This window comes from Equus asinus, chromosome 26 (genome assembly GCF_041296235.1).
Source record: "Equus asinus isolate D_3611 breed Donkey chromosome 26, EquAss-T2T_v2, whole genome shotgun sequence".
NCBI lineage: Eukaryota > Metazoa > Chordata > Mammalia > Perissodactyla > Equidae > Equus > Equus asinus.
The window spans coordinates 35,805,855-35,948,408 of NC_091815.1; the positions used below are offsets into that span (position 1 = coordinate 35,805,855).

At 45.6% G+C, this 142,554-nt stretch overlaps 6 protein-coding genes across 33 annotated transcripts; 3 read left to right on the forward strand and 3 right to left on the reverse strand.

Moving 5' to 3' along the window:
- Positions 1-3,911: 3,911 nt before the first annotated feature.
- On the reverse strand, positions 3,912-11,728 carry LOC106822304 (sialic acid-binding Ig-like lectin 14). The gene is made up of 7 exons (XM_044759761.2): positions 11,644-11,728; positions 11,169-11,552; positions 10,676-10,954; positions 10,378-10,425; positions 8,892-9,149; positions 8,651-8,786; positions 3,912-8,514 (listed from the first exon to the last, which is right to left on the reverse strand). Exons 1-7 carry the CDS (start codon positions 11,678-11,680, stop codon positions 8,478-8,480), a joined length of 1,179 nt encoding a protein of 392 aa, XP_044615696.2. The 5' UTR covers positions 11,681-11,728; the 3' UTR covers positions 3,912-8,477.
- A 25,863-nt stretch (positions 11,729-37,591) lies between these two features.
- On the reverse strand, positions 37,592-46,018 carry LOC123281205 (collagen alpha-1(I) chain-like). 17 transcript variants are annotated; one of them, XR_011498624.1, is made up of 6 exons: positions 45,090-46,018; positions 39,140-39,232; positions 38,780-38,944; positions 38,451-38,515; positions 38,005-38,063; positions 37,592-37,870 (listed from the first exon to the last, which is right to left on the reverse strand). XR_011498624.1 is itself a non-coding variant. In XM_044759771.2 (3 exons), exons 1-2 carry the CDS (start codon positions 45,949-45,951, stop codon positions 39,153-39,155), a joined length of 942 nt encoding a protein of 313 aa, XP_044615706.2. In that variant the 5' UTR covers positions 45,952-46,018; the 3' UTR covers positions 37,592-37,870; positions 39,140-39,152. The 17 variants fall into 17 exon arrangements, 1 of the variants encoding a protein (XP_044615706.2); XR_006520538.2 differs by lacking the exon at positions 38,780-38,944; XR_011498623.1 differs by lacking the exon at positions 38,005-38,063.
- A 190-nt stretch (positions 46,019-46,208) lies between these two features.
- Positions 46,209-55,746, forward strand: SPACA6 (sperm acrosome associated 6). Of its 5 annotated transcripts, XM_014827483.3 has the most exons (9): positions 46,209-46,623; positions 47,274-47,351; positions 53,117-53,185; positions 53,870-53,893; positions 54,251-54,328; positions 54,443-54,552; positions 55,002-55,158; positions 55,237-55,447; positions 55,640-55,746. In XM_014827483.3, exons 1-9 carry the CDS (start codon positions 46,410-46,412, stop codon positions 55,671-55,673), a joined length of 975 nt encoding a protein of 324 aa, XP_014682969.1. In that variant the 5' UTR covers positions 46,209-46,409; the 3' UTR covers positions 55,674-55,746. The 5 variants fall into 5 exon arrangements, 3 of the variants coding, with proteins under 3 accessions (XP_014682969.1, XP_070355308.1, XP_044615704.1); XM_070499207.1 differs by lacking the exons at positions 46,209-46,623; positions 47,274-47,351 and having other exon boundaries at positions 52,134-53,185; positions 54,448-54,552; XM_044759769.2 differs by lacking the exons at positions 46,209-46,623; positions 47,274-47,351 and having other exon boundaries at positions 52,134-53,185; positions 54,448-54,552; positions 55,002-55,447.
- A 5,160-nt stretch (positions 55,747-60,906) lies between these two features.
- On the reverse strand, positions 60,907-69,057 carry HAS1 (hyaluronan synthase 1). Of its 2 annotated transcripts, none has more exons than XM_044759759.2 (5): positions 68,886-69,057; positions 65,627-66,334; positions 64,340-64,565; positions 63,614-63,746; positions 60,907-61,922 (listed from the first exon to the last, which is right to left on the reverse strand). In XM_044759759.2, the coding sequence occupies exons 1-5, from the start codon at positions 68,892-68,894 to the stop codon at positions 61,247-61,249; spliced, it is 1,752 nt and encodes a 583-aa protein (XP_044615694.2). In that variant the 5' UTR covers positions 68,895-69,057; the 3' UTR covers positions 60,907-61,246. The 2 variants fall into 2 exon arrangements, with proteins under 2 accessions (XP_044615694.2, XP_070355297.1); XM_070499196.1 differs by having other exon boundaries at positions 65,627-66,331; positions 68,886-69,056.
- A 1,893-nt stretch (positions 69,058-70,950) lies between these two features.
- Positions 70,951-96,750, forward strand: LOC106825293 (N-formyl peptide receptor 2-like). 6 transcript variants are annotated; one of them, XM_070499202.1, is made up of 6 exons: positions 70,951-71,699; positions 72,063-72,231; positions 82,481-82,901; positions 86,270-86,570; positions 91,569-91,659; positions 92,297-96,750. In XM_070499202.1, the coding sequence occupies exon 6, from the start codon at positions 92,308-92,310 to the stop codon at positions 93,361-93,363; it is 1,056 nt and encodes a 351-aa protein (XP_070355303.1). In that variant the 5' UTR covers positions 70,951-71,699; positions 72,063-72,231; positions 82,481-82,901; positions 86,270-86,570; positions 91,569-91,659; positions 92,297-92,307; the 3' UTR covers positions 93,364-96,750. The 6 variants fall into 6 exon arrangements, with proteins under 6 accessions (XP_070355303.1, XP_070355305.1, XP_070355301.1 ...); XM_070499204.1 differs by lacking the exon at positions 91,569-91,659 and having other exon boundaries at positions 86,270-86,575; XM_070499200.1 differs by lacking the exon at positions 91,569-91,659.
- Positions 96,751-123,337: 26,587 nt separating this feature from the next.
- On the forward strand, positions 123,338-132,170 carry LOC106825289 (N-formyl peptide receptor 2-like). Of its 2 annotated transcripts, none has more exons than XM_014831991.3 (2): positions 123,338-123,397; positions 129,006-132,170. In XM_014831991.3, exon 2 carries the CDS (start codon positions 129,017-129,019, stop codon positions 130,070-130,072), a length of 1,056 nt encoding a protein of 351 aa, XP_014687477.2. In that variant the 5' UTR covers positions 123,338-123,397; positions 129,006-129,016; the 3' UTR covers positions 130,073-132,170. The 2 variants fall into 2 exon arrangements, with proteins under 2 accessions (XP_014687477.2, XP_014687476.2); XM_014831990.3 differs by having other exon boundaries at positions 123,343-123,392; positions 129,006-132,167.
- Positions 132,171-142,554: the final 10,384 nt, after the last annotated feature.

Here is a 142,554-nt window from a genome sequence, read left to right on the forward strand (position 1 = left end):
ACCATACCCATCTTATAAATGTTAAATAACTCAACTAATTTATTGTGGAAAATAAGCAGCCATTTTCAAACATTCAAGAAGACGTACGGAGTTCTCAGAGTAAGGAGTGTGTTCATGTATACTCTTTTCAAAACAAACTAATAATAGTATTTTGATTGAGGTGATATTCACATGACATAAAATTGCTATTGATGGTTTTGGATGTGTGAGCTATTGGAGAACGAGGTGAAGTGGAAGCTACAACGACATCGGATGATAAAATAACATGAACCGAAAGGTTCCCCCTTGTGGAGGAAAGAAAAAGCATTGTTGAGAGTTCTAGACTCCATCACAACGGGGTGAGGTGTTGAGAGATGGCCTCTTGGCCCCTGCAGCACGGTGACAGGAGAGAGACGATCAGGAAGAGACTTTCTGTGGTGGATGAGTTTTTGGAACGTGATGCCTAGTATCCAATTTAACCTACTTTCTAACCTGGAGCTTCATTCTCTTCTGCCATCCCCAAACCTTGAGTGAAGAGCATCACACAAAATATGCTTGACTTTAGTGCTGGGGAAATGCCACCAAGAAGTCTTAGGTCTCATGTTGGGGGAGAGGACTCCGGCTGGCATATGACAAACCCCATCAACCCCAGGAATTCTCCCACATATTGTGGTGGGTTGGCTGCTTTGGTTCTCTGTAATTATTGAGCATGGGAGATCCAGTTACTTCCTGTGGCTTTGAAAATGTGAGCAGGATGGAGCTGAGGGCTACTGGTTTGGACATAAAAACTGAAATCTGCTGCTACTATCTTGGAAGATATGAGCCTCGTGTAGTGCAATTTGCACAACATTAAAGCAAGAGAGAAGGAGCTGGGAACAAAGGTACAACCCCTTTGAGACTGTGGTATGATTCATGAGGCAGGAAGTATGTGGAGGCAATACTCAAGGGCTCCACCTAGGAGAGGTATGGACCACAGGGAAGATGATTGGTTGCAGGGCAGAGAGAAAACTCAGGTGGCCATGAAGTCATCCTCTCTGATTTGGCTTCCTTGGATGGGGTATGTCTAGCTTGTATTCATATTTCCTTTGACTGAAAGTGTTTATAGAAATATTTTCTTTTGGTAAAATATATGTAACAAAAATTACTACTTTGACCATTTTCAAGTGTACAGTTCAGTGGCATTAAGGACATTCACCTTGTTGTGTAACTGTCAACACTATTCATCTCTAGAACTTTTTCTTCTTCCTAAACTGGAATTCTGTCCCCATTAAATGTTAACACTCCCTTTCTCCATCACCCCAGCCCCTGACAACCACCTTTCTACTTTCTGTCTCTCTAATCTGACTGTTGCCTGCACCTCATCGAAGTAGAATCATAAAGTATTTGACATTTTGTGTGGCTTATGTCCCTTAGCATAATGTCTTCAAGGTTAATCCATATTGGAGCATGTGCTAGAATTTTCTTCCTTTTTAAGGCTGAATAATATTCCATTGTATGTATTTGCCACATTTTGTTTATCCATTCATCCATCGGTGGACACTTGGGTTGCTTCCACTCTTTGGCTATTGGGAATAATCCTACTATGAACATGGGTGTACAAATATCTGTTCAACCTTGCTTTCCATTCTTTTCAGTATCTGCCTCGAAGTGGAATTGCTGGATCATATGGAAATTCTGTGCATAATTTTTTCAGAAATCACCACACTGTTTCCCACAGTGCCTGCAACATTTTGCAGTCCCACCAGCAACACACCAGGGTTATAATTTCTCCACATCTTTCCTAACACTTGTTATTATTTTTATATAATGGTCAGCCTACTAGGTGTGAAGTAGGAACTCACTATGGTTCTGATTTGTATTTCCCTAATAATTACTATAAATTAGTTTGCAGCCTTTAAATATTGGGAAGTCTCTTAGAATGATATTAAAGCCCAAATTTCCTTGAGAAATTGGAAGATCTGGCATTCTCTCCTGATGGTGACCTAAATGGGGCTAAGCAGGGGCCACCTCTTTTACTTTGCTACACTCCCCACCATGCACTGCGGTCTTCCTGGCACTTGGGCCAAAACTCACTACACTCCTCGATCATTTTCTTTACACCAGACCTACTACACTCACTCACCACAGCTGCCTTGCTCTTGTTGTATTTGATTTGGGGGCTCCTGGAAAGGTTAATGCATTGATGCACCAAACAAAAATCCCACAGGCCAAAGAGTGTCTCTTTAAGTCAACTGCTCAGCAATGGTCTAGTCCACCCCAAGCATGGTCAAGGCCTCCCTCTGCTGGACAAGATGTCTTCAGCATGTTGATGGTCCAGAGTACATGTCACATGAGACCTTCTCCATGGGGAACAAGTACGTGCCGGTTCCGCCACCCTAACAATCTGAGAGATTCTAATCTTCAGGGAGCAGTGGTTGGTTTGATGTTCCATAAAGTGGTAAAACTGACTTGGATTCTTTTCTGTACGTTTGGCTCTAGAGTCAGTTATAACCACTAGAGGAGATGATTGAACTCATTGCTCACACTCCTTACAGGTTTGGCCCAGAACCATCAGCTTCATCAGTCAGTCTCCGAATTCCAGGGGTAGGAGGAGGTATAGAGCTTGAGGTCAGGCAGGCCCCCCGGCACCCATTTTCTGGATGGAGAGAGGCTGCCAGCAAGCCCAGCTCAACCCCCACCTGAACTCCTCAGCCTCATACTTTCTCCCATTACACTTAATAGTAGAGGATTATTGTCACAACACAATAAGAAATCTTTAAAAGCAGCCAAATATTTTTTTATTAAGGTTATGAAAGTTAACATCCTTGTGAAATTACAGTTGTACATCATGATTAGTCATGTTGTAGGTACACCACTTCACCCCTAGTGCCCTCCCCCAACCCCCCTTTCTCCTGGCAACCACCGAGCAGTTCTCTTTGTCCATATGTTACCTACCACCTATGAGAGGAGTCATACAGAGTTCGTCTTTCTCTGTCTGGCTTATTTCACTCAACATAATAACCTCGAGGTCTATCCATGTTGTGAATGGGACGACTTTGTCCTTTTTTATGGCAAAAGCAGCCAAATATTTTTAAAATAACAACTAGTTGCCTTCATGGAGTGACAATAATAATGAAGATGACATCACACAAGAAACTAAGTCAAGAGACGATGAAGTGAGATCTTTAAAGATATTGCAAAAATATGCCACCAGAATTCCACACCCAGACAAAATATCATCCCAAAATTAAATTGAAATAAGATTTCAGAGTAAAAGGAAGTGGACAGAATTGAACTCAAGTCAACTTTCATTATAGAAATAGTAAAGCAAGCTCTACAGGAGAAGTAAAAATGATTTATTTTAAAATTTTTTAATTATGGTAAAATATATATAACACAAAATTCCCATCTTAACCCTGTTGAATGTACAGTTCAGTAGTGTTAGGAATATTCACATTGTTGTCCAAAGATCTCCAGAAGTTTTTCATCTTGCAAAACTGAAACTCTGAACTCATTAAACATGATTCCCCCTTCTTCTCTCCACATAGGCTCTGGTAGCACTAATTATGTCAGAAATTATAATATCCATAATAAGACAAAATGATCCAAATGGAAGACAAGGGATGTCAGACTGGATTTTGAGAAAGAACCTTAGCTATTTGAGAGGCACACTTTAGCCATAAGAAAACAAACTGACTGAAAAACAGAGAAAGACGAACTCTATATGACTCCACTCATAGGTGGAAATTAGGATATTGAGAAGGAGATCTGATCGGTGGTTACCAGGGAAAAGGGGGGGTGGGGGGAGGGTACGGAGGGGGAAGTGGTGTACCCACAACATGACTAACAAAAATGTACAACTGAAATCTCACAAGGTTGTAATCTATCATAACATTAATAAAAAAAAAAGAAAAAAAAAAAGAAAACAAACTGACTGAAAAACAAACAAGGGGAAAGGATTTGACATGTTAACCATAACCCAGAAAACTTGTCGTTATAAGGACGTCGGCAAGAAGTATTTCTAAAGAGAAAGTTCAGTTCAATGAGAATACATAATAACCCTGAATTTATATGCACCTAATAACATAGTTCAAAATACACAAAGCACAAGTTCATGGATCTTCCTTCCATCAGGAATTAACTGAACAAGAAACAGAAAATCAGTTAGGGACATAAAAGATTTCAACAACAGAATAAGGCAACTTGATCTTAGTTACAGATATAGACTGTTACACCCAAGAACTGAAGAATACACATTATACCCAAGCAGGCAGAAAGAATAACACAGATAAAGCAGAAATCAATAAAATTGAGAACAGAAAATCCATTTCAAAACAATGAATGCAAACACTGGTACATTAAACATTGAAATCAAGTTGATAAACTTCAAGCAAGATATACAAGATTGAAAAAAAGGGGAGAAGATACATTATCAATATCGTGAATGAAAGGAAGGACATCACTACCTACCCCACAGATATTGAATGGATGATAAGGGACCAGTACAAGCAACTTTATGCATATAAACTTCACAACTTAAATGAAGGGACCAATTCCAGGAAAACTACACGCTACAGTTTGAAAGTTTCCTATAAAATTAAATATGAACTTACCATATGGCCCAGTAATCCCATCCCTAGGAATCTATCCAAAGGAAATGAAAACATATGTCCACACAAAGACTCGTACATAAATGTTTGGAGAAGCCTTACTCTTAACGGTCCAAAACTGAAAACAACCCAAATGCCCTTCACAGGGGAATGGATAAATAAACACAGTGTTTCTATACAATGGAATACTACTTAGCAAGAAGAAGAAATGAACTACGGTCAGTCTCACGGGCGTTGTTCTGAGTGAAAGAAGCTGAGTGAAGGGGATACATACTGCATGACCCCATTTCTAGGATGTTCTTCTTCTTCTTCTTCTTTTTTTTTTTTGCTTGAGGAAGATTGTTGCTGAGCTCACATCTGTGCCAATCTTCCTCTGTTTCATGTGGGATGCAGCCACAGCATGGCTTGACGATCTCTGTGTGCAGTGCCCAGAAAGCGAACCCACAAACCCTGGGCCGCCAAAGCGGAGAGCACAAACTTGATCACTACACACCGGGCCAGCCCCTGTATGACATTCTGAAGAGATTAAACTGTAGTTATGCAGGATGGAGCAGCGGTTGTCAGGGGTGAAGTTTGCTTGGAAGCTGTAAATTATCAAGGAACAGCATAAGGGAGTATTTCAGTAATGAAATTACTCTATATTCTAATTGTAGTGGTGTTGGTTAAACAAATTCATATGTCCATTAAAATTCATTGAACCATACAGCAAAAAAATAGATTTTACTATATAATAATTTCATAAAAATTAATGGGAATATTTGATAAGATCATTAAGATACTGGGATATGCTAAGATTTCACAACTGGGGCAGCAAGAGCAGTACACAAAAATGAAAAGATTGACAAGAGATTTCATTAAAAATTTTAATACTCTTGCGGTAGGCCCCGTGGCTGAGTGGTTAAGCTTGCGCCGTGCACTCCGCTGTGGCGGCCCAAGGTTTCTCTGGTTTGGATCCTGGGTGTGGACATGGCATCACTCATCAGGCCACTCTGAGGCAGCATCCCACATGCCACAACAAGAAGGACCTACAACTAAAATATACAACAATGTACTGGGTGGATTTGAGCAGAAAAAGCAGAAAAAAAAAAAAAAAGACTGGCAACACTTGTTAGCTCAGGTGCCAATCTTTAAAAAAATATTTTTTTAAACTCTCACTCATCAAAAAAGAGAGTGACAAATGGGAAAAGAGAGTCACGATTTAGGGCCAGCCTCAGGGGTCTACTGGTTGAGTCCAGCATGCTCCACTTCAGCAGCCCAAGTTTGGTTCCTGGGCCTGGTCCTACACTGCTCTCTTAGTGGCCATGCTGTGCTAGCAGCCCACATACTGAACAATAGAGGAAAACTGTCACAGATGACAGCTCAGGGTGAATCTTCCACAGGAAAAAGAAAATAGAGAGAAAGTCACAATTTAAAGGACTCACATCCAGAATAAAGAACTTGAATAAATCAATGCAAAAAAGACAGCCCAATTTTTATTTTCAAATGGGCAAGAGCCCAAACAGCCATTTCACAAAAGGAGATATTCAGATGGCCAATAAATGTGTGAAAAAGACTCAATATCATGACTCATTAGGGAAATGTAAATTAAAATGACGATGACATACCACCACAAACAGATTGCAATGGTTAAAATTGAACAGGCAGACGATAAAAGAGTGGCTGAGGATGTAGATAGATGAGAACTCTCAAAACACAGCGGGATGGAAATCCATCTGACGTCTCAGGAGAACTGTTTGATAGTATCTTCTATAGCTCAATAGACACCTACCCTACGATGGAGCCATCCCATACCCACCAGGAAAAAGTGCTAGTGCTCCCATTTTCATCACAAAATTCATATCAAGATGATTTTTGAAAATCTAAACACTGGAAACTAATTTAATGCCATTGTACTTTAGAATAGATAAATAAGTTCGAAGTATGTTCACACATGAAATACTACATTAAAGCAAAACAGGGGCTGGCCCCTGGCCAAGTGGTTAAGTTCGTGCGCTCCACTGCATGCGGCCCAGTGTTTCGTTGGTTCGAATCCTGGCAAGGACATGGCACTGCTCATCAAACCACACTGAGGCAGCGTCCCACATGCCACAACTAGAAGGACCCACAACGAACAATATACAACTATGTACCGGGGGACTTTGGGGAGAAAAAGGAAAAAATTAAAAAAAATCTTTTAAAAAAAAGCAAAACAATACCAAGAAGAAAGATGAATTATTGATAGAGGTACCGACATGGATGAATCCGAAACACAATGCTGAGAAAAGGCAACCAGACACAAAAATGTGTACAAAGTCTGACTCCACTTCTATGAAGCACAAACACTGGCAATATTGATTTAGAGGGACAGGGAAGAGGGAGGTGGTCCATTTGGGACTGTGTTGATTTGAAGAGCCACAAGGAAAACTCAGCGCCCTCAGCCTGCACTCAAGGTTCCAGGTATCCGATCTTCATTCTCTCCCACCGCTGTGTGTCTTTGGTTCTCCTCGTCCTCGCTGCAAGCAACAGATACAGGGCATCCCCTCGCCGCCAGCCTGTCTCAGCTCTTGGCACCTCTTCACCTGAGCTTCTTGCCCACTTCTCATCTTTCCAACCTCAGCTCAGCCCCCTTCGCTCTGGTAGCCTGACCTGACCACCAGGGTGGGTGGAAAGAGTCTGCACGTGGAGCCTGGTGGTGGAAGCGTGGGTGTGCACGCACATAAACATTCATCTAGTATACTATTGAGGTTTGCTTATTTCACTCAGGTTAAGTCAGACATCAAAAAACGCTGAATAGACAAAAAGCCTGAGTGGAAACAGGTTCAACAAAAATAATAGAAGATTCAGACATAAATTTGCTCTAGAAATTCCCATGGAGACAGTCAATGGTAAGCTCCCGTTTTAGGTTTTATGGCTTAGTAAAACTTTTGTTTATAATTAAATGTTGTGAGGTTTCATTATAATTATTATGAGATCGGCATCTTTAAATCGGGAAAGAAAAGCTGTGCTCCTGACCCTACTGTGTATCCATGTCTACTTTGATGGAGAAGTTTGGGAGACCAGAAACTCAGGTGTTAACCAGGTAACTTCTGGGTAACAAGAGGGTAAGGCCCCAAGGTCTTTCCCTTCCTAGGGCTGGGGATGGAGAGAGAGTAGGTGGGAGGGGCAGGGTGGGCAGGACCAACAAGGACGGGTTGGTAAGAGATGGGGAGGGGAGCAGGCCGATGGGGTGTGTCAGTGGGCAGTCAGTGGGATGTCTACAAAATGATCATGTTTTTATTTTCTGTATCTTATGATGTTTTCACACCTTTGAAAGCTTGCTGGCCAGTGGGAGTCTGCCCTACCCTTCCCCCTACCCCCAGGGGTAGCCAATTCCTAGAGACAGTAAAGGGCTCTGCCAGGAGACCAATTCAGATGCAAACCAAGCAATCCTGAGTCCATGTCCCCCAGGAACCCCTTTGTCTAACTCCCACACACCAAGACACTATTTCTCCTGCCCCAATCGCCCAGGACCAGGTACCAGACAACTAGAGACCACCCCGGTTGCCCAAAGCCCACCAGAGTTGTTCAAGCTCCCTGATTCTAAACCGTGTGCCCTGCCCTAACTTGCCTTTCCTGGGGAAACCCCAAGAAAGGCCCTGGCCTAGGCTTCCATGCACCTGCTTCTGTCTCCTGACCAAACCAGGTGCTTCCCCTGTGGCCCTGCCGGGGGTGACATGCCACCTTCTCTCCAGAAATGGAAGTAATAAAAATCTTCTTTCAATGGCATGGACCTCTCCAGGTTGTGAACTCCACAAATTGAAATCCGTGAGTACAAATGAGACAGGATTTGAGATGAGAGTTTCCAGGGAGGTGCTGAGAGTGATGTCCCCACGTCTGCCCCTCTGGGCTCCATGTCAATACCTCAATCTCTTAAGAAGGAGGCATCCTCAGTCAGGTCTTCAACCCTGTGCCCTGGGGCCCTCCACACCTGCAGAGCCAACACGGGTCTCAGATTAGAGTCCGACACTTTGACTCTGACTCCAGGCAGGATGGGACAGCTCAGCCCCACCTGGAACTCAGGGGCCAATCACTGGACTTCCCCAGAGAGGGCCAGGCCTGCTCACCTGGTGTAGTAGATCCAGGTGAGGCCATAGGTGAGGAGGAAGCCAGCCCCCATGAGCGCCCCTCTGATCAGGGTGAGTACCAGGGGCCAGGAGCCCTGCTGCTCCTCAGTCACACAGCTGCAGGAAGAGGGGCTTCCTGGGGAAGGGGAGAGGGGGTGAAGTTCTGTCCCCAGACCCCAGTCCCTCCCACGGCCAAACACCGGACCAGGCTGCCCAGGCCAGCACCTGCCCTGCAACTCACTCTGCACAGAGAGGCTGAAGGAAACATGCTGGGAGCCCAGCGGGTTCTGAGCTCGGCAGGTGAATTCCCCTCCGTCTCCGGCCCCCACCTGGGGCAGCTCCAGGACCCCGGGTGCAGAGGGCTGGGATGGGCTCAGGGCTTTTCCTTCACGGGACCAGCTCATCGTGGCAGGGGGGTTGCTTTCAGCCACGCAGACCAGGCGCAGGGACTGGCCCTCCAGGACAGGCAGCGATGCGCCGTTCTTTAGTGTCTTCAGGGCTTGGGGAGAGAGGCACAGCAAGGTGGGTGGAGCCAAGAGGTCCACCTCCCCCTCACTCTTCCCACAGAGCCAGAAGGAGAAAGGTAGGACCATATGACCAGTGCGAGGGCATGGGTTCATCATGGCTCAAGAGGCAATGACCCTGGTGGTCAGGTCAGGGTGCCAGAAAAAAGGAGGCTGATATGAGGTGGGAAGGATGAGAAGCGGGTGGGCAGCTCAGGTGGACATGCACCAAGGGCTGAGACAGGCTGGCAGATGAGGGAATGCACCTGTTTCTGTTACCTGCAGGGAGGACCAGGAGAACCTAACACACAACAGGGATGGGCGAGAGGCAAGTCAGATATTTTGGAGCCTTGAGTGCCAGGCTGAGGGCACTTGGTTTTCTCCTGAGATCACTGGGAAGTCATAGCAGCTGTGAGTCCAGAAAACACAGAATCAGCACTGAGTCTAGAAAGCTCCTGCTGCGCCAAGTGGGGCCTGGAATGGAGGCACAGACAGGAGGCAGGGAGGCTGAAGCAATGGTTCAGGGTCAAGAACAAGCCTGGAGCTGGGTCTGGGGCCAAGGGCAAGGAGAAGAGGGAAGTAATTGAAGAAGCAAAGTTCTTGAGACTCGCTGAGTCATGGAGTGCAGCCGGTGAGAAAGGGAGTTGCAGAATCTTGAGGGTTTTAGGGGACGGAATTACAGAGAGAGAGTCCTGGAAAGCACTGTGGGAGGCCGGCAGTCTCCATCCCTCCCTCCTTCCACCATCTGGTGGGCATCTCCCTCTCCTCTCCTGGCCCGTTGACTTGGGTCTGGGCATTTACACACTAGGAGGTTGGCCCAGAGTGTCTGGGCCTCACACCTTCAGAGGAGGCTCCACGTCCCACTGGGACACCCTTGGACTGTTTGGTGGAGGGAGAACACAGAGTCCCACGGCTTCGGGAAATAGATTCCACGAATGCAGCAGGAATAGGATTAAGGAGGCTGGGGTGGAGCCGTAGGAGGAGAAGCACAGAGCAGTGCCATGGTGGGGCGAAATGGGCTTTGAACAGAGTGCATGTGTGTGTGTGTGCACATGTGTGTGCATGTGTGCAGACGTGGGCACACGGGAAGTGGGGGGAGAAGGTGGCCATTTTTATCCTTGCTTTGCCCATATCGGATCCCATTCAAGCTGTAATGCACCCTCTCTGCTCAGAGTCGGCCCCAGGGGCAGGTCACAACCCCGGAGAGGAGAGGTTCTTTCCTACCTGTGACATTTCCGGAGAAGATGCTTATGGTGAGGTTCTGTGGAGCATCTGGGATAGAAAGACATGGCCCCGTTTCAGAGGTGAGGAGGGGGATGGAAGCTGAGCCAGGACCCAAGGATGGTGGTGGAAACCGGAGAAGGTGGGGGTTGCTGTTCTTCCTGCACGCTCCCCACCTGGACTCCCAGGGCTCAGATGAATGCTTGCATGTTCGAAGCTTAGCTCACCCTCACTCTCTCCCTCTACTCTACATACACAGCCCCATCCGCCCTCAGGTACCAACCATCCCTCCAGCACTCACAGGAGATGTTGAGCTGGATGGTTCTCTCCGTGGCCGCCTGTGCTCCTTGGCGTTTCACCCAACAAGTGAAGTTGGTGCCACGGTCTTGGAGCCTCGGTGTGAAGGTGAGTACTGAGGAACGGAGGGTCTTGGGGTCCAGCGAGTGAAGAGCCGTCCCCTCCCAGGAGAACCAGAAAGGTCGTCCGCCTTCACAGGACCCTGGCAGGCTGCAGGTCAGCTTTGTGGGGCGGCCAGACTCCAGAGGCTCCAGAAGGTGGATGTCGGGTTTCTGTGTCAGGTCTGAGGAGGAGACAGAGAGATGCCTGGGCCCCAGGGGGGTGGAGACCCAGGGTGTGACCCTGAGAGGGACCAGAGCCTCAGGGTCTGAACTGACCCTGGTCCTGTATCCCTCTGACCAGCCCAGCCCAATGTCTGGAGCAGGGAATGTTCCAATGTTCTGTCTAAGATGAGTGTCTCCACATCCCAGGGTCCTCTCCTGGGGCCCCTGCTGTACCTGTCACCTGCAAATGCAGCTTCTTATCTCTGTAACTATAGTTCACATAATATCCTCTCTCCAATCGGAAGGAGTAGATGCCTGTATCGCTCCTCCTGGCATCTCTGATGCTCAGGGAGCAGTTGTTGGTCCTGGGGTCCCCGACGAGGCGGAATCGGCCCTGGGTTTCTGTATCCACTTGTTGCTCTGGGTTGTTTGTGGCCACAAGTATAGAGTAGGGCCAGGAATCCCCATTCCGGAACCAGTAGATGTAGAGTTCACGAGGGAAATTCCTCCGATCCCAGGGGTAGGAGAAGGAGCAGAGCACGAGGACACACAAACCCTCCTGCACAGTCACTGATTCTGGCAGTTGGAGCTGGTACCCTGGATACTCCTGCAGGGACCCTGGGTCGGGGGGGGGGGGGGGACACAGACACTCAGCTGTGGCTCCAGCCCCTCCCCCTCCCATGTCCATCCCTCCCCCTGGGCAACTCACCCCCCCACAGCAGGGGCAGCAGCAGCAGGGGCACCATGTCTGCCCAGGCCAGAGCACAGCCCAGCTCTACTCCCTCTGTCAGGGAAGGAAATGCCCCAAATGTGGGGTGGGGCCGAGGAAGCCCCAATAGGAAGGCAGTGGGTGACAGAGAGCTGTGGTCACAAAGGAAAGGGAACTGGGACACCACAGGCCATGGGGGGAGGTGGGGGCTGAGAAGCCATCCTGTCCCACCCTCTCTCCCATTTTCAGATGGAGACTGGGAGCTAGCGAGATGGTGAGAGGCTTCTCTAGACTCATAAGCTCCCATAACTCAGTCCTTTCTTCGTGCACCATTGCCTACACAGGGTAAAGAACAGCACCCGACCAGGCACCTGGGGATCGGAGCCCCTAGGTCTTCTGGGAGATCGAAGAGCAAATTCACTGTCATATGATGGGAGCCCTGAGGACAGGGGCCCAGGCTGAGGGTCCAGGTGACGGAGGTGTACCCCTCTGTCAGGAGAGAAGGTAAGTTCTCAGGGACAAATGCATCAGGTGGACATGACTTGGTCTACAGGAGTCATAAGAGACATTGTCCCCACCAGTGACCCTGGGGCCTCCTGACCCCTTGAGCTTGACTCCCCATTCCCATCACTGTCCTCATCCCAGGTGGCCTCAGACTCTGGCCCTGGTGTTGATGCCCAGAGCAGGCCTGAGGGCCGGCATTGGGAATGTGGAAGTTGAGTGCAAAGGAGTACTCGGGCTGGAACCCAGACCCCTCACCCACCACCTGTTCAACTTTACCAAAGTTACTCAGCCTCTCTGTGCCTCAGTTTGCTCATCTAAAAAATAGGGACACTGTTAGAAATGTTGTGTGAGGATCAAATGAGTTCATATATGTCAAATGCTTAGGACAGTGCATGGCACTGAGTAGTTGCTCATTCCACTAACGTTTCATGGACACCTACTGTGTGCCAGGCCCTGTTTCAGAAAGGTGAGTCAAAAACTAGTCAGAGGAAAAGCATTTAATTAGGAGACTAAAATACATTGTCTCTTAGAGAATGATATATTTTAAGGAAAAAACTGAAAACAAGAAAGCAGAAGAGAGATCGTTGAGGGCTGCTCAAATTTCTAAAAACATGGCTGGGGCAGGCCTCATGGAGAAAGTAACATTCAAGTAAAGACATAAAAGAAGTGAGAGAATGAGTTCTGCGGGTATCTTGGCAAAGGTGGTCCATTCTGAAGGAAAGGGGTGTTCAAAATTCCCAAGGTGCAGTTTGAGTCTGAAGGCAGGAAAAAAACAATGTCCCAGCTGGAAGGCAGTCAGGCAGGAGGAGTTCCCCTTACTCATGGGAGGGTCATTCTTTCTGTTCTATTCAGGCCTTCAACTGGTTGGATGAGGCCCCCCTACATTCAGGAGTGCAATCTGTTTTACTCAATCTACTGATTTAAACATCAATCTCATCCAAAATTGCCCTCACAGAAATAGCAAGAATAATGTTTGTCTAAATGTCTGGGAATCCCATGGCCCCATCAAGTTGACAGAAATGAACCATTACACTGAGTGAGTTGTTGTAAGTGCAACAGCAATTCTGATGTGTGTGTTTTTTCCACATCACCAAGGAATTAACTCCAACCTGACTCTATTTACCTAGAGATAGCTTCAGATGCCACAGGTTCAGGGCTCCAATCCCACAAGACCGCCCTCCACCTCAGACGCCAATTGCAAGTCCAGATCGTCCCCTGCTCTTTTGACCGACTGGCTATAGATTGGAGGTTCCCATGACCCCCTCCTCAGATTTGATCGATTTTCCAGAGTGGCTCACAGAACTCAGGAAGCCAGTTTACTTACTAGATTACCAGTAAACTAGATTACTGGATTATTACAAAGGATATTAAAGGATACGAATCAACAGCCAGATGAAGAGATTGTGAAATGTGAAACAAATATGGGGTCACTTATGTCTAAGGGCTTTAAAATGGAGCCAGGAAGCTGTTAAGGAAATAGGTCTTATTCACGCTCTCAACAGGCAGAACGTGAACTTTTTTTTTTTTTTTTTTGGTGTGGAAGATGGGCCCTGAGCTAACACCTATTGCCAATTCTCCTCTTTTTTTGCTTGAGGAAGGTTGGCCCTGAGCTAACATCTGTGCCAGTCTTCCTCTACTTTGTATGTGGGATGCTGCCACAGCATGGCTTGACGAGCAATGTGTAGGTCTGTGCGCCAGATCTGAACCTGTGAACCCTGGGCCACCAAAGCAGAGTGTGCAAACTTAACCACTATGCCACTGGGCCAGCCCACAGAATGTGAACTTTTGAACTGAGTCAAGACACAAATATTCCCAGAACGCTGAGAGAAACCTGCAGCTTGTCACTGTGACTTTTACCTCCCTTTAGCCAAAGTCTTAGCAATCAATTACATTTAGCCAAGATTGGCTTTCTGCGCCAACCCCAATCAACATTCTTTGTGATGCAAACCTCCCTCTTTTGCCTTGAAAAGCCCCTGCCTCTTACTCCCCAGCGAGACACTATTTGGGTTACTACCCGAATCCGTGTGCCCCGAATTACAATTCTTTGATCCCACATAAACGCCTCTCTGCCTCTCACTTCGGCTCTTTATTTTTAGGCTAACAAGATGCATAGGGGAAAGTATGGGGAAAGGGCACGGAGCTTCCATGCCCTCTCTAAGCTCACCACTCTTCCCGCATCCCCATGTGTTCACCAACCTGGAAGCTCTCCGAACTCCATCCCTTTGGGTTTTATGGAGGCCTCATTACACAGTCATGACTGATTAAATCATTGACCATTGGTGACTGATTCAACCTTCAGCCCCTCTCCCCTCCCCAGAGGTCAGAGGGTGAGACTGAAAGTTCCAACCCTCTAATCACGTGATTGGCTCCCCTGGCAACCAGCCCCCATCCTGAGGGTCTTTCCAAAAGTCACCTCGTTAACATAACAAAAGATAACTTTGTCACTTAGAAAATTCCAAGGTTTTTAGGAGCTCTGTGCCAGAAACAGGGACAAAGACCAAATATATATATTTCTTATTAGAAATCACAGTGTCACAGGGGTGAAGGCAGTTCAGGGCTCAAGCAGAGAAGGGATAAGATCCAATTTGCTGTCACCTGATCACTCTGCTTGCTGTACTGAGCCTAGACCCCTCCCGGCTGTGACAACGCCCCAGGAGTGAGATGGAGGCACCCGGGTCTGGGTGGGTGCGGTGGAGTTGGTGAGAAGCCGATGGGTTAGCAGTGTTTGTTGACAGACAGCTCAGATGCACATTGGGGGAGAAAGACAAAGGGCAAGAACTACGCCAGCATTTTTGGCCAGAGCAGTTGCAGGCGTGAAGCTGCCATTGTTGGAAAAGGGAAAGACTTTCAGAGTTTTTTTTTTTTTTTTGAGGAAGATTAGCCCTGAGTTAACATCTGCCGCCAATCCTCCTCTTTTTGCTGAGGAAGACTGGCCCTGAGCTCACATCCGTGCCCATCTTCCTCTACTTTATATAGGGATGCCTACCACAGCATGGCTTGACAAGCGATGCCATGTCCGCACCCGGGATCCGAACTGGGGAACCCAGGGCCGCCGAATCGGGACGTGTGCACTTAATCACTGCACCACAGGGCCGGCCCCCAGAGATTTTTAAAGAAGAGATTTGGGAGCTCAATTTGGGACATGTTGGGTTAGAGATGCGTATCAGACACACAAGTGGAGAATCAGCAGAGGGTGTTTGATCGGCGCGAGTCTGGGGTTTAGGAGAAAGTTCTCACTGGATGCACTAACTTGGAGTCATCACTGTACAGAGAGTATTTAAAGTCATGAGCCTGAGTGAGGTCACAAAGCGTGGGAGTTTAAATGGAAAAGAGATGAGGACCATCTCAGGGGGGTTCTGTGGGCTGAGTATCAGACCCAGCTTCCCACTGAAAATATCTACAAATACAAGAGGGAAACAAGTCATTGTAAATCTTCTTAAAACCATTGAAGGGCTGACAAGAGAGAAGAATTTTCAGTGCAAAATCTAAGATAGGGTGAGAGCTGTCCCAGTGGCATAGTGGTTAAGTTTGAGTGCTCTGTTTCAGCAGCCCAGGGTTCACAGGTTCAGATCCCAGGCACAGACCTGGCACTACCCATCAAGCCATCCTGTGGCAGCATCCCATAAACAAAATAGAAGAAGATTGGCACAGATGTTAGCTCAGAGCCAATCTTCCTCACCAAAAGAAAAAAAAAAAAGTAGGACATAGTGGAAATTCAGAGAGGGAATCAGAGCACCAAAGCCACACGAGCCCTGGGGGAATTTTGAACGTGGCAGACTTGAATTTGGGGCTTCCTGGGCCTAAGGATAAAGTCAGACTAGATGTAGAGGAAGGCTGGGGACTTCTGGTCACATGTGTCTTCCTGCGTGCTCCCAGGCTTCATCCAGGGGGACAGAGACTGGAGCAGGGTCAGCCCCACCATCCATCCCTGCCCCGCAACCCTCTGGGGTTCCCGGTCATTAGTAGAGAGGGCAGAAGCATCTCTGGGCTGGAGGGTCAAGATTCCGTGCTGGGATTTCTTCAGTCTCTGAGCCAAAACTCTGATTCATCTATTAGGAGTGTGAACACAGAAAAGGTTGGCGAGTGGGAAGGAAGTTGCATCCAGAAGCCACAAAGTGTGGACATAAGGACCCTGGTGCAACAGAAAAGGAAGTCTCCCCATTACATCTCTGAAGCAGGAAGGACACATGGTGGGGAGGAGGCTGGACCGGGCAACCTCAGAGCCAAATACGTGGCAAGAGCTTGCCCGAGAACAAAGCCAACAGAGGACAGCAGAGCTACGGGGCTAACAAATAAAGAAAAAGGGCTTTGGTGACGTTGACCGAGCTCCGGAACCCTCTGTGCCTGAGGCCAGTGTCCTTCAGAACTTTTCAAGCTGAATGAGTCAACACTGCTTTTGTTTTGTTTTGTTTTCTCCATTGGGCCAGTTTGAGCTGGAAAGATATTGTGTGTGTCTAACACAACCTCTCCCCTAACGGCCATGACCACACGCCCTTCCCTACTCTGCCTCAGCCCGTGAAGCTGCCAAAAACCATCCCCGTGAAATTTGATTTCAGTTTCACTGTTCACAACCCATCCGTGGATTTCTGGGAAGGATGCTGACATACGTTCATGCTGTTTAACAAGTCCCTCTCCGTCGCCCATCAATATAAAATGAACGTGACCAAAACCAGTTGCAGAAATCAAGGCCAATGCCCCAGCTTAGGCTGCCATAACAAAATTCTACAGACTGGAATCTGAAACAAAAGGAATTTGTTCCTCGTGGTTCTGGAGGCTGGGAAGTCCAAGATCCAAGCCCTGGCTGATTTAGTTCCCTGGGAGGGCTCTTTTCCTGACTCGCAGACGGCTGCCTTCTTTGCTGTGTTGTTACATGGGAGAAAGAGAGAGACAGAGAACTCTGGTCTTTCTTCTTCTTATAAGGACACTAGTTTCATCATGGCGGCTCCACCTTCATGATCTCATCTATACCTAATTACCTCCCAAAGGCCCACCGCCCAACACCATCACATTGGGGGCGGGGCTTCAACATACAAAATTTAGGGGGACGCAAACATTCGGTCCATAGCAACCAACCACATGAGAACAAACGGAGGCTATTCACTCAGGGCTTGCTATAGTAAGCAAGTTGGCCACCATCACTCGTGTTTTGGCAGCAGAGGGTTGGGAAAGCTTCATAGAGAAGAAGAGAGAAGGCTTCAGGGGTACTCTGATCAGAGGCTGTTGACCTAGGGAAGCTGGAGTTGGGCTAAGTAGAAGCGGGGTGTCTAGTGTGACTGGTTAGGGTACACATTTGGCTTTTTCTGATTGGTACTGGAAGCAGGAACAAAAATTAGGGAGGCTGAGTTATTCATAGAGTCCTGGACATTTTGGACGGATACAGGGGTTATGGTTTGATTTCCTCAATATGTTGCCAGAGATGTGGTCTGACTTCCTATAAGTCTGACTTGTCGATAGCAGGCTGGCTTCTTGGGTCGGTTACTGTAAGCGATGGGTCAACTTCCCGGGCTGGTTATGACACACTGTCGATCAGAGTTCTATTTTTACGTAGGGTCTGAGATCATCCGTTTGTGTATTCAGCCTCTCAACAGTGTTATGGAAAAATCTCCATATTCAAGAAGGCCTATGAAATTCATTTCAGGGAGAGGACCTATACACTTATTTTTCATAGCAAATCAGTGACTTTTCGAGTGTCTAAACAGAAAGCCCAGGACTAGTCAGGAGGTTGAGCTAAAGAATAGGCTAAAATTTCTCCACCTAATAAAATCACGGGGATCCTAAGATTGTGGCTAAGAGAGAAAAGACTGTGGGCGGCATTGATCTTCGTGGTGATGGAGGTGATGGGGACGGGAGCTGGTCTTCTTCTGCCATGAGAGATGAGGCCCCAGCAGCATGGCGACAGGAGACACACAGCTGGTATGAGGCTCCATGGTGTGGAGATCGATGCTGGGGATTAATATCCCATTTAGATTGCTTCCTTTTTTTGTGTGGCCATTCTGTGCTACCGTCCCTAAACTTTTACTGTGTTACACATAATACCATTGGATTAATAGTGCTGGAGAATGCAAGAAAGACGTTTTTGCTCCCATGTTGGAAGGAAGGACATCACCATTCATTTGACAAAGGGGAGAATTGTATCATGCACAGCAGTCCTCACAGTGTGCAGAATTGGCAGTTTTGCATTGAATGTGCTTTGGTGGCAGAGGGGTTCCAGTTATATTTTTCCAGATATTAAAAATCCTGGAGGGCTGCAGGATTTGGGGGACCTCTGGTTTGTACCACATGTGATATTAAAATCCCTGGGGATATCAATCTGCTGTACAACAATTTGCACTTAAACAAAGGTGGACAGAAGGAGCTGAGAACAAAGGCATAACCCCTGTCTGAGAATAAGGTACAACATTGGGGGTGGGGGGACATGGGGAGGAAATTCTGCAGGGCTCCACCTAGAATGAGTGTCGACCACAGGAAGGACGGCGTCCACACTTGAGCATCAGTGCCTCCAGAGCTGAAGGGAAAACCAGGCACCTGTGAAGAGTGTCTCTCCCTTGATCCGGCTTCCAATGAGCAGGCTAGATCTAGGCCATATTTGTATTTTGTTTGGCTGGAATGGTTTGGAAACATTTTCACTAATAAACTTACAACATTCAAATATTGGGAGATACCTCACAATAACATGAATACCCAGATTTTCTCCAAAAATTGGAAGATATGGCATGCTAACATAGTAGCAGTCAGCTGAGGCTGAACAAGAACTGACTGCTTTAACTTTGCTGCACTCCCCACCATGCCCTATCATCTCCCTCCACTAAAGCCAAATCTAGGTACCATTTGTCAGAACACTTGCCCAGTTGGTTGTTTTCCTTACACATTCATTTACCATAACTGCCTTGTCCATGTGGAGATTTGATTTGGGGTGCCCTGAAACTACCGAACAAAAATCCCACAAGCTGTATGGTGTCTCTCTCTAATTGGACTTGGCAGAGGTCAAGTTCACCCTGAAAAAGGGAAGACAGCTCAAGGGCTCCCCCTTTTGGACAAGGTGAACTTAGCATTTTTGACATATTTTAGACACAAGCTTAGGGAGACCATGTTACCAAAGTGCAAGGTTGAACCTCCAACAAAAAGTGTACAAAAAAAAAAGAAGAAAAATAACACAGCAAAAAAGACATCTGGTTTCAGCTCCAACATGTAAAGGGCTTAGAAGGTGTCACTCTCATTCTCACAACAAGAAAAGGCTGAACAAATTGGGAATCAGTGACTTTTCTTGGATCCATCAGAGAACTGAGATCACCGAGCAAGCCACCACCCCAAAATCTAGAGGGACTGGCAAATCCAGAAAGTTACAACTGAGATCTGTTTACCTAGAGCAGAAGCTACTGGAGTCATAAACTGACAAGGACACTGACACAGTGGTTTGGACAATTTGGGGAGGCTGAGTGTGGGTTACCATGACAGTGAGAAACTCCTGTGGCTCTTGGTTTTAGGGGTCCCCACACTTTCACGGATTTTGCTTTCCAGGAACCCCACCAGGTTTGCATAGTGAAGAGCCCCTCATGGCTCCACCAGGGAGAGCAAAGAGTAATCATTGCTAAATTATGCCGAGAATGTTCTCCATCACATAAGGCTACCCTCCAGGGAAAACTCTTTAGCAGGGATTTTCCCATTTCTCTAAATCCTGCACACTCTAGCCTTCCTGTGTCACGTATGCTGGGTGGAGGGAAGCAGAGATTCACTTGTGAGGACCACAGCCCAGGGACACGGGCTCACTGTTGTGTGGGACTCAGCCTATAGAAGATGATGCTATCGGCTTGGGACACCTCAGGCGCCCACCCAGCCCATATTACTTGTAGCCAGCCCCCACAGGCATTTCCCCGACCAGAGCTGATGTTGTGGCTGGACCAGCCCCTGTGGTTCTTATTTTGACTGCAGGACGCACTTCAGAAAAAACCATCAAGAAACTTGGAGGAACAAGATTTACTGTTCACAGGTGCTGGAAGGTACACTGCGCACCTGAGGGCCACACGGTGAGGTCATGGGTAGAGAGAAACAGAGGGAGTATGGACCTCAAGCTCTGCCTTCATTGGGGTCTGAGGGTGGGATGTCCAGGGTTTCACTAGTTCACTCTTTATTGGATAATTTAAAATGTAAGAGAGAGAATCAAGGCATGGGGAGTGAGGTCACTCAAATGGTGAGTTATCTAAATTACAGGGGACTTTCTGAGAGAGGGACCTTCATGGATGGGGTGTCCTAGTTTTTTATCTGGTTGTTTTGCCAGTAGCCCTGTCATACAACTGGCAATATGTTTATTCAAGATAAACGTCTTTTTAAACGGATGCCTCAGCAACCAAAATCTTAACGTCAAATGCTTATACTACACACACTAAAAAGCTGAGATTTAATCATAAGATGTGGTGGGCTGAATAATGATCCCCTAAGAGATACAGGTCCTAATGCCCAGAACCTGTGAATGTGACCTTAGGTGGCAAAAGAGATTTTGCAGATGTGATTAAGGATCTTGAGATGGGAAGATGATCCTGAATTACCTGAGTGGGCTCTAAAGGTCATCACAAGGGTCCTTAAAAGACAGAGGCAGAGGGAGGTTTGACTACACGAGAGGAAAAGGCGATGTGACGATGGAAGCAGAGACTGGGCTATGTGCTTTGAAGATGGAGGAAGGGGCCACAAGCCAGGGAATACAGGAGGCCACTGGAAGCTGGAAAAGACACAGAAGCAGATGCTCCTCTCAGAGCCTTCAGAAGGAACCAGCCCTGCTGACATCTTCGCTTTAGTCCTGTGGAACTGAGTTTGGATTTCCGGCCTCCAGAAATGAATACGTTTGTGATGTTTCAAGCCACTGAGTTTGTAGTAATTTGTTAGAGCAGCCAAGGAAACTAATACATAAGACTATAGAATGCTTCTCTCAGCCACACCTGCAAGGTTCTGGGATAAGAACAGGGGGTTACTGCTGAACGAGGACACGAGGGGAATTTGAAGTGTGGCACCTATAGCTACAGAAAACGTTAAATGCAGCCCAACTCCTAGTCACATTAACGTAAACCCTAACACTAAAGGCCAGTTTACCTTAGCTCCTATCCCTCCATACATCACGTCTGGCTTTCAATAAAAAAAATGTCAAGGCACGTTAAAAGGCAAAACAAAACAAAACAAACAGCAAATGACAAGGAGGACACACGGGAACTTTCCACACTTTCTGCTCAATTTTGCTGTGAATCTAAAAAGTTAAGTCTGTGAAAACAACCCTAAAGTCTGAAGAAACTAAGCATCAGAATCAGATTCAGACATGACACAGAGGTTGGAACTGTCACACAGGGCATTTAAAATGGCCGTGATGACTATGTCAAGGTTCTAAAGGAAAAGGTAGACAACATGCAAGAACAGATGGCAAGGCAGCAGAAAGATGAAAGCTCTGAGATAGAATCAAAAGGAAATGCTAGAAACAAGAACACTGTAACAGGGACCGGCCCTGTGGCCGAGTGGTTAAGTTCGCAGGCTCCACTTTGGTGGCCCAGGGTTTCACTGGTTCGGATTCTGGATGGGGACCTAGCATCACTCATCAAGCCGTGCTGAGGTGACATCCCACATGGCAGAGCCACAAGGACCTACAGCTGGAATATACAACTATGTACTGGGGGGGCTTTGGGGAGAAGAAGAGGAAAAACAAAGATTGGCAACAGATGTTAGCTCAGGGCCACTATAAAAAAAACCAAACATACTATAACAGAAATGAAGAACACCTGGTCTGTCTGGCTGACAGCAAACCCTGCCTCCCCTCTGTAACACTGAGATGGGGCTGGGAGGAAAAAGCCCTCAGCACCTAGGGTCCCGGCTCAGGGAAATATTGATCTCTTTAAAATATCGAATATTCTAATTCACTAACATGATATAGCTCTTCTTTAGAGCTTCTTTAATTTGTCTCAGCAACATTGTCCAGTTTTCAGTGTAGAGGTCTTGAAAGTATTTTGTTAGTTTTACTTTGAGGAATATTGTGATTTTTGGTGCTTTTTAAAAAGATATTTTTTAATTTAATTTTCTGATGTTGCTAAAATAAATAAAGAAATTATTTCTGCATGTTAATTTTCTTTTTTTTTTCTTTTTTCTTTTTGGTGGTGAGGAAGATTGTCCCTGAGCTGACATCTGTGCCAATCTTCCTCTATTTTGTATGTGGAACGCTGGCACAGCATGGCTTGATGAGTAGTGTGTAGGTCCACACCCGGAATCTGAACCCAAAAACCCTGGGCCCCTGAAACAGAGCACGTGAACTTAACCCTACACCGCTGGGCCAGCCCCTGTATGTGGATTGTGCATACAGCTACTCTGCTAAATTACATATTAATTCTAGTAGTTTGTTTGTATATTTTGGATTTTCTATGTACACTGTCTTGTAACTGAAAACAGTGATATTTCACCTTTCCCTTTCTAATCAATCTGCCTTTTATTCCTTTTCCCACTTCATTGCACCCTCTAGTGACTTCATCACAATGTTGAATGGAGTGGTCAGAATAGACATCCTTGTCTTTCTCTTGACTTTAGGGGAAAACTGTTCAGTATTTCACTGTTCAGTATAACTGGAAGCCCATGCTACATAAATACAGTGAATCCAGCGCCGCTCCCCCCCCCAAAAAAAAAAAAATCTGGATCATATTAGTTTACACACAGATTTTTGAAACTTTTTAAATTCATTGGTCACAGATTAACATTTGGAGATATCTCGCACTAATATGAATGCCTAACTTCTCTTGAAAATTTTAACTATCTGGCATTCCCGTATGACAGAATTCAGCTGCCCGGCTTTATCCTGCCGCATTCTCCCATCAGGTGCTGTGATCTCCTGAACGGAGGCCAGAGCTCAGGTACCATTTGCCCCATTGTTTTTCTTACCCCAAGTCTGCTACACTTATTTCCTACACCTGCCTTTCTATAGATTTGTATCTCCCAGGAAAACGGATACTGTGACCCATCACACAAAACTTCCTCTAGCCGGCGGTTTTCCTCTCTAACTGAATTCCTCAACCGTGCATCTTGTTCAACCAGTCAGGAAAGCAATCGAAGTCCAAGTGCGCCCTCTGCTGGACAAGGTCCGATCAAGCGGCACGCTTGACTGGTGAATCACGGCGAGACCAAGATCCCCAACTTCTTCCAACACTTTTTTTAAAGATTTTATTTTTTTTCCTTTTTCTCCCCAAAGCCCCCCACCGGTACACAGTTGTGTATTCTTCGTTGTGGGTTCCTCTAGTTGTGGCATGTGGGACGCTGCCTCAGCGTGGTTTGATGAGCAGTGCCATGTCCGTGTCCAGGATTCGAACCCACGAATCACTGGGCTGCCTATATCGGAGCACGCGAACTTAACCACTCGGCCACGGGGCCAGCCCCTCTTCTAACACGCTTTTGACAAATAATAAAGTAGAAAAGGAATATAGCATGAAAAAAAATTATAAAGAGTACTTTATTGATTAACTGAATGAAAGGAAAAAATGGTAGACGTAGCAGCTTCCTACTTACAAGGAAATTAAGGAACTTTCTTTTTAGGTGTAAGCAATGATAAGACAAGAGAACAAAAATGGAACTAGAAAACCGAGAGAAAATAATTAAGGAGCAAATAATGACAATGAAAAATTAAAATGGACTTAGAAGCGTAAAATACAATACTCAGCACACAGAAAATAAAAACCAGGGGCATTAAGTCCAGGGTCAGGAAAATTGCACAGGATGCAGGAGAAAGAAGCAGGGGGGGCAATGCAGAGAGAAAAGGGGTCAGCTCTGGAGGAACCAAATTACCTAGAGACTTTTTTGTTCAATTCCTTGCTAATAACAAGAAAACTTGGGATGAATGGATGATTTTTCAGGAACATGTAAATTACAAATATATATATTCTCAAGAAGAGTTGGACACATTAAACAGATTGATAACTGCGAAATAAATTGACAGGATCATATTAAATTATTTCAGACTATCAACAAGCAGAAAATTCTGACAACGTAAACTAAAGATAAAAATTTAAACCTTCCCAATTATCCATACAAAGCCAGCACGACATAATATAAAAACCTAATATAGGGGGCCAGCCCCATGACCAAGCAGTTAAAGTTCTGCACGCTCTGCTTCGGCGACCCAAGGTTTGTGGGTTCGGGTCCCAGATGCCAACCTACTCCACTCATCAGCCATGCTATGGAGGCATCACACATACAAAGTAGAGGAAGATTGGCATAGATGTTAGCTCAGGGTTAATCTTCCTCAAGCGAAAACAAGAGGAGGATTGGCAATGGATGTTATCTCAAGGCAAAATCTTCCTCAAAATGAAAAAAAAACACTTAATATGGTAACAAAAAAGGAAAATTACAGACGAATCTCCCCAATGAATATTGATAGAAAATTTTTGAAATAGATGCTAGCAATAGAAATCTCCAATAAATTAAAAAATATATACCATGGCCAAATGGATATTACCTAGGAATACAGGCATGATTGAATGTTAGAATATCTATTAAAGTAAATCTTCATTTGGATAGATCAAAGGAGACTACGCATATCGCTTTGTTATACGCTGAAAGGGCACTCTGAAAATTCAGGTAGCTTTCCCAACAAAAATCTCCTTCTCTAGGATTATTTCCTCAATCTAGAACTCTATTTCCCTACCCATCAATAGGCCACATAAAGCCAAAACCAAGTTAAATGCTTCTATGTAAAACACTACATTGACCCACCCCAGGACTCGGTCTTTGGACCACTTCTCTTTGCCATCTTTACTCATTCCCAAGGCAATCTCATCCAGTCTGAAGACTTTAAATACTATAAAATATTGATAACTCCCAAATGTATATCTTCATCCTAGTCCTCTCCCCAGAGCTCCAGACTCACACACATGGTTGCCTGCTTCCGTATCTCAGATGCATCGTAATCGCATCCTGTCCAAACCTTACTAGAGACTTCTGCCTCAAGCCTGCTCTTCCCACAGTTTTCCTCATCTATGTAGATGTTAACTCCATTTTGCAGATGCTCAGGCCAAAGACCTTAGAGTCATCCTTGTCTCTCCTCCATCTCTTACACTGCAAATCCAGTCAGAAATCCTCTCACATTTACATTCAAGATGTATCCAGAACTCGTCCTCTTCTCCTTCCCTTCCCCTCTATTTCTTTCTCTTCCTCTTCTGATCAATAGAGCTCAGGTATGACAGAGCGAGACGGATACCTGTGCAGATAGGTGACCTAGAATGGGTTGTCTTAAAGAGAGCGAGAGGGATTTCTACCCAAGAATGTCAGAGAGGAATGTCAGAACCTGAGCCAGAGGAGGAGGGCATTTGCATGTGTCTGTACTTGGGAATGACCTGACAGGGTGAGGAGGGAGTCCTTGGTGAGATGGGGTGGGCTGGGGACATCCCAGCAGTGGAAGAATGCCAAGCAGGATGAGGAGGATAACCTCACTGTGGAGGAACAGTAGCTGAGACAACGAACTAGTTACACACAGGGGCACTGATCAAATAAGTAAACATGTTATGAATAATGGGAAACAGCTTTCTCATTCTCAGAGAAGGGATTTACGCATAGGAGGAGGCAGAAAGTTAGAGTGACCCATGTGGTATTGGATTGGAATTGGAGGTAAAGGAGTGAACTCATGGATTTCAATATTTGTTTTATGAATGAATGAATGAATGAGTGCAGACAAGACACTGCTTCCAACAAAGTCAAGAACAAGACAATGGCGCCTGCTATCACAATTATTATTTAACGTTCCAACAGTGGGGTTCTTGCTTGCAAAGGAAACCCATTTGGATTAACTTAAGCAAAAAAGGAATTTGTTCGTAGGACCTTGGGCAGCTGACAGATTGGATGAGAAAGCTAAAGGACCAAGTTTAGAAAATGGGTCAGAATCCAAGGAAAACAATGAAAGGAGAATCATTGCCAAGTTTGCCTAGGGACAGCCTGGTTCCGTGCCAAGGCCATCAAAGTGAGCACTGGACCCTTCTTGATGTCTTTATAAAGTCTCAGTGTGAGTTCAGTCAGACACCTGCATGCCAGCCACTAGGTTTCAGGGAAAGCAAATATCTAGTCTGTAGGTCTTTAGTGGCCGGACATGGAACCTCACACAATGATGGAATTCCTAAGTAGAGAGAAATACAGTTCAGCTGCTCGGTGCCAACATTGTTCTGAGAGTGCTAGACAAATGCAATTACAAAACGGAACCAAATAAGAGGTATAAATACTGGAAAGGACGTATCCTTATTATTTGTAATCCAAAATTAACTGGGAAATCCAAAATCAACTGGAAAAACTGTTAGAAGCAATATGGTAACTCATTAAAGTGTCAAATTACACCACAGTTTATCAATTTCAGCACTATTGACATTTGGAACCAGATAATCCCTTGATGGGAGGAGGGGGGTAGGGGGTGGTGGGAAGGTGTCTTGTAGGATGTTTAGCAGCATCTCAGTCCTTCACTCACTAGATGCCAGTCATACCCCTCTCTCCCACTCAGGACCAACAAAAATGTCTCCAGACCTTGCCAAACATCCCCTGGAAGGAGGGCAAAATCATCCCCACTTGAACTGGGTAGCACAATTAATGTATAAAAATCAATGACTTTCTTACATTAAAAAATGACCAATTGAATATTATAATGGAAAAATAATTTTTGTTCATATTTAAATCACCTTAAAATCATATTAAATCCATCTGGAATGACATCGTGTATGGTGTGAGATAGGGATCTAAGTTTACTTGCTGATTCTTCATAAGATCTTAATTAGTATATTTATCTCACATCTTGCCAAGTCAGAGAACTTGATTACAAGTCCTAAAGGTTTTCCATAAGTTCTCTTGGGTTTTCTGTCATTGGCAAGAGATAATCTTGTCTTTCCCTTTCTCTTATTTACACTGCCTGTGTCAATTTCCTGTCTAGTTGCCTTTCTTAGCACTTTAAGAATAATTATAAATGTGTTCATAGTGGAACTTTGCCTTGTTCCTGGCATAAATGGGAAGACTTTAGAATTTCACCATTATCACCAATGGCTTTTAAATTTCTTTAGCAGTTGATGCATGTAGTCTGTTGGATTTGATATAATTATTTTCTAGATATCCTGAAATAGTGATTTTGATTTTTCTTTTTGGCTTATTATCAGAGAATGTTTTTCTCTCATTTTTGCTCTGTGTGTGTGTGATTTTCACCATTTTACTATATATATAATGACTCATTAATTATATGAACTAGATCCCTTATACAATTCCACAATGATGGAAATGTTCTCTATCTGTGCTGTCCAGTATAGTAGCCACTTGCTACGTGTGGCTGTTAAGCTCTTGAAATATGGGTGGTTGTGACTGAGTAACTGAATTTTCAAGCTTATTTCACTTGAATTAATTTAAATTTAAATGGCCACATGTGGCTAATGGCTACCATTATTAGGCAGCAAAGTTCTAAAACTTTACTTATTTTTATCCATTGAATCTACCATGGCTGAGAGAAGTTGAATAAAATCTCTTGCTACAGATAAATATTTGTATATTTCTCCTCACATTCTGTGGCTTTTGCTGTTTAAGTTTTGATGCTATATTATTTGACATATAGATAATCATGGCTCTTAGATCATTCTTGCATAATACATCTTTTATCTTTAAAGTATTGCATCCTGTTTATGGCTTCTTGTTCCAAATTCAACTTTGTCGTATATTAAAATTGAAGCCTGCTGTCTTCTTCTTTCTGTTGGTGTGATGTGCCTTGACCCATCTTTTCATTTTCAAATTTCCTGAGTCAGTTTATTTCAGCATGTCTCTTCTATTCCCAGAAAATAGGTGGGTTTTGCTGTGTGATCTGACGTGATAACTGCTTTTTTGCAAAATATGTAGAATAAGCACACTTAAATTCATTCCTAGGACAGATACATTTGACCTTAGTCTTATCAGCATTTTAATGATGTACTTTGTTTTTATTGCGTCTTTGAAATTACATTTCTGTGTTTTCTTTGCCTCCTTGTGTGCTTATGTGTGCGATCATTCTTCAGTCTGAGTGATGACAAAATTAGAATATTTCCACTTCCTCTCTTCTCCTCTCCTTCCCCTCCACACTCAATTTTAGTTGATTTTGCTGTTTTTCTTAGTTCCTCTAGTTTTTACTTTCATACCTTAAAATACTCATTCTCCTTTTGTTTGATTGATCTAAAGTTGTATTTTACTCCACCTGTGCAAACTTAGGAATTGCATGTTCTTCTATCACTTTCCATCTCTCATTTTTCTCAAATTTTGTCAGTATATTATTTTTATAGGGGAATGACTTATAATGCTCCTATTCTATGACCACAATCCCTATACTTGTCTTACTCTTTGCCCAACAGGTGAGTAGAGTCAGTGATTAATGGGTTGAAGTTCATCATTTCATGGCAGGGCTGATACGGCTGGTCCTCTGCCCTCTTCGCTGGTGCTCACCTCCCCCTGTAGAGACTGAAATGGCAAGAAGCTAGTTATCCACATCTGCTGAAATGATCTTCAACTCACTGTTTACAGCCAGTGTCTTCCACTGAAGCCCAGGAAGATGGTAAAGGCTGTTCCTCATATGGCTCCTACAATCTACAATGACAGAGCAAGTAGAATTCTTTCTCTTTCCTGTCATTCCAGTGGAGTGATGAACGACATTTCTGTCTTCCAATGTGGTGTCAGAATACTCTATAAATCCAGTGTTATCAAATTGGTGTAATATTGGAATAGGAATAGAAAAGTAGATCAAAAGACACAATAAGGAATCTAGAATAGAGCCAAGTCTGCATGAGAATTTTAAATGTAACAATTGTGATAGTCATACTCAATGAGAAAGGAGAGTTTATTTAACAAATAGGCCTTGGAAAAACAGACTTATCTGAAAAAACAATAAAGTTGGACTCATCTCACATCATATACAAAAGTGCAGGCAAGGCTTAAACATTAAAAAAAAAAAGTCATGAAAAGATTAGGAAAAAATCAGGGAAACCCTGTGTCTGTGGAGGTAACTTTCTTAACCAAGAAAGCTCTGGGGAAAAAATAGTCAGGTGGCTCTAGGAATATAAAAACTTTTGTACAGGAAAATGTACCAAGCCAAATGTACCAAAACCATAATCAGTGTATTAAGGGTCATGGATAGTAAATTTTTCAATACAGATGGCATATAAAAATCAAGATCTATATTCTTACAAGAAGTAAAAAAAAATAACAATCTTGTAGAACATGGGCAAAGAGCATGAACAGAGAATTCAGACAGAGGCAAATTCAAAAGGCTAAACATCAAACAAATGCTCAAATTAACCGGGAGTTTGAAAAGTGCATAGTTGAGTAAAAACAAAGTGTCACTTTACACATATAATCTGGCAAAACTATAAGGAATTTGAGCACCCTTAGCTGGCATGGATGTGAGGGAAAAGGTGTCCTTACGTGTAGAAGGAATCAGGCACTATCCATTAGCATCACATCTGCACATCCACTTACTCTCAACAATCCCACTCCTGGGAATCTATCCCGCTGAAATAACAGCAGGAGGACGTAAGGATAAATGTACAAGGATGTTTATTGCAGCATTACTCCTGGTGGCAAAAACAAAACAAAACAAAAATCACAAAACTAGAAACAGCGAGTGATCATCAGTTGGATAAATGGCTGCGCAAATTTTGGCATGCCAACACCACCGAAGACAAGGCATACAAAAAAATCCCAACAAACTGAATGAAGAAGATGTGTACGAATTCCTTTATCTTCCATTCAGCCAGATATCAAAGAGACTTGCAAAAATGTGAAACAATGTCTCTTCACATTGATTTTTGAAAACGGAGGTATTTTTCATTAAAATATATTGTTTTAACGTGTATAGACTTATCATTGTTATTTTAAGTGAATTAATATATATTCTGACAACAATTCCTCATTGGATGAGGATTCTAAAGAAACTACGAATTCAATTAGAAAAAAAAAAATCGGACAACCCAATAGAAAAATTGGCTAATGACCTGAGCAGACTTCACAAAGTCTGAATGACCACTAATGATATAAAAAGCCTCTCAATAATTTTATTATTTAAAAATATATAGTAATATTTAGTAGTATCATACCAATGTTAATTTCCTGAGTTTTTAAGTTTTTAATTTCATTCTGATAACATTTAACATGGGAACTACCTTCTTAACAAATGTTTAAGTGCACAATGCAGTATTGTTGACTGCAGATACAGTGTCATACAGCAGATCTCCAGCACTTAATTATCACGTTTAACCGAATGTTATGTCAGTTGATTAGTGACTCCCCATGGTTCCTTGCCTCTGGCCCCTGGCAACCATAATTCTACGAATTTGCCTATTTTAGATATAAGGGGAATCATTCTGTGGCTAGCCTATCTCAGCATGATGTCCTCAAGGATCGTGCATGTTGTCACATATTGCAGAATTTCTTTTTTTTAAGGCTTCATGAATGGTATTCCATTGCATGTATATGCCACATTTGATTTATCCATTCATCTGCCCATGGACATTTAGGTAGTTCCCACATCTTGGCTGTTGTTAATAATGCTGCAGTAAACATGGGACTACTACCATCTCTATGAGATCCTGATCTCAATTCTTTTGAATAAATATCCAGAGGTGAGAATGCTGGATCCTAAGGTATTTCTATTTTATCTTTTGAGGAACCTCTATACTGTTTTCCATAGCGTCTGCATCATTTTGCATTCCCACCAACAGTGTGCAAGGGTTCTAATTTCTCCACATCCTTACCAACACTTATCTTTTTTTTTTATAACAGTCATCCTGACAGGTGCAAGGTAATACCTTATTATGGGTTTGATTTGAATTTCCCTGATGATGAGCTATGTTGAGCATTTTTTCATATACCTGTTGGTCATTTCTATTTCTTCTTTGGGGAAATGTCTATTCAAGTCCTTAGCCCATTTTTAAATCGAGTTATTAGATTTTTTACTCTTGAATTATGAGTTCCTTATATATTTTGGAGATTAACTCCTTATCAGATATGTGGCTTGCAAATATTTTCTCCCATTCTGTAGGTTGCCTTTTCACTCTGTTGATTGTTTCCTTTGCTGAGTGGAAGCTTTTTAGTTTGATGTTGTCCCACTTGTTTATTTTTGCTTTTGTTGCCTGTGCTTTTGGTGTCATATCCCTGAAATCATTGCCAAGACCAATGTCATGAAGCTTCCCCCCTATATTTTCTTCTAGGAGCTTTACAGTTTCAGGTCTTACACTGAAGTCTTTAACCCATTTTGAGTTAATTTCTGTGAGTGGCAGGATAAGGGTCCAATTTCATTCTTGTGCATGTGGATATCCAGTGTTCCCAACACTATTTGTTGAAGAGACTGTCCTTCCCCCATCGTGTATTCTTGGCATCAATTACATAAGATGTTAACACTTGGGAAAGTTGAGAGAAGCGTGTGCAGGAACTCTTGGTACCGTTTTTGCAACTTTTCAAAACAATAAAATTAGTTCAACATAAAGAGTTAAAATTGTACACTAGTGTAATTTTAACATTTCAGTGTGGAAACAATGATTTCACAGCACTTTTAGCTATTTTTTTCTCTGTTCACCAAAATGCACAGTCCTGATAACTAAGCAGATGCTTACTTTGCCAGCAAAGGATCCTAGAGATAGTGATGTTGCCATCAAGTCATTAAGCTTTCCTTCCTCACTAATAGAAACTGACTAAAGGTAAAGATTACTTCCTCTTTAGAGTTGGTCAAAAGTGATGATGTAATTTCATTAAAGCTGTACCACCAACTGAATCTTTGCTGCTTTCTCAATAGTTTCAGAAGCAGATGTAAGATCGTTACCCTCAGTTATATTTTTTTGTGAAGTATAACATACACAAAGACACATAAAGCAAACGTATTACACACATGAATAATTTTAAAGCAAACACTCTTGGTGTCATAAAGGTCAAGAAATGAAATCTATACAATATTTCAGAATCTCCTCCATGTAATGTCCCCCATGATAACTCCTCCATCCCTCCAGAAGTAAATAGCATTCTAACTCCTTGATCATCTTGTCCTCACTCTTTTTTTTTTAGTGCTATCACTTATGTAGCTTTCTTTTGCCTGTTTTTAAGATTAGATATTTATGTACATGGAACAAGACTTTATGTATTCTTTGTATCTTCTTATTTTCTCCAACATTGTGTTTGCGAGAGTTGTCCATGCTGTTGCATAGCAATAGTTCATTTCTTTTCATTGCTCCAGTATTCCATTGTGTGGATATACCACTTTTTATTTATCCACATGACTCTAAGTGGACATTAGGATTGCTTCCAGATTGGGGCCATGACAAATGATGCCTCTATGAACATTCTTGCACACACATCTAGTGTAACTATGCACAGGTATCTCTCTAGGGCAGCGGTTCTCAAACTTTTGGGTCTGAGGACCCCTTTACACTATTTGAGAAAATTATTGAGTGCCCCAAAGAGCTTTTGCTTGGGCAGATTATAACTATCAATATTTGCTTTATTAGAAATTAAAACTCAGAAAATGTCAAAATATTTGAGTATTAATTCATTTAAAACAATATTTAAAAATTACCTGTTAACACAAAGAATATATTTAATGAAAAATAGCTGTGTTTTTGAAAACAAAAATCAATGAAAAGAGTGGCATTGTTTTACAGTTTTGCAAATATTTTTAATGCCCAGCTTAATGGAACAGATTGTGGAACTTCTCAGCCTCCATAATTGCATGAGCCAATTCCCTATCATAAACCTCTTCCTACGTATCTCTATGTATCTGTCGGTTGTCATACTGTGGTGGCTGCATGTTGCTGTGATGCTGAGAGCTATGCCACCAGTATGTCAAATACCAGCAGGGTCACCCACGGTGAACAGGTTTCAGTGGAGCTTCCAGACTAAGACGGACTAGGAAGAAGGGCCTGACCACGCACTTTGGAAAAAAGTGGCCATGAAAACCCTTTGAACAGCAGCGGAGCATTGTCTAATGTTGCACCAGAAGGTGAGAAAGGATGGCACGACAAGACCTCATGGGGTTCCACTCTGCTGTACAGTGTCCCTACGAGTCGGAATCGACTAGACGGCACCAACGAAAACAGCATATCTACATCCTATTAGTTCTGTTTCTCCAGAGAACCCTGACTAATACTCCGATCCTCCAAGCCTACAGCTCTCACTGGCTTCAGGCAGCATCCTTCCCTCTCTTGCCCCATCAGGTCTGGAGTCAGTAATGGCTTTCCCACTGCTGCTTGTATGTGGATCCTTTACCACCCTTTACTGGACGTCTTAATGCTGCTACACCTCTGTGACTAGTGCCTTCATTAATTTATGGTTAACTAGGCCCCTGACAGTGCCATCAGTTTCCTGGCATCTATACACTTACCATCTTCTTGCTTTATGTATCTCAGTCCTTCTGCCTGGGATCATTTTCCTTCTGCGATTGAAGTACCTTCCTCCAGAGAGGGTCTAAGTTTGCTCTTCCATTTGCCATGGCCCCAGGCTGGTACCATCTTTATTTCAGTTCTCCTTATTCCAGGAGCCTGTTGAAAACTAGAGGTCATTTTCAAAATCAGAATAAGCAAGTGCTGATTGCTGAAAAGCAGCCTGGAATGCTCTGCTTATTTCTCTGTGTTCTAAACTTCAGCTAGGAAATTCCTCACTAGACTGTCATATCCTTCATGATTTTTTAAAGAACGTTTTTAGTATTTTAACCAGCATTTTGAGTTGTTTTCAACAGGAGGGCTGATGTAAATAACCTAACCTGCCATTATCAAAAATAAGAAAGTCCTGCCCTCTCTTATGGTTTTCTTTTCTAAGATTTTTGCATGCACTCATTGTTCTACATAATCACTCAGGAAGAATCTGTCCATAAATTTTGAATGAGAAATACGACAGTGGAGCAAGGCCATTGACTTTCAAGATGTCAATATCATAGTAGTTACCTATTGCTACATAACAAATTACCCCCAAAACTAAGCAGCTTAAAACAACACACTTTTATTATTTCCTAGTTTCTGTGGGTCAGGAATTCGAGTACAGCTTTTCTTGTCTTCTGTTTCACAGTTTCTCACTAGGCTGTAATCAAGGTGTTGGTCCAAGACCTGCAGTCTCATCCGAATGCCCTACTGGGGAATGATCCACTTCCAAGCTCATTCATTGGTTTTGTGCAACATTCAGTTCCTCACAGGAGTTTGGAATGAATGCTTTGGTTCCTTGCTAGCTGTTGGCCAGAGGATTCCCTCAGTTTCTTGCTACATGGGCCTTTCCAAAATGGCACCTCAAATACAGCCACTTACTTCATTAATCAGTGAAAGTCGAGAAGGCGATGGGGAGAATTTGCTAGCAAGACAGAAGTCCCAGTCCTTTAGTAACCTAATCGTGGAAATGAAACGACATCTCATCACTTTCGCCATATTCTGTTGGTTATAAGCAAGTCACTAGGTCCAGCCCACACTCAAGGGGAGTTGGATTACCCACAAGGGCATGACTATCAGGAAGAGGAGATCATTGGGAGCCATTTTAGAAGCCTGCCTACACCACAAAAATGCTGTCTGAATTTCCAAATTTAGCTCAGCTTTCAAAAGCTGCACACTAATTTCAGCACCTTGGTAGGAGTGGAATGATAACAAAGTTTTTCTTTGCTTTTTTAAGATTGGCCCTGAGCTAACATTGGTTGCCAATCTTCCTCTTTTTTTTTTTTTCCCCAAAGACCCAGTACATGGTTGTATATCCTAGTTGCAGGTCATTCCAGTTCTTCTATGTATGGTGCTGCCACAGCATGTTGTCATGAGCGGTATATAGGTCTGCACCCAGGATCCGAACTGGTGAACCCCGGGCCACCAAAGCAGAGCAGACAAACTTAACCACTTGGCCACAGGGCCAGGCATTGATAGCAAAGTTTTTATAACATGTATCACATATGAAATGCTGTTGCCTTCAGAGCACATTGGCTTGGCTTCTTTTTCAGTAGGTTCATCACATAAATCACTTCCTCTGCAAGCAACTCTCCGTTGTCGGTAATGCCTGATCTGTTAGCACTGCCATCTGCAGAGTACACCATAAAATCTCTTTTTGTTCAATAGCCCTTTGAACATGGAAGAACTTCATTGCCATTTTGTTTGAATACCTTGGATGAACACAATTCCAGGATTTCTCCCATATCATGAGTTTGATTTTGGCTGAAGAAGAATGATGAAAGTGGAGCCCACCATCTTTCTGCTTATGGCCAGGAATTCTCTCACCCGATACTGAGCTCTCATTGTTTTTGGACACAGAACTAAAGAGTGTGAACAAATCACAATACGCTTGTAATTTTGAATTCGTTCATAGCCTTCGCCATTTTTGTCCCATTATCAATGACGACTACTGATTTTCCATTCTACATACATTGCATAAACTATACTCACTATGTTGTAAACTATGCGTGAGGCCCAGGAACATCTCAGCAACTAAACAGAAATACAGTTAAATTCATTACCAATCAGATAGAAAGACATTTGAGTGTTTCTTCACTCAAAGTTTGAGGTATAAGATACAGAAGCAGTATATACAATAATTCTGTGCACAGGTTAATATAATGCAGAATAATTTTTCAAAACATGTTTTCTAGAAAGAGCTTTTAGGAATAATGGCTTGGACAAATTTTTAAAATCATTCTTCTTCCACTTCTGAAAATGGTTGACAGTAAGCAGTTTGGCAGCTTTGACTTAAAGTTTTGGCTTCAACAGACTCAAAACTAAAACGAATTTATCTTTTTAAAGTATTCTTATAAAATAGTATGTTGTTTTGAAGTTCGATTAGTGAAAACGAAATGTGTTTAGGGGACCTCATTTATAACACTTTCCTTTTTTTTGGTGCTCTTTGCATTCATTATTATGTCTGGATCAAAGACGATTTCTCATAGAAGTTGTTATACACGATTTTAGAGAAATTTATTTCCACTTCAAGAAATTTAAGCCAGCAAAGTTGTCAATCTTCTTAAACTCATCTTCACAAATGTGAAATATGTTCAAGTAATACTTTTTCTTAAAGGATGCCTGGCCTAAATGAAATTAAATAACTAAAACCTCAAATACAGCTATTAAAGACTACTTTCTTTAATAATATGAATGTTAGAATACCCCATAATTCTACAAAGAAGGCCGCCTGCCATTAAAATGATCTCTAAATTTCCGTCTAGTGTAATCTTTGCTTTTTGCCTCTTGTTATTATTTACATTTTTACAGGCATTTGTCAGTTCCAAGAGAAGGAAATTTTCTTCCTAATGATATCTAAAATGGCTTTCCTTTGATATTTATACCAACACTCATTCTATTTCCTGATTTGTATAATTACATGGACATTCTCAAAATTTGCTTTGGGGCATAAAAGGCAGGGTGTAGTGGACAGACTTCCCCTCTCAGGACTGAAGTGCTCATTCACTCCTTCAGCTACTGGGAGTGTTGAAGGCTTAAGTTGAGTGCTCCCTCCCAGAGCTGCCTTCAGAGGAAAGAAGCCACCTGGCCCATGGTCATAGCCCCTTCCTGGGGGCAGCCCACATCCAAGGAGTGGTCAACGTGTAACATAAAGGCCCAGTTCCCTGGCCCCCAATTGCAGACACATCTTCAGGGCCCTCAAGCTCCAGAGCTCCCTGTGGGATTGGCTGAGGCCTTTGTTATGACTGCACAATAGTTCAGCATCTCCCACTGCCTAATCCTGCTTTCTTCACTCCCTTCCAGGTATTAAACCTGAAAGTACTCTCCAACTAATTTCCTGAACTCTAATTTCTGTTTCATAATCCTTTTCCTGAAAAACCCCACCTGCAACCCACAGGCTTTCACAATCCTCATTAATTATTTCAGCCTCTTACTCCAGTAATTATATAATTATACACACACACACACACACGCCTATACTTCAACTGACAAAGTTTTAACCTTGAACACACACACAAGATTTTCACTCGGATATTTAAATTTGAAAGTGACTGTTGAGATCTCAACATTAGATAGGCAGAACCTGACTTGTTCGATATTACTAATGTTACTGCCCTGGCTGGAAGCCATGGTAACCCAATTGATCACATATTTCATGGAGCCCACACAAGTTCAAGGATGCCAGAAATGACCTCCAAGCTGGCATTCAAGGTTTCAGCGTTCAAAAGACCGAGGTCAGGCTGAAGTCAAATAGAAAAATTTGAGCAAATATTGACGCTGAAGCTGAATTTTGTTTTTCTTTGTGAGGAAGATTGGCCCTGAGCTAACACCTGTGCCAGTCTTCCTCTATTTTATGTGAGATGCCGTCACAGTGTGGCTTGACAAGTAGTGCTAGGTCCACGCCCAGGATCTGAACCTATGAACCCTGGGCTGCAGAAGAGGAGTGCACGAACTTAGCCACTGTGCCACGGGGGCAGCCCCTGAAGCTGAATTTTAATGCAAATTAAATATGTGTAAACTCATGTGTGTGTATGTGTGAAGTAAAGAATGGAAAGACACATAGGTTAACATAGATCCTGTATTGCTTTCCTAGGACTTCCATAACAAATTATCATAAACTGGGTGGCTTGAAACAACAGAAATCGATTCTCTCCCAGTTGTGGAGGCCAGAAGTCAGAAATGAAGGTATCAGCTCCTTCTGAAGGCTCCTTCCTCCCCTCTTCCAGCTTCTGATGGTCCAGCAGTCCTCGGCTTGGAGACGCATCACTCCAGTCTCTGCCTCCGTTGTCACATGGCCTTCCTCCCTGTGGGTCTCCTCTGTATCTTCAAATCTCTCTCTCCTTTTAGGGATACCAGTCATCGGAATTAAGGCCCACCCTAACCCAGTATGACCTCATCTTAACTTGATTATATCTGTGAAGACCCCCAAATAAGGTCATATTCACAGGCACTGGAGATTAAGCCTTCAACCTACCTTTTTGGGAAGACACAACTAAACCCACAACAGACACGTGATTTAGGGTGGAGAGGCCCCTGGGGAATGGACAAAAAGGGAGAAGTCCAGAAAAGGCAAGCAAAGAAAAAAGAAAGGTGGGGGAGGGGAGAGGATGAGTGTCATAAGAATATCTCCATGAGTATAAATTGTCCCATTTATGTAAAATTCTGTGCCTGTGCATGAAGAGACTAGAAGAAAGACCTAGCTCTATATTTCTCTGTAGGAATAATAACAACAGATAATTCTTCTCTGTGGCTTACCATGTGCCAGACACTATTTTAAGCACTTTACATATGTTAACTCCTTTAGTCCTCTGGTCTCAACCCTGCAATGTAGGTACTATTATTATCATACCCATTTCAGTGATGACAAAACTGAGGCATAAAGAGACACAGCTAGTGGAATAGCTGAGCCAGGATTCAAACCTGGGCAATCTGGCTTCAGAGTCTGTGCTCTTCATTGCCTTGCTGCATACAATACAATTCTGTTCCTGGAAATCAAAAACACTATATGTGCATACAAATGTTTGTATATTTTAGAAAACATAAAATAAAGTGTCAGGATAAGAAAATAAAATCTTGAATTCTAATCAGGTCTGATGGGGAGGGGGGTCACAAATGAATGTTCTGATTGGCCCATATTGGGTCTCACACCCAGCCCATGTGTTTTAGGGGAGGGAAGAGGGGCACTATGCTAGAAAATTCTTGTTAGAGTCACATGGAGTGGGTTTCTCACAGGAAAGAGGCTCTCTTACGAGAGGAAGGGGAAGTGCATGGCAGCTGATGGGCTTGCAAAACCTATAGCCACTCCGGCTCCAATCTCCTTGAACCTCGGAACCACCTCCCCTACTTTTTGCTGAGACGTGAAGAGCAGAGCAGCTGAACACCCTTCACTATTCAGAGGACCAGAAGGCATGATCCTAAAGGGAAGAGACGGGCTATAGAGAAACCCTCCCCCTCAAATCACACCTATTTTTCCAACTCTCCTTGTCCAGGAAAGGGTTAATAGTGGGAATGAGATTTGTCATCTTCTCCCCACCCACCACCACCACCACACACACACAGAAAAGATGCCCCCATCCTCAATTCTTACAAGTCCACCAGGGGCAAGTTACCACTTGGGATTATTCAATGGCGCAATCGGAGCATCTGTTGCCTTTGGATCATCTGGTATTGCGGATGCTCTGCCCACCTGAGGATTATCGCACCTGTGGGGATTAAGCGGTGCTGTAGGATTATCTTGAGTTTAGGGTTTAACCCCCACCTGGAAGGATTCTCTGGTGGTGCTGTAGGATTATCTCGGGTTTCAGGCTGATCCCTCACGTGGAAGATTCTCTGCTTTGATGTTCTTCATGAGCTGGTGCCTCCTTGTCTACAGCATTGACAGGTGACTCAGACCTACCCAAGGGCAGGCGGAAGTGTCTTCCTGGTTAACAGTCCTAGGAACCTGGGGACGGCCTGGTAAAGGGCAGAATGCTTCTGTTTTCCATTGGCATGTTGTTCCAGGGTATAAGAATGGTGGAACTTGTGTCTCAGGCATGGATAGAAATGGTGGTCCCTGTATCTTAGGGGTATGGGAATTGCAAGCAGTACTTGTGTGCCAATGTCTGATGGGAATGGTGGCCCTTGTGTCTCCAGGGCTGACAGGAATGGCGGATCCTGAGTCTCAGGGGCTGATGGGAATAGCGGATCTTGAGCCACGGGGGCTGCTGGGAATGGTGGATCCAGAGTCTCAGGGATTTGTGGGAACTGCAGTAGCTGAGTCTTAGGTGCCGAGGGATTTGTGAACCCTGGATACCAGAGAATGATGGAAACAGTGGCCCCAGTGACTCACTAACCAATAGGAATGTAACCCTTATGTTTCAGGAACTAACGGGAATTATGTTCTCTTATCCCAGAGGCTTCAGCAAGTCCCAGCCTAACCCACAACCCATTTGTTATTCATCTATCCCTCCGTTCATTCATTTAGCAAACATTTTCCTGAGCCTCTGCTTTGAGCCACACCCTAAGCTGAGCGATACTGAGGACAGAGATGACTCAGCCAGACAGCGTGCCCTCATAGAATTCCCAGACAGACCGACACCCAGAATCACAACACAGCGGCATCAAGCCCAGGACAGAGACAGCAGAATGGTGTGGTTACGGTCCTGACCTCACTATGGGGCATCTGGGGTGAACGCAGGGTGATTCTAGATACCAAGTCAAGGTGCAGATTTGTGTGCATGGCAAGTCTCCCATATGCCCAATGTCAATTTCAAGTAGTTCCACATTTTCATGGAGGCAGCCCACCTCCAAAGAAAGGGCATGGAACATGGAGCCACAGAGGCCTGAGTTCGAATCCTGGCTCTGCTACTCGCTTTGTAAGCTTGGGCAACTCACTATGCAGAACCTCAGTTGCCCCATCCTTAGATGGAGATAATAACAGCTCCTAAAAATAAGATTGTTGTGATGATTGAATGATATAATGTATAACCAATACCCAACCTAGGGCCTGTCCCCAAGTAGACATTCAATAAACGGTATGTGTATTGATTATTATTATTCCTATCATTAGTAAATACTAATAAATTTTAAAAGACCTAGAAGTAAGTATTTGTCAAAACCTGGGTCCAGAGGCTTAAGAGCATTGGAAGAAATCAGTAAAAAACAAAAATCCTCAGTAATCTGCATATGCATAAGCATTAGTTTCTTTATGTAAAAAAAAACTCCCAATTGATTGAATAAGTATGGATAAATAAATGTATACAATGAAATACTATGCAGCCACTAAAATGAATGTGGTAGTTCTATAAGCATGGATATAGGGGAATCTTCAGGATATAGTGTTAAAAAAGCAAAGTGTAGAATAATGTGATCCCATTTGGGGACAGAAATAGAAGGAGAATGGTATAACACATGTGCATAGGTATAGAATTCTACTGGAAAGACACACAAGAAATTGGTAAGCATAAGACGTCCCCAGAAAGAACTGGGTGGCCAGGGGACAGGGTGGGAGGGAAATGCATTTGTCATTGTTAGAGCCCCAGAACCTATACCCACCATTGCCTGAGTGTCTTCTCGAAATGCCCCCAGGCCCCTAATGTCCACTAAGTTCCAAGCTGTACACAGCATCTTCCTTCTTCCTCCCGGTTCCCCACTGGGAACAACTCTTGTCCCCTCATTTCCTGGGCCAGACGGACTCCCGGTTGTTGTATCTTTTTCACTTCTTCCCTCCCTGTCACCCCCCAGTGAGGAGGCTGTCAGTCCCCAGTCCCTCCTGCCTCCTCACATTCTCTGCCCCATCCTCTCCTCTCTGCCTGCAGGGTCCCAGCCCCAGCTCACGCATCCTCCTCCCCACTCTCCCAGCCTCCACCACTCTTTCGTCCTTTATCCGTCCCCCACAGGGCCCCAGAGAGGGCCTTCTGACTCCCAGATCAGACCCTGCCCCTCCCCCTTGCTCACAACCCTCTGTGGCTCCCCATCACCCGCAGGAGAAAGTCCCCAGTCTGGCCTTCACAGCGCTTGCGAACCTGGCCCCGCCCACCACCTCAGCCTCATCTTCTATGCTCCTTGGCTCCTGTCCTCCAAGGCTCCCGTCAGACTTGACTGCTGCGCTGTTCTCCCGGAATCGCCCCTGGTTTCCTGCCTTTGGGCCTCTGCTTAAGCCGTGCCCTCTGCCTGGACCGCCCTTACTGCTGCCTGCCTCTCTCTCGACAATTCAGATTTAACTTCTCCCAGTTCTTGGAGGTCAGGCCACAACCACTGCCTTCTCTGGAGGTCCTTTCAGATGTCTCCAGCTAAAAGGATTCCTTCTGCCCCTGGGATCGAACAGCCGCTGGTCTCCCCTCTGTCGTACCCCGATCACCCTGGATTGAAACTGTCTGCGCTGCGTCTGTCTCCTCCATCAGACCGTGAGCTCCGCGTCTGCAAGGGCAGATATGGGTCTGATTCACCTCTGAGGCCCCAATGGGTGGTTGGGTGGGTGGAGAGACCCAAGCGGAGGGAGGGGAAGGAGGCTGGGAGAGAGAGAGGAGAGGAGCAGACCCCGATGGGGCGGAGGTGTAAGGAGGAAGAGGAGAGAGGAGAGAATGCACAGGGCAAGGAGGCAGGCAGAGAGAAGGACAGGGAGCAGAGGTGGAGGAACGAGGGAAAGCGGAGCGAAGAGAGAGAAACGGGCCCCGGCCGAGGGAGGAGGAGGGAGGGAGAAGTGGGAGCGCCGCCGGCCCCGCCGCCTCCCGGCTCCTTTTGTCCCTTCCCTCCTCCCTGCGTCACGCTCCCCGGCCCGGCCGCCCCTCCCCGCGCCCTCCCCCGCCCCGCTCCTCCTCCCCGGGGCTGGATGGAATTTTTTCCCCTGGACCGAGGCCAGCTCCGGGGCAGGGGGGAAGCCAGGCCGGACTGGGCCGGGCGATGGGGAGGGGCCGGGGAGGGGGCCCCCTGGGGAGGGGGCTGGTCCGGCGGGGTCCCGGGCGGGGGAGCCGGCCTGCGGAGCCGGGGAGGAGGCGCAGGCCGGAGGGAGCCTGGGCGGAGGGAAGGAGGATGGTGGGGACGCGAGGAGGAAGGGGAGAGGCCGTGGGGCGGCGGAGGCGGGGAGAGGATGGAGAGGAGCCGGCGGTGGTGGGGCCAGCTCAGCCGGCCTGGGGGCTGACCGAGGAGACCCTTCCCTCCGACGCGGGAGCCGCGGAGCCGTGAGTCTGGGGGAAGGGAGGGGGATGGGGCCCGGGGCCCGGACTCCAGGGTCCCTGAGGGAGGAGGCAGCCGGGGGCCTGGATTTCTGGGTTCTGGGAGGAGGAGGGGGCTGGGAACCCAGACTCCTGAATCCTTGGAGGAGGGACCTGGGGGCCTGGATTCCGGGGTCCAGAAGGAAGAGAGGGCAGGGAACACCTACTGGATTACATTGCGCGGAGAGAGATGGGGTTGTGGGAGCTGGGTACGGAGCTGGAGGAGCCTGGGGGCAAGATGCCCGCCCGAGCCCTCGGGGGAGGCGAAGGGAGAGACTCTGGCTTTGGAGGTGCCCCTGGCAGCGGAAGGGTTAACGTCTGGCTGGAGGGGAGGGGGAGGGGCAGGGAAGGGGCTGCGGGGCTTTGAAGGGTCAAGGGTGAGCCGTGCAAGTGGGAGGGGGCCGCGGAGGAGGGGGGAGGTTGTCTGGGCTGCCAGACAGGCCAGGGTCAGCGGCGGGGGCAGGGGATGTCTGGCGGAGGAGAGGCCCAGCATCCATGCTCCCTTGGGGACCCGGGATTCCAGGCCCCAGCCCCCTCCTCCCTTAGATCTGGGAGTCGGCAACGCTCCCCCCTCCCTCAGAATTCCAGAATCCAAATCCCTAGCCCCCTCTACCCCAGGACCCAGGAGTCTGGGTCTCCACCCTCTTCCCACAGACCTGGGAGTCCACACTCCAGCCCCCACTCTCCACGAAACCCCCGAGTTCGGGCCCCCAGCCTCTTCCTCCCCCGAACCCAGGAGTCCCCACCTCCCCCTTAGCCCCAGCTGGAGTCCAGCCCTCCGGGGGTTAAGGGGGCGGGGCCAGCTGGTTGCCATGGTGCCAGACTGTTTGGGTCTGCTCTCTGACCCTTGGGGGCTCCCCAGGGTCTGCAGAGAGGGGGAGGGGGACCCAGACCTGGGGGAAGTCCAGCGCCAACCCCTTCCCCAAATCGGGCCTCTGGGCCCAGGAGTTCGCATCTCCACCAACGCCTTGTCCAGTGACCTTGAACAAGTCCTGACCCTTCTCTCTGGGCCTCAGTTTCCCCAAGGAGAAATTTGTTGGGGGAGTGGGGAGATGCTCAGGTCCTGCAAATCTTGAAGATTCTCAGCTTCCCCTCTCCTCTCACCCCCACCTCAGGCCCCAGGCAGCCCCGGGGCATGCTGGGAACCCAGGCCTGGGCTCTGGGCCAGGTTGTGTGGGGGGGGCGGGGGCAGCCTCCTCCCTTCCCCTTCCTCCCCACCTTGGCCTGACTCTCGCCCCCGCCTGAGGGTCTGGGAGGTTGGGAAGGAGGGAAGGGGGATGAGAGCTGGGACCGGAGACCCGTCTCTGGCCCCCGCCTCCCCCTTTCCTCCTCCGCCCCTTCCCGCCTCTCCTCCCCCTCCTCAGCAGGTCGCTACCCCAGCCCTGGGCCCCTTCTCCAACCACCCCCACCCCACCCCCAGCTCCAGACCTGGCTCCGAGCTGCGAGGGGGAGGGAGAGAAGGAAGGAGAAAGACAGAAAGAGAGAGAGAGAAGGAACAGGGAGGGAGACGGAAAGAGAGAAGCGATGGAGGGGGAGGGAAGGGAGGAGAGAGACCCAGGAGGGAGGGAAGGAGAAAGAGAGAGAAAAGGAGAGAGCCAGAGGGAGAGAAGGAGACGAGAGAGATGAGAGATGGAGAGAAGGGGGAGGGGAGGAGGGAGAGGGAGCAAGAGAGAGAAATTGAGGGAGAGAGAGACCGAGAGAATGAGAGGGACAAAGACGGAGGGAAAGAGGAGAAGAAGGGGAGGATGAAAGACAGAAGGGAAAGAAAAAGAATGAGAGAAGAGAAGGAGAGAGAGGGAGGGAGGAAAATAAGAGCCGAGAGCGGAGAGACAGACTGAGGAAGGCACTGTGAGAGATAAGGGGAAGACAGACAGACAGAGGGGGAGAATGAGCCATGCACAGCGACGGAGAGACCACAGATGCAGGAGGAGAAGGAGACCAGGTAAGACAGAAGCCGAGACAGAGACCAAGCGGCAGCAGAAAGAGACTGCAGGACGGTCAGAGAGAGAGAGCACCAGAACGATGGAGATGGAGCGTGAGACAGTGAGAGCAAGAAAGACAGAGAATGGACAGAGGGACAGCGATTGCACAGAGGGAGGGACCCCCAAGGGCACAGACTCTTGGCCCAGGGTGGAGAGAGTGGGTGCAGGCCCGGCCCCTCCCACTTACCGGCCAGCTTTGGCCAAATCCCTTCCCCTCTTGGGGCTCAGCCTTCTCCCCTGCAAAATGGGGGAACTGATAGCACCTTGTACTCCTGCCTGCGAGATAGCAGAGGCCTGGGGTGGTGTTAGCGCTCAGGGATCATAGCTGTCATCATTGTAAATGATGAGAAGCCGAAAGAAGGGACGGGAGAGGGGGAAAAAATTACCCAGAGAGACTTTGAAGGTTTCATGTTCCCTGGTCCTCCTCTGCTCTGGTCCTGGATTCCTGAATCTGACAGGTAGGTAGGGAGCTGTCTTGCCCAATGGGCCAAACTCCAACACAGGTGAGGTTCCCTCTGACCCAGCATCCAGGAAGCCAGGCTGTGCCTTCCCCAGGGAGGCAGGCCTGGCTGGACTCCCGGGTCTGAGGGAGGCGGGGGCTGGGGCCTGGACTCCAGGGACCTTTGGGGAAAAAGGGTCTGGGGGCCTGAACTCCTGGGTCCCTGCTAAGGAAAGGGCCAAGGGACTGATTCCTGGGCTCCTTGGGGAGGAGGGGGCCGGGGGCCCGGATTCCTGGGGCCTGGCACCCACCCGTAGAACCGACCTTGCGGGGCCTTCGCCGCACACAAGCTCGTGTCTGTGGGTCCGTGTCGGGGGCTCACCATCGCGGCTGGGGCCTCCCCGGCCCTCCCCGCCCTCCCTGGCCCTCCTGGCCCCCGTCTGTCCGTCCATCCGTCTGTCTGTCCACCTGCCGCGCCCCCCGGGCTGAGGTAGGAGGTTGTATAGTTGAGGAGGACACCCACGGAGATCACTATACGGCCTCCTAGCTTTCCCCAGGCTGCGCCCTGCACGGGACGGCCCGGCGGGGACCCCCCGGCGGGGACCCCCAGGCCCTGACCGCTGCTCCACCCCGCCGGGCTCAGGGGGCTGCCGCAGGGACCCTGAGAGGAGGAGCTGGGCTGTCTCTCCTGTCCTCGCCCCTGCATTCCTTCCCTGAAAGAGATTCTCTCTCATCGAGAAACCTCTATTTTGCTTTCTCTGTCTGTCTCTCTCCATGGTGTCTCTGGAGTCTTCTGTGTGTCTCTGCATGGTGGCTTCTTGGACGCTGTCTTCATCTCTTTTACTGTGCTTTCTGGGTCTCTGACCCTCCCGACGTCTCTCTGTGTCTCAGCTTCTGTCTCGGGCCCTCGTGGTGTCTCTGTGCCATCTCCACCTCTGATCCACCCCCCTACCCCACCCCAGGGTCTGTCATGCCACCACACACCACGACTGCCGGCCTCTGGGTCCCTGAGACCCTTTAACCTGTGAGGACGTCCAGGGTCACAGGTGAGGTTCTTGGGAGCCTGGCGTCTGGCCCAACCACAAGCCTGGGGATTGCCAGTCCGATCCCTGACCCCTGGCACCCTTCTTTGAAAACCTTGGAGCCTGACATTTGACCAGCAACTGAAACCCAACCTTTGACCCCACACCATGGCCCCTCCCCCGCCCCACGGTGACCTCACAAAGGTCACCAGCTTATCCCTGGGCCAGGACACAGAGCCTCTGCCATGGCCCTGCTGGCCCCAGAGAGTGCTGTCCCATCCACCCTGGTGGCCCTCGTGGTCCTCAGGGTGCCCGCCTGGGCCTGTCTCCTCTGTTTCACATCCTACAAAGAGCGGCTCCGCATCTGCCAGATCTTCAGCGGTGTGGAGGGCCCGGAGCGTGAGAAGTGCGAGAAGGCGTTCACAGCAGCCTTTCAGGGCCTCCTGGACACTGAAATCAGTGAGAAAACCCCCGTCGTCTTCCAGGGCCCTGGGGGGCATGCAGAGGGAGGGACCAGAGAGGCTAGAGAGACCCAGAGAGACACACAGACACAGGTGGACAGAGATCGGGGGGCAGACCCTGAGAGCAGGGAGGAGAGGCTGGAGCGGGGCTCAGACTCAGAGAAGGAAGGATGGAGACCGAGGGAGTCAGACTCAGAGAAGGAAGGATGGAGACCGAGGGAGTCAGACTCAGAGAAGGAAGGATGGAGACCGAGGGAGTCAGACTCAGAGAAGGAAGGATGGAGACCGAGGGAGTCAGACTCAGAGAAGGAAGGATGGAGACCGAGGGAGTCAGACTCAGAGAAGGAAGGATGGAGACAGAGGGAGTCAGACTCAGAGAAGGAAGGATGGAGACCGAGGGAGTCAGACTCAGAGAAGGAAGGATGGAGCACTAGGGGCATAGAATCAGAGGGGAAGATAGAGACTGGAGCCGGGGCAGAGATTCACAGAGGGGAGGCTAGAGACTGGGGGGGACAGACTCAGAGAAGATAGGATAGAGTCTGGGGAGGGACAGAGACTCAGAGACTGAGATTGTCCACACTGTGGCCATGGTGGTGTGGGGAGGGCTGCCTCCCCCAGCCACTCCCCCCACCGCCCCCCCACCCCCAGACTACGATGAGAGAAACCACCTGCATGACGCCTTCACCCAGATGACCCACTCCCTCCAGGAGATGGCCACTGCCCGGGGTGAGTAGGGTGAGGACGGCACGGGTGGGAGATGTGGGCTCAGAGCCCCAAGAGGCAGACGTGTGTACCGGGAGGACGGCCAGAATGTGGCAGTGATCTGGGAGGAGGTGGAGCTGGGAAGCTGAGTGAGCCTGGTTACTTGTGGGGAGAAAGGATGGGTGATGCTGGCAGGAGGTGAAGGGACAGGGCAGAAGTGACTAGAGCCTGAAGCCCTGTTGGGATCAGGTAAACGTGAGTTCCGACCTGGCTGTGTGTCTCTTCCTCTTCCTGGCTATGCACCTCTGGACATGTCGCTTTCTCCCGCTGGACCTCAACTTACCCACCTGTGAGGTGGGACCGTCTCCCTGCCTCCCAGGATGGCCAGAAGCCCCAGCAAGAGGGGAGGGGCCCCCTGATGAGACAGACCCCAGGGAGGGGCTCTTTCTCTAGGATAAAACATATGTCTGTTCCTCATAGTTAACAAAGTGATCCCACGTTTTTGACCTGTGAGGCTATTACGGGGGGGAGGAACGCAGGTAGGAACAGGGAGAAGATTGTTCTGTGTCGGCCGTAAAGAGAGACAGGCACATGTGACAGCCTTGGGGTGGGCGGGACACCAGAGTACAGCTCTGGAGACACACGAGTGTGGCCCTGCCGAGGGGCCTCGGGGCTGAGGGAACACTGGTGGCCGAGGGGCAGCGTTAGCAATAATCACACCAGGTCACCATGGTCACACGACACGTGATCCCCCTGAATCTGCCAGAGACTGGAACTGTTGGGGGTGGAGGGAGGCCCGAGTGCTGCTGAGAAGCATAAACCAGCCACCGCAGAGGTCCGGGGCTCAGGGCTTGTTTCTACGTCTAAAGTTACTCCTTTTGCTTCCTGCTCTTGTCCACCAAGCTTTTTGGCAAAAACCCCAAAGATGGGGAGCTTCCTGTCCATCCAAGAGGTGTCTGGGGGGCCGGCATGGAGAAGACTTCAGTTGGGGGATCCCCCACCCCTAAAGCAGGACCTGAGGAGCTGGAGCTGGCAGGGGGCTCGGGACCCAAGGAGACGCCCTTTCTCCCCATGTGGGCTGTCTTGTCACAGAAAAAAAAGCAGGAAAGAGCCTAGCTCTGGGTGTAGAAGGTTCTCTAGAGCTGTGTGGGGCATGGACTGGAGCCAGGAGAGAGTGGAGGCTGGGAGGCCTGAGTGGAGGCTGGGCGAAAGGAGGCTGGAGCTGGGGCGGGGGCTGTGAAGGTGAAGAGGGGACCTGCTGAGAGAGTCGAGGGCAGGAGGGATGGGGCTTGGGTCTGATGGGCTGTTCAGGGGGGGGTTAGAGGACAGCGTCGGCCTGCGTGGGCAGTGGGCCATCCCGGTGGAGGGGGGCCCAGGAGAAGGAGCAGGAGTAGGGTAGATGGTGAGCTGAGCTAGGACGCAGTGACTGTGAGGGGTCCCGGGGACATCCAGGAGTCAGCTAGATACATGGTCCAGGGTTCAGTTGAAAGGTCAGGGAGACCTGAGATTCTGTCCTGGAGGAGCAGGCTGTGAGCAGGTGATGGGCGGGGAGCATCAGCTCTGGGTATAGAAAGATCCTCCAGGGCTGTGCAGAGGATGGACTGGAGGCCGGGAGAAGCTGGTGCAATACGTTCCACAGATACTTATTGAATGTGCCAGGAACAACATTAGGGACCCAGCTGTGCCCCAAACTGCACACTACCTGCCCTCAGGTTGCCTATATTGTAGGGAGGGATGGGGGACAGACAATAAACATAATCAGTGAAATACTACAGTATGTCTGTTGGCGATCCGTGCTGTGGAGGAAAACAGAGAGGGGAAAAGAGCGAGGTTGCCGATGGGGTGATCATTTTAAATAGGTTGGTGAGGGAAGGCACAAGTGAGAGGGTCCAATTGAGCACAGACCTGAGGGAGGTGACAGTGAGAGCCATGTCAATAATCTGGGGAAAGAGCCATCTAGGCAGAGGGAAGAGCCAGTGCAAAGGCCCTGGGGCCAGTGGGGCTGGAGTGGAGTCATTAAGGGAGAAAGTGAGAGGAGATGCAATCAGAGAGGCAGAAAGGGGCACATCCTGTAGGGCCTTCTAGGCCAGTGGTTCTCAAGCCCAGCGTACATCAGAATCTCCTGGGAGCCTGTTAAGATGCAGACCCTTGGGCCCCACCCTCCGTTTCTGACCAGTAGGTCTGAGGTGGGGCCTGGAAGTGGACATTTCTAACAAGTCTCCATGTGCCGCTGCTGCTCCAGGAACACGCTTTGAGAACCAGTCTTGTAGGCCCTTGGACTGACTTTGGCTTTTGCTCTGAGATAGGGGAGCCATTGGAGGATTTTGAGGAGGGAGAGAGAGACAGGATTTGACTAAGGCCATGGGGGACAAAGGGAGAAGCAGGGAGACCAGTGGGGAGATGGTCGGTGGTGGCCCAGGCCAGTCTCAGTGGTCCAGGTGGGCCAAGATGAGGGCTGAGCTGAGGGGGGTGGGGCATGAGAATGGAGGAGAAGGAAGATCAAGAATTTGACTGTGTCTCTGCCAAACCTGTCTGTACATGGGAGAGGCTGTGTCTGCGAGACAGAGAGTTATTTATGCCAATTATCCCCCTTAAGGAAATCCTCGTACCAGGCCTGTGAGGTGGGGTTTCATGGCCCCATTTTCCAGATGACAAAGTTGGGGCTCAGCTAGACAGGGAAGACAGACTCGGGAGATAGCTGGACCAGATGTATGTGGGATGAGGAGGATGGGAGGAAGCCAGGATGACCCCCCCGCTCCCACCCCAGTCTCTCCCAGATGGAGGACCTGAGAGATGGACGTGCTGACTTAGAGTGGCTCTTGGTGGTGGAGTGAGACCATATATAAACCATGCAGTGGGTGTTATGGTGTAGAGAGCAGGGAATACACCACAGGCAGTGGTTATACGCAGAGGCTCTGGAGCCCAAGTGCCTGGCTTCAAATCTAGCTATGTGACCTTGGGCCACCTTCCTAACCTCTCTGTGCCTCAGTTTCCCCAACTCAAACTTGGGGACGGTCGTACTAATAGCTGCCCCTTCCGTAACGCTGCCTGCCAGGCACTATTTTAAGCGCTGACAGACCTTCTCACGCAGTCATTAAACGGCGGCTGGCACATCATTTGGGATGGGGATGCTTTTAGGTTGTATGGCATTAAAAACTTGTGAGGTAGACACTGGGGTCGTCCCATTTTATAAATGAGGAGATTGTGGATCAGGAAGGTTCATTCACTTGGCCAGAGTCACAGAGGGAGGAGGACTTGGGATGGATATCTCAGATCTGAGACAGGTGTGCTCGTAGATGGACGAGCCAGGACTCAAACTCAGATGATCAGAAACAGCTGAAGCTCCTAATGACACGCACTTTTGGGGAAGACTTGACAACGTCCACCCGCGCCCCCTTGTGGTTCACTTGATATAACCCCACCCCTTGGCCTCTTTAGACATTTCACTCCATCCCCACTTTCCTGGCATGATTTACTCTACAGAGAACACACCCTGCTCCATGGCCCACTTAGTATAGCCCACACTCACCCTCCCCTCCAGGTCCTGGGTTTGGCCCAAAGATATTCCCTGGATGATGACTCCAACATCCTGGCCTCTGATTTGAGCGCCCCACTCTGACCACATCCTCCTGATCATACTCCCATCTCCAGACCACACGCCTGCTCTGTGGCCAAGGAGAGACCTCTAAGTCCTTGACCCCTCATTCTGAACCCACTTCCTGGCTTCAGTGACCCCCCTCTCCAGTTTATACCCAGTGAGCATCACTTCAGCCACACTCTTGCCAATATGCTCCATTCTCTCCCTTTTTGTATGGTTTTAAATCAAAGAGGAACCTGCAATGGCATAAACAAGCTAAAAGTTTATTTCTCCCATTTAAAGTAAGACTTGAGGTAGGCCATTAAGGCTAGTGTGGCAGCTCTATATTCTTGGGGACCCAAGCTCCTTCTAGATTTCTGCTCTACCATCCTAGGTTATAGCCCTTGTCCTCATGGTCCTATATGACTGCTGGAGCTCCAGCCATCAAATCCAAATTTCAGGCAGCAGAATGGAGAAAGGGGAAGGGATCAATAAGATGACATCACTTCTCTTTTAAAGCTTCTTCCTGTTGACTCTCCCACATGACTCTTCCACTTACATCTCAATGGCCAGAACCTGGTCATGGGACCACAACTAGATCATATGACCACAACTGGCTGCAAGGAACACTGCGAAATGTAGTCTTATCTGGGGACTCCTTTCCTGGCTGAAATGGAGTGTTCTGTTCCTAAAGAGAAAATAGACATTTGGAGGCACTCGCAATCCCGGTGGATTATTTTGCTAGGGCCACTGTAACAAAGTATCACAGACTGGAGGCCTTAAGCAACAGATAGTTATTTTCTCACAATTCTGGAGGCTAGAAGCCCAAGATCATGGTGTCAGTGTCGGCAGGGTTGGTCCCTTCTGAGGCCTCTCTCGTTGGCTTGTAGATGACCATCTTTTCCTTGTGTCCTCACATGGTCTTCCCTCTGTGTCTATCTGTGTCCAAACTTCCTCTTAGAAGGAGATTAGTCATATTGGATCAAGGCCCACTCTGATGACCTCATTTTAATTTAATGACCGCTTTAAGATTCTGTTTCCAAGTACAGTCACATTCGGAGGAACTGGGGGTTAGGACTTCAGCACATGAATTTGGGAGGGGCGCAGTTCCTTCCACATTTCAGATTTCCAAAACCACTTCCGCCACTCCATCAATCCAGCCATCCACTTTGGAAAAAGCACAAAACCTTACAGTTTGCAGGCCGTGACAGTGTCCAAAAGTCAGTCACCCCTAAGGACAGAGAACATAAAAAGTGAAAGAGGAGCAGAAGTGAATCGTGTCTGGGGATGATGGAGAAGGGGCGGGTGCCTAAGCTCCATCGAATGGCTGCCTCGTTGAAATACAGTGTTATAGCGCTTCCAAATTTTTTTAGAGAGATGCCAAACATTTTATGTGACTTTTCCAAATTTCACATGATGGCAACTCATTCATTTTGTTTTTTTAAATACTTTCCAGGCCAAATGTAACACATCCAAGAGATGGATTGGGGCCACCGGCCACCAGTTGTGGTCTCCGTGGAATTCATTCTACTCATCCTCCTTGAGCATTTGCTAAGACTCAGGGCCCTCTCCTTGGTTCTGAGGACACAGCACTAAAGAAGGACATGTCCACTTACTTAAGAGACAGACTTAAATGATCACCATTATATAAATAGATGCAATTACAAACTGGTGAGAGCTCTGAATGGAATGAATGGGGCATTGAACTATGGGAGACAAAAGTAGGGAACTGGATTCGACTAGATTTGTGGTTAAGGAAAACCTCTAATGTGGTGACCCAAGGGTCGACATGAAGGATGAGAGGAGTAGGGGGAAAGAGAAGCCAGCACGTGCAAAGGCCCTAAGGTGCTGGAAAATGTGGTTCTTTTGCTATTAGAAGAAATGAAAGGTGAGTCATAGGGAGAGGAAACTAGGCCAGACCATATAGGGCCCAGTACGCCTTGATGAGGAATGTTTCCTCTCAACAAGATAAATGTAGATGATGGGTTCCATCAGAGAGATGGTTAGGAAGCAGATGGAAGGAGACTGGGGACTCGTTAGCCCTCCCGGTAGACAGGGTGGGAGGAGGTGAGAATCAGGGAGGATGTGGTATATACCAGAGACAGGGATGGGGAGGGGCTGGGCAAGAAGCCGAGACACCATCACAGTACTGGCCTGCTCGGCCAGCCATAGGGGAAGGGCCTTTACTCCAAGGCCCCCCTCCACCCTCCAGGGTCCTTTGAGGTTGCCTTCCCTGATGCTGCGCAGAAAATACAGGAGGTCATTACACAGCTTAAAGAAGGTAAAACAGATTCCGTCTCCTTCCCCCAGGCACGCACAGAGACTCCAGCGGCTCTCTCTAGTCCAATATCCTGGCCGTCTCTCTTCCGTCTCTTCCATCTCTTCTATCCTGGCCCAACCTGCTTCCCTTGGTGGGCCACTCTGGACACGGCCTCTTTCCCAGCATCGACCACTCTGGGTCTGGTCCTGCCCCTTCGGCCAAAGGTTTTCTCTACTAGGACCCCTTCTTGGGATGGTCCTGTCCCAGATGAGCCCGGACCTCTTCCTGGATCTCTGGGTCTGGCCCTGCCCACACTGTGAAGTATTTCCTATCCAACTGGGCCTCCTTAGTGGGCTACTTCCAGCCTGGCCACACCTCTTTTCTAACTGGGTCCCCTAATTCGACCCTGTTCTCTCCGAGCATCGCCCAGGATGTAGCCCCCTTCCCTCAAGTGGAATACACCAGAGCTGGCCCAGCCTCCTTGGCGCATGCAGCAGGCCTGTACCTGACCTCTCAGTGGGATGCTGCAGGCCTGGTCCGGTCCTCAGGTGGAACACCGCAGCCCTGACCCCAACCCCTGGGTGGACAGCTGCAGGCCTTGCTCTGCCCCCTCGGAGGAATGCATCCGGCCCAGTAACACCCTGTAGGGAAGCTTCAGCACCTCCCGCGACTTGCAGGGTAGTAATGCTTCCTCTCTCTCCACAGCCCCGGCCTGCATCCCTCCCTGCGGTAAGCAATTCATTCAAAGCTCAGAATTGGGGGAGGAAGGAGGTGGTCGGCAATGAAACGTAGAACTTCGAGTGGGAGAGCATGGGTGGGCCTCCGATCCGTAGGAGGCCACTAAAAGCCCTGGAGGAACGTCAGTCAACCAGGTATTGTTCACAAACCTCAGAGAAGGCGGGTCTGAAAGCCAAAGCAAACCAATAGGAATCCTAGTGGTGAGAGAGCCAATGAGCGCAGGGGAGGCGGGGTCCAGAGTGTGTCCGCCGATGGAACCCAGGAAGGCTAAACACACTTTAAGTTGGCCAAGGGGACGCGGGCTGGGGAAGGCAGAGGGAGCCCAGACCCCGCATTCCCGCCCCACAGGACTCCAGGAGGTCGCTCGGCGCTTCCGCTGCCGCGGCTGCTACTCCACAGTCTGCGACCTCCCGCTGGACTGCCCAGGTGAGGGGCGGGGCCTGGGAGGGCCAGGAACCCGACGAACCGGAGCAGCGAGAGCAGAGCGGGGAAGGGGGTGGCCTGGGGCGGGGCCGGGATGGTGACGCGGCCCGTCTTCAGTTCAGGATGTGACGGTGACCCGGGGTCAGCAGGCCATGTTCTCTTGCACCGTGAACTTCCAGCTGCCTAAAGAGGAGATCACCTATTCCTGGAGGTTCGCAGGAGGAGGTGTGAGTCGGGGCGGGGCCGGCGCAGAGGATTTAGCAGGCGGGTGACGCTTTACTAGAGGATGGGTGGTCAGGACCCAGGCGGTGGGTGTCACGGGAGCTCGGTCTCGATTCAGGCTTCCTACAAGGGGAGGGTCCTGGCGTTTAGGGGAGGGATCAAGGCTCAGAAAGCACGACCGGGGCTCAGGGGGTGGCTTATGCATAAGTATTCAGGGCCGGAAAATAAGTACCAGGCCCAGGGGGTGGAGCCAAGACTTGGGAGGCGGGCTCTGCGTGGAGGACCAGCGAGTCAGCACTGACGGGGGAGCCGAGGCTCGAGAGGGCGTGGTCTAGCTCGGGGGCGGGCCTTGTAGGTTGCGGTTCGGAGAGTCGGGCCGCAGAGAACCTGACATGGGCTCGGGGCGGGGACGGGGCACCGCTCCTCTCGCTGCTTCAGCCCGAGCGTCCCGCAGCTCCGGACTCAGGACCCCTCCTACTTCCGAGACATACCGCGGGCCGAAGGCTACCTGGCGCGGATCCGGCCGGTGCAGCCCACGCACCGCGGGACCTTCTCTTGCGTGATCAAGCACGACCAGCGCCTCCTGGCGCGGCTCTACTTCTTTCTTAACGGTGCGGGCGGGGCTGCGTGGAGGGCCGGGCTGCGCGGGGGGCCGGGCTCGCACCCGGCTGACGTGCGCGCCTCCGCAGTGACGGGCTCGCCCCCGATCAAGGAGACCGAGCTCCAAAGCTCCTTTCGCGAAGTTTTACTTTGGGCTCCGCGGGAGGCGGAGATGATCGAACCCTGGAGACCGAGTCTGGGCGAGCTGCTGGCCACGCCCGAAGCCCTGACGCCCAGCAACCAGTGCCTGCTAGCGGCCACCGCGGCCATAGCATCAGCGAGTCTGACCTTGCTGGCGTGGTGAGTCCCGGGGACTCCAGAGTCCCAGCATCCTTCTCTCTTCTTCCTCAGACCCAGGAGTCCAGGCTCCCAGCCCCTCCTCCCTCAGGCCCCGGAGTCCACGCCCTGCCTTTGGGATCCAGGCTTCCAGGACCCAGATTTCTGGTCCTCAACCTCTTCCCCACACATTCAAACCCCTCCTTGTCTCCCCAGGATGTTCTTTCGATGGTACTTCAGTGGCAACTGACAAAGGTATCTTTTTCTCCCTTCCTTATCCTATTTGCATTTCTAAAATAAAGAATATATTTCAGCTCTATAGAGTCTTTTATCTTTGAAGGTGGTCTCTACTAACGGGGGGAGGGGCCGCCTACCCCGAACATGCGCAGGTGAATAGGCGTCCGCAATAACAGTAACATGCACAGCTGTCGCAGCACAAGGACCCGTGCTGAGGGTTTTCGGTACAAGCTCAGACCCCTCCGCAGATTTCTGGCAGCCTCCTGCAGCAGACACCGTCAAACAGAGTCCTAGATGTCGCCCTGAAAGTCCGTTCCTCCCCAGGCTGTCCCACTGTCATGACGGGCACCACCATCCACCCAGCTGCTCAGCCAGAAACCTGAGTTTTCCTCTTCTTCTAATCTATTTCCAAGTGTCAGTATTTTAATTCCTAAACATCTCACAAAGGTGCCGTCTCTCTGTGGTCCCAGTCACCACCATCTCTTGCCTGGGTCACTGCAGCAGCGTCCCCACTGGCTTCCCTGCCTCTGCTCAGCCTTGTCCCACCGCAGTCCATCACAATGGCAGCCACTTTAAAGAATGTCAGCTCGGGTCACTCCTCTGCTCAAAACCCTTCAGTGGCTCCCTCTTGCCATCGGAACAAAATCCAATTCCTTATCAAGGCCTGCAAGGCCCCAGGTTGTGGCCCTTGCTGACTTCGCTAGCCTTATCCCCCACCACCACTTTTCCTCCTTGATCTTTCTACCCCACAGTTTCTCTGGCCTCTGCTCCTTCCTTGTGTTCATAATGGTTCTTCTCGCCCTTTCCAGGACCTGATTCCATGCTATTTCCTCCCTAGAATAATGTTTTCTCCCTTTTTTGTTTAGTTAACTCAGAAGAGCCTTTACTGTGTTAACCCACTTAACCTCCCCCCCCCCCCCCGACAACTCTGTGCGGCGGGCACTGTGTTTATTTACTGACCCCACCTCCCTCTCATCCCCCTCTTTACTCTCTAGGCCCACTGGCTGCCTTTTTCTGTCCGTTGAACATGGAAAGCTCACTCCTGTCTCTGGACCTTTGCATGTGCTGTCCTTTCGTACTTGAAATAACTACTGTGAATCTCACGAAGCCACCTGCCTATCACCCCGGAGGTCTCAGCTCAAATGTCACCTTCTCTGACTGCTCCCCTTCCCCATGACTGACAGCTCCCTATTTTAGCTTGTGCCTAGCACTCATCCAGACCTAATGTAAACTTATTTTCTTATTTGGTTTTGTGTCTTCCCCATCTAAAAGATAAATTCCTTCTGGGCATGTACTCATTCTCATTCACTGACGTCTTCCCCTCACTGATTCATTCATTCGGCAGAGATTTACCGAGTGCTTACTATGTGTCACGCATTTTCAAGGCACTGTAGAGACAGCAATGAAGAAATCAGAACAGGGGCTGGCCCCATGGCCGAGTGGTTAAGTTCATACGTTCCACTTGGGGGCCCAGGGTTTCACTGGTTCGGATCCTGGGCGCAGACCTGGCACCACTCATCAAGCCATGCTGAGGTGGTGTCCCACATAGCAGAACTAGAAGGACCTACAACTAAAATATGCAACTAGGTACTGGGAGCCTTTGGGGAGAAGAAGGAAAAAAAGAGGAAGATTGGCACCAGATGTTAGCTCAGGGAAATCTTTAAAAAAAAAAAAAAAGAAATCAGAACAGACAAAGGTCTGCACCCACATGGAATTTAGATTCTAATGAATGGTCTGACAGTAAACAAGAAATTTAAGCAAAATGAAATATTCATGAAGTCGTGTAATATGTTTGATGGAGAAAATAAAGCAGGAAACAGAGATAGGGAATGTTGGGGGTGGGGTGGACCTTTGGAGAAGGCCCCACACTTGAATGTAGTTCTGCTTCTGGTATCTAACACAGGAATAGCAGTGACTCATTCTGCATACATTCAAGTGATGTCTGCCAGTATAATTAAAGAATAACGTATTTATTTTCAATAAAATATATTGAAAGAAAAAGAAGGGAAGGAGGGCGTGAGCCATGTGGATATCTGTGTGCAGAGTGTTCCAGGCAGAAGAAACGGCAGGAGCGCGCCTGGTGCAGAGGGAATAGCCGGGAGGCCAGTGCAGCTGGAGCAGGGGTTTCTGCAATGAGTATGCAGTGAGGTCACAGAGAACGCGGACCAGATCATGCAGGACCTCGGTCACTGTAAGGTCTGGATTTTCCTCAGGATGAGATCATGGGTGGTTTCTGAGCCCAGAAAGGTCATGACTTGATTTGATTTACACGGCTAGTGCCTGGGTAACAGACTGTAGGGGGCAAGGGTGGAAGCAGGGGTCACTGTTAGGTGCTGTCGTCATCCAGAATGAGATAGCAGCTTTAAACCAGGACAGATGCAGCTCGTGGACAAAGTGGTGACACGAAGATGAGGAGCAGTGGTTCTAGATCTGTCCTGAAGGTAGAATCAGTGGGATTTGCTGATGGATCAGAATGTTGAGGACGAGAGAAAGAAAAAAGGAGGGTCAAGGATCAGGGGTCAGGACAGCAGCGATGTCCCGTAGAACTCTCCACCATGATGGAAATGTTCTAGATCTCTGCTGTCTAGTATGGCAGCCACCAGCCACATGGGGCCCTGAAGCATGTGAAATGTGGCCAGTGCAACTGAAGGCCCGAATTTATAATCTTTTATAGCTTTACTAATTTAAATCTAAATTGCCCCCCTCATAGAGGCCTGTGTCTGGGGATCCTTAACTGGATCTTTAACCATTGGTTACACTCTTTGTTGCCTTGACTAGGCACTTCTGGAAGGCAGGCTTTTAATCACTTCCGTATTTGCAAACATGGCAGGTTTTGGAATCCAATAGGTACTTGGTAAACATTTTTATGACTGATTGATTGAATCAATGAATGAATGAAAATTGAAATAGTCCCATGTGGTGTTGGTTCCTGTTGTGGACAGTGCAGCTCTAGCATTTTTGGTCTGAGCAGCTGGAAGGATGGAGTTCTGTTTACTGAGCTAATGGAGGAGCAGGTTTCATGGGAGTTAAGGAGGAGGAAGGGAGGATAGATCAGGAGTTGGGTCTAGTTATTAGGTATTCAAGTGAAAATGTCTCAGAGGCAGTTGGATGTACAAGTCTGGAGTTTAGGGGCAAAGTCTGATCTGAAGATAAGTTTCAGCGTCCCACCTCCAGGCATGGAGCATGAATGAGGCATTCAGAGCCATAACAGTGGATGCACAGAGGAAACGAGTGTAGGTGGATAAGAGAAAGAGATGAGAAGTTGTTTCTCCAAAATTAAGCATCAGCAACATTAAGAGGAACCGAAAAGGAAAGCCAAGGGGGGAAGCAAGGCAGCTGTGGCATTCTGAAAGCCAAGTGCAGGAAGCATTTCGAGGAGGAGAGAGGGATAAACTGGGTCAGCTGCTGCCAGATTATGAAACAGGAGGCCTGAGAATTGGCCATTGGTTTTGGCAATGTGGAAATCATTGGTGAACTTGACAAGAGCAATTTCCATGGAGCAGTGGGGGCGACCCTCTCTTGGGCATGGGTTTACAAGTCAGTGGGAGTCAATATACTTAGTCATTAGGGAAATGCAAATCAAACCACAATGAGATACCACTTCACACGCTAGCTATGATCAAAAAGTTGGGTAATAACAAATGTTGGTGAGGATGTAGTGAAACCAGAATCCTCATACTTTGCTGGTGGGAATGTAAGATGGTACAGCCATTGTGGAAAACCATCTGGCAGTTCTCAATAAATTAAACATAGAATTACCATATGACTCAGAAATTCCAGCCCTAGAAAATTAAAAACATACATCCACACAAAAACTGACATGTGAATGTTCATAGCATTATTCACAATAGCCAAAAAGTGGAAACATCCTAAATGTCGATCAGTTGGTAACTGAGTAAACGAAATGTGCTATATTCCTGCAATGGAATATTATTTGGTGATAAAAAGGAGTGGTTGATCGATACATACAACAACATGGATGAACCTTGAAAACACGCTTAATGAAAGAAGTCAGCCACAAAAGAGCACACATTGCATGATTCCATTTATATGAGATGTCCGGAATAGGCAAATCCATAGAGACAGAAAGTCCATCATGGTTGCCTAGCTGGGAGGGTCGGGGTGGGGAAGAGGGGTGAGGAATGAGAGGCCAACCGCTGTGGGGTTCCTTTGGGAAGATTATGATGATGGCTACGCAAATCTATAAACTTACTAAAGACCATTGAATTATACACTTTAAATGGGTAAACTTTGTGGGAGAGCATTGAAGACCAATAGAGACAGCCTTCAAGGAATTTTGCTGTTAGAAATATGGGACAGTAGCTTGAAGGGAAACTAAAGTGAAGACAGGGAGTCTTAAAAATCAGAGAGTAACAGGGGGCCAGCCTGGTGGCGCAGTGGTTAAATTCGCACGTTCCCCTTTGGTGGCCCGGGGTTCACCAGTTCGGATCCCAGGTGCAGCCATGGCACCACTTGGCAAGCCACATATAAAGTAGAGGAAGATGGGCACGGATGTTAGCTCAGGGACAGTCTTCCTCAGCAAAAAGAGGAGGATTGGCAGCAAATGTTACCTTAGGGCTAATCTTCCTCAAAAAAAAAAAAAAAATCAGAGTAACAGCACATTTAGGTGCTGATGGGAAAGACCCGGGAGAGAGGGAAGCACTGATGATGGAGGAGAGGCGGGAAGAACCGTGGGAGTAAGATCTTTGAGTACATCAGAGGACATGAGGTCTAGTGCCCAAGTGGAAGGGTTTGGCATTGGCTCAGAGCACAGACTGTTCACCCTCAGTAACAGGGGAAGGTGGCCTGTGTGGGCACAGTTGCAGATGAATGGGAAGACGTGGAGGTGGGGACTCTGAGAGTCGTCTTCTTGTCACCTGTGTTTTCTCAGTGAGATACGAAGCAAGCTAAGGTGAGGTGCTGGGGCTTTTGGGAGAGAAGGTTTGAGTTACCTTTCTTAGTAGCCGAGCGGATGGACCAGGGAAACTCCATCCACAGTGGCTAACAGTGTCGGCATATGGTTGGTGCACCATAAGAAGCTGTGAATGACAGGTTGAGAAATTGTCCCCTCACAACAACCCTGACCCATGGAATTAATACCCCTATCTTCCAAGAGGGAACCGAGGCTCCAACGAAGGAGGGTATCCTGTCTAGATTCAAAGAGCTGGCACCAAGACTCAGCCATGAGTCCTCAATTCTTGACCGTGCAGCCCCCTCAGTTCTCAAAAAAGGGAAGAGACTCAGAAGAAAATAAATAAAATTCTTTATTATATCCTAATCACACAGTACGAATGGAGATTAAATAAGGACAGGGAGAAATTGGGCCCAGGACAGCATGTGGGGACCCCTTTCCCCACCCCTAAAAATCCACACCCTGTTCAAATAAATACCCCTCCCCAGAGACCCAGAAGTCCCAGCCCCAAAAGAGAGTCCAGGCTGCAAAATCTTGGGTCGACCCCCTCACTTCACAGAGGAGGGAAACTGAGGCCCAGAGAATCCGCCAGCAAGTTCGCAGCCCCGGGGCCCCGGCAGGTCTCCTTGCGCCTCCCCTGAACGCCCCTGGGCGGGCGCCCCGCGCACCTGGCCTCACACCTGGACGCGGTAGCCCCCCGCCCGCCGCCGGCAGAGCCTCCGCACGCCCACCCAGTAGAACGTGAGCATGACCGCCCAGTACCCCACGTAGGCGCCCGCCCCGGCGGCCAGATGATAGGCCTCGGCGGCCCGCGAAGGGCCGCTCCAGTCGGCCGTGGCCTCGTGCGCCACGCTGCGCACCAAGCCGCCGAGCAGCAGCAGAGCCCAGAGCGCCAGCGGCAGCACAGGGACGTAGTTGGCCGCCAGTTTCCTCCGGCCCGAGGTGCCCCAGCCGCTCTGGTTCATGGTGGCCAGCGCCAGGAACTTGGCGGGCAGGAGGCCGCACATGTAGAGGGGCGCGTAGAGCGAGAGCAGCACCATGCGCGCGCAGCCCCGCAGCCAGGCCGCGAAGGCCGCCTTGGCCAGCGCCACGCCCTGCACGCACAGCAGCACCCAGAGCAGCGCCCACGGGCGGCCGGCGTAGAAGAGCCGCAGCACGGTGGCCGCCACGAAGAAGGGGAAGAGGCCCGAGACCACCGCCTCGTAGGTCATCCACGCGTGGTGCCGGTGCCACCACAGCGCGTTGTACAGCCACTCGCGGAAGTACGACTTGGACCAGCGCGTCTGCTGACTCAGCCAGCGCAGGAAGGACGAGGGCGTCTCCGAGTAGCAGCGGGAGCGGGCGGTGTACCTGGACCCGGGAAAGAAGGAATGGTCAGCACGGCTCCCCCTGCTGGCCGGACGGGAGTCGGGAAGCGGGGCCAGATGGCCACTGGGGCCAGTTTTCTTAACCTCTCTGGGCCTCGGAGTTCGCATATATAAGATGGGATCCATCATGGTTTCTACCTAACAGGGCTATGGTGAGGACTGAATGAGGATTAAATGCCAAGTGCTTAGGATCAGTATATTGTACTTGCCCAATAAACGTTAGCTACCACTGCTGTTTTTACTGTGACTAATATCACTGTTGCATTACTAATATCATTGCGGTTACTGACACTGTTACTAATGCTGTCATTAATCTGTTATGAATACTATGGCGCTCATCATTATTGGCTGGCCCCGTGGTGAGGAACCAGCCAGGCATGGTTCCCACCTAAGGTAGCCCATGTGTTAGAGCTTCTCAAGGGAACATAAAGTCCCCTCCTGTGGCCATGGCAGACATCACTAATCAACCCCTACCCTGTCCAGCTAAGCCCATAGGAGGCTAGAAGCCCTTTTATGGAAGGTCATCAGGTGGCCAACAGCAGTTTGTTAGGAGGGGTCAAACTGTTCTACCCCCACGGTGTCTTGTCTCCTTTCCCGGTGTCACTTGGCATCCTCAATGGGCTCCCTGCTGACCGCGGTGCCCTCTGCAGTCTGTACTCAAAACAGCTGCCGCAGGGATCCTGTTACAACATGTCACCCCTCTACTCAGAACCCTCCCAGGGCTCCCTCATCTTAGTTCAAAGTTCTTACCGTGGCCTACAGGCGGCTCATGAATGGCCCCCTGGTAACTCTCTGTCCTCCTCTCCTGACGCTCTCCCTTGCTATTGCTCCAGATGCACTATTTCAGCCTCCATCCCTCTCTTTCCTCGGGTACCCTATTTAACATTTCATTCCCTACCCCAAAACTACCTATCCCCCTTCCTGGCTTTATTTATCTCCTTAGCAGGCATTATTATCTAACATACTAGACATTCTACTTATTTATCTTATTTATTGTCTGTCTCCCTCAATGTAGGCACGAATTTGTGTCTCTTTTTCATACTGCTGACTCCCTACAGCTTAATACATTGTAGGCACTTAAAGAATATTTGTTGGGCAAATGAATGCATGGGGTCCCCAGGTTCTCTCTGGCCCTTTTACTGGGTCTAACTTTGTAGACACCACTTTCTTCTGAACCTCACCTGGTTTAGCCCATCTCCTCCTCGAGTCTCAGTGAATTACATCTTTTCTTCCTGAGGCACCCACTAGAGTTTGGTTGCTCCCCTCCTTTCCCTCTTGATTCTTCTTGCTCACTCTATTTAGATCCCACTCTATCTATTCATCTCTTCCCCTTCCCACCTCACTTGGAGTAATCTCCTTTCTCCACGGTAAAGCCATCTTGGCCCATCTCTGTTGTATCTTCCAGGTAGAATTCCCCACCCTCACCCTGACCTCCTTGATAAAGTCCATTGGGTCACATGGTTCAACGAAAATGCCCCCTCTGCCCCTTATGGTACCTTCCAATCTCCCCTAATGCCTCCCTTGGTACAGCCCATTGTCCTGCGAGTTACTTGAGTTGGGAGAATTACCAACACATGCATACACACACACACACACACACACACACACACGCACACTTGCTGGGATACTCATTGACCTCCAGCACACACCTGACCACCCAGCCCTTCAGCTTACTTGGTGGCATAGCCCATGCTGAGCATACGGTTAGTGAGGTGCCGGTCATCCCCAAAGGTACAGTGGGTGCCCAGGAACTTCTGGTTGTACCAGGCCTCAAGGAACTGCTGCAGGAGGTTGTTCCTGTATAGGCCTAGGTGGGAGTGGGGAGTAAAAGAGTATCAGCCTCTGCTAATGCCAACTCCATCCCCTATCTCCAATTCTAGGTCCATCCTTAACCATCTCAATACCACTCTCAGCCCTACCTCCAACGGCAACGGCAGCCCCAATCTTGTTCTCAACCACAAATCCATCATCAATCCCATACTCATCCCAAACTTCCCCTAATCCTGTCCCTGACCCACACCCACTTTGGCAGCAAACCCACCCCAACCCCATCCCTAATCCCACATCCATTCTTAGCCCCATCCCCTACTCATCTTCACTCAAAAATTCATTTCCAACTCCAAACCTGGCCCCAATCCTGTCCTTGACTCCAACTACACTCTCTCCCTTTCCTCAAACCCTCCCCCAGCCCCAACCCAAATCCGCATCCATACCCTTTCTCCCATCCATTCCCAACGCCAAATATCATCCCCTCCTCCAGCTTCCAATCTTATCCCTATCCCCAATTCCTGTCCCAGCCCCATCTTTGTCTCCAATCTCAATCACATCCTCAACCTGTGCCGGCTCCCCTTCTCCCTCTTTACCCCATCCATGGCCCTCTCAAGCCCTACCCCTGCTCACCTAGGGGACCACTGATGCAGGACACACAATGGAAGTAGCTCTGACAAGCCCGCTCCACATTGAAGGCCACCCAGTATCGCAGGCTGCTTAGGAAGCTGACCCAGGAGTCCAGAGGGTTAAGGATCCTCACATCCCCCCCAACAGCTCCCACTTGGGGGTCCTCGTCCAGCACCCGCACCAGCTCCAGCAGTGCCATGGGGTCCAGCCTCGTGTCCGAGTCACAGACCTGTGGGGTGAAAAAGGCCAGGGTCAGACCAGATCCCTGCACGGGGCTGGTGCTTGAGGGGAGGGATAAAGGATGAGCAGCTGAGACACTGTGCAGTGAATCTGAATGTAACTTTGAATTTTTTAGTCCTTTTCAATGTCTAATCCCATTTTAAGATGATACTGCCCTGAGACCCACGCTCTTGTTTAATACCCTCCTCTGGTGTGTGGGCAAGACCTGTAACTTGCTTCTAACCAATGGACTGTGGCTATATCTCCCTTGATTATATTACCTTATGTGGAAATGGTGAAGGGGTTTTGCAATGTAATTAAGGTCCCTATCTGTTGGCTTTAAGTGAATCAAAGGGAGATGATCCTGGGTGGGCCTGGCCTAATCGGATGAGCCCTTTAAAAGAAGGTCTAGAAGTCAAAGACTTTCTCTTGCTGGTCTGTAAGAGACAAGCTACTATGAATTCTATGATGGCAAGAAAATGAATTCTGCCAACAAACTCATGAGCTTGGAAGAGGCCCCTGAACCCTAGATAAGACCCAGCTCCAGCTGACACCACGACCACAACCTGATAATACCCTGAACAGAGGATCCAGTTAAGCTTGGCCCAGACTCCTGATTCATGGAAACTATAAGGTAATAATTGTGTTTTGTTTCAAGCTGCCAGATTTGTGGTAATTTGTTATGCAGCAATAGAAAACTAATGCAATGCATCAGTGAATGAATCTCTAAATTGAATGGATGAATAAAGGAATGAATGACCTTTGTACTAGATGGATGGATGAGTGAATGACTGAAGAACAGTCTGCATCAAATGGATGAACCCATGAAGAAGGGAAGAAATGATGAATCTCTATGTTGAAAGGATAAATGAAAAAATAAAAGGAATGAATGATCTACATATTGGATAGATGGATGGAAGAATGAGGGAAAGAAAGAATCTCTACATTGAATGGATGAATGAATACACAGAGGAAGGAAGAGGTCCGTTCCAATCTCTACATCAAGCAAGGACCCAGGGAAGTGGGATTGGGGCGTTCTGGTCATGGGGGCTGGGGGCACCTTCTGCTCACCTGCACGTAGTCCACCGAGTCGCCGAGAGCCTTGAAGGCGGTGTACATGACCTCGCGCTTGCCGCCCCAGCGCTGCGCCACGCACACGCACCTGCGCGTCCTCACCAGCGCCTCCACCGCCAGCCGCCCGGGGTCCTCAGCCTCCACCTCCCGGTAGGCGCCCTCGCCCGCCGCGCCCGCCGCCGCGGGTTCCCAGGGCTGGTGGTAGTTGCCGTCCCACACGTAGGTGGCGGGGTCCTCGTCGGCGAAGATCTCGCGGAACATGTCGACCATGTAGAGGTCCTCGGCGCGGTTGCCGTCCACCACCATGAGGACGCGCAGGCGCGTGCGCGGGTAAAGCAGGGCGCGGGCGGACGCCAGGCACTGGCGCAGGTAGGCCGGGTCCTCCTGGTACGCCGAGATGGTCAGCGCCACGCTGCGCGCCGAGGCCGCGTCCAGGGGCCCCCGCGCCGCCGCCCGCCGCGCCGCCGCCGCGCCCCGCCGGTGCTCCAGGTACGCGAAGAGGCTCTGCGCCACCAGGTGCACCGACAGGAAGGCCCCGTAGAGGCCGAAGGCCAGGAGGCCGTAGCGATCGGAGGCCAGCGGCACGCCCGCGGCGTAGGCCCAGGTCATGAGGCCCAGGATGAGCAGCGCGAAGGCGATGGTCAGCACCCGCCGGACCAGGCCAGAGCAGTGGTGCGCTGCAGGGCTGGGCTTGGGGACGTCCTGCTGGGAGCGCAGAGAGGGGAGAGCAAGGGAAAAGAGTGCTGAAATCGTCCTGGGGAAGGGAAGACCTCCTGGGTGTTTTTCCCCAAGGGGACGGTAACATCCCCTTTTTGTAGAGAACATCGCTTAACTACTGCAAAGTTATTTTCATCAATGAAAAAAATTGTGGCAAACAGTTATCGAGGCATAATGCCTGATTATATTGATTCTAATACACTTTTTTCACATTTTTAACAGCTCTTAAATCTATGAGGATTACCCTCAATGGAGTGTCACAGTTTAGCAGGGTCCCTCCCTTTCTTCGTGGCACATAAAATAATGATTCATCTCACAATCAATGGTTTCTTAGAGTCGAGATGGTAACAGTAATAATCATATCCGTCTAAAAGAATAATGCAGTATGGTATGTACCAGGCGCTGCTCTAAGCCTCTTAGGCACTAACAGTTTAATCCTCACAACAGCCCTATGAGGTCGGTACTATTATCATCATCCCGGTTTTACGGATGAGGCAGCTGAGTCGCACAGAGGCACAGCAACCCGGCCAAGGTCACACCTGGAAAGTGGAGGGGCCGGGATTTGAACCCTCTCTCCTGTTACAGATGAGGAAACTGAGGCACAGGAAGTGTATTCCTTTGCTGGAGGTCACTCAGGCAGCCTGGCTCCATGGTCCTCCTCTGTGCTAAACGGCCTCCTAGGTCACCGGTTCCCACCTCATGGGCTTGTTATGAGTCAAATGAGCCATTAAGCTAAAGATCCGTGTTGTGCGGTGCAGGAGTCACCGGCCACCTGTGGCTACTGGGCACCTGAAATGCAGCCAGTGTGACTGAGGAGCTGACTTTTAAATTTTATTTAATTTAAACTGATTTAAATGTAAACACTGATACTCAGTTATTGGAAAGCTTTTAAGTATGTTTGGAACAAGTGGGATCTATGAAGCTTCTTTTCAACAGTAAATTTTACGAGATCTAAATACAGATTAAGTATTTCCAAGGAAAATGCAGCATCTGCGTGAGATGTGCTTACACATCTGGAATTTGAAGCCTGAGTACAAAAAAGAAGGTAAAATATCTCAATATTTCTGTATTGATTACAGACTGAAATGATAATATTTTTGATATAGAGCAGAGGTCGGCACACTCTGGCACCAAGGGCCGAATGCCTGCCACCTTTTCACCACGACCTGCCAGCTAAGAATGGTTTTTACGTTTTTAAATGGTTGAAAAAAGTCAAAGAAGAACATTTTGTGACACATAAAAATTATATTAGAATTTTTAATTTTAATTTAATATTATAATTTAAATTATAATTTTTAATATTATAAATTCAAATTTCAGTGTCCTTAAGTCAAACTTTTTTGGCACACAACCATACTCGCCTGTTCACATGTTGTCTATGACTGATTTCACATTACGTCAAAGTTCAGTCGTTGCAACAGACTGTATGACCTGCAAAACCTCAAATATTGACTATCCGGCCTTGTTCAGAAAGTTTGCCAGTCCCTGATACATGGGGTTAAATCAAACATATTATTAAAATTCATTTCACCAGTTTCTTTTTACCTTTTTAAATGTGGCTACTAGAAAATTTTAGATTATGTATGTGGCTCACGTTATGTTTCTCTAGGACATAACTAAGAGAGAGCTTTTAGCCTGGCGTTAGTAATCGCTCAATATTAACAATTATTATTATTTCTTCTGGAATCTTCCTTCTCTGTCCCTTTGCCCCAAACCAGGCCCTGCCTGAGTTTCTGGGGGTGGCCCAGTTCATGCTGGGGAGAACAGAGATAGGTGGGCATTCAGAGGGTTCTAATCTCAGCAACACTCACAGACCCACGTGTATTGGCCGTGGACACAACCTCCACCCAGGTATAGTCACACGTGACGAGGGACACACAGAATGTGCCCACATAGGACAACACCCACGTTCTAGGAGACGACCCCAGACACCTGCCCTCAAGTAGCACTTAGGGATCCTGAGACCCGCCCCTCTGACAGCCACACAGGTGGACTTGGGCACACACACCTTTCGGCAGGAAGGAGCAACTCTGGGAGATGCCCACAAGGCAACAGACACACAGACACCCACCCGTGGGTCTGGAACAACGGGGCAGAGTTTGAGAAGAAATAGTAACAGTTGAGATTGAACTGTATGAAATTGCCATTTTTACAGGTCAAAAGTGAGCAGATATCGGCGATTTCATTTGGTTCAACCTAAGATTTGTTGAACACATAAAAGGAGAAATCCAGACCCACGTGTCAGGCAAGTCCTGCTCTCCCTCTGGCCCTCTCTCCCCATCCCTGGCACGCACACACACACACACACACACACACACACACACACGGATTTACAGCAAGATAAACATGGACATGTCACATCTCACATTCGTATAGGCGGCATGGCCATCCACACACAGCCTCACGTGGTCACTGTCCCACACAGATACTCGCTGTCACCCACATGAGCACACACGGGAAATCTCTCGCACACAGTCTCCCCAAACACGTTGTCACAGACGTGGGGCTCCCCCACAGGGCCGCAGTCACACGCACACACCTGTCTCATGGCTGCGGGTCCGCCGGCTCTCTCCCTCGGCTCCCGTCCCAGTCTCTCTGTGCCCTGTGCCCGGAGAGCTGGGGGATCCTTTGAAGACCAGCTCAGGCGGGGGCGGGAGCAGGGCCTGACGTCAGGGCTGAACTGGGCCAGGGGCTGTGAGGTCACGGCCGAGCCGGGCAGCTCCACCCGCTTCCCGCCATCAGCCCCCATCCCCCGCGCCCAAACGGGCCTCCCTTCCCTCTCCTCCTAGGTCCCCCCATCGCTCCCCCTCATCCCCGTCTCTCCCCGCCGTTTCTTCCTCTCTCTCTCTCTTGCTCTGTGCTTCTCTCCCATTTTCTCATCTCTCTTATCCTGTGTCTGTATTTCTCTCCGTCCCTTTCTTTCTTCCTCGTCTCTCCCCGCTTCTCGCCCACCCTAGTCGCCCCACATACGGCCTCTCCCGACAGCCGCTGGCAGACTGTCCCCCAGGGGCTTGTCTGGGCAAATGGCAGATGGAATAAGATGCACACACGTGCGTGTTTGTGGGTGTGACTGTGCTCTGGCTTGTGAGGCACGGCTGTCTGGAAGTGGAGCTGTGAGTGAATGTTCAGCACCTAATTGGTGTGGGTCTGGGCGTACATGCGTGCGCGTGTGCGTGTGCATGTGTGTGTGTGCCAGGGGCTGAGGAGGCGACTGGAGCGCTGGGATCTGTCTCCCTGGGGCTGGGGGCTGAACTCAGGAGTTGGTGGTCAGCTGCCCCCAGGAGCCACCTGGGAAACTGAGTCAGAGGAAAGGTGGGAGTGGCCTCCCAGAGGCCAACTCCCAGAGGCCCCAGGTCTTGGGGCGTCTGAGCCCCCAGCCCCTCAGGACCAGCAGACTCAGTGATAAACGTCATTGTTTCTATGCCCTTCTTTACAGGGTTTTTTTAAAAAAAACCTCTGCACCTAATTCTTTCTCTCCACTCCTCTCACTGACCTGGTAATGTCTCTCTCTCCCTCCACAGCTGTCTCTCTCCATTTCTCCCTGTGTCTGTGACTCTGATCGTTTATCTCTAAGTCCTCATCTCCTTCTTTCTCTGTCTTTCTCTTTGTCATTTTGTCTCTGTCTCCCTGGCTCTCTTTTTCTGACCATCTATCTGTCTGTCTGGTTCTCTCCCGGCCTCCCTAGCTTTGTCATTTTTCTCTCTCTCTCTGCTTCTTTCCCTCTCTCTGTGTCCATTTCTGCCTGCTTCCCTCTGGGTTTGTGTCTGTCTGTCTCCAAATTTCTGACTCTCGGGCTCCCTGACTTTCTTATTCTGTGCCCCTTTCTTTCTCAGTGTCTCTCCCTGACTTTCTCATCCTTTCTCATGCTCTCTTTCTCTCTCCTGTGTTTCTCTGCCTCCCTCTCTCTTTGTATATGGCTGTCTCCTTCTCTCCGTTTCTCTCTGAATATCTGTATCCTTACCCTTTTTATTTCTGTCTCCCAGTTTTTGTTTCTCTGCTTCTCCTTTCTCTGTCTCTGTCTCTCTCTATCTCTCGGTCTCTATTCTCCCTCGGTCTCTCTGCATCTCTGTGTATCTCTGAGGCTCGATGTCTGTATATGTCTCTCTGTCTCTCTCTCTCATTCACGGTTTCACTCTTTTTCTGGCTCTAAGTCCTCCCTTTTCCCTGCGCTCCGTCTCGTCCAGCCTGTCCTGGAGCTTTCCCCTGCAAGATGCCAAGTCCTCACTCCCTGGGTTTCCCCGGGGAGTCAGGATGTGGGGGTCTAGGGCCAGGTTGTACCTTTGCCTGAGCGTGCCTGTCAGGGAGAAGAAGGCCAGTTCAGGGCCCAAGTGAGGGTCACCCCACCCATCCCAGCAGGGCAGGGCCAGCCGACAGTCTCTGACGCTGTGGCCAGGAGCCTGAGCCTCCGCCTGGTGTCTGAGTGTGTCAGGATGATGGGTCCTCCCCGTGGGAGCCAAGCCCAGAGCAGGAGGGGAGGGTGATTCCACTTCCCCGGGGTGGGGATGAGGGGCAGCCCAGGCTCCACTCAGAAGCCCAGCATTTGGCTGCCCCGCCCCCACCCTGCCCTCCCTGGGTGGAGCAGCTGTATAAAACCAGATGTTTCTAAAACCAGAGTGTGGATGAAGAAGGAGAGACCAGGACTTTACACCCCAATGGTTTCCTCCTGCAGGATCCAGGAGTCTAGGCCCCCAGGCCCTCCTCCCTCAGACCCAGGGGTACAGGCCTCCCACCCCCTCCTCCCTCGGACTCTGATGTCCAGCCTCCAGAATTCCTTGCAGGGAGAGATGACCAAGGCTGGAAGCAGCCAAGACAAGAGCTGAAGGACCATGAGAGATGAAACTGGGCCTGCCCACAAGAGGCAGGGACTGGTGGTGGCGGGACCCCTCCTGCTCCCCTCAGTAGCACCCTCTCTCCCAGAACCCTCCCCGCAGTGCAGGCTGATCTCAGGTCCCTGTCCTGGGCCCACAGTGGCCCTCCCACGATTTCAGTTATCCTCAGAAACCCTCGGGGTGTGGTTTACAGAACACCAGGACAGAAGGAGCAGAGAGTGGGGAGATAATAAGGCAGAAATGGAGAGAAAGCAGAGGAAGGAACATTTGTTCACCACAGGGACATCTCCTGTGCCCTTGGTGGCCCAGGCTCTCGGCTGGGCGATGCCAGGCACACAGAGATGACTCAGACCAGGACCCTGCCCTTGAGGAGATGCCAATCTGATGAAGGAGACAGCTGTGTAAACAGAAAACCACAGACCAATGTGAGGATGCACCAATCCAGCAGGGGAGTCAGGGAGGGCTTCCTGGAGGAGGGGACGTCCTGGAGGAGCTGGATCCTGACTGATGAGGATTTCGAAAGGGTAAGGGCCGGGGGTGGGGCTGGGGTTGGAAGGTGGACTGGGAAGGGCATCCGAGGTAAGAAATGCCCTGGCCAGTGAGGAAAGTACAGGCGGGTTGATGTTTTCAAGCATAAAGGCTGAAGCACAGGTGTGGGTGTGGGGTGCATAGCCGGCTCCTCCCAGTGAGGGTTCTGAATATGGGACTGTCCTGGGGTGCTGGGGAGCCATGGGTAGGCTTGGAGCAGGGGAGAGGAGGGTCAGCTCTGGGCACCTGTGAGGGACAAACTGGATGAGAGACTGGGGACTTTGAGCCAGGACGTCTGGGCGGCTGGTCATATCAGGGTCTTCTCTGGACAAGAGAGCTGATTCTGAGCTTGGATGCAGGTGGAGGCTGTGGGACTGGAGGCGCAATGGGGACGTGCAGAGCGAAGTGGAGCAGAGGTCCCTGAGAAAACCCCGAGGGGCAAGGACACTGGACAGCAGACACGGCAGACGGGCACCCTGAGCCTTTCATCTGAGCTCCTTCTGACTACATTTCTCTCATTTGGGGCAGGTACCCTGCTTAAGGATCATTGGCCTCCTGGGGAACTAGGGAGGGTAGGGGCCCGGGAAGTAACTTGAGGAAGTCTGCGTTTTGCTAAATGTCTGAGTCCAGGTGAATGATTTCTGTGCATGGTGTCCTGGCTGGGAGGGAGGAGTTTGGGAGGATCTAGATGCTGAGAGACAGAGGAGACAGGAAGGGAGAGTGGAGGGGAGGAGAGGAAGGGAGGAGGGAGGAAGGGAGGGGAGAAAGGAGGGAGGGAAGATGGCAGGAAGGAGAGAAGGGAAGAGAGAAAGGAGGGAGGGAGGATGAGAGCGAGGAAGAGGAGAGGGAGGCAGGGGGAGGGAGGATGGGAGGGGGGAGGGAGGGAGGCTGGCTCACCCGACCACCCTGTTTAATGTGGAAACCTGCCGCACCCTGGGGTCCTGATCCCCTCTTACCCTCCTCTACCTTTTCTGTTTTCCAGAGCGTTTATCGCCCTCCCACATAAAGCACACCTTGTCCATTTATTATCTTTTCTGCACGATGTGCGTCTCCCTTGTTAGAATGCAAGCTCTACACAGGCAACGGTCTTTGCCTGTTGTGTTCAGGACTCTGTTTCCTCAGGGGCTGGACAGGTGCCTGGTACGGAGCGGGTACTCAGTAAACATGAATGAATGAGTGAGGTTGGGATGGAGAGTGAGAGAAGTAGACAGAGACAGAGAGAAAGAAGAGGAGGAAAAGGAGGGAGGGAGACTGGGAGAGAGAGAGAGAGAGAGAGGGAAGAAGGCAGAGAAGTGCGAGGCAGCTGGGACCCCCACCCCTACCCAGCAGCTGGAGTTGACCACCTCTCAGAGGGATGGAAGGGGAGCTCCAGGGAGGCGGGGCTCTAGGCAAGGCTTCCCGGGACCAGCAAAGATCTGAATCTGGAAGCAGAGTACCTCGGACTTCCAGGAACACAGAGGGCTTGGTCCCAGTGCTCCCAGCGGAGCCTGGACCAGCTGGGGTTCCAGGGGGCTGTTCCTCCCACACACCCACATTCTGGAAAACACCTAGGCCTCCGAGATTCTGCTGACACCCTGGGAGGGAGGGAGGGAGGGATGACTGTACCTCCAGCTCTTCCTCTGAAGGGAAGCTGTGGGACCTCTGGAGAGGGGAGGGCCCTGTGTGCCCATAACCCTGTTCCTCCAGATGAAGATGCCTCCACTCCGGCTTCCACCATGGCTCCTAACTTTTTTCCTGGAGGGAAACAGAGACAGAAGGAGCCAGAGAGAGAGGGGGAGGGAGACTTCCTTTTGCAGCAGCTCTATCCTCGCAGCAAGAGAGACTGGCTCATTTCCAGAGAGGGGAACTGAGGCCTGGCCAGAGTGATGCTGCGAGGGGGTGGGAAAGTCAAGTAAGAAGGTCACTGTGGGAAGAGGGGCTGGGGGCCTGGACCCCTGGGTCTGAGGGAGGAGGGGCTGGGGCTGGTCTCCTGGGTCTGAGGGAGGAGGGGCTGGGGGCCTGGACTCCTGGGTCTGAGGGAGGAGGGGCTGGGGCCTGGACTCCTGGGTCTGAGGGAGGAGGAGCTGGGGCATAGACTCCTGGGTCTGAGGGAGGAGGGACTCAGAGCCTGGACTCCTGGGTCTGAGGGAGGAGGGGCTGGGGCTGGACCCCGGGGTCTGAGGGAGGAGGGGCTGGGGGCCTGGACTCCTGGGTCTGAGGGAGGAGGGGCTGGGAGTGGACTCCTGGGTCTGAGGGAGGAAGCATCTGGAATTTGCACTCCTCTGTGCTGAAGTGGAGGTCTGGCCCCTGGGCTCTTGGGTCCATCACCCTCTGAGCTCTGACAGAAAAATTTGTGAGCCTCAGATTACTCTTGCACACAAGGCTTTGGCTCTGTACTCCCTCCCCTCCCTTCCCGAAGTTCCGGGCATCCACCTTGAGTCCCTGGTTGGCCCCCACCACAGAGCAGGGCCTGAAGACCCTCCGTGGGAGGAAGACAACAGTCTGAGTCAGAAGACAGATGTGAGGATGGGGAACCGGTGGGCCAAGCTGGGGTCTCCAGGGCAGAACCAGTTACTCGCCTGTTCTTGACAAGGAGCCATCTCATTCCCCTGATCCTCTCTTTCTTCATCTGTAAAATGGGATATCTCAAGTTTTCCCTCAGAGGTAGTCCTTCAGGTTAAGAGAGAGCTTCTGCCTGGCACACTGGCACTTGAGGTTTGGCTTTTCCTGAACCAGCAGTAGCTGAGGGTCTCCATGACTGACTCAGATGGCAGCAGGGGACCCTTCAGTCTCCCAGCTGCCTCAGCTGTTGTCTGGGGAGGAGGCTGGGAGGAGTCCGTGGTCTGCTGTCTGACACTCTTGAGTTCCAAGGCTGGTGGCCTCTGGTAAGCCACCTCCCTGCCCTGCTGGAGCTTCCCCCTCCACCGGCAGAAAAGGAGGGCCCATGACCACGTTGACGGGAGTGGACGGAACTATGCTGGGCAGTGACTGAACCCTTGGGCCCAGCTTCCTCATCTCTCGATGGTGGGTGAGAGGAGCATCCTACCACGGGCTACTGCAAGGAGCTCAGCATAGTGGGAAGCTCAGGAAAGTGTGGGGAGCAGATAGACCATGTTCAGCATAGATCGTGTGCCATGGAGAGGGCAGCCCTGCGGGCTCCAGATAGAGGAAGTCAGAGGAGCAGAAGCCTGGAGGCCCCTTCTGTGGTCAGTGCTGCAGGCGTCTGACATGCAGGGGCTTTAACCACATCATCCTTCCTCATGAAACCTACCAGATGAGAAAAGGAAATAACGCTGCCATGGTGTTCTGTCCATCGATTGCCAGTACCTGGGCTGTGGGTTTTCAACCTGGAACTCACCCTGGCCGACACTCCTCTGATCCCTGTGATGAGTTCCAAATGCCGAAATTGGGGCTCAGAGAGAAGCAGGAATGTGCCCCAGAGGACACAACCAAAAACAGGCTCCACCGTCTGCTCTCGTCATCACATATCCAGACGTTCGGCAAACTGGTCTGTGGGCACCAGGGCATCTGAATCATCTGTGTGTGTTTGTTAAAACTACAGGTTACTGGGTCCTACCCCCAGTATGTGAGCTCAGGGCCCCTCAAATGACTTGAACACATGTCCCAGATGATTCTTGTGCACTGGTATGTTTGACAACCATCTGACTAGGAAAAACTGCCTCCCAAAGTGAAATTACATTTTCCAGGCTCCTACTTTGTGCCTGGCATTGATCTGTGTGCTTTCTCTCACTTAACACCTTGGAAGACATTAAGGAAAGTATTATAATCCCCTTTTTACAGGTAGGGAAACTAAGATCTTGATATATTCAATGTCACACAGACAGCTGGAGGACCAGGAATGGAACCCTGATTTAAATGAGCTCCCAACTCATTCGTTGGTAATTTGTTATTTCTAGGAAATATTCACACAAGATAGCTTTCTATGCCTGTTGTTGAGTTGCTTCCTTCACTTGCTCACTCATCCATTCATCAGTCGTTGTTACTGGGGCCTCCTCTGTGGCAGAGAATGGCACGGCAGCAAGTTGGAAGGACCACTATTCTAATCGCATGTCTGACAACCGGCACCGTGAGTTTGGGAAAGTGACTTGATCTCTCATAGCCTCAGTTTCCCTCTTCTCACACCATTTCAGAGCGGGTAGCCCCCCCAAAGATATGTTCAAGTCTTAATTCCTGGTACCTGTGAATGTGACCTTACTTGGAAAAAGGGTCTTTCCAGAGGTGATGAAGTTACAGATTTCAAGATGTGATCACTCCACCTAAATTCAATGACACATGTCCTCGTAAGAGTGAGGCTGAGGGAGATTATTGAACAGTCGACACAGAGGAGAAGGTGATGTGAGGACAGAGACAGAAACTGGAGTGATGCATCTGTAAGCCAAGCGCATTAGCTTTCTAGGGCTTCTGTCTGAAGTGCCACAAACTTGATGGCTTCACAACAGAATTTTATCATCTCACAGATCTTGAGGCTAGAAGTCAAGCTTTCACCAGGCTGTGAATCTGAGGGCTGTGAATCTGTTCCAGCCCTCTTCTCTAGCTTCTGGTGGTTCACTGACAACCTTTGGTGTCCTTTGCCTTGCAGAAGCATCACCCCAATCTCATCTTCACCTGACATTCTCCTTGTGTGTGTCTGTGTCCGATTTTCCCCTCTTCATAAGGACACCCAGTCTTATTGGGTTGGGACCCATCCTACTCCATATGACCTCATCTTAATGTAAATAATTACATCTGCAACAACCCACTGTCCAAATGAGGTCACATTCTGAGATACTGGGGAGTTAGGACTCCAACTTAGGACTTTGGGGGGGGACACAATTCAATCCATAACACCAAGGATTGTGGGCAGCCACCAGAAGCTAGGAGGAGGCATAGAAGAGATCTCCCTGAGAGCCTCCAGAAGGAAGCAGCCCTCCTGACACCTTGATTTCAGACTTCTGGCCTCCAGAGCTGTGAGAGAATACATCTCCGTGGTTTTCAGTCACCCAGTTTGTGGTAATGAGTAATAGCAGCCCTAGCAAACTGATACACCAGTCCAGTGCCCAGCACACGCAAGCATGCAATAAACCAGGTGCTGGTCTCTGGCCTGGAGAAGTTCACGGGAACCTTCCTCTTCTAAGGTGCATGGGACCAGGATAGGTCACAAGTGTGGAAATTAACAAAAGAAACCTTAACTAGATTGGAGTCAGGAAGGCCTCTAGGGGGAGCTCTCAGGCCCTATCACACGGTCAATTACACGGAGCAGAAAGAGATAGATGCATGCATCTTGGACAGGAAGTTGAACTACTTTACCACTAAAGGAAGACTTGTCTCTCCACTGGGCATCAGCTCAGCCAAGGAGAAGCCGTTGCCACCCTGAACTATTACTTTCCCCCAATGGACTCTTCTTCAGAACAGCCCCTCCCTACTCCTACTTAGCGTCTATAAAGCCAGCTCCACTTCTTTGTTGGATTTGCCTGTGGTTTGCCATAGTATGTGCATCCTGAATTGCAATTCTTTTGGCTAGTCCCACATAAACTCATTTTGAGGCTTTTCAAGTCAACGCAAGGAAGGTGTTCCCTCTCCCACCTTCTCAGGTCCAAGGATTTCACAGTAAAGTCTAATGAATGATTCCCATTCTGTTGACTGCCAAAGCGATCTGCAATGAGGAAGGAAGACCATGAGGACTGGAAAGGGTTAGGTATGACACAATGGGCCTTGTCATTGTGGTCTGCATCTCAGAGGACAGAGAAAGCAGAGAAGAGCAGGCCTGTCTCCAGCAGGTGGACGCGGCCTTAATGTTGATGGTGGTTATGATATATACCAAGCCTTGGGCTACCCACTCCATATTCATTAGCTCTAACCAAAAGATCACCCTCAGATAGTTATGATAGCTCCTGTGTTAAAGAAGAGAAAACTGAGGTTCAAAACGGGAAGTGATTTGTTTAAGTTCACACAAATAGTGTCAGAGCTGTGATTTGAACATGACTCTTACAGAATCCTGAACACATGTGCTTTCTGCACAACCAGCTTTCCAGGAAAAAAAAACACCCTTCAATATGTCTGTATATAAATACATAGATTTGTGATGTTTTACTGACTATGAAAGGTATGTAGCACACAGTTTACAAATAATAATACATCACTCAATACTCTTTATTGTAAATTTCATAAAATTATAATTTCAGGGCGACTTGCTATTTCTTGCAAAACCCAGTATCAGTTTTTACAATTCTGCCACCAACAGTAATATCACAATATCAGACCCTCTCTCTGATATTTTTGTTTATGTTAATGAGAGAGACAAAAGGGAAATGAAGAAGGTGTGTCTTGGAACTCCATTTGCTCATGAAAATGGAGAAAAGTAATTAGGAAGTGAAGAATTTTTTAATTTATTACCTTTGTTTTTGAATGTCAATTAATTGTAATTGTATATGATTGACTTCCAATAATGGCTCATAATAGTCCTGATGTTTTAACAATTGTCCCTTGGGGAGCTCGTATGAACCATCTCAACACATCGCTGGTGGTATTCCCACTCATATGTGTGGGGGATAGACATGGGGCCTCCACCATGTCAGACTCCCAGAAATCATGGTCCCTGGCTACTCTGAGGCGTGGGAGACTGAGGCCACGTCCAGACCATGGACATATTATTGGCTATGGGGGAATTTGTCAATGGCAGCTTCTCTGCCTCCAGCACTGTCAGATGCTTCAGGTCACTGAGGATTGTGCTTGGAACACAGCTACTTCTGTCTGCACTGAGGGTGTTTCTCCCAGCCTCCCCTCTGTGTCTCCAGATGTGTGGATAGAGGCTGGGGTGTGGAAAGATAAGAAATGATTTTCACTGTCTCTACTGAGCCCTGTGTCAACTTACCTCGTCTTGTTCAGCTGCAGAAAATTCTGAAACTCACCCTTTTCCTTTCTGTGGCAGGAAAGTGCTCTCTTCCTCCCTTCCTCTTCCCTCTGTCCCTCCCTCCTTTCTCTCTTCCTTTCTCCTTCCCTCCATCCTTTCTTTCTCCTTCCTTTGCTTCTCTCTCCATCTCTCACCTCTCTCTCTATCTCTTTCCTTCCCCATCCTTCTCTTCTCTCTCCTTCTGCTCCTCCCTCCTTTTTTCTCTCTCAGTAAAATTTTTACTGAAGTTTAAATACATACAGAACGTTATCATAAATGTACCATCAATAAATGTTCACAATGTTAACACACCTGTGTAGCCGGCCCCCAGATCAGGAAGCAGAACATCCCCACCAGCCCCGTCCCAGTCACCCTACACGCACACAAGGGTACACACTGTCCTGACTCTAATCAGCAATGGTTAGTTCCCCGGTTTAAAAACCTCATGTAAATGGAACCATACAGTGTGTCCTGCTTCATGCCTGGTTTCTTTTGCTCAACACTATGTCTGTGAGATGCATCCACAGTTGTGCACGAGGTTATCATTTGCTCATTCTCATTCCTATAGGGTTAGAATCTCACTGTGTGAATACACTCTGACTCTTCTCACTGTGCAGACAAGCCTGTTCAGGAGGGATTGTTAATAGGCCATTTCAAAAATGAGAAGACAGAGGTTCAAAGATTCAGGAGTCTGGGCCCCCGGCACTCCCTCTTAGTCACCCAAGAGCTGCGGTTCTCAGTTCTCTACCTCTCGGATCTGTTTCTAATCTGCCCAAAGCCTTTCAAGCTTTGGTGATTTCCAAAGGAACAGGGCTGAGGGACAAGAAGGGGAAGCAGACCTGGGGCAGCTTGAGTAACAGGAACCTGACTCGCTCCCAATTTCCAAACAGCCAAGGATGTGAGGCCACGATGCCTGTGTTAGCACCATTAGGGGGAAGCTGGAATCCCCCAGAAACCTAAATATCCAACCTTGACCTCCTTCCATTGCATCACCTCCATGCTCCTACCATCATGCAGCACTCAGCACGTTGGGGGTTGAATTGTGACCTTCTGGCCAAGGACATACAGATCTCTTGGAGGTTTTAAAGGTTACTTGCACATGCCAATGGCTGTCTCCTAAACACATTTATCAAAAGCAGAAAGAAATTTGGAAAATAAGAGATCATGAGGATGATCATTCCTTCCTGTTTTGTGGGGCCTATGTTCCAGGCTCTATGGCCAGAACAGAGGCAAACAGGACCCAGAACAACCTTAAGCTCAGAGTGTAGTGGGGGAGGAAGGAGGGAGCCCCTCAGTCATACTACAGCCACACAGGCCAAGACGTTCAGCACTAGCCACATGCAGCTATTTGGATTTAAATGAATTAAAATTGAATTTATAATCTAGCTCCTCCACTGGTTATTTAGACTCTGAGCTGGATACACTGCTGCCGTGAAAAAGGGTGCAGCCAATGAGGAAGAAAGTGAGGAATGGCTGTTGGCAGGTACGGTGGTCGATTCTGACACCAACGCCCATGTCTGGGTTTCCCCCACACCAAGCAGGGGCTGAGACCAGGTGGGTGTCCTCTAATTCAACTCAATTCTGACACTATCTACCTGGGGATAGCATCAGTCACCACAGGTCAAGGGCTCAGTCCTACAAGACTGCCGTCCACTTCAGATGCCAATCATAAGTCCAGCCTGATACCTGTGCTTCTGGCAGACTGGCTATAAATCAGAGATTCCCATGACTACCTCTTTGGGTTCAATTAATTTGCTAGGGTGGCTCAGAGGATTCAGGAAAACAGTTTACTCACTAGATTACTGGTTTATTACTAAGGATATTAAAGGATATGAATCAACAGCCACATGAAGAGATGCGTAGGGCGAGGTCCTGAACAAAGGAGCTTCTGACCTCGTGGAATTTGGGGTCCAGCATGGCGGCATGTGGAGGTGTTCTGGTTCACCAACCTGTAAGCTCTCCAAACCCTGTCCTGGGTTTTTATGAAGGCTTCATTACATTGGCGGGATTGATTAAATCATTAGCCATTGGTGATTGAACTCAATCTCCAAGCACTCCCCTCTCCCTGGAGGTCCCACCCTCTGATCCTATGGTTGGTTCCTCTGGTGACTAGCCTTCCTCCTTAGGTGCCTTCCAAAAGTCACATCATTAACACAACAAAAGATAAGAAAATTCTAAGGGTTTTAGGAGCTCCCTGCCAGGAACTGGGATGAACATCAAATATATATTTCTTAAAATAAATCGCAGTATCTCAGATGCTCCCACAGATGCTCCTTTAAATAAGGCAGATTACTTAGCCAAAGAAGACAATTTTTGTACCCTCTGAGAGAAAATACTGGGCAAAAGGTGTAGAGAGAACACAGGCAGTGCCACAAAAACCTGCACAAACATGTTCACAGCAGCACTCTCCACAACAGCCAGAAGGTGGAGATAACCAAAACGTCCACCAACAGATGAACAGAGAAACAAAGTGTGGTCCATCCATACTACGGAATATTATTCAGCCATAAAAAAGAATGAAGTTCTGCCACCTGCTACAACATGGATGAAGCTTGAAAAGTGAAAGAAGCCAGACACAAAAGGTCATGTGTTGTATGATTCCATTTAGATGAAATATCCACAATAGGGAAACTCACAGAGACAGAAACCAACTTAGTTTCCAGGGACTGGGGAATGCAAAGTTGCTGCTTGATGGGTACAGAGTTTCTGTTTGGGGTGAAGAAAAAGTTCTGGAACTAGACGGTGGTGATGGTTGCACTGCAATGTGAATGTACTTAAAGCCACTGAATTATGTGCTTAAAATGGTTAACATGGCAAATATTGTGCTATGTGTGTTTTATCACAATTTTTATAAAGAAAAAGAAGAAGGCGGCGTATGGACATCAGAAAATTGATGGGAGACAGCTTCCGTGACTCGTTGTCAGGCAGTCGTGGGCTAAGGGCTTCTTCCTCCTATGACCCTCTTCCTGAGGGCTGCAAGGTATACAACTTCTCCAGCCCAGACTCTGCCCCTCTCTCTCAGGGGGCACGAAAGCCTCTTTTCTTCTGCCATTGTGAGAGATCAGGGACAATTTCTGGTTAGTTTTCAAAGTGAGGCAAAATGGATCAGTGGGTGACACCAGATAGGGTGGAATCAAGTAATCACACATTGTGGATTCTGTGCTTGAGGAAGTCAGAGCAGGAGACCCCATTTCCACTCTTGTCTCTGTGGTTATCTCCACCAGATGGATAGGACGCACTTTTCCATCCACTGGGTGGCTCAGTACTCTTGGGGTTGAAAAAGCACATGACAGTGTTCTGTCCAAATGCCTGCTGGGTGTGAGATTTGATTAGATTCAGTATGCAGACCACAAGCCAGGCTCTTGCAAAGAGCTTTTCTTCCCTTCTAACCCTTGCAGCATCCTTCTTAAATGGTTGTCGTGAGGAGGAAGTATGTAAATACCAGAAAGCATGGGGCAGTGAGTGACACACAGTGCATAGTGAGTTACGTTAGTTTATTCTTTTTCTTATTATTATTATACCCATTTTACGGATGAGGAAACTGAGACTTAGAGCATTTAAGTTAATTGCCTAAAGTCACCCAACAGCTCAGGCTGTCAGATTCCAGCAAAGGTCTCTCTGCCCCTGCCCTGCCATCCTGCCTCCACGGCTGAGCTGTCTAACACAGCAGCCACTCACAATGTCAGGCTTTGGGGAACTTGAAATCCGGCTAGGTCTATTTGGGAAGGGACGTAAGAGGAAAATACTCATCAGAACTCAAAGACTTAGGATAAGAAAACTAATGTGACATATCACAGTAATAATTTTTATATTGACTACAGATTGAAATGATAATAATTTAGTTATAGAAGATTAAGTAAAATATTTTATAAAGATGAACTTTACTTGTTTCTTCTTACTTTTTCACAGTGCCTGTCAGACAATTTGAAGGTCCATGCGTGGTTCGCATTTCTCCGGAACTTCGATGCTCTACAGTCTCAGAAACAACCTGGAGGGGTTTTCCCACGCCACCCACCATCCAACCACAGAGACACCCTGAGAGCTCTCTGTCCTCAAGAATCTCTAAGGCAACCATTTGAAAAGACTGATGCAATGAATCAGGAAGATTCTGCAATGACAGGAGGGGACACACCAGAGAGGAAAAGCTATGCAATTGTGACTCCACCAAGGTTTGAGGGTGGGGGAGAAAACCTGTGGTCTGCAACCTGTGACCTACGTGGCAGTCACTGTAACACATTCTTACCTTTTTGACTCTGATCTCAACAAGCTCCGAATTGGCTAAGCATCATCATTACCTTGTGACAGAAGAAGAAACTTGGGCTTTAAGAGGGTAAGTGACTGGCCTAAGGTCTAAGGGTGAAATTCTTGAGGGAGTAGAGCTGAGCCCTGCTGATGGGTCCCAAGGAACATCCAGGACCAGTCTCTTCATGTGGAGGCACACCACTGCTCTGGAAATCTACGCTTCCCTGTTACATTCATCTTCCCATGATCCTAATAATTATTTTGCTCCTTCTGCTTTCTCCTCAAGGCCCAGAACCTCCTCTCCCATCCCCTCTCAGCTGATGTCCTTGCCTCACACTCCACCAAATCCACCCTCCTGTCTGCTCCTGCTCCACCGCTCTCTGCCTTTGCCTCTCCGACAAGAGAACAAGCAGCTCTGCCCAAGACCTGTCCCCTGTCGTCCTCTGAATCCTGGCCCCCTCACTTTCTCAAGAACTTCCTTCCCTCACTGATCCCTTCTCGCTCCTGCAGCATCAATATTTTCCCTCCACTCCATCACTCCCAGTAGCAGCCCAATATGGTCTAGAACTTCTTCTTTTTCTTTTTAAATTTCTCCTTCAAGTCCACATCCTTCTTTAGTTCCCAACCAAATCCTTGGCTCTCCTTCACAGCACCACCTCCTGACAGAGTTGAGTATGTTTGCTGTGCTCATTTCTTCACCTTACATTTCTCTACAGTTCACTCCAAAGAGTCTTTTGTCCCCACCATGCTATGGAGCATACCCTTGTCTAGCTCCCCAGCCCCCAGGGATGCATTTCTCACCTGGACTTTCCACAGACTGTGGGCTTGCTAAGGACAGTTCCAAGTCCTGGTCTCCTGAGGAGAGTGACTCTGGACTAATGGTCTTAGCAGAAGATACCCGAAAGGGCAGGAAAGGGATAAATGAGCTGAAACCAATTGAGGAACAGGAAACCAGGCCTCCTGTGCTTCTCAGTGGCCACAAGAATACACTCATATGGCACTTGTTTTAACAGCATTTGGGGAGTAGACTGGGCCCTTTTAGAAACTCAAGTGTCTATGGATTCTTTTCCTCAACCTCCATCCTCTGTGGGATGCCAAAGTTCAACTCCCTCAACATCAGGGGTCTAGGAATCTGAGTAGCTCTTCAACAACTTCACCTGGATCTCTGGCAACATTCTCCACCCTAAGATCTCTGCCTCCAATTGGGACATTCTCAAATCCATCCCTTTGCTGGACACTAGGACAGGTTTTTTTTCCCGGAAGCACACACGTGACAAGTCCCTCTCTTGCTTAAATGGCTTTTCATGTTCTGAAGGAGAAATTCCAAGTCCTTCTTGTGGCATTCAAGACCCTCTGAGAGATGGCCCTGCCACCCTCTACAGACTTGCCTATTGCTCTCTGCCTCACCATCTCTGCTCCAACAACCAAATGAAACCTATTTCTTGGCCTCCTTCCTGTGCATTTTCCCTCCCCTCTGCCTGCAAAGCAATTTTCTATCTCCTCTTTACCTTAGACTCTAAGACTCAGCCTAGATGTTACCTCTTTCAGGAAGTGACCCTAGACCCTGTCAGTCTCAGTTGGCTCTTCCTTTTGGGGGATCCCGTAATGACCCAGTCATCACTCCATCACTACATATACCCCCACTCCACCTCTCTAAGCACTGCACTCTCATCTCTCCATCCAACTGGTCAACATTTCCAGGGCAGAACCCATGACTGATTAACCTCTATGTCCCTATGAGCCAGCATGGGAGCACTTCTGTGGAGGCTATAGCTATATAATACCTCCCACCCTTATTCTTTCATAAGTGAAGTCCATTATATTCAGGTACAATTTACCTCCATCCTCAGCCAATCAGGGAAACCTCATTATTATTATTATTATTATTATTTTGCCAAGGATTGGACTAGAGATGGTTCTGTCACTCAGTTCTGCCAATAAAAGGTAAGAAGAGGTCCCATAGAGACTCTACAAAAGATTTCTTTGTTTTATAAAATGAGAGAGGCATGTGAATGAAGTCAATTTTTCTGCCCATCCTCATCCTTCTGGCTTGGGAGGTTATGTGGCTGTGATATCTGAAGCAAGGGCAGCCATCTTGTAGTCATGTTCAAGAAGCCCTTGGAAGAAACCAATAAATGGTGGAGTGGAAGGAGTAAATTAAACTCAATTCTTGTTCAGACTCAGAACGTACCTCCTCCCAAATTTCTTAAAATAATAAATTTCTTCATGGTTTAAGCAGTTCACAGATTTGCTATAACTTATACCTGAAAACATCCTTTGTCACAGTGATTTGGGGAGAACAAAGAAAGTAGTTCTCTGTATCTCCTTCTCTTGGACATTTTTTTTTCTGGTTTTCCCCTTTTCTCCATGGTTATATCCACTAGGCTTGAGAATAACTCTATAGAACATTCTGATGGTGCTTAAAACCTCAGAAGGGGCCTATAATCTCAGATATTGGCCCACAAATTAGCTCCTTCCGGAGAAGGTTAGGGGATTAATTTTGGTGACTGTGTTGGGTGAAGGGTGCTCTCTCATTCATCTCTTGTACCTCTCTCTGTGTTCTTGGTTACTGTTTCTTCTAGCACCACTGTGATATAATAAGGAATATATTTGGTCTTTGTCCCTATTTTATGGCAGAAGGCTCCTAAAACTCTTGCAATATCCTAAGCAAAGTTTTTTTTTTATTATTCATAAGAGCCCTTTTTGATCACACCAGAGTTTATGTTAATGAGGTTACTTAGAGTCCTGTCCCTAGATAGCCTCAGAAAGACCAGGGGTTACAGATTTTCAGCCCCACCCCCTGACCACTGGGGAAGAGAGATGGGAGGAGGGCTGGAGATTTAGCTCTACAAAAATTCTTAAACATTGAGATTTGGTGAGCTTCTGGGTTGGTGAACCCATCAAGATGTTGAGAGATGGTACACCCAGCGAGGACATGGAAGCTTTGTGCACAAACCTCCTCCCATACCTTGCCCTATGCATTTCTTACATTTGACTGTTCTCGACTTGTATCTTTTATATAGTAAAGTGGTAAACATAAGTAAATTGCTTTCCTGAGTTCCGTGAGTCATTCTAGCAAATTATTGAACCTGAGGAGGGGGTCATAGGAACCGCTGACTTATAGCTGGTCAGGCAGAAGTGTAGGTAGCCACCTGGGACTTGCAAGTGGCATCTGTAGTGGGGGTAGTCTTGTGGGATGAGCCCTTTAACTCGTGGGATGTGATGCTAGCTCCAGATAGATACTGTCAGAATTGAATTCAATTGTAGGACACCCAGGTGGGGTCCACAGGGAATTGGAGCATTGCTTGGCATAGAAAAAACCCACACATTGGTGTCAGAGAGTCATGTGAGTAGAGAAAAAAGTTTTTGTTTAACCATCATCTCTGTATTTTATTACCTGTCTCGAATTCTTCTCACTTCAGTAATTGTTTCTTTCATTTTCCTGAATCTCTGAAGGAGAAAAGGCATGGACACCCGGTTCTTTGACCCTTGGTATTCAGAGGACTGACCTCCTGTCTCCCCAGAGTGTTGGAGCTGAGGGGAATGTTCAGGCAGTAAGTTTCTAAGGAGAGTTATGCTGTCAACAACTCCAGGGTGCTTTTTGGAAATTGCAAGATTCTGAGTTTCTGTCCTGATTGGTTCCAGCTCCATTGTCCCTCCCTCTTGTCCTTCAATAAACCATTTGCAGAAGCCCTTCCACCTACATTGCTCAGCAAGAAGCCAGGAACCAGCCACAGGAAAAGGATCTCAGCTGGTGGTAAGGTGGTGGGAGCTGACAATTTAAAAATTATTATTTGGACATCTCCTATGTGGCCGATGCCTCCTAAACTCTAGAGCTGGGCTACCCAATATAATATGCACTTGCCACTTATGGCCATTGACCTGAGATGTGCTGTAAGTGTAAAATGCAGTTAGGATCTTCAAAGACTTAGCATGAAAAAAGAATATAAAATATCTCATTGATAATTCTTATATTGGTTCCATGTTCAAAGGATATTCCTTTTGATCTGTTAGGTTAAATAAAATGTGTTATTAAAATTCATTAATATATTATTAAAAATAATTTCTTTTACTTTGTAAAAGAAAATTATAAGTCACATATATGTAACTCACATTGTGGCTTGCCTTGATGGCTCACATTTATGTGTCTATTGGACAGCATTACTCTAGAGATGTAGTGTTGAAAGAACTTGATTGTCTTGTGGAGCTTATATCCCGATGTGGATGGTATTTAGAGCAGAAAATAAGTGAATGTATAAACCAACAAGAAAAGTGTCTGGTGAGATGGCCTGTGCTTGGGGGCAGCTGATTTGTGTTATAGGTCAGGCTGGACCTCTCTGAGGATGAAATATCTGAGATATGAATATTCAGAAAGAGCCAGATGTGGGAAGCCTGAGAGGAAAAGCATTGTAGGCAGAGGAACAGAGGACACAAAAGCCCTGAGATGGCAATGAGCTTGGCGTGTTCAAGGAATCGAAGGAACTCAGAGTGGATGGAGCACAGTATGTGAGGGGAGAGTGGATGTGTGAGGTATGAGGAACAGACTGGGCGGATCCAGGAATGCTTAGCAAACTTGAATTAGGAATTTGGAAGCCATTGAGGGTGTTGAGCAGAATAATGTCAGGATCTGATTTGTGTTTTTGAAAGACCATTTGGCTTCTGTCAGAAAGGATTGGGGGAGGGGGCAGCATCAGGAGCAGAAACAAGCTATTTGCAAGGTTAGTGCAAATATGCAGGTCAGATGAGGCCATGGATAAGGGAGGTGGTGATCGACACAATTCCGGGTGTGGATTCAGTTGCTCTGTAGATAGAATCAACAGGCTCAGATTGGACGGGGTGGTGAGGGAAAGGAAAATCGAGGGTGAGTTTCAGATTTGGAGCTTTAACAACTGAATGTTTAAGCTCCAAATAGATGCAGATACCGGGAGAGAGGCAGACTTGGGAGGATGGAACAATTTAGAGTTTGTTTTGGGCAATGTTAGGTTTGGGGTGACTCTGGGATTCCCGTGGGGAGATGTCAAGAATTCAGTTGGTTATACCAGGCTAGAGCTCTGGGGAGAAGCCAAGGCTGATGGTTTAGATCAGAAGTTATCAGTATGATGTTACAACCCATGAGATTGTATAGAGGATGGGGGGGCAGTTACAAGCCCTAGGATGCCTCAAAATTTAGAGTTAAATTTGGAGGCAATAAAGCTAGAAACTGGATTGAGGAGAGGTGACCAAATACGCTATAAAAACAACCAAAATTGTGTTGTGTGTACATTTTATCATCTCAAAGCATAAGAAAAATATGTCTTAAGAAGGAGGAAGGGGTCAAGTGGGTGCTATGTCACTGAGATATCAGGATAAGAACTGGAGGCAGCATACAGGCCATGAGCATCCTTAAGGAGAGCACATTCCGTGGAGTGCTGAGAATCAAAGTCAATGTCGAGTGTGTTTAGGAGAAAAATATGAGGTTAAGAAGTGGAGACACTCCCTTCTAAAGTTTGGCTGTGAATCTTCTTCACAGAAAGAATTCTCTTGGAGAAATAGAGCCGAAGCCGGAAACGAATAAAGGCCAAGGATGGCTTCCTTTTGAAGGGAGGAGATATGATAACGTTTATGTGACAGTGAGAATGATCGAGTGGAAAGAAAATCCTGGAAGAATTTTGGCAGAAAAGAAAAGGAATGCTTGGAGGAAAATTCTTGGGAAGATGAGAGAGAGAGGGATCCAGAGCAAACATGGGGAGGGGGCAGCCTTTGGAATGAACAAGAACTCTTTATTCACTGTAACAGGTGCAGATAGATTGGACGGTTTGGGTGAGAGAAGGCTAAGAAGTTCACAACTAATTGTTATGATTTTCTCATTAAAATACGAGGTAGGGGCATGAGCTGAGTCAGGATGGGAGAAGAAGTTAGGAAGTCTGAGGAGAAAGCAGAACTGAAAGCATTATTTTGAAGCATGGAAATGCAAACATGCCGGAGAAGAGGATCAGCTAACAAGGAAGTGCTGAGTTTCCATCTGAAATCTGTGGTCGTAAATCCAGAGAGCCCCTTAATAATTGTGACATTGGGCAACCCACTTCCCTCGTGAGAGTCATGGTTTCCTCTTGTAACACACAATGACGATACTTATGCGAAAACAACGATGTTGTAATTGGAGATGATAAAATGTACAGTGACTGGCACATATTTGGGGTTCACCAAATAGCAGCCACCATAGTCCATGCGAGTGTCATGTGTGGTCACAGGTTCTCTCCCCAGTGCTGCAACAAGGATGGGCCCATAATTTTACAACTTTGTCCTACTGTCCTTTCCCAAGCTGTCATTGCACAATCGTCTTTCCTTGTGTATAAAAATTTTTAAAGCAATGATTTAGAGATTAGTGAGTGCATCCTATCTTCTGAGCACCTTCTAGGGTGTTCAGTGGGCGAGTGGAGAGAAACAGACTCAGTTGAGGAGGTATGGGGTGGGAGAGAGTTAAGAGCACAATTCTGGTGGAATCGGTCTGATTGATCTCAAATTCTGGCTCTACCTCTTCCTCACTGGGGGCATTAAACAATGAATATAACCTGCTGAAGTCTTAACTTCTTCTTCTGTACAATGGCCATACTAATTGTGTAACTAATATTATTCCATATTTATAATGCTGCAGAGTATGCTCGATGCTTTACGCATATTAACACGTGCAAACCTCAGGGACCTTATGAGATGAGTCGTGATGAGGTGGAAGAGAAGCTCTTGGCATATGGAAAAGGTTCATACGTAGTACTACTACTGTTTCGAGCATTGTTCTTGACCTGAACTTGAGCTTCTACAATGCGTGGCCCCAGGACAAGGCACAGAGCCTGGTGAGGATCGAGAGTTCCTATTTGTTAAAGAGTCATTCGGTCCTGCCTAAAAGATTTCCATGTCTGTTCTCATTAATCCTCACCTAAACCTCAGTCTTCACCACAAAATCACCCCCATTCTGCAGAGGAGGAAAGTGAAGTTGGAAGAGATGTCACTGACCAAGAACCCAGTGGGCAGGTGTCAGAGATGAGATTAGAATACAGATTGACCAAACTCCAGAGCCCAGCACTCCTTACACTGTAACAGTGACTCTCAACTGGGGGTGAGGGAAAGCCCTCCAGGGGACATTTGACAATGTCTGTAGACACTTTTGGTTGTCACGACTGGAGCGAGGGGGTACTACTGGCATCTGGTAGATAGAGGCCAGGGATGCTGCCAAACATCCTACAGTTTAAGGGATGATCCCCAACAACAAAGGATGGTTAGCTTCAAACGTCAATGGTACTGAGGTTGAAAAATCCTGCACTACATCAAGAAGGTCCCATAGAAGACTTTGGTGGAAGTGACTGGTGAAGACAGGCAGAAAGAAAAGGAAGGGAAAAAAGAGGAGGGAGGGAGGGAGGCAAATCAACATCCTGGATTGTGATCATCTCCACGCAATCTTGGGGGAACCCCTTGAAAAGGCAGCGCTTTAGAGAAGCAAAGACAGTGGCTCTAGAATTGGTTAAACCTGGTTTTCAAAGCTTGCTGCCTCCACTGACTGGCTGGGCTTGATGTTGAACAAACTACTGAAACCCCTGGGACATGGTTTCCCCCTGATAAAAGATGGACGACGGGCAGGCTCCATGGCCAAGTGGTTAAGTTTGCATGCTCTGCTGCGGTGGCTCAGGGTTTTGTCAGTTTGGATTCTGGGCACGGACATGGCACCACTCATCAAGCCATGCTGAGGTGGTGTCCCACATGCCACAACTAGAAGGACCCACAACTATATACAAGAATATGCAACCATGTACCGGGGAGCTTTGCAGAGAAAAAGTAAAAAATTAAAAAATCTTTTTAAAAAAAGATGGAAGATAATGGATACCCTAGAACAGATTTATGGCTATTAAATTTGAGCACGTGCTCAGTAACAGCTATTTCTCTTAAGGAGGCAGAATACCCTAGGGTAAGATGATTCCCAAATTTTTGAGGCCATAGAAAATCACCCTAGATTTTGTCCAAAGAGATTTTAGGGTGAGGTTCATGAATGTGCATTTTAACAACCACCCTGGATGTTTCGACATAGCTAAAAGACCACAGTATGAGGAAATTTGGGCAAGTGGCATGGACATGGGGGTCACATAGACCTCTGGGTTGAATTTGGATGCAATAGTTATAGATGTGACCTGATCCAGAGGCAGACACTACAATGTTTTGGATTCTCATTCTTAAGAGCAAAGTAATCTATCCCAGAATCTCCCCAGGATATCTTCCCATAGTGTTATTGTCCAGGATTTAGTCATGTGCCCATTGCTAAAACAATCTCTTGCAAAGCAAAGGAGATTCCAGCTACTAGTGAGACAAATCACGATTTGCCTCCAAAGATGGAGCAAGGGACATCTTCCCTGATGGGTGAGTAACAAAACTGTGGTTTGGTAGCAGAGAAGAATAAGGGAATGGATGTTGGGTGGGCAACCAGGAACATTGCTCACAACCAGCAATACACAGTTGTGTAGTGGAGAAAAAGACTTGGAAGTCAGATCAAGCAGGATTGAAGTCCTTCCTCTACCACCAACTATTTAAATGACCTTTGGCGGTTTTCATAACTGCTCTGAACAAGTATGAATTTATTCTTATAAAAACCAGAAATAATGAACATTATAGAGTTGTTATGTAGATCAAACTGAATCCCTGTATATATCAATTAACACAATGCATGGTCTCTAATAAGAGCCCCACCAATATTATTAACAAAACTTACTACTCTCATACTCTTGTCCCACAGAATGCGAAAGCTGTACAATGGGTGAAAATTCTTTGCCCCCCAGATAGAGGAGAGCACCGTAAGAGAGACGATGAAAAACACAAGGTTGAAGGTAGAGACAGAACCCCCTTCATGACTTCCTCTAGCACAGAATCACAAGATGTAACATATTACTACACATTACCAGTAACTGTTAAAGAGCCTCTTCAACTTTAAACTCAAACTGAACTCTAAGACTTTAACTTAAAGACTAACCAAACAATAGGTCAAGGGTCCTCAGAGTGGGGAGGACAGGAGCTGGGAGTCTGGGAGAACCTGGAGCTGAAAGAGGCTGCACAGCTTGCCAGCGTCCATGCACTGAGTCATGGGTGGAAGAAGATGTGAACCTGCTCACTCTGAGTCTGGTGCTTCCCTTACTCTGCTGAAGCTGCCCGCCATCAATTTTCTGTTGTCTATGCACCTTCAGTTCAGTATTCTGCTGGCGGACAGGATCCTTGTAATCCTCTTGGTTAAGTAATCAGCATGTTAGGTTGAATGCATATTACTAATTATGGAAATATGCAGAACTATCCTTTCCCTAAGGAACAGCCAACAGGGCATCAATTTTATAGTATGACTGGCCACAAGGTTCAGGAGAGTGGGTATCCTGATTGGAGTGGGAACTACAGTGGAAGTTGATGTTGGCCATGAATAGGGATGCTGTAAGATGGCTCCACAGCTAAGAAATGGTCATTTTTGAAATGTTTCAGGTGTCAGCAAGATGGAAACCAACTTCTCCGTCCCTCTGAATGGATCCAATGCGAGGCCCCATGAGCCTCCTGGCTACGCTGTTGTGAATATCCTCTCATTGGTGGTGCTTGGGATCACTTTTGTCCTCGGGATCCTGGGCAATGGGCTTGTGATCTGGGTGGCTGGATTCCGGATGGCACGCACAGTCACCACCCTCTGTTACCTGAACTTGGCCATAGCTGACTTCTCTTTCACTACTACCATTCCCTTCCTCATGGTCTCAATGGCCATGGGAAAACAATGGCCTTTTGGCTGGTTCCTATGCAAGTTAGTTCACATCGTGGTGGACATCAACCTGTTTGGGAGTGTCTTCCTAATTGCTTTCATTGCTCTAGACCGCTGTATTTGTGTCCTGCATCCAATCTGGGCCCAAAACCACCGCACTGTAGGTCTGGCTACAAAACTGATCATGGGACCCTGGATTCTTGCTCTAATCCTCACCTCACAAATTTTCCTCTTCTTCACTACAAAAAGTGATGGGAAAGGGAATACACTCTGTACTTTCAGCTTCGAATCCTGGGGTAACACCACTGATGAGAAGAGGAAGATAACCGTCACCGTGTTGACAGTCAGAGGGATCATCCGGTTTATCATTGGCTTCAGTATGCCGATGTCCATCGTCGCAATCTGCTATGGCCTCATTGCTGCCAAGATGCACAAAAAAGGCATGATTAAATCCAGCCACCCCTTACGGGTCCTCACTGCTGTTGTGGCTTCTTTCTTTCTCTGTTGGTTCCCCTTTCAACTGTTTGCCCTTCTTGGCACAGTCTGGATCAAAGAAATATATTTTGAAGGTAAGCACAAAATCATTATTCTCCTTATTAACCTAACGAGCTCCCTGGCCTTCTTCAACAGCTGCCTCAACCCAATACTCTATGTCTTCGTGGGTCGAGACTTCCGAAAGAGACTGATCCACTCCCTGCCAGCCAGTCTGGAGAGGGCCCTGAGTGAGGACTCAGCCCAGACCAGTGACACAACAACCAAATCTTCTTCATCCCCTGCAGAAGTCCAGTTACAGGCAATGTGAGGAGGTCTGGGGGACATTTTTGAGATCTGCCTGCCCCTACCGTGCTCCCAGTTGCAGCTTCATTTCCCTTGGATCATCCTGAGCCACTCAGCTTGAATAATGCTTTGGGGCCCCCTGATGTGGGGGGAAGAAGGACATAAGGGTAGCATTCTTGTCATTTTGGGGTTTTGGACCTCAGCCTATAACCCGGTGTAATCAGAGGTGGGAAAATAAAACAAGAGAAAGAGTGATGGGGAATTTGTAAAGCTTAGCTGAGAGAGTCAATTAAGGGGAAAACTTTATTATTTCATCATTAAATACGATGTTGCCTGTAGCGTTTATTTAAAACCTATTTTTCATAAGACTACGCAAGTTTACTCTTTCTACCTCATTAAAGCTTTTCTTTTTTTATAATTGTGAATGGTTATTGGATTGTATCTAATGCATTTTCTGCATATATTAAGGATGATTATATTATTTTTATCTCCTTATTTATATCATCAAAATTACACTGATTAATTTTTGAATGTTAAATTACCCTGCATTCCTAGAATAAATCAAGCTTGGTCATGACATATTTTACGTATTTATAAATTAATCTCACTAGATTGTTTGGAATTTCTGCAGTTATGTTTATGCAATGATTAGTCTGTTATTTTGCTTTCCTCTAATGTCCTTGTCAGGTTTTACATCAAACTTATAATGGCCTCCTGAAAGGAGTCAGGAAGGGACTCCTCTCATTCTATTCCCTGGTGTTACATCTGTTATAAATGTTTAGAGAAATTCTCCAGTGAAGCCTATTGGGTCTCAGGTTTTGTTTCTGGGAAGGTTTTAATGGCAAGTTCAATTCTTTAAGAGTTATTGGACTATTCAGATTTTCTATTTCCTCTTCTGTCAGTTTTGGTAAACTGTGACTTTCAAGGAATTTAGCCATTTCATCGAAATTGCCAAACTTATTCGCATGAAACAGTATAACTGTGTACAGCGCTTGTATGGTTTCCTTCATGTAATGAGAGTGTAAGCTGAGGGCAGGGATTTTGGTCTGTATTGTTCACTGATGGATCTCCATACCCCAAGTGTAAAATAGTGCCTGACATGTGACAGAGTCTCAATAAATAGTTGTGGAATTAATGAATCAGTAACAATAGTATCACTCAGGTGTCAAGTGAGAACCTTCAGTGTCTAGCTAAAATTATTTCTGACCCTCCTATCATGCCTTGGGCCGCATCCAGTGAACTCTCACCCCCATGCCCACAATTTTTACAAATTCCCACGTGGTTTACATTTTATGAACACCTGTGGTTTGGGGTTTCTGCTAAAGTACTCTGGCTAACTGTTGCCTGATGACTTTGTTTTGAAATAAATCAGTCCACAATAGTACTGGGTTTTTTTCCTTGCTTTCTGCAAATAATCGCTCACCAATTGTCCTTCAGCGCATGACATGTTTTCCTGATGTTCTGACAAAAGAAAGAACTCAAAATAAATATCAGTCTTGTTTTCAAAAGCCCTTCACCCACCCCACTACCTTACTCAGTCATTCTTCTCCCTTTCCCTCCTGTCACTGCTAAAGTCTTTGCAATTCCAATGCAGAGCAGCTTACCCATCTCATCTGCATCCTTGACTCCTAGAAATGCTTTCCAGTTCCCAAGAAATGTATACTCTTTAATGCCTAACTAAGGCGTGGCCATAGAAAATAAGGAACAAGAAAGAAATGCAAGAGGGCAAAGCCAGGAGCCATGAAGGACAGTGTACATCCTGTAGATAGAGAACCAGTGCTTCCAATTGGCTAAGAAACTTCCTCCACTGGCAGGGCAGGGAGTTCTTACTATTCCTGCCCACCGGCCTTGGTTAATTGCAATAGAATAGTGCTGGCTACATCCTCTCCTTTTTTCTTTTCTTCATTGGGAGTTTTCACTGTGGATGCCCACTTCCCATTGCATCATTGTATATTGGGTCTCTGGAAGCTGAGGATTCTTTTAAGTTTATGGACTGCTCACCACAAAGAAACACTTCTAGAAACTATTGAGTCAGAAACTCCAAAATAAAATTTTGTGGCTGTCAACCTTGAGAAGGATGGGACTACTTCAGTTTGTGGGGAGGAGTATGCAGAGATGTTGAGTAGACACAGGGGTAGGATGTGGTAAGAACTGACAGCTTCCTACTCAATGTTCATCCCTTTCTTTCATTAACAGAAGTGGGTGGAAACTCATCCACCTAAAACAATACTTTCTCAGCCATCATTCCAGCTACACATGAGTAAATTCTAAGCAATAAGATGCAACAGTTGTCTCTCATCGGTACGTAACCAGCTTCCTCATTCTTTGTAATACTTGCATTGTATTCCATTGGGTGGATACAACAGAATTATTTAATCAGTCACATATTAACGAACATTTAAATTGTTTCTAATCTTGTGCTGTTACCAATGCATAACTGTGCACACACATGTCCCTTTGTGTGTGTGTGGGTTTATCTGTAGAGTAAATTAGAAGATAACATAATTTAGTTGACTTGCCTGCTCTTATCTATTGCTAGGGTTAAAGGCCCATTGCTAATCTCTCTTAGGAAGACACCTTTTCCTGGTGCATATATAGAAGCCTGATCAGGCTGCCCAGGAAAGATCAATGCAATCAAGAAATTACTGTAAGTTTGTTTGGGTGTAGTAGTGGTATTGGGACTATTGTTTTTAAAGCCCTTATCTGTTAGAGACACAAACTGAAGCAGTTTATGATGGAATGTTTGAAATTTGCTTTAAAACATTCCAGAGTAGAAAAAAGAAAGGTGAAGAAAAATGCAATAACCTTGGCCAACTATTTATAAGTAGTGAAGCTAGTGATTTATGATACTATTTTCTTTTGTATTGTGTATTCTTGAAATTCCTGTTAAGACTTTTTTTTTTAAAGGCTGTCTTATACCCAGCAATCCCACATACCTTGAATTATATATATTCATGTTCAGCAGCACATGATTTCACAAATGTTCATTGCAGAATTATTTGTGGTAGCCCAAACTGTAAAGAACTGTAAAGCCCAAAGTTCATCAACAATAGAATGAAAAAATTGTAGGATATTCAGACAGTAAATTATTATTCAGCAATAAACTTTTTTAAAAAGCTACATCTACGTGGATGAATCTCAGATATCGTGATGAGGAAATAATAGAAGACAGAGTATGTACAGCTTGATTCCATTTATATTAAAAATAATTTTGGTTGACAAAATTAAACTGTACAGTTTAGGGATACAAAACTATGTAGTAAAACTATAAAGGGAAGTGATGAATTGATTACCGTAATAGTCCAGACAGCGGTCATAGTTGGACGGAAGGAAAGAAGATGATGGGGAAAAGTGCTCTGTGACTGGTGCCTTGTGGAATGCTGACAGTGATCTCTGTCTTGAATTGCTGGGGGTCCATAGGTATTTCTTTAATAAAAACGTATTGATATTCATGTTTATCTTCTATTCTTTTTTTCCCCCTTAGGTCTGTTATATTCCACATTTTAAAAGTTAAAAAAACTATCAATCAAATTCAGGTGCCTTTTCCTTTATACCAGGAAAGCTTCATAGCTTCTGGATTCAGGCTGCTTGAAGTAGGGCAACCCATTCATATAGACACTGCAGTTCTCTAAATCTGGACTTATGAGGACAGGGAAAGCTGAAAGAGTCAAAAGGCGGCATCAGTAAGCAAGCCTGGCATGACCAGCTTTGGGGTCCTTCTATTGGTCTCAAGTGCTGATGAAAACAAACTCATTGGAAATCAGGCTCCACCTTGTGACTGGGACAGCACATAGCAGGGAAATGGAAGTCCTGCTTCACCCTCAGTTCTATGACCTCACTGGGAGAGAACCCCTAGGAGCTTGGTTATTTTCCGTGAGCTCACGCAGAGGGAATGTCTAAGTGCATCTGAACAAGGAACTTTGCTTTTTAAATCCAGAAATTCCCCTTCATTCTAGGATGTATGTTCCAGAGACCGGAGGGTCTGGAGATCTCTCCTGTATCTATTCCCCCCCAACAGTTCCCACTGCTACTAGATAAGCAAAAGTCTGTGTAAGTGTTTCACAATCTTGGGACACCTGGATTGTTCAACTGGGTTTTTTCCTCACATTCCCATCTCATGCCTCTCCCAGCTCCTAAGAACATCAGGTAACTGTTTCCCAAATCTTGATCTACAACTAAACTTGTCCCATCAGAACCACCTGGAGAGATATTTTTTTTTAAATCTGGCTTTGGTCATTGCAGCCTCAAGGCGTCTGATTAATAACGTCTGGTGCAGAACTCCAGAATCTCTATTTATTCACAAAGATCCCTGGTATTTGTGATGTGCAGACTCCTCTGATCATTAGCAATTGAATAAACGCTCTCTTTACAAGAGAACAGAATAAGAACTAATATTAGATCTTGGAAACACAGACATATTTTTACAGTCCACACTCAGGAACTAATAGTCTTCTTCCTATGGGACTGGTGAGGCAGCCATTGGGAGGGTAATGTGAATAGAAGTCCAGTTAGCAAAATAAATCTTGACAGAAAGGGTGTTGACCCCAGCATCTTGGTCAGGGCCTTCTGGAGCTACTCTTGTCTTGGTAACCTGTCAATATTCTGTTCTTCTGAAAGGACAGGTTCTCAGAACAGTTAACAGAATTACTACTTAATCACAAAGAAGTCTTTTCCACCCTTTTCACTTCCAAATCCTCAGTCTCCATAATCACATGAGCCAACACCCTATTGGTTCTGTTTCTCTGGAGAACACTGATATACTAAAGGATTACTGTTCATTTTGTTGGGTACAATGGTATGGTGGCTATAGTCTTTTTAAATTCTTATCTGTTACTGATACATATTAAAGTATTTAAGGGGGAATGATACGACACATGACATTAGATTAGAGCATTCCTGGGGAACAAAGAAAAGAAAGACAATCAATGAGAGATCAACAAAATGTTTTAAATTTTTGAAGTTTTCTATTATTGCATATGTTTATAGTTTCTATTTTAAAGTCTTTTTAAAATCACTCTATGACTCAAAAAATCCACTCCTAGATACACGCCCTAGAAAAAATGGGTGCTTATGGAACACTAGGATACATAATATGTGAGAAAAAAACACGGTTGAAGAGAGTGTGCCCAAGATGGTAAAATATTTATATATTTCAAAATAGCCCAAACTGGAAAGAAATCAAATGTCCATCAAAAGTAGCACAAGCAATTGTAGAATATTCCTAAAATAAACTACTATACAGCAATAAAAATGATTGAATTTGCTACACAATGTGGATGAATCTTAAGGTCATCATGATAAATGAAAAAATTTACATACATCAGAATAGACATGTCATATTCCATTTACATGAAGTTTCTCAAAAGGCAAAATTAACAATACATCTTAGGTATGCATATTTAGGTGCCAAATGTATTTTTTAAAAACAAGGAAGGCATTACATAAAAGCCAAGAGGGTGATCACAGCTCAAGGGAGAGAGCAGGTCTGATCTATGAAATATCTGAAAAGCCGACATGGCTGGCTGGTAGGCTTGCGGGGTTCTGGTAAGTTTCTATTTCTTGACCTTTGTGAGGGCACATAGGTATCTGTTTTACAAGAATGGGGTTTCTGTACATTTATGTTTTATGCACTTTTCTGCACATTTGTTGTTTCACAAAAAGAAGGGTTATTATCATTTTTTAAAAATCAATCTATCATGTGTATACCCTGCCCTTTATACTGAAGAAAGCTCCCAGCTCCTGGAGTCCAGGCTGCCTGCACTAGGGCAACCCATTGCTATGGGAGCTGTGGTGTCTCACACTGGGCTCCCTGGGGAGAAATCTAGGGGATCAAACGACAGCAGAAGTAGAACACCTCTGGTTTGATTTGATGTTGACGCCACTTGTGTTACCTTTATTTGTCCCGAGAGCGAATGAAAACTCAACTTAGAACACAGTTTCCACCTCGTGATTGTTTAGAGCTACACCGCCATGAAGAAAGTGGAATTTTTGCTAAATCTCACTTTTTCATCCTCCCTGGGAGAGCCCCTTAGGAAAACTTCCTTACTCCCCTGTCAGCTTCTCCAGGGTGAGTTTTCTGGGGCCCTTTGAATGAATAACCTTCCAGGAAATCCAGGATATCCTCATCCATCCAGAATGTTTACCCCAGAGATGGGCCCTCATTTCACCCCTCACTATTTTGAGACAGAAGAAATTAGGTTATAAATGTTTTACAATCTTGGGACACTCTGTTGTTCAACTGTGTCCCCTCTCCTTCCCACCTCCCTCCCCCATCTGCACATGCCATCTGTGGCAGTGTGTCCATAGTGTCTATCTTAGTGTGGCCCAACAGGATCACCTGGAGAGGGAGTTAAAAATACAGATTAAGAAACTACATGTTCTGAAAAAGCTCCCCAGCTTCTAAACATTTACCCTAGAGAAATAAACACAGATTTCAACAAAAAGACTTCAGGAAGATTCATAGTAGCTTTATTCACAATATCCCCAAACTCGAAAAAGCCCGGGAGCCCATCAAGAAGAGTGTGGATACACCATGGTGTGTTCATTTATGTTTTCTGTAATTTTATGTATGTGTTATACCTCACAATAAAAAAGGTTAAAGAAAAGTAATACAGGCTATCAGGGTTCTGTAAAAGCATTGTGCAGAAGGTAAATATTAACCTGAGTCTCTCTTACTCTTCTCTTATACAAAATGTCTGGTATAAAATAAAAGTCAAAAAACACACACAAAGAACGAAAATTTGGTACACATTCAGGAATAGAAACACATAAAGACCAGAGACCCAGAGAACCACCCAGATTTTGGAGTCGTCAGACAAGGACTTTACTATGAAATATATTAAAGAATTTAGCGGAAAAGATAGATAGACAACATGTATGAAGAGCTGGGAAATTTCAGCAGAGCGATAGGAGTTACAAAATAATCAAATGGAAATGGTACAAATGAAAATACAGTATCAGAGGTGTTTAAGAGCAGATTGAACTCAAAATCAAGCATCAGTGGACCTAGATTCACATCAATAGAAAGCATGCAAAGTGAAACAAAAGGAAAAAACAGTGGGAAGATCATCAGAATAGAGAATCCAAGATCTGTGGGAAAACATCAAATGATGTAAAAACAACAACAAAAAAACAGTAAAAATACAGGGAGATTTTTAACAACACGATCACTCAAATGGCCTAACTGGCATTATGAAATACTACACCAAACAACAGCATAATACAAAACATAATTCTTCTCAAGTGCTAAGCGATAAAATATCTCAATAAAAGTCAAAGGCTTTAAATGATACTAACTATATTCTATGACCACAACTTACAATATTTGAAACCAACATATCAACAAAAATATAAATAGAAAATGCCCAGTATTTGAAAATTAAACAAAATAGTTGTAAATAACCCATGGGTTGAAGAATAAATCTCAAGGAAAATTAGAAAATAATTTTAACTCAATAATAAAAAAATAAAACAAACTTTGTGACTTACAACTAAAGGCAGTGCTTAAAAGGAAATTTTTACCTCTAAGTGTTGTTATTAGAGGAGAAAGGTGTGAACTCAATGAAATAAACTTCCTTCCTTGAGAAGCTAGAGGGGCCGGCCCCATGGCCGAGTGGTTAAGTTCGAGTGCTCAGCTTCAGCGGCCCAGGGTTTCCTGGTTTGGATCCTGGGTGCGGACACGGCACCACTCATCAGGAGACTCTGAGGCGGCGTCCCACATGCCACAACTAGAAGGACCCACAACTAAAATACACAACTATGTACTGGGGGGATTTGGGGAGAAAAAGCAAGGAAAAAAAGAAGAAGAAGAACATTGGCAACAGTTGTTAGCTCAGGTGCCGATCTTTAAAGAAAAAAAAAGCAGCCAGAAAAAGATCAAATTAAACCCAAAGGAGGTATAAGAAAATGATAAAAAGAAAAGTGGAAATAAATGAAACAGGGAACAATCAATAAGAGAAAATCAACAAAGTCAAAAAGAAGATTATTTTAAGGTACCAATAAATTTGATAAACTTCTAGCAATACTAAGCAAAAAAAAAAAAAAAAGAGAGAGAGAGAAAACAGAAATCACTAGCCTTAGGAATAAAAAAGGGACATCCTCACAGATCTAAACTCATTAAAAGGATATTATAAATAATTTTATGTCACTATATTTAACAATCTAGATGAAATGGACAAATTCCTTGAAAAGCACAACATGCAAAACTGACACAACGAAATGACAAATCTCGACAGTACAATACTAAGTAAAGACATTGAATTCCTAATCAGAAACCTTTACTGAAAACTCCAGGCCCGGATTGCTCCACCTGTGAATTCTACCAAACGTTTAAGGAAGAAATAGCACCAATCTTACAACAAACTTGTCCAAAAGACAGAGGAGAAGGGAACACTTCACGTTTACTTTTAAATAGATCAGTTCAAGATAAAAATTGTGTTTGAAGAGTAATGTAATTTTTAGGAACTAGAATCACAATTAATATTGGCTTTCAGTGTTCCAAAATTGAAGAAAAGGGTTTTTCTTCTTCTTCTTCTTTTTTTTTTTTGAGAGGGGGCCTGGTCAGACCTAACAGAGAGATCAGTATCTTGTTTGCATCATACAATTTTAGAGAGAGGCATATTATGCACATGAATGGTTTTACACAGGTAAGTTTTCCTACACTGATGTCATGGAAATATATGGAAGAGAAAATATCTATTTCTTTAAGACAATAATAAAAACCTGGGTTTCTAATGATTTGTCATGTGCATTTGTGGTGAAGAAACAATGAAGTCAAGGAAGTTAATTCTTACTCTTCCAAAATGTGTACGTGCAGTAGCTTTATAAAGTTTTTGACTATATAATAAGGTTGTCCTGACTTTACTGTCAGACACTTCACGAAATCCTAAGATGATAAAAACAATAGAGACACTATGAAACCTTACCGTTCAAATACAGCTGGTTCCTTGATGTGAAAGTACTTGAGTTAGACACTTGTCAATTAGGGAGGGATCACAGTGTGAAAACCAAAGGAAGTGATGTGTTGATGTTTTAGAGCTTTACGTAAGTAAGAAGAACAATTAGTGAGGACTCATATCCACCAACAGGAGCAAGAGAGAGAACACCATCAACATTGCTGAAAGCCTTCTCTTTGCGGTTCTCTGACCACATTCCCATTCACACCACACAGTAAGTATTACGCTAAATTTTGTGCTTAGTATTCTGCTACTTTTCTTGATGGTTTTGCTATATATGCACCTCTTAGAAACTTGTTTATACCATTTAATTTTAGTAAATAGTAGTATATTGTTCTATGAACAGATTACTATTCTACGAACAGATTTCTCATTCAAGGTCCTATTTGTAGATTCAGTCATGAGTGATGTGGTTCCAAGACCAGGAAATGAATCTGGCCGCTGAAGCAGTGAACACTGAACTTTAACCACTATGCCATCAGGGCTGGCTCCCAAGTAATTTTTAAACACAGTACCTTAACTACACATTTGAGACTGAAAGAACTGTAAGTGAATACTAACTCTAGTCACTAAGTTTTTCGCAAAACAGTATGGGTTAGCTACTTTGAAATTCCTTTCTGTGTATTCTAGGAAATGAGAAAGTATAGAAATATCTTTAGAATAATAGGAGAAAGATCTTCCCACTGTTGGAGGGGAGAGTAACACATACGGAGAGGGAGAAGACTGGAATGAATCCAAGGTGTTGGATTAAAATGAGAAATATTAGTGTGATTCATGGTTGTATACACATATACATTTATACATACATAAATACACAGATCCATATACATATGTGTGTGTTTTGTAGTTCTTTCCACTGAGACAACCCGAAAGCAATGACACCTCAGTAGCAATGGGTACAGCTAGCACCCTGATCTTGGTTTCTAAATACAGCCCTGCACTTGAGAAACCCAGGACTCCTTGGAGAAATGGCTGTTTCAGTTCTGGGGCAAGGAAAATAAAGGAACTTGGACAATATTCTTGAACCAAAAAGAAGCGCTCAAAAAATGGTGGAAATGTGAAAAATACACAGAAGCCAATGTGACAGGACTTGCGCTGGCCAAATCTGAGGAAATATAAGCTCAAAACAAACAATGACAGCAACGATCATAAACCAGCGAATAAAATAATTCTTGAATCCATAGTCACATTTAAAAAATAAACAAACAAATAAATGGGGGAGAAAGGAAAACGCTTTCTTGCAGTAGAATACCCAATAGTAAATATGTATGAAATAACAGAATTATAAAATCACTATTTTGCAGCCATCATGGTAAAAGTGAACCAGGCAAGAATAATCAATGGTTGCTGAAACTAATGAAAGTTTGACGAGGAACCAAATACCTGCATAGTCTCAAGTTATCTCTCTGCAATTTATTAATTTCTAAGGGGAAACCAGTAACTGCAGACTGGAGAAACCAGGCAGGCAACACTCGACCAATGGCCAGAGTTCATATCGTCAGTAATGAGACAATAACATCATGTGCCTCCTGATGTGATGCACTGACACAATGTCATTTCTATAGTATTCCTGCCAAAAACACATAACCAATCATTAAGAGACATCAGACAAACTTAACTTGAAGGATACAGTAGTCCCTTTTACATGCAGCTTCACCCTCTGCATTTTCAACTACGTGCAGTCAACCACAGTCTGAAAATATTAAATGGAAAATTCCAGACACAATTCCTAAGTTTTAAATTGTGCACTGTTCTGAGTAGCATGATGAAATCTCACACTGTCCTATTCCACCTGTCCAGGATGTGAATCATCCCTTTGTCCGGGGATCCACTGTAGCAGCTACCCACCCATTAGTCACTTAATAGTGTCTCTGTTATCAGATCGACTGTCGAGGTACCACAGTGCTTGTGTTCAAGGAACCCTTATTTTACTTAGTTATGGCCCCAAAGCGCAAGAGTAGTGATGCTGGCAATTTGGATATGCAAAGAGAAGTCATAAAGTGCTTCCTTTAAAAGAAAACTTGTAAGTTCTTGACTTAATAAGGAAAGAAAAGAAGTTGCATGCTGAGGTTGCTAAGATCTACAGTAAGAATGAATCTTTTACCTGTGAAATTGTGAAGAAGGAAAAAGAAATTGGTGCTAGTTTTGCCATTGCACCTCAAATATGCATGTACAGGAAAAGACATAGTCTATGTAGGGTTTGGGACTATCTGTGATTTCAGGAATCCACCTGGGGTCTTGGAATGAACCCCCCACAGATAAGGGGGACTACTATATTCTACAAAATAAATGGCCTTTATGCTTCAAAATGGCAAAGTCATGAAGGAAAAAGATAGGAACCGTTCCACATTAAAGGAGATGAAAGAAATATGACAATTACATACAATGTATGTTTTTTAATCCTAATTTTTTTTTTTTTGCTTATAGAAGATATTACTAGAGGCAATCAACAAACTTCAAATGAAATCTGCAAATGAGACAATAACGCTGGAGCAGTGTTCCTGATTTAATCGTTGTTCTGTGATTATGCTGGAGAACGTCCTTGTTCTCAATAAACACAGACCGAATCGGCATCGTGTCTGAAACGTACTCTCAAACGGCTCCGAAAAACAAAATAATTTGTATGTATGGAGAAAGAGAATATAATAAAGCCAATGTAGTAAAATGTTAACAGTTGGGGTACCTAGATGAAGAGTTCTCTATTCTTGCAACTTTTCTCTAATTTTGAAATCATTTCAAAATAAAATTACAAAGCAACGCATGTATTCATTTCATGCCTATAAATACCACACTTACATACAAAACTCAAGAAGCCACAAAATTCATGTTCCACGGTATTCTCAGGGAGAGAACATCTAGCTACAGCTGAAACTGTTGGTAACTTCTTCATCTCTTGTTCTGATTATTCCACTTATTCACACATTTAGAAAGTCTCATACCCCACAGTAAAAATCTCTTCTTCATACTGAAAGTACTTTGAAATATTTTCTTTACCAACATAGTATTCACACCAAGAACAGGATGTACTTTAGAAAATTATTTCTAGGGGAAATGATTCCCTCAATTCATTGACCTGGCTTAATCTTTCCTGAATGTTAATTGTCTATACACAATAGAGTAGCATTTCATGGTGCGGTCATCCTGATATCTAAGCCACTCATACATTTGCATTCTTATATCTATTATGTGTGGACTTTTTTTCCATAATCACTAAAGGCTTTCAAGAATTTTATGACAATCAGATAGTTATTCCTTAATGTAAAGTCTCTAATATCACATGATTTTGACTTTTAATAAAAACTTTTCCTCACATTTATTACTCTTATATGATTCACTCTGGTTTAAATTGTCTGATGCCTCTGAAATTTGATTTCCCAAAGAAATTCCCTTCATGTGAATAGTTTCTTTCCCATATGAGTTTCTTTGATATAAAATAATGTACACTCTGTCAGAAAGTTTTCACAAAATTGCTACAATTGTAATGGCTTCATTTCTGTTGTATAATGAACATGCTACGACTTGTGGGTGAAAACTGTCACATATTTGATGAATTCCCAGTTTCTCTTGTCTATGCATTTTCCTGATGAACAATGAGTACAAAGTTACTACTGAAAATTTTGCCATATTTATTTACTGCATTAAAGATTTCTGTCTCATTTTCATTCTCTAAGAAATAAACACCTAAGTGAAAATTTTTCTTTATTCACTGTCTGTATAAGAATTCTATTCTACATGCCTGGATCTCATTTTGGCATGACCTCCTTAAATGCTTTCTCATTTTCCCTGTATCGATGATTTCTCTCCTGTATGACATCTTTGGTGTCTACTGAGGTGTGATTTGACATAAAAGGACCTTCCACATTCATTGCATTCATAGGGTCTCTTTCCTGTATGTGTTCTATGATGTCTATATAGACAAGGTTTCCAGGTGAAAGCTTTCCCACATTCACTACATACATAGGGTTTTTCTCCTGCATGTCTTCTCCAGTGTATGATGAGTGATGACTTATGGCTGAAAGTTTTCTGACAATCACCACATTCATATGGTTTCTGTCCTGTGTGAGCTCTCTGATGTACAATGAGTTGTGACTTCTGTGAGAAGACTTTCCCACATCCACTGCATCTGTAGGGTTTTTCTCCCATGTGTGTTCTCCGGTGTATAATGAGGGGTGATTTATGCTGAAGGCTTTCTGACATTGCCTTCTCCCTGGTATGAACTCTCTGATGTAAAATGAGTTCTGATTGCCGCATAAAAGCTTTTTGACATTTTTTGTATGAAAAGAGTTTTTCTCCAGTGTGAGTTCTTTGATGTTCAGCGAGCTGTGACCTGCAGAAAAAAGCTTTCTGACACAGAGTGCATTCATTGGGCTTTTCTGCTGTATGTGTTTTGTAATGTACAGTGAGACTAAACTTCAGAGAGAATGTTATTCCACATTCCCTACATCCATAGGGTCTTTCACCTGTATGAGTTCTGTCCTGCTTAATGAGAGGTGGCTTACCAATGAAGGTTTTCTGATGTTTAGTGCATTCAGAGGGTTTCTCTCTTTTGTGACACCTGTGATGTACAGTAAGCTGAGATTTACTACTAAAAGCATTCAGACATTCCCTGCATTCATAAGGCTTCTCTCCTGTGTGAGTCCTCTGATGTAAAGTAAGCTCAGCCTTTGGAATAAAAGCTTTCAGACATTCATTACATTTACATGTTTTCTCTCCTGTATGAATACTCTGGTGTAGGATGAGCTTTGATTTCTGTGAGAAAAATTTTCTGCATTCACTGCATGTAAGGGTTTCTGTCCTGGGTGAATTCCCTGGTGTAGATGGAGTTTTGGCGTATGGTTAAAGGATCTCTGAGATTCACTACACTTGTAAGATCTCATTTCCATTCGACTTCTACATTCAGGCATGACTTCTTATTGACAACTTCTCCACAATCATATCCATAGCCGTTAATTACAGAATGAGTGTTTTTTCTGCATAGTATGGAGAAATAATTTCTCAGGTAGATTTAACTTTACAGCTCTCCTACTTACAAAACTTCCGTTCTGGAAAAGGAAATTTAAATTATGTTTCAAAGTTTTTCCATTTGAATCAAATTGATCAAAGTCTTTTCTCAGGTGAGATGTTTTTCCAAATACATCCCCTTTCCAGTGCCCCTCCACAGGGCCAAGCTTGCGAGAGTTTTCCTCGTGACAGTCTATATCATCATCACCTTGCCAGGTATCTTCTAGGAAGGAGACCAATGAATCCGTATATGAGTATGTACTCGAAGGGGTAAACTCTCATAACAAGGATCAAGGATCGAGGAAAAGAGTGACTATTCTATACACAGGATACAAGTTAGAGACATTTAGTAGAAAGAGAAGAGGAAATGGAAGAGAAACAGAGGAACATGAAAGGCATACAAAACATGGGAAAGGGGAAAAATCCATGTGTGTCTGGAACATAATTCTGACCATAGGAGAGATGTTGAGTAGGAGGAAGGCAACATGAACAGTGTTGGTGACGAAGAGGGAAGATGCTAGAAAGAAAGAATAACCGAGACAGCAAGGTCCTAGTTCAGTTTCCAAAGATCTAATACAAAGCATAGATATAAGGGACCTACCTCCTTCTAAATGTCAAGCAAAAGAGAGTCCTACTATGAGCAAGGTGACATCTAGAAGACATCTAGGAAGCTTGTGTCAACTGTTTTGTATCATGTTTAAGCGTTTGAGTATTTTTAAGTAGAATTCTCAAAATAACACATCAAAAGTTCTAACTCCTTACACTTCCATTCATCTATCTGGGTTTTATTCACTCACCTAGATGGCCCTCTCTGCATATTTCTCCTTTTACACAAAGGACACAACGATTCCATCATCTATAAATCCTAAGTTCAAAGACATTAAACTCTTCAGAGGACCTGTAAATTCTAGCAGTTAAGACAGGCAAGGCAACAGACTCTGGGTTCACCAAGGAATATATAGGAAAGTTGTCCTTACTGACCTGTGCAAGGTTGCTATAATTTCCCAACATTTCATCCCAGTATAGGTTCTTCTGAACAGCATCTAGAAGCCGCCATTCCTCTGAGGTGAAGTCCACAATCACGTCCTTAAATGACAACATTTATCTGAAACAGCATATTCTTATTTCAAGTGATTTTTCATGCAATAATGTGGAAAAAGTGCACATGAATTTATTATGATCATTTTCACAATACATTATGTATCCAAGGTCTGGTGAATCCAGTTTTGACTTACACTTTATGGAAGAAAATTAAAGCTCCTTAAAAATATCCTGTCATTGAAAAATCAACCAATGTAACTGACCACATTGATAGAATAAAGGATCAAAATCATATCATCATGACAATGGGTACATGAAATGCATGGAACTCAGGTGTGTATGCGTGTGTCACAACGTCTGAATGGTACTTTAAGATTTGTACATTTTGTTGTATATGAATTTTACATCAAAATAAATAAACGTACTATAAACAAATATTAAACCCAGTCAATGATACACATGCTGGAGTATTTAGGGGGAAATGTACTAATGTTTACAACTTACGTGGAGATGAATCAAAAATTAAGAGAGAAAAGGATGGCTAGACGGAGGATAGGTGATGAAACAAGCGCACTAAAATGTTAATTGTACAATCTAGTTCGCTGGAATATGGGTGTTCACTGTAAAAGTCTTTCAACTCTTCTGTACATCTGAAAGTTTGTTATAACAAAACATTAGGAAAAACTAGAAAAAACGTACATCATAAAATTTAACAACCTTTAATGATGAAAATTCTTTGCAAATTAGGAATATAAGTAACTTTCCTTAATCTGAAAAATGATATCCATATAAAACTTAAAGCAAACATTAGAGTTAATGGTGAATTATTGAAAGTTTTTGCACTGAGATCATAATGAGACAAGGATGCCTGCTATCTCCACTTCTATTCAACATGGTGCTGAAGATCCTAGCCAATGCAACTGAGCAAGAAAGAGAAATAAAAGGCAAAAGAAGTGGAAAGGAAGAAATTTATACTTCACAGAGGACATGATTTTGAAGGTATAAAATCCATAAGAATTACCAACTATTAGAATTCATAAATGAATTTCTCAATGTCACTGACTATAAAGTCAGTATTTATAAATCAATTCCATTTCAATATGCTAACCAACTATTATAAAATGAAACTCAATAATAATGCCATTCATAATAGCATCCAGACACAAGAAATACCTACAAATAATTCTTTAAAAGATGTGCAAGACCTCAACACTGAAAATTACTAAACTCTGCTGAAAGAATTAAAGAAAACCTAAATAAATGCAAGGATATGCCATGTTTCTGAATTGGAAAATTTTATTTTATAAAAATGTTGATTATTCTCCCAATTTATCTATAGAACCAATGCAATACAACCAATATCCAGCAGGTGTTTTGTGGAAACTGACAAGCTGACTCCAAAATTTACAGAAAAATAAGAAGGGCCAAAGCACCACTGCAATCTGGAGAAGGGCCTGCAAGACAAACAAGGATGTTAGCAAGAAGAACAATGAGGAGGCTGCCGCGGTGGTCCAAATGACAGATGATGATGGCTTTGACTAGGGTGGTTCTGTGGCAATGGAGAAGAGTGACAGATTTGAGGTCTACTTTGCAAGCAGAACCTACAGGATCTGCCCTGGGATGGTGGCAAGCACAGACATTGATGAAAGCGTGAGAAGTGGAGCTATGCCCCTTAGTTTCTGTATTGTCCATGGCTAAGTTTGTGCTACAGTGGCAACAGAGACGGTCTGGCCGACAAAGACTAAAATACTTACTATCTTGCCCTTTACAGAGGTTTGATGCCTCATCTGAGAAACTAGGAGAAGATGTTAACTGAAAAATGGAAACTGTGGAGGCAACAGGCTTGAGGTGATATGAGGAGCTTGGTTTAGTAACTGGCAAGTTGGACACCTATAGAAATTGTGGACAGATTTTTGGGACCCCTCTCCCTGATCTAACAGGGGAATCTAGCAAGCAAACTGCATAGACATTAAGTCAGTACAATAAAATCTATGCTGTCCTGAGAAGCAGCCGTGCAGACCATCTTCAGCCTGTGTCAAAATGACCTTGCAACCCCTCATCTCAAGACTGAAGATGCCAGATGCACAGATCTACAACACAGAAAGACAAAGGGAACCTCACTCTCACATTTCACAGCTGCATTTGTTGAGTTTGAGGGAAGAAGTAATGAACCTCGTCCTTGCCTCCCTTCACACACAGATAATGTCAGCATCTCTGAATTTGTTGGAAGGCATTCTTGTTCTTGTTATCTTCAATGTATAATCTAGACAAAAGCCCACATATACTCCATCTCTTTCTTTTGACATATAAGAAATCTAGTTGTAATTTTTTTTTCTTTTCCTCTTCCCTGCAAATGCACTGTTTTGTGAAAGAGATATAAGCTGCATTTAAACTCACACACCTCAGAGCAGTTCCATTGGAGCACCCTGTTGAACTGTTTTCCTGGGGTTCGAACTCCTCATGCTGATTATTGAATAAACTCCTTCACTAATATCACCTAGACTCTTTATTTCAGACGACACGATGTACCTTATAGATGTTATGGAGGCAGTCAGACATAGGAGGTGATGCTCAGGGGAGAAGCCCAGGCTGTTGACATAAACAGGAAGTCACCAGCTTATGAGTGGTGCCTGAACCTGTCACACTACATGAGGGCACTAAGGGAGTGAGTACAGACAGAAAAGATGTAAGGAATGAGCCCTGAGCCATTCTGAGAATTAAGGTTAGAGGATGAGAGACAAGATAAAACTACAAAAAGAAACTGAACCCTAGTAGAAGTGGCCAAAGACAGAAAAGAAATCAAGAGAGTGTGGCATTCTGGACACAAAATGACAAAAGTATTTCAAGGAAGAAGGATCAACTATGTTAGATGCTGCTGAAAGGCCAAGTAAAGATTGATCATGGGATTTAACAACATGGAGTCATTGGTGATACTGATAAAAAAACACTTTTGGAGCAAGGGTGGGAGTAAAAGCAACTGAACTAGGTTCAAGAAAGAAAGTGAGGAGGAATGGATGATGCTGAATTTGGGAAACTTTTTTGATTATTGATGAAAACCTGTGAAAATGCTTCTGATGCCTATGTGCCAGCAAACATTTATTGGCAGTGAGGAATTGTCTGCTTCCTTTTAATGTAAAATGTACTTCATAAAAATGCTTGTTTTTCAGGAACAAGACAATGGGGCCCACTCTCACCACTCTTATTCAACATAGTACTGGAGGTTTTGTCCAGAGCAATTATGCAAGAAAAAGAAATAAAAGGAATCCAAATAGGTATTAAAGAAGTGAAACTCTCACTGTTGGCAGATGACATGATTTTATATACAGAAAACCCTAAAGAATCCTTTGGAAAACTATTAGAAATAATCAACAACTACAGCAAAGTTGAGGGTACAAAATCAACTTAAAAAAATCAGTTGCATTTCTATATCTAACACTGAACTAAGAGAAAGAGAACTCAAGAACACAATCCCATTTACGATCACAACAAAAAGAATAAAATAACTAGGAATAAATTTTACCAAGGAGGTGAGAGAATTATACAATGAAAACTATAAGACATTACTGAAATAAATTGATGATGACATAAAGAAATGGAAAGATATTCCATTCACAAGGATTGGAAGAATAAACATAGTTAAATTGTCCATACTACCTAAAGCAATCTACAGATTCAGTACAATCCCTATAAGAATCCCGATGACATTCTGCACGGAAATAGAACAAAGTGACAGAGCTATTGCAAGGAGCTTGGCATAGCAGGAAGCTCAGGAAAGTTTTGGGAGCAGGCAAACAGACAGTATGCAGCACAGATGGTGTGCCAACGAGAGGGCACCCCTGCAGGTTCCATATAGAGGAAGTCAGAAGAGCAGAAGTCTGGAGGCCCCTTCTGTGGTCAGTGCTGCAGGCACCCAACATCCAGTGGTTTCAACCACATCATCCTTCCTGATGAAACCTGCCACATGAGAAGAGGAAATAAGCCTTCTGTGGTGTTCTGTCCATCTATTGCCAGCACTTGGGCTGTGGGTTTTCAACCCAGATGTCACCCTGGCCAACACTGCTCTGATCCCTCTGATGAGTTCCAAATGCTGAAATTGGAGCTCAGAGAGATGATGGAAGGTGCCCAAGAGGACACAACCAGAAACTGGCTCCACCACTTGCTCTTGTCATCACATATCCAGATGTTCTGTAAACTGGTCTATGAGCACCAGAGAATCCGAGTCCTCTGTGTGCACTTGCTAAAAATACAGATTACTGGGCCCCACTCCCAGTAAGTGAGGTTGGGGCCCCCAAAAATGACTTGAATACATGTCCCAGATGGTTCTCATGCACTGGAAGGTTTGAGAACCATCTGACTAGGAAAAAATGCCTCCCAGAGTGAAATTACATTTTCCAGTCTCCTACTTGGTGCCTGGCATTGATCTATGTTTTTTCTCTCACTTAACACCCTCGAAAAATATTTGAGGAAAGTATTATAATCCCCTTTTTACAGGTAAGGGAACTAAAATTTTGATATATTTAATGTCACACAGACAGCTGTAGGTACCAGGAATGGAACCCTGGTTTAAGTGAGCTGCCAACTCATTCATTGATAATTTTCTATTTCTAGGAAATATTCACACAAGATAGCTTTCTATGCCTGTTGCTGAGTTCCTTCATTCACTCGCTCACTCACCCATTCATCAGTCATTGTTACTGAGGCCTCCTCTGTGACAGAGAATGACACGGCAGCAAGTTGAAGAACCAGTATTCTAATCCCATCTCTGACATCCGGCATTGTGACTTTGGTAAAGTGACTTGATCTCTTGTAGCCTCAGTTTCCCTCTTCTCACACTGTTTCAGAGCAAGGATTCCATGAGAGGATGTATATGAGTCACCAGATATAGCAGGTTGGCTGGTAGCCCCCCAAAGATATGTTCAAGTCCTAACTCCTGCTACCTGTGAATGTGACCTTATTTGGAAAAAGGGTCTTTGCAGAGGTGATGAAGTTACAGATTTTGAGATATGACCACCCCACCTAAATTCAATGACAGGTGTCCTCGTAAGAGTGAGGCCAAGGGAGATTATTGAACACTCGACACAGAGGAGAAGGTGATGTGAGGACAGAGACAGAAACTGGAGTGATGCATCTGTAAGCCAAGCGCATTAGCTTTCTAGGGCTTCTGTCTGAAGTGCCACAAACTTGATGGCTTCACAACAGAATTTTATCATCTCACAGATCTTGAGGCTAGAAGTCAAGCTTTCACCAGGCTGTGAATCCAAGGGCTGTGAATCTGTTGCAGCCCTCTTCTCTAGCTTCTGGTGGTTCACTGACAACCTTTGGTGTCCTTTGCCTTGCAGAAGCATCACCCCAATCTCATCTTCACCTGACATTCTCCTTGTGTGTGTGTCTGTGTCCGATTTTCCCCTCTTCATAAGGACATCCAGTCATATTGGTTTGGGACCCATCCTACTCCATATGATCTCATCTTAACTTAAATAGTCACATCTGCAACAACTCACTATCCAAATGAGGTAACATTCTGAGGTACTGAGGAGTTAGAAATCCAACTTGGGAATCTGAGGGGACACAATTCAATCCATAACACCAAGGATTGTGGGCAGCCACCAGAAGCTAGGAGGAGGCATAGAAGAGATCTCCCTGAGAGCCTTCAGAAGGAAGCAACCCTCCTGACACCTTGATTTCAGACTTCTGGCCTCCAGAGCTATGAGAGAATACATCTCCGTGCTTTTCAGCCACACAGTTTGTGGTAATGAAAAATAGCAGCCCTAGCAAACTGATACACCAGCCCAGTGCCCAGCACACGCAAGCGTGTAATAAAGCGGGTGCTGGTCTCTGCCGTGGAGAAGTTCACAGGGACCTTCTTCCTCTAAGGTGCACGGGACCGGAACAGGTCACAAGTGTAGAAATTAGCAAAAGAAACTTTATCTAAATTGGAGTCAGGAAGGCCTCTGGGGGAGCTCTCAGGCCCTAGCACACATGGTCAATTACATTGAACTGGAAGAGCCAGATGCTTGCATCTTGGACAGGAAGAAAAACTACTTTACTACCCAAGGAAGATTTCTCTTCCCAGCAGGCACCAGCCCAGCCAATGAGAAACACTGCGGCTCAGCCAACGAGAAACACTGAAGCTCAGCCAATGTGAAACGCCACAGCTCAGCCAATGAGAAGCTATTGCCACCCTGCACTGTTACTTTCCCCCAATGACCTTTCCTTTAGAACAGCCCCTCCCTATTACTCCTTTGTCTCTGTAAAGGCAGCTCCCATTCTTTGTCGGATTTGCCTGTGGTTTGCCATAGCATGCGCATCCTGAATTGCGATTCTTTTGGGTAGTCCCAAATAAACTCATTTTGAGGCTTTTCAAGTCAATGCAAGGAAGGTGTTCCCTTTCCTCCGTTCCCACATTCAAGGATTTCAGAGTAAAATCTACTGAATGATTTCCCATTCTGTTCATTGTCAATGGGAAGTGTAATGAGGAAGGAAGACTTTGAGGACCACAAAGGACAGGTCTGACAGGCAAGGCCATGCTATGGTGGTCTGGATCTCAGAGAACAGAGAAAGCAGAGAAGAGCAGGCCTGTCTCCAGCAGGTCAGAATGACCGTAATGTTGATAGTGACCATGATATATACCAAGCCTTGGGCTACCCACTCCATATTCATTAGCTCTAACCAAAAGAGGGAGCTCAGATAGTTATGATAGCTCCCATGTTAAGGAAGACAAAAACGAGGTTCAAAAAGAGAAGTGACTTAAGTTCACACAAATAGTGACAGCGCTGCGATTTGAACACTACTCTTACAGAATCTTAAGCACATTTGCTTTGTCCTCCTTTCTTCCTTTCTCTTTCCCTCCATCCTTTCTTTCTCCTTCCTTTGCTTTTTTCTCCATCTCTCACCTCTCTCTCTATCCCTTTCCCTCCCCATCCTTCTCTTCTCTCTCCCTCTGCTCCTCCCTCCTTTTTTCTCTCTCAATAAAATTTTTGCTAAAGTTAAAATACATACAGAATGTTGCATATATCATAAATGTACCATCAATAAGTGTTCACAATGTTAACACACCTGTGTAGCCGGCCCCCAGATCAGGAAGCAGAACATCCCCACCAGCCCCGTCCCAGTCACCCTACACGCACACAAGGGTACACACTGTCCTGACTCTAATCAGCAATGGTCAGTTTCCCGGTTTAAAAACCTCATGTAAATGGAACCATACAGTGTGTCCTCCTTCATGCCTGGTTTCTTTTGCTCAACACCGTGTCTGTGAGATGCATCCACAGTTGTGCACATGGTTATGATTTGTTCATAGTCATTCCTATAGGGTTAGAATCTCATTCTGTGAACACACTCTGACTCTTCTCACTGTGCAGACAAGGCTGTTCAGGAGGAATTGTTAAGAGGCCATTTCAAAAATGAGAGGACAGAGGCTCAAAGATCCAGAAGTCTGGGGCCCCGGCACTCCCTCTTAGTCACCCAAGAGCTGTGGTTCTCAGTTCTCTACCTCTTGGATCTGTTTCTGATCTGCCCAAATCTTCTCAAGCTTTCGAGATTTCCGAAGGAGCAGGGCTGAGGGACAAGAAGGGGAAGCAGACCTGGGGCAGCTTGAGGAACAGGAACCTGGGTCCCTTTCAATTTCCCAACAGCCAAAGATGTGAGACCACAATGCCTGTGTTAGCACCATTAGGGGGAAGCTGGTGCTCCCTTGGAACCTAAATATCCAACCCCTGACCTCCTTCCATTGCATCACATCCATACTCCTACTATCCGGCAGCCATCTGCATGTTGGGAGTTGATCTGTGAAATTCTGGCTGAGGCCATGCAGATCTCTTGGAGGTTTTAAAGGTTACTTGCACATGCCAATGGCTGTCTCCTAAACACATTTGTCAAAAGCAGAAAGAAATCTGGGAAACAGGAGAGCGTGAGGACACTCATTCCTTCCTGTTATGTGGGGCCTGTGTGCCAGGCTCCATGGCTAAAACACAGAGGCAAAATGGACCCAGAACAGCCTTAAGCTCAGAGTGTGGTGGGGGAGGAGGGAGGGAGGGCCTCAGTCATACTACAGCCACACAGGCCAAGACATTGGCCACTAGCCCTATGCCACTATTTCGATTTAAATGAATTAAAATTGAATTTATAATCTAGCTCCTCCACTGGTTATTTAGACTCTGAGCTGGATACACTGCTGCCATGAAAAAGGGTGCAGTCCATGAGGAAGAAAGTGAGTAATGGCTGTTGGCAGGTACAGTGGTCGATTCTGACACCAGTGCCCATGCCTGGGTTTCCCCCACACCAAGCAGGGGCTGAGACCAGGTGGGTGTCCTCTAATTCAACTCAATTCTGACACTGTCTACCTGGGGATAGCATCAGTCACCACAAGCCAAGGGCTCAGTCCTACAAGACTGCCGTCCACTTCAGATGCCAATCACAAGTCCAGCCTGATACCTGTGCTTCTGGCAGACTGGCTATAAATCAGAGGTTCCCATGACTACCTCTTTGGGTTCAATTATTTTGCTAGGGTGGCTCAGAGAATTCAGGAAAACAGTTTAATCACTAGATTATCAGTTTATTACTAAGAATATTAAAGGCTGTGACTCAATAGCCAGATAAAGAGATGCATAGGGTGAGGTCCTGAACAAAGGAGCTTTTGTCCTTGTGGAATTCAGGGTCCAGCATGGTGGCACATGGAAGCATTCTGATTCACCAACCTCTAGGCTCTCCAAACACTGTCCTTCTGGGTTTATGGAGGCTTCATTACATTGATGGGATTGATTAAATCATTACTCATTGGTGATTGAACTCAATGTCTGGCCCCTCTCCTCTCCCCGGAGGTCCCACTCTGTAACCACATGGTTGGTTCCTCTGGTGACTAGCCCCCATCCTTAGATGTCTTCCAAAAGTCACTTCATTAACATAACAAAAGAAATTTTGTTAAAAAATTTTGTTTAAAAAATTATGCTCTCATCACAGGAAACTCCAAGAGTTTTAGGAGCTCCCTGCCAGGACCTAGGATGAAGACCTAATATATTTTTCTTAAAATAAATCACAGTATCACAGATGCTCCTTTAGCTAAGGCAGATTACTTAGCTAAAGATGACAAGGTATTTACCCTCCAAGAGAAAATACTGGGATAAAGGTGTAGAGAGAACACAAGCAGTCCCACAAAAACCTGCACAAACGTTCACAGCAGCACACTCCACAACAGCTAGCAGGTGGAGACAACCAAAACGTCCATCAGCAGATGAGTGGAGAAACAAAATGTGGTCCATCCATATCACGGAATATTATTCAGCCATAAAAAGCAATGAAGTCTTCCACCTGGTACAATATGGATGAACATTGAAAAGTGAAAGAAGCCAGACACAAAAGGTCATGTATTGTATGATTCCATTCAGATGAAATATCCAGAATAGGGAGATTCACAGAGACAGAAAGCAAATTAGTTTCCAGGAACTGGGGAATGTGGAGTTACTGCTTGATGGGTACAGAGTTTCTGTTTGGGGGGATGAAAAAGTTCTGGAACTAGACAGTGGTGATGGTTGCACTGCAATGTGAATGTACTTAAAGCCGCTGAATTATATGCTTAAAATGGTTAACATGGCAAATATTGTGCTATATGTGTTTTATCACAATTTTTATAAAGAAAAGGAGGAAGAAGGTGTATGAACATCAGAAAATCGATGGGAGACAGTTTCTGTGACTTGGCAGGCAGTCGTGAGCTAAGGGTTTCTTCCTCCTATGACCCTCTTCCTGAGGGCTGCAAGGTATGCAACTTCTCCATCCCAGACTCTGCCCCTCTCTCTCAGGGGGAATGAAAGCCTCTTTTCCTCTGCCATTGTGAGAGATCAGGGGCAATACCTGGTTAGTTTTCAAAGTGAGGCAAAATGGATCAGTGGGTGATACGAGACAAGATACAGTACTTGATACCAGGGTGGAATCAAGGAATCACACATTGTGGAGTCTGTGCTTGAGGAAGTCAGAGCAGGAGACTTCATTTCCACACTTGTCTCTGTGGTTGTCTCCACCTGATGTATGGGATGCACTTTTCCATCCACTGGCTGGCCTCAGTACTCTTGGGGTTGAAAAAGCACATGACAGTGTTCTGTCCAAATGCCTGCTGGGTGTGAGATTTGATTAGATTCAGTATGCAGACCACAAGCCAGGCTCTTGCAAAGAGCTTTTCTTCCCTTCTAACCCTTGCAGCAACCTTCTCAAATGGTTGTTGTGGGGAGGAAATAGGTGAATACCAGAAAGCATGGGCCAGTGAGTGACACACAGTACACACTGAGTAATGTTAGTTTATTCTTTTTCTTATTATTATTATACCCATTTTATAGATGAACAAACTGAGACTTAGAACATTTAAGTTAATTGCTTAAAGTCACCCAACAGCTCAGGCTGTCAGATTCCAGCAAAGCTCTCTCTCTGCCCCTGCCCTGCCATCCTGCCTCCACGGCTGAGCTCTCTAACACAGCATCCACTCACCATGTCAGGCTCTGGGGCACTTGAAATATGCCTAGGACTATTTGGGCAGGGACATAAGAGGAAAATACCCATCAGAACTCAAAGATTTAGGATGAGAAAACTAACGTGACATATCTCAATAACAATTTTTATATTGACTACAGATTGAAATGATAATAATTTAGTCATAGAAGATCAAGTAAAATATTTTATAAAGATGAACTTTACTTGTTTCTTCTTGCTTTTTCACAGTGCCTGTCGGACAATTTGAAGGTCCATGCGTGGTTCGCATTTCTCCGGAACTTCGATGCTCTACAGTCTCAGAAATAACCTGGAGGGGTTTTCCCGCCCCACCCACCATCCGACCACAGAGACACCCTGAGAGCTATCTATCCTCAAGAATCTTTAAGGCAACCATTTGAAAAGACTGATGCAATGAATCAGGAAGAGTCTGTAATGAGAGGAGGGGACACACCAGAGAGAAAAAGATGTGCAATGGTGACTCCACGAAGGTTTGAGGGTGGGGGAGAAAACCTGTGGTCTGCAACCTGTGACCTACGTGGCAGTCACTGTACCGCATTCTTACCTTCTTGCCTCTGATCTCAACAAGCTCTGAATTGGCTAAGCATCATTATCACCTTGTGACAGAAGAAGAAACTTGGACTTAGAGAGGGTAAGTGACTGGCCTAAGGTCTAAGGTTGCAGTTCCTGAGGCAGCAGAGCTGAGCCCTGCTGGTGGGTCCCAAGGAACATCCAGGACCAGTCTCTTCATGTGGAGGCGCATCACTGCTCTGGAAATCTACGCTTCCCTGTTACATTCTTTCTTCCCATGAACCTATTAATTATTTTCCCCCTTCTGATTTCTCCTCGAAGCTTAGAACTTCCTCTCCCATCCCCTCTCAGCTGATGTCTTTGCCTCACACTCCACCAAATCCACCCTCCTGTCTGCTCCTGCTCCACCGCTCTCTGCCTTTGCCTCTCCGACAAGAGAACAAGCAGCTCTGCCCAAGACCTGTCCTCTGTTGTCCTCTGAATCCCGGCCCCCTCACTTTCTCAAAATCTTACCCCATTCGCTGATCTCTTCTCGCTCCTGCAGCATCAATATTTTCCCTCCACTCCATCACTCCCAGCAGCAGCCCAATATTGTCTAGAACTTCTTTTTCTTTTTAAATTTATCCTTCAAGTCCACGTGCTTCTTTAGTTCCCAACCAAATCCTTGGCTCTCCTTCACAGCACCACCTCCTGACAGAGTTGGGAACGTTTGCTGTACTCATTTCTTCACCTTGTAGTTCCCTACAACTCACTCCAAAGAGTCTTTGTCCCCACCATGCTATGGAGCATACCCTTCTCTAGCTCCCCAGCCCCCAGACATTTCTCACCTGGACTTTCCACAGACTGTGGGCTTGCTAAGGACAGTTCTAAGTTCTGGTCTGAGGAGAGTGACTCTGGACTAACGGTCTTAGCAGCAGATACCCAAAGGGATGGGAAAGGGATAAATGAGCTGAAACCAATTGAGGAACAGGAAACCAGGCCTCTTGTGCTTCTCAATGGCCCCAAGAATACACTCATATGGCACTTGTTTTAACAGCATTTGGGGAGTAGACTAGGCCCTTTTAGAAACTCCACTATCTATGGGTTGTTTTCCTCAACCTCCATCCTCTGTGGGATGCCAAAGTTCAACTCCTTCAATATCAGGTGTCAAGGAATCTGAGTAGCTCTTCAACAACTTCACCTGGATCTCTGGCAACATTCTCCACCCTAAGATCTCTGCCTCCAATTGGGAATATTCTCAAATCCATCCCTTTGATGGACACTAGGACAGGTTTCTTCCCCTGAAACACACAAGTGACAAGTCCTTCTCCTGCTTAAATGGCTTTTTATGTTCTGAAGGAGAAATTCCAAGTCCTTCTTGTGGCATTCAAGACCCTCTGAGAGATGGCCCTGCCGTCCTCTATAGCTCCCTTGCTTATTGCTCTCTGCCCCACCATCTGTGCTCCAACAACCAAATGAAACCTATTTCTTGGCCTGTTTCCTGTGCATTTTCCCTCCCCTCTGCCTGTAAAGCAATTTTCTTTCGCCTCTTTACCTTGGGCTCTAAGACTCAGCCTAGATGCTATCTCTTCCAGGAAGTGACCCTAGACCCTGTCAGTCTCAGTTGGCTCTTCCTTTTGGGAGATCCCGTAATGACCCAGTCATCACTCCATCACTACATATACCCCCACTCCACCTCTCTAAGCACTGCACTCTCATCTCTCCATCCAACTGGTCAGCTTCTGTAGGGCAGAGCCCATGATTGATTAACCTCTATGTCCCTATGAGCCAGCATGGGAGCGCTTCTCTGGAGGCTATACATATATAATACCTGCCACCCTTATCCCTTGATAAGTGAACTTCATTATATTCAGTTGAAATGTACTTTCATTCGAAGCCAATCATGGCAACCTCATTAATTAATTGTTATTTTTTTGCCAAAGATTGGACTAGAGACGGGTATGTCACTCAGTTCTGCCAATGAAAGGTAAGACAAGGTCCCGTAGAGACTCTAGAAAAAGTTTCCTTCCTTATAAAATGAGAGAGGCATGTGAATGAAGTCAATTTTTATGCTCATCCTCATCCTTGTGGCTTGGGAGGTTATGTGGATGTGATGTCTGGAACAATGGCAACCATCTTGTAGTCATGTTCAAGAATCCCTTGAAAGAAAACTAATAAAATGGTGCCATGGAAGGATTAAATTAAACTCAATTCCTGTTGAAACTCAGAATGTGACTCCTTCTAAATTTCTTAAAATAATAAATTTCTTCATGATTTAAGTGATTCACAGGTTTCCTATAACTTAGACTTGAAAACATCCTATTGGTACAGTGATATGGGAGAAACAAAGAAAATTATCTTTATCTCCTTCTCTTGGACATTTGTTTTCTGGCTCTCTCCTTTTCTCCATGGTTATATTGGAGATATATATATCTCCATTGGGTTTGAGAATAACTCTATAGAACATTCTGATGGTGCTTAAAACCTCAGGAAGGGCCTATAATCTCAGATCAGTGGCTCACAAATTACCCCCTTCAGGAGCAGGCTAGGAGATTACGGTGATGGTGTTCAGTGAATGGTGCTCTCTCACTCATCTCCTGTACCTCTCTCTTTGTTTTTGGTTACCATTTCTTTTAGCACCAATGTGGTATAATAGGAAATGTATTTGGTCTTTGTCACTGGTTCCTGGCACAAGCCTCCTAAAACTCTTGCAATTTCTTGAGTGATTTTTTTTCTTTTTTTATTTATAAGGAGCCCCTTTTGATCACACCAGAGTTTATGCTAATGAGGTGACTTACAGTGGCACCCCTAGATAGCCTCAGAATGACCAGGGGTTACAGCTTGAAACCTTTAGTCCAACATGCTGACCTCTGTGTAGGGGAGGTGGAAGCGGTTTTGCAGATTTCTCCCTATGAAAACTCTTGAACAGGGGCTGGCCCCATTGGCTCAGTTCTTAAGTGTACATGTTCTGCTTTAGTGGCCCAGGGTTCACTGGTTCAGATCCCGGGAGCGCACATGGCACCACTTGGCAAGAAATGCTGTGGTAGGCGTCCCACATATAAAGTACAGGAAGATGGGCACATGTCTTAGCTCAGGGCCAGTCTTCCTCAGCAAAAAGAGGAGGATTGGCAGCAGTTAGCTCAGGGCTAATCTTCCTCAAAAAACTCTTGAACAGTGAGTTTTGATGAGCTTCCGGGTTGGTTAACCCATCAAGGTTTGGAAGGGTGATGCGCTCAGAGAGGACATGGAAGCTCTGCACAAACCTTCCCCCATACCTTGCCCTATGAATTTCTTCCATTTGGCTCTTCTTGACTAGTATCCTTCATATAAAACAGTGGTAAACATAAGTAAATTGCCTTCCTGAGTTCTGTGAGCCATTCTAGTAAATTGTTGAACCTGAGAACTGGTCGTGGGAACCCCAGATTTATAGCTGGTCAGACAGGAGTATAGGTAGCCACCTGGGACATGCAAGTGGCATCTGCAGTGGGGGTAGTCTTGTGGGATGAGCCTTTTAACTTGTGGGATCCGATGCTAGCTCCAGATAGATACTGTCAGAATTGAATTCAATTGTAGGACACCCAGGTGGGATCCACAGGGAATTAGAAAATTGCTTGGTGTAGAAAAAACCCACAAATTTGGTGTCAGAGAGTCATGTGATTAGAGAAAAAAGTTTTTGTTTAACCATCATTATCTGTGTTTTTTTTTTTACCTGCCCCTAATTCTTCTCACCACAGCAATTGTGTCTTTCATTTTCCTGAATCTCTGAAGGAGAAAAGGCATGGACACACAGATTCCTTGACCCTTGGTATTCAGAGGACTGATCTCCTGTCTCCCACAGAAGGTTGGAGCTGAGGGGAATGTTCAGGCATTAAGTTTCTAAGGAGAGTTATTCTGTCAGCATCTCCAGGTTGCTTTTTGGAAATTGCAAGATCCTCTGAGTTTCTGCCACCTGATAGGTTCCAGCTTCATTGTCCCTCCCCCTTGTCTTTCAATAAAGCATTTGCAGAAGCCCTTCCACCCACATTGCTCAGCAAGAAGCCAGGAACCAGCCACAGGAAAAGGATCTCAGCTAGTGGTAAGGTGGGGGCCTGACAATTTAAAAATTGTTATTTGGACATCTCCTATGTGGCCGATGCCTCCTAAACTCTAGAGCTGGGCTACACAATATAATATGCGCTTGCCGCACATGGTCATTGACCTGAGATGTGCTGTAGGTGTAAAATGCAGTTAGGATCTTCAAAGACTTAGCATGAGAAAAGAATGTAAAATATCTCATTGATCTCATTGATAATTCTTATATTGGTTCCGTGTTCAAATGATGTTCTTCTTGATAGGTTAAATAAAGTATGCTATTAAAAATCATTAATATGTTATTAAAAATAATTTCTTTCACTTTGTAAAAGGAACTGTAAGTCACACATGTGTAACTCACATTGTGACTTGCCTTGATGGTTCACATTTATGTGTTGGACAGCATTACTCTAGAGATGTAGTGTTGAAAGAAATTAGTCATCTTGTGGAGCTCGTATCCTGAGTGGATGGTATTTATAATGGAAACAAATGAATGGATAAACCGATAAGAAAAGTGTCTGGTGAGATGGCCTGTGCATGGGGTAGCAGATTTTCACTATGGGTCAGGCTGGTCCTCTCTGATGATGAAATGTCTAAGCTGAGATATGAATATTCAGAAAGAGCCAGATGTGGGAAGCCTGGAAGGAAAAGCATTGTAGGCAGAGAAACAGAGGACACAAAAGCAATGAGATGGCAATGAGTTTGGCGTGTTCAAGGAATCAAAGGAATTCAGGGTGGATGGAGCACAGTGTGTGAGGGGAGAGTGGATGTGTGAGGTATGAGGGACACACTGGGCGGATCCAGGAGTGCTTGGTAAACTTGAATTAGGAGTTTGGAAGCCATTGGTGGGTGTTGAGCAGGATAATGTCAGGATCTGATTTGTGTTTTTGAAAGACCATTTGGCTTCTGTCAGAAAGGATTGGGGGAGGGGGCAGCATCAGGAGCAGGAACAAGCTATTTGCAAGGTTAGTGCAAATATGCAGGTCAGATGAGGCCATGGATAAGGGAGGTGGTGATGGACATGATCCCGGGTGTGGATTCAGTTGCTCTGTAGATAGAGTGAACAGACTTGGATTGGACGGGGTGGTGAGGGAAAGGAAAATCGAGGGTCAATTTCAGATTTGGAGCTTTAACAACTGAATGTTTAAGCTCCCAATAGATCCAGATACTGGGAGAGAGGCAGACTTGGGAGGATGGAACAATTTAGAGTTTGGTTTGGGCAATGTTAGGTTTGGGGTGATTCTGGAATTCCCCTGGGGAGATGTCAAGTCAGTTGATTATACCAGGCTAGAGCTCTGGGGAGAAGCCAGGGCTGATGGTTTAGATCAGAAGTTATCAGCATGATGTTACAAGCCATGAGATTGTATAGAGGATGTCGGGGGTGGAGGTAGTTGCAAGCCCTAGAATGCCTCAAAATTTAGAGTCCAACTTGGAGACAAAAAAGCTAGTAAACTGGACTGAGAAGAGGCGGCCAAGTATGCTATAAAGACAACCAAAATTGTGTTATTTGTACATTTTTTCATCACAAGGCATAAAAAAATCTGTCTCTAGAAGGAGGAAGAGGTTAAGTGGGTCCTATGTCACTGAGATATCAGGGTAAGAACTGGAGGCAGCATAGAGGCCATGAGCATCCTTAAGAAGAGCGCATTCCGTGGAGTGCTGAGGATCGAAGTCAATGTGGAGTGGGTTTAGGAGAAAAATGTGAGGTGAGGAGGTGGAGACACTCCCTTCTAAAGTTTGGCTGTGAATCTTCTTCACAGAAAGAATCCTCTTGGAGAAATAGGGCTGAAGCTGGAAAGGAATAAAGGCCAAGGATGGCTTCCTTTTGAAGAGAGGAGATATAATAACGTTTATGTGACAGTGAGAATGATCGAGTGGAAAGAAGATCCTTGGAGTGTTTTGGAGAAGAAAAGGGATGCTGCAGGAGGAAAATTCTTGGGAAGATGAGAGAGAGAGGGATCCAGAGCAAACATGGGGAGCGCGGCAGCCTTTGGAATGAACAAGAACTCTTTATTCACTGTAACAGGTGCAGTTAGATGGCAGGCTTTGGGTGAGAGAAGGCTAAAAAGTTAACAGCTAATTGTTATGATCTTCTCATTAAAATACAAAGGCATGAGCTGAGTCACGATGGGGGAAGTTAGGAAGTCTGAGAAGAAAGCAGAACTAAAAGCATTATTTCGAAGCATGGAAATGCAAATATGCTGGAGAAGAGGAGATCAGCTAACAAGGAAGTGCTGAGTTTCCATCTGAAATCTGTGGTTGAAAATCCAGAGTGCCCCTTAATAATTGTGACATTGAGTGACCCACTTCCCTCGCGAGGGTCATGGTTTCCTATTGTAACACACGACGAGGATACTTATGCAAAAGAAAAGATGTTGTAATTGGAGACGATAAAATGTACAGTGACTGGCACATATTTGGGATTCAACAAATAGCAGCCACCATAGTCCACGCGAGTGTCATTTGTGGTCACAGGTTCTCTCCTTAATGCTGCAACAAGGGTGGGCCCATAATTTTACAACTTTTCCCCACTGTCCTTTCCCCAGCTGTCATTGCACAATCGTCTTTCCTGGTTGTATCAACATTTTCAAAGCAACGATTTAGAGATTATTAAGCGCATCCTGTCTTCTGAGCGCCTTGCAGGGTGTCCAGTTGGCAGGTAGAGAGAAACAGACTCAGTTGAGGAGGTGTGGGGTGGGAAAGAGTTAAGAGCACAATTCTGGTGGAATTGGTCTGCTGACCTCAAATTCTGACCCTACCTCTTCCTCACTGGGGGCATTAAACAATGAATATAACCTGCTGAAGTCTTAACTTCTTCTTCTGTACAATGGCCATGCTAATTGTATAACTAATATTATTCCATATTTACAGTGAAACATAGTATGCTCGATGCATTATACATATTAACACTTGCAATACTGAGGGCCCCTACTAGATGAGTCATGATAAGTGTGAAAAGAGAAGCTCTTGGCACGTGGAAAAGGTTCATACGTAGTACTAATACTGTTTCGAGCATTGTTCTTGACCTGAACTTGAGCTTCTACAATACGTGGCCCCAGGACAAGACATAGAGCCTGGTGAGGATCGAGAGTTCATATTTGTTAAAGACTCACTCGGTCCTACTTAAAAGATTTCCATGTCTGTTCTCACTAATCCTCACCTGAAACACAGTCGTCACCACAAAATCACCTTCATTCTGCGGAGGAGGAAACTGAAGTTGGAAGAGATGTCACTGACTAAGAACTCAGTGAGCAGGGGTCAGAGATGAGATTAGAATACAGATTGACCAAACTCCAGAGCCCAGCACTCCTTACACTGTAACAGTGACTCTCAACTGGGGGTGACTTTCCCTCCAGGGGACATTTGACAATGTCTGTAGACACTTTTGGTTGTCACAACTGGAGGGAGGGGGTGCTACTGGCTTCTGATAGGCAGAGGCTATGGATGCTGCTAAACATCCTACAATGTAAGGTACCGTCCCCCACAACAAAGAACGATAGAGCCCCAAGTGTCAAAGGTATCACGGTTGAGAAACCCCACGCTACATGTAAAGCAATGTCCCATAGAAAACATTGGTGGAAGTGACTGGTAAAGACAGGAAGAACAAAAGGGAAAGGAGAAAGCGAAGGAGGGAAGGGCAGAGGGAGAAAAATCAATATCCTAGGGTGTGATCATCTCCCGGTAGTCTTGGGGGAATCCATTGAAAAGGCAGCACTTTAGAGAGGCAGAGACAGAGGTTATGGAGTTGGTTAAATCTAGATTTCAAAGCTTGCTACATCCACTGACCGGCTGGGCATGACATTAAACAAAGCCCTGAAACCCTTAGGCCATAGTCTCCCCCCAATAAAAGATGGATGATAATGGATGTCCTGCAATATTATTATGAGTATTAAATGTGAACAGATGCTCTGTAATTGCTATTTCTCTTAAAGAAGCAGAATAGCCTAGGGTAAGATGGTTCTCAAATTTTTGAGGCCATAGGAAATCACCCTAACTTTTATTCAAAGAGATTCTAGGGTGTGGTTCATGAATGTACATTTTTTTTAAAGATTTTATTTTTTTCCTTTTTCTCCCCAAAGCCCCCAGTACATAGTTGTATATTCTTTGTTGTGGGTCCTTCTAGTTGTGGCATGTGGGACGCTGCCTCAGCGTGGTTTGATGAGCAGTGCCATGTCCGCGCCCAGGATTCGAACCGACAAAACACTGGGCCGCCTGCAGCAGAGTGCGCGAACTTAACCACTCGGCCACAGGGCCAGCCCCCATGAATGTACATTTTTAAAGCCACCCTGGATGTTTCTGATATGACTACCTGACTACACTGTTAGGAAATTTGGCCAAGTGGCATGGACACAGGGCTCAAACAGACCTCTGGGTTGAATTTGGATGCAATAGTTATAGGTGTGACCTGATCCAGAGGCAGACACTACACCTTTTGGATTCTCATCCTTAGAGCAAGGAAGTCTATCCCAGAAGTTCCCCAGGATATTTTCCCATGGTGTTAGTGTTGAGGATTTAGTCATGTGCCCACTGCTAAAACAATCTCTGGTAAAGCAAAGGGGATACTAGTTCCAGCTTCTAGTGAGACTAATCTCAATTTGCCTCCAAAGATGGAGCAAGGGACATCTTCCCTGATGGGTGAGTGACTAAACAAAGTTGTGGTTTGGTAGCAGAGAAGAATAGGGGAATGGATGTTGGGTGGGCACCAGCAATGTTGCTTGCAACCAGCAATACACAGTTGTGTAGTGGAGAAAAGACATGGAAATCAGATCAAGCTGGATTGAAGTCCTTCCTCTACCACTTACAACTTAAATGACCTTGGGCAGGTTTCATCATTGCTCTGAACAATTATGAATTTATTCTTATAAAAACTAGAAATAATGAACATTATGTCATGTAGATCAAATGCATCCCTATATACAGCAGTTAGCACAAGGCATGGTCTCTAATAAGAACCCCATAAATATTATTAACAAAACTTACTACTCTCATACTCTTGTCCCACAGAATGCTAAAGCTGTACAATGGGTGAAAATTCTTTGCACCCCAAATAGAGGAGAGTGCCATAACAAACAGAGACAATGAAAAACAGAGGGTTGAACATAGAGACAGGGCCCCCTTCGCTTACTTCCTTTAGCACAGAATCACAAGATGTAACATATTACTACATATTACCAGTAACTGTCCAAGATCCTCTTCAACTTTAAACTCAAATCAAACTCTAAAACTTTAAAGACTAACCAAACAATAGGTCAAGGGTCCTCAGAGTAGGGAGGACAGGAGCTGGGAGTCTCAGAGAACCTGGAGCTGAAAGAGGCTGCACAGCTTGCCAGCATCTGTGCATTGAGTCATGGGTGGAAGAAGATGTGAACCTGCTGACTCTGAGTCTGGTGCTTCCCTCACTCTGCTGAAGCTGCCTGCCATCAATTTTCTGTTGTCTATACACCTTCAGTTCAGTATTCTGCTGGTGGACATTTTATAGCATGACTGGCCAGAAGGTTCAGTAGTGTGAGTATCCTGGTTGGAGTGAGAGCTTTAGTGGAAGTTGAGGTTGCTCATGAATAGGGATGCTGTAAGATGGTTCTGCAGCTAAGAAATGGTCATTGTTGAAATGTTTCAGGTGTCAGCAAGATGGAAACCAACTTCTCCATCCCTCTGAATGGATCTGGTGAGGAGCCCCATGAGCCTCCTGGCTACGCTGTTGTGAATATCCTCTCATTGGTGGTGCTTGGGATCACTTTTGTCCTCGGCATCCTGGGCAACGGGCTTGTGATCTGGGTGACTGGATTCCGGATGGCACGCACAGTCACCACCCTCTGTTACCTGAACCTGGCCATAGCTGACTTCTCTTTCAGTGCTACTATTCCATTCCTCATGGTCTCAATGGCCATGAGAGAGCAATGGCCTTTTGGCTGGTTCCTATGCAAGTTAGTTGACAGTGTGGTGGACATCAACCTGTTTGGAAGTGTCTTCCTAATTGCTTTCATTGCTCTAGACCGCTGTATTTGTGTCCTGCATCCCGTCTGGGCCCAGAACCACCGCACTGTAGGTCTGGCTACAAAGCTGATCATTGGACCCTGGGTTCTTGCTGTACTCCTTACCTTCCAAATTTTCATTTTCGTGACTACAGTAAAGGATGAGAAAGGGAATACATACTGTACTTTCAACTTTAGATCCTGGGGTAACACCATGGAAGAGAGGATTAAGGTGTTCATCACCGTGATGACAACCAGAGGGATCATCCGGTTTATCATTGGCTTCAGTATGCCGATGTCCATCATCGCTATCTGCTATGGGCTCATTGCTGCCAAGATGCACAAAAAAGCTATGATAAAATCCAATCGTACCTTACGGGTCCTCACTGCTGTTGTGGCTTCTTTCTTTCTCTGTTGGTTCCCCTTTCAACTGCTGGCCCTTCTGGACACAGTCTGGATCAAAGAAATATATTTTGGTGGTAAGTACAAAATCATTGCTGTCCTGCTTATCCCAGCGAGCTCCCTGGCCTTCTTTAACAGCTGCCTCAACCCAATACTCTATGTCTTCGTGGGTCGAGACTTCCGAAAGAGACTGATCCACTCCCTGCCAGCCAGTCTGGAGAGGGCCCTGAGTGAGGACTCAGCCCAGACCACTGACCCAACAACCAAATCTTCTTCATCCCCTGCAGAAGTCCAGCTACAGGCAATGTAAGGGGACCTGGGGGACATTTTTGAGTTCTGCCTTCTCCTACCTTGCTCCCAGTTCCAGCTTCATCTTACCTTGGGTCATCCTGAGCCACTCAGCATGAGGTACTTTGATGTCCCCTGATTGGGAGACAAGAAGGACATAAGGGTACTATTCGTGTCATTTTTGCTTTTTGGACCTCAGCCTATAACCCGGTGTCAGTGGAGGTGTGAAACGAGAACAAGAGAAAGAGTGTTGGGGAATTTGTAATGCTTAAATGAGAGAATCTATTAAGGAGAAAACTTTACAATTTCACCATTAAGTAGGATGTTTGCTGCAGGGTTTTTTTTTAAAGATTTTATTTTTCCTTTTTCTCCCCAAAGCCCCCCTGTACATAGTTGTGTATTTTCAGTTGTGGCATGCGGGACACCGCCTCAGCATGGCTTGATGAGCGGTGCCATGTCTGCACTCAGGATCTGAACCGGCAAAACCTCAGGCCACTGAAGAGAAGCTCACAAACTTAACCACTCGGCCGTGGGGCCAATCCCTGTAGGGTTTTTTTTTTTTTTTAAGCTATTTTCTTTTAATCAGTTACAGAAGTTTTCTATTCCTACTTTATTAAGAGTCTTCTTTTTTTGCTCATGAATGGCTATTGGATTGTATCTATGCATTTTCTGCACATATTAAGATGACCCTATTATTTTTATCCTTTTATTTACATCATCACAAAGTACACTGATCAATTTTTGAATGTTAAACTACCCTGCATTCCTAGAATAAATCATGCTACGTCATGATGTATTTTACATATTTGAGATTAATCTCACTAGATTGTTTAGAATTTTGGCATTTAAATTTATGTAAAGATGGATCTGTTATTTTACTTTCCTCTAATGCCCTAGTTAGGTTTTATTTCAAACTTATAATGGCCTCCTGAAAGGAGTCAGGAAGGGACTCCTCTCATTCTACTCCCTGGTGTTACATCTGTTATAAATGTTTAGAGAAATTCATCAGTGAAGCCAATCAGTTCTCAGGTTTTGTTTCTGGGAAGGTTTTAATGGCAGGGTCAATTTCTTTAACAGTTATTGGACTATTCAGATTTTCTATTTCCTCTTCTGTCAGTTTTGGTAAACTGTGACTTTCAAAGAATTTAGCCATTTCATCGAAACTGCCAAACTTATTGGCATGAAACAGTATAATAACTGTGTACAGCGCTTGTATGGTTTCCTTCATGTAATGAGAGTGTAAGCCGAGGGCAGGGATTTTGGTCTGTATTGTTCACTGATGGATCTCCATATCCTATGTGTAAAATAGTGCCTGATATGTGACAGAGTCTCAATAAATAGTTGTGGAATTAATGAATCAATAAACAATTGTATCACCCAGGTGTCAAGTGAGAACCTTCAATGTCTAGTTAAAATTATCTCTGACCCTCCTATCATGCTTTGGGCCACACCCAGTGAACTCTCACCCCCGTGCCCACAATTTTTACAAATTCCCACGTGGTTTACATTTTATGAACACCTGTGGTTTAGGGTTTCTGCTAAAGTACTCTGGCTAACTGTTGCCTGACATCTTTGTTTTGAAATAAATCCATCCACAAAAGTACTGGGTCTTTTTCCTTGCTCTCTGTAAATAATCACTCACCAATTGTCCTTCAGTGCATAACATATTTTCCTGATGTTCTGGCAAAAGAAACAACTCAAAATAAATATCAATCTTATTTTCAAAAGCCCTTCTCCCTTTCCCTTCTGTCACTGCTAAAGTCTTTGCAATTCCAATGCAGAGCAGCTTACCCATCTCATCTGCATCCTTGACTCCTAGAAATGCTTTCCAGTTCCCAAGAAATGTGTACTCTTTAATGCCTAACTAAGGTGTGGCCATAGAAAATAAGGAATAAGAAAGAAATGAAGGGGGCAAAGCCAGGAGCCATGAAGGACAGTATACATCCTGTAGATAGAGAACCAGTGCTTCCAATTGGCTAATTGAGAAACTTCCTCCACTGGCAGGGCAGGGAGTTCTTGCTATTCCTGCCCACCAGCCTTGGTTAGTTGCAATAGAATAGTACCAGCTACATCCTCTCCTTTTTTCTTTTCTTCATTGGGAGTTTTCACTGTGGGTGCCCACTTCCCATTGCATCATTGTATATTGGATCTCAGGAAGCTGTGGATTCTTTTAAGTTTATGGAACGCTCACCACAAAGAAACACTTCTTGGGGCTGCCTCGGTGGCACAGCGGTTAAGTTCACACGTTCTGATTCGGTGGCCTGGGCGTTGCCGGTTCAGATCCTGGGTGCTCATATGGCATCGCTTGGCAAGCCATGCTGTGGCAGGCGTCCCACATATAAAATAGAGGAAGATGTGCATGGATGTTAGCTCAAGGCCAGTCTTCCTCAGCAAAAAGAGGAGGATTGGCAGCAGATGTTAGCTCAGGGCTAATCTTCATCAAAAAAAAAAAAAGAAAAGAAAAGAAAAGAAACACTTCTAGACTTGACTGAGTCAAAAATGCCCAAAATAAAATTTCGGGGGCCTTGACCTTGAGAATGATGGGACTACTTCTGTTTGGGGAGAAGAGTATGCAGGGATGTTGAGTAGAAACAGGGGTAGGATGTGGTAAGAACTTCCAGCTTCTTCCCAATGTTCATCCCCTTCCTTCTTTAACAGAAGTGGGTAGAAACTCATCATCCTAAAACAATACTTTTCACAGCCATCCTTCCAGCTAGATGCAAGTAAGTCCTAAGCAATAAGACGTAACGGTTGTGTCACATCAGTCCGTAAACAGCTTCCTCATTCTTTATAATACTTGCATGGTATTCCATTAGGCGGATGAAACAAAATTTATCACTCACATGTTAATAAACATTTAAATTGTTTCTAATCTTGTGCTGTTACCAACAATGCATAACTGTGCACACACATGTCCCTTTGTGTGTGTGTGGTTTTATCTGTAGGGTAAATTAAAAGATAACATAATTTAGTTGACTTCCATGCTCTTATCTATTGCTAGGGGGTTAAAGGCCCATTGCTAATCTCTCTTAGGAAGACACCTTTTCCTGTTGCATATATAGAAGCCTGATCAGGCTGCCCAGGAAAGATTAATGCAATCAAGGAATTACTGTAAATTTGTTTGGGTGTAGTAGTGGTATTGGGGTTATTGTTTTTAAAGTCCTTATCTTTTAGAGATACAGGCGGAAGCAATTTATGATGGAATGGTTGAAACTTGCTTGAAAACATCCCAGAGTAGAAAAAAGAAAGGGGAAGAAAAATGCAATAACATTGGCAAAATATTTATAAGTGGTGAAGCTGGTGATTCATTATACTATTTTCTTTTCTTTTGTGTAAAACTTGAAATTCCTGTTAAGACCTTTCTTTAAAAGACTTTCTTAAACCCAGCAATCCGACATACCCTGAATTATATGTATTTATGTTCAGCAGCATCTGTGTTCACAAATGTTCATTGCAGAATTATTCATGGTAGCCCAAAGTAAAGAACCCCAAATTCATCAGAATAGAATGAACAAATTGTAGGGAATTCAGACAGTAAGTTATTATTCAGCAATAAACTAAAAAAAACCCTACATCAACATGGGTGAATCTCAGATATCATGTTGAGGAAATAACAGAAGACATAGAGTATGTACAGCTTGATTCCATTTATATTAAAAATAATTTTTTTTGTTTTTTTTTGAGGAAGATTAGCCCTCAGCTAACTACTGCCAGTCCTCCTCTTTTTGCTGAGGAAGCCTGGCTCTGAGCTAACATCCGTGCCCATCTTCCTCTAGTTTATACGTGGGACGCCTACCACAGCATGGCTGCCAAGCAGTGCCATGTCCACACCCGGGATCCGAACCAGCAAACCCCGGGCCGCCGAGAAGCAGAACGTGCTAACTTAACCGCTGCGCCACCGGGCCGGCCCCTATATTAAAAATAATTTTGATTAACAAAATTGAACTATACAGTTTAGGGATAGAAAACTATACAGCAAAACCATAAAGTGATGAAATGATTACCGTAATAGTCAAGACAGTGGTTGGAGTTGGATGGACGGAGAGAACATGATGAGGAAAAAGTATGTTGTGACTGGTGCCTTGTGGAATGCTGACAGTGATCTATGTCTTGACTTTCTGGAGGAACATAGGTGTTTCTTTAATAAAAACGTATTGATATTCATGTTTATCTTTTATTCTTTTTTACCCCCTTAGGTCTGTTATATTCCACATTTTAAAAGTTAAAAAAACTATCAATCAAATTCAGGTGCCTTTTCCTTTATACCAGGAAAGTTTCATAGCTTATGGATCCAGGCTGCTTGAGGTAGTGCGACCCATTCATGTAGACACTGCAAACCTCTAATCTGGACTTATGAGGACTGAGAGAGCTGAAGGAGTCAAAAGGTGGCATCAGTAAGCAATCCTGGTATGACCAGCTTTGGGGTCCCTCTATTGGTCTCAAGTGCTGATGAAAACTAACTCATTGGAAATCGAGCTCCACCTTGTGACTGGAACAGCACACAGCAAGGAAATGGAAGTCCTGCTTCACCCTCAGTTCTATGACCTTACTGGGAGAGAACCCCTAGGAGCTTGGTTATTTTCCGTGAGCTCACGCAGAGGGAATGTCTAAGTGCATCTGAACAAAGAACTTTGTTTTTTTAAATCCAGAAATTCCCCTTCATTCTAGAATGTACATTCCAGAGAAGGGAGGGTCTGGAGATCTCTCCTGTATCTATCCCTACCTAAGAGTTCCCACTGCTACTAGATAAGCAAAAGTCTGTGTAAGTGTTTCAAAATCTTGGGACACCTGGAGTGTTCAACTGGGTTTTCCCCTCACATTCCCATCTCATGGCTCTCCCAGTTCCAAAGAACATCTAGGTAACTGTTTCCCAAATCTTGATCTACAACTGATGTTCTACCATCAGAATCACCTGGCAAGGTGTTTTTTTAAATATGGGTTCCATCAAGGCAGCCTCAAGACATCTGGTTAATAATGTCTCGTGCAGAACACAGGAATCTCTATTTATTCACAAAGATCCCTGGTATTTGTGATGTGCAGATTCCTCTGATCATTAGCAATTGAATAAATGCTCTCTTTACAAGAGAACAGAGTAAGAACTAATATTAGATCTTGGAAACACGGACATATCTGTATAGTCCACACTCAGGAACTAATAGTCTTCTTCCTATGGGGCTGGTGAGGGAGCCATTGGGAGGCAATGTGAACAGAAGTTCACTTAGCAACAAAAATCTTGACAGAAAGGGTGTTGACCCCAACATCTTGTTCAAGGCCCTCTGGAGCTACTCTGGTCTTGGTAAGATGTCAATGTTCCGTATTTCTGAAGGGAGAGGTTCTCAGAATAGTTAACCGTTAACTAATTAATCAGAAAGACATCTTCCCTACCCTTTCCACCTCGAAATTCTTAGCCTCCATAATCACATGAACCAATACCTTACCCAACACCCTATTGCTTCTGTTTCTCTGGAGAACACTGATATATTAAAGCATTACTGTTCGTTTTGCTGGGTACAAGGGTATGGTGGCTATAGCCTTTTTAAATTCTTATCCGCTACAGATACATATTAAAGCATTTAAGGGGGAAATCATACGACACATGACGTTAGATTAGAACATCCCTGGGGAAAAAAGGAAAGAAAGACAATCAATGAGAGATCAACAAAATGTTTTAAATTGTTGAAGTTTTCTAATCTTGCATATGTTTATAGTTTCTATTTTAAAGTCTTTTTAAAATCACTCTATGATCCAACAAATCCACTCCTAGATACATGCCCTACCAAAAAAATGTGTGCTTATGAACACTAGGATACATAATATGTGAGGGAAAAACACAGGTGAACAGAGTGTGCCCAAGATGATAAAATATTTATATATTTCAAAATAGCCCCAAACTGGAAACAAACCAAATGTCCACCAAACATGGGATAAACACTTGCAGTATATTCCTAAAATAAATTACTAAATACGAATAAAAATGATCGAGTTAGCTACACAATGTGGATGAATATTAAAGTCATCACGGTAAATGAAAAAAAGTTACATGCATCAGAATAGACAGGTCATATTCCGTTTACATGAAGTTTCTCAAAAGGCAAAATTAACAATACTTCTTAGGTATGCATAATTAGGTATCAAAGGTATTTTTCAAAAACAAGGAATGCATTACACAAAAGCCAAGAGCGTGATCACAGCTCAGGGGAGAGAGCAGATCTGATCTGTAAAGTATCTGAAAAGCCGACATGGCTGGCTGGCAGGCTTGTGGGGTTCTGGTAAGTTTCCATTTCTTGACCTTTGTGAGGGCACATAGGTATCTGTTTTACAAGAATGGGTTTTCTGCACATTTATGTTTTATGCACTTTTCCGCACATTTGTTGTTTCACAATAAAAGGGTTATTATTATTTTTTAAAAATCTATCTATCATGTGTGTACCCTGCCCTTTACCTTAAAGAAACCTCACAGCTCCTGGAATCCAGGCTGAACTAGGGCAACCTATTGCTATCGGAGCTGTGGTATCTCACATTGGGCGCCCTGGGGAGAAATCTAGGGGATCAAAGGACAGCAGAAGTGAAACACCTCTGGTTTGACCTGATGATGACACCACTCATGTTACCTGTATTTATCCCAAAAGCTAATTAAAACTCAAGTTAGAACACAATTTCCACCTCGAGATTGTTTAGAGCTACACCTCAATGAAGAAAGTGAAAGTTTTGCTAAATCTCACTTTTTCATCCTCCCTGGGAGAGCGCCTTAAGAAAACATGCTTACTTCGCTGTCAACTTCTCCAGGGTGAGTTTTCTGGGGCCCTTTGAATGAATAACCTTCCAGGAAATCCAGAGTATCCTCATCCATCCAGAATGTATATCCCAGAGATGGGCCCTCATTGCAACCCTCACTATTTCGAGACAGAAGAAAATAGGGTATAAATGTTCTACAATCTTTGGACACTCTGTTGTTCAACTGTGTCCCCTCTCATTCCCACCTCCCTCCCCCATCCCCAAACACCATCTGTGGTAGTGTGTCCATAGTGTCTGTCTCTAGTGTGGCCATGACAGGATCACCTAGAGAGTGAGTTAAAAATACAGATTAAGAAACTACGTGTTCTGGTAGGACGTCAGCATCATGGCGGAGTTAGCTCTTCCCTTGGACTCTCTCTTCTAAGATACAACCGAAAGGACATTCCTACACCAACAGAAAACATATATACATCACAAAAGGTGTCTGGGAGACACATGCAGCCATATGCCTGAAGATAGTGGTGAGACTGGATCATTCAGAAGTAGTTGAAGCTGATCTACAGGAGCTCCATGGAGAGAGATGTGCTGCGGTGGCGGGAAGTGTGCAGGTGAAAAGGGCACCCCATCCCTGCCTGATACTCCAGCCTCAGATTGTCCAAAGCATGGCACACATAGTGTGGCAGAGGTGTGCGGAAGATATGCAGTTGGGGAGGTGCCCCATCCCTGCCCACCACTCCAGCCCTAGGATCGCATGGAGTAGGGCACTGAGACCTTGGCAGTGGTGGCAGGGAAAGTGCACAGCCCAAGTCATCCGGAGCATGGCACAGAGAGTGTGGCAGCCACAGAGGGGAAAGTGCACAGGTGAGAGAAGTGCCCCGACCCCTGCCCAGTACTCCAGCCCTAGAGTCATCCAGAGCATGGCGCAGAGAATGTGGCAGCCATAGAGGGGAAGGTGTGCAGGTCAGAGAGGTGCTCTGGCCCCCACCCAGTACTCCAGCCCCAGAGTTGTCTGGAGCACAGTGCAGAGAGCACAGTAGCCATGGAGGAGAAAGTGCACAGGTGAGAGAGATTCCCTGGTCCCCACCCAGTACTCCAGCCCCAGAATTGTCTGGAGCATGGTGCGGAGATCTTGGCAGTGGTGGCAGGGAAAGGGCAAGTGCACAGTCCTGCAATTGCCCAGAGCTCCATAGAGAGAGACAAGTAGGGGCCAGGGAAGCACTGGGGAAGGAGAGTACCCCACCTTGTCCAGTGTTCCAGGTCTGTCATTGATCAGTCACTCAGAGAGAAAAGCAGTCAGTGGCACTCCAAGCTAATGGCAAACAAAAGAAAGCAGGTGTTGCCATACTTATATCAGAAAAAGTAGACCTCCAGATAAAACAGGTAAAGAGAAACATAGAGGGGCAGTATATAATGATAAAAGGGACTCTCCACCAAGAAGACACAACACTTATAAACATGTATGCACCCAACACAGGAGCACCAAACTACATAAAGCAACTATTAACAAACCTAATAGGATATATCAATGACAACACACTAATAGTAGTGGACCCCAACACCCCACTTACATCAATGGATAGATCAACCAGACAAAAAGTCAACAGAAGGATAGTGGACTTACATGGAAAACTGGAGTAGATGAACTTAATAGATATATAGAGAGCACTCCACCCAAAAACTGCAGAATATACTTTCTTCTCAATCACACATGGAACATTCTCAAGGATAGACCACATATTGGGAAACAAGGCATACCTCAATAAATTTAAGAAGACTGAAATCATATCTACTATCTTTTCCAACCATAGAGCTGTGAAACTAGAAATCAACTACAGGAAACAGCTGGAAAAGTAACAAAATGTGGAGAATAAACAACTTGCTACTGAACAACCAATGGTTCATCAAAGAAAGAAAGGGAGAAATAAAAAAATATTTGGAGATAAACAAGAACGAAAACACACCATACCAACTCTTACGAGATGCAGCAAAAGTGGTCCTAAGAGGGAAATTTATAGCAATACGGGCCCATGTTAACAAACAAGAAAAAGTTCAAATAAACAATCTTAAACTACACCTAACAGAATTAGAAAAAGAAGAACAAACAAAGCCCAAACTCAGCAGAAGGAGGAAAATAATAAAAATTAGAGCAAAAATAAATGAAATTGAAACAAAAAAGACTGTAAAAAGGATCAATGAAACAAGAAGCTGGTTCTTTAAGAGAATAAACAAAATTAATAAACCCTTAGCTAGACTCACTAAGAAAAAAGAGAGAAGGTTCAAATAAATAAAATTAGAAATGAAAGAGGAGAAATTACAATGGATACCACAGAAATACAAAAGACTATAAGAGAATACTATTAAAAACTATACGCCAACAAACTGGACAATCTAGAAGAAATGGGTAAATTATTAGACTCTTACAACCTCCCAAAACTGAATCAAGAAGAAATCGAGACTCTGAATAGACCAATCACAAGTAAAGAGATTGAACAGTAATCAAAAATCTCCCCAAAATAAAAGTCCAGGACCAGACGGCTTCTCAGGAGAATTCTACCAAACCTTCAAAGACCATTTATTACCTATTCTTCTCAAACTGTTCCAAAAAATTGAGGAAGACGGAAATATTCCTAACACGTTCTATGAGGCCAACATTACCCTGATCCTAAAACCAGACAAGAACAACACAAAGAAGGAAAATTACAGGCCAATATTGTTGATGAACATAGATACAAAAATCCTCAAGTAAATATTGGCAAACTGAATATAGCAATACATTTAAAAGATCATACGCCATGATCAAGTGGGATTCATACTAGGGACACAGGGATGGTTCAACATCTGCAAATCAGTCAATGTGATACACTACATTAACAAAAGGAGGAACAAAAACCACATGACCATCTCCATAGATGCAGAGAAAGCATTTGACAAGATTCAACATCTGTTCATGATAAAAACTCTCAATAAAATTGGTATAGAAGGAAAATACCTCAACATAATAAAGGCCATACATGACAAACCCACAGCCAACATCATACTCAATGGGGAAAAACTGAAAGCCATCCCGCTGAGAACAGGAACAAGACAAGGATGCCCACTCTCACCACTCTTATTTAACATAGTACTGGAGGTTTTGGCGAGAGTAATTAGGCAGGAAAAAGAAATTAAATGAATCCAAATAGACACTGAAGAAGTGAAATTCTCACTCTTTGCAGATGACATGATTTTCTATGTCAGAATTCATCTATACGTAAAGAATCCATCAGAAAACTATTAGAAATAATCAACAACTACAGCAAAGTTGCAGGATACAAAGTCAACGTACAAAAATCAATGGCATTTCTATACTCTAATAATGAACTAACAGAACAAGAACTCAAGAATATGACCCCACTTACATTCGCAACAAAAAGAATAAAATATCTAGGAATAAATTTAACCAAGGAGGTGAAAGACCTATACAAGGAAAACTATAAGACATGACTGAAAGAAATCGACAACGACATAAAGAAATGGAAAGATATTCCACGTACATGGATCGGAAGGATAAACATAGCTAAAATTGTCATACTACCTAAAGCAATTTACAGATTCAATGCAATCCCAATGAGAATCCCAATGACGTTCTTCACAGAAATAGAAGAATCTTAAAATTCATATGGGGCAATAAAAGACCCCAAATAGCCAATGCAATCTTGAGAGACAAGAACAAAGCTGGTGGCATCACAATCCCTGACTTCAAAAAGTATTGCAAAGCTACAATAATCAAAACAGCACAGAACTGGTACAAAAATAGGAACACAGATCAATGGAACAGAGTTGAAAGCCAAGAAATAAAACCACACATCTACAGACAGCTAATTTTCGACAAAAGAGCCAACAACATACAATGGAGAAAGTAAAGTCTCTTCAAAAAGTGGTGCTTGGAAAACTGGACAGCCACATGCAAAAGAATGAAAGTAGACCATTATCTTTCTCCATACACAAATATAGACTCAAAGTGGATGAAAGACTTGAAGGTAAGACCTGAAACCATAAAACTTCTGGAAGAAAATGTAGGCAGTACACTCTTTGACATGAGCCTTAAAAGGGTCTTTAGAAATATGATGTCCACTCAGACAAGGGAAACAAAAGAAAAAATAAATAAGTGGGACTGCATCAGAGTAAAGAGCTTCTGCTAGGCAAAGGAAATCAAAGGCAAAATGAAAAAAACAACCCACCAACTGGGAGAAAATTTTTGCAAATCATTTATCCAACAAGGGGTTAATCTCCATAATATAAAAAGAACTCACACAACTGAACTACAAAAAAATAAACAACCCAATAAAAAAGTGGGCAGAGGATATAAACAGACACTTTTCCAAAGAAGATATACAGATGGCCAATAGGCACGTGAAAAGATGCTCAACATCACTAATCATCAGGGAGATGCAAATCAAAACTCCACTTAGATATCATCTTACACCCATTAGAATGGCTATAATGGCCAAGACAAAAAATAACAAATGTTGGAGAGGTTGTGGAGAAAAGGGAACCCTCACCCACTGCTGGTGGGAATGCAAACTGGAGCAGCCGCTTTGGAAAACAGTATGCAGATTTCTCAAAAAACTAAAAACAGAATTACCATATGACCCAGCTATCCCTCTACTGGGTATTTATCCAAAGAACTTGAAATCAACAATAGAAAGAGACTTATGCGCCCCTATGTTAATTTCAGTATCATTCAGAATAGCGAAGACGTGGAAGCAACCCAAGTGCCCATCGATTGATGATTGGATAAAGAAGATGTGATATATAAATACAATGGAATACTACTCAGCCGTAAAAAAGACAAAACAGTTCCATTTGCAACCACATGGATGCACCTTGAGGGTATTATATTCAGTGAAATAAGCCAGGCAGAGAAAGACAAACACCATATTATTTGATTCACATGTGGAAGATGAACAAGCACACAGACAAAGAGAACAGTTTAGTGGTTACCAAGGGGAAGGGGGGGGGGTGGGCACAAGGGGTGAAGGGGTGAAGAGGTGCATTTATATGGTGACTGACAAACAATAATATATAACTGAAATTGCACAATGTTATAAACTATTATGACCTCAATTTTTTTTTAAATGCCTGTTTCTCTTTTGATTATGGCTGCCATCAGCACCAAAGGAAAATCGGCAACTCAGCTTTGGACCCTATGGTTAATATAGCAATGTTTCAGTGTTAAGCACTGTGAACGTGCTGTAATCTGTGTCTACATCCATGCTTCAACTGGGCTGCAGTCTTAATCTTCTATCTCCCCTTCTATGACTTTTTCCCATCTGACTTTTTTTTTTTTTTAAAGATTTTATTGTTTCCTTTTTCTCCCCAAAGCCCCCCGGTACATAGTTGTATATTCTTTGTTGTGGGTCCTTCTAGTTGTGGCATGTGGGACGCTGCCTCAGCGTGGTTTGATGAGCAGTGTCATGTCCGCGCCCAGGATTCGAACCAACGAAACACTGGGCCGCCTGCAGCGGAGCGCGCGAGCTTAACTGCTCGGCCACGGGGCCAGCCCCTCCCATCTGACTTTTATCTGCATATAGTGTTACTGTTAACTGTGTGCAGTATTAGAAATCCCCACAAACCCTTCGGAAAACAGCTCACCTGGATCTTGCTCATTTTCAGCTGCTTTTGGGAAACGCCAGTGACTCCAACATCTGCTCAAATGACTTTTCCAGTTCTGCTCTGAATCTTGGTGAGAGCTCTCTGACCAAGAGAACCCCCAGCAACAAGATACTG

Coding starts and splice junctions, on each gene's coding strand:
- LOC106822304 (XM_044759761.2), bottom strand. CDS start 11,680: ATGGTGCCCCTGCTGCTGCTGCCCCTGCTGTGGGGGG. Junction 10,426..10,675: donor CATCCAGCTCAACATCTCCT/GTGAGTGCTGGA, acceptor TTTCTATCCCAG/ATGCTCCACAGAACCTCACC. Junction 8,787..8,891: donor CTTCAGCCTCTCTGTGCAGA/GTGAGTTGCAGG, acceptor CCCCTTCCCCAG/GAAGCCCCTCTTCCTGCAGC.
- LOC123281205 (XM_044759771.2), bottom strand. CDS start 45,951: ATGCAGAGACACACAGAAGACTCCAGAGACACCATGGAGAGAGACAGA. Junction 39,233..45,089: donor AACCTTCAAAGTCTCTCTGG/GTAATTTTTTCC, acceptor TAATCCCCACAG/GTGCGATAATCCTCAGGTGG.
- SPACA6 (XM_014827483.3), top strand. CDS start 46,410: ATGGCCCTGCTGGCCCCAGAGAGTGCTGTCCCATCCACCCTGGTGGCC. Junction 47,352..53,116: donor GGAGATGGCCACTGCCCGGG/GTGAGTAGGGTG, acceptor TCCACCCTCCAG/GGTCCTTTGAGGTTGCCTTC. Junction 53,186..53,869: donor CATTACACAGCTTAAAGAAG/GTAAAACAGATT, acceptor CTCTCTCCACAG/CCCCGGCCTGCATCCCTCCC.
- HAS1 (XM_044759759.2), bottom strand. Junction 63,747..64,339: donor CTGCATCAGTGGTCCCCTAG/GTGAGCAGGGGT, acceptor ACTCCCACCTAG/GCCTATACAGGAACAACCTC. Junction 61,923..63,613: donor AGCATGGGCTATGCCACCAA/GTAAGCTGAAGG, acceptor TCCCGGGTCCAG/GTACACCGCCCGCTCCCGCT.
- LOC106825293 (XM_070499204.1), top strand. CDS start 92,308: ATGGAAACCAACTTCTCCGTCCCTCTGAATGGATCCAATGCGAGGCCC.
- LOC106825289 (XM_014831991.3), top strand. CDS start 129,017: ATGGAAACCAACTTCTCCATCCCTCTGAATGGATCTGGTGAGGAGCCC.